At 44.9% G+C, this 144179-nt stretch overlaps 1 protein-coding gene across 1 annotated transcript; it reads left to right on the top strand.

The window, feature by feature from the left end:
* The first annotated feature begins 6803 nt into the window (after positions 1-6803).
* LOC149462737 (uncharacterized) lies at positions 6804-61882 on the top strand. The gene is made up of 6 exons (XM_089676515.1): positions 6804-7012; positions 36692-36745; positions 37820-37873; positions 57554-57607; positions 59165-59218; positions 61705-61882. Exons 1-6 carry the CDS (start codon positions 6893-6895, stop codon positions 61831-61833), a joined length of 465 nt encoding a protein of 154 aa, XP_089532641.1. The 5' UTR covers positions 6804-6892; the 3' UTR covers positions 61834-61882.
* The last annotated feature ends 82297 nt before the right edge of the window (positions 61883-144179 follow it).

The raw sequence follows: 144179 nt of genomic DNA on the forward strand, positions 1-144179 counted from the left end.
TTTAATGTCATAAAAAATATCAGTGCTATCTGTGCTTTGTTAGGAAAAGGTAGCATCTTCCCTTTCATTTAAGGTGCTCTTGTGCAGGGGTTCTTAACAGGGGAATATGTAAACCAAATGATGGGGGTAAAAAACTGGATCTCTAATTAACTACAACAAATGTTGTTAGATTACATCATTAACTAAATGAGAGAGAGAGAGAAAGAGAGAGAGACTGCTCCACATTGCCCTACACAGAGAAACTGCTCCACGCTGCCCCACAGAGAGAGAGACTGCTCCACATTGCCCTGCTCAAAGAAAAGCTGCTCCACATTACCCACACAGAGAGAGACTGCTCCACATTGCCTCACACAAAGAGACTGCTCTGCATTGCCCAGCACAGAGAGATAGGTTCACATTGTCCCACATAGAGAGAAACTGCTCCACATTGCCCAGCACAGAGAGATAGGTTCACATTGCCCCACATAGAGAGAGACTGCTCCACATTTCCCTGCCCAAATAAAGACTGCTCCACATTACCCACCTACAGAGAGAGATTGCTCCCCATTGCTTTGCACAAAGAGACTGCTCCACATTGCCCCGCACAGAGAGATAGGTACACATTGTCCTGCATACAGAGAGAGAGAGAGACTGCTCCACGCTTCCCTGCACACAGAGAGGGAGAGACTGCTCCGCCTTGCCCCACACAAAGAGAGAGAGAGACTGCTCCACATTGTCCTGCACAGAGAGAGAGAGAGAGAGAGACTGCTCCACATTGTCCTGCACAGAGAGAGAGACTGCTCCAAATTGCACTACACAGAGATACTGCACTACAAAGCCAGAGAGAAAGCCTCAGCCTGCCCAGAAACACAATAAAGAGATCGCTCACTGCCCCCAGCCCCCTCTTTCTGTTCTCAGTCCATATCTGCCCACGCTTCAAGTCTGTTTACTCTGCTTCAGATACTTACTGGTAAATAGTAAAGCACAGGGAACAATCTTGACTCCCACCCGCCCCAATCCAGCCCTACTCCGGCTGCCGGCCCCAATCCAGCCCCACTCCGACCGCCGGCCCCAATCCAGCCCCACTCCGGCCGCCCGCCCCAATCCAGCCCCACTCCGACCGCCCGCCCCAATCCAGCCCCACTTCGCCCGCCCGCCCCAATCCAGCCCCACTCCGGCCGCCCGCCCCAATCCAGCCCCACTCCGGCCGCCCGCCCCAATCCAGCCCCACTCCGGCCGCCCACCCCAATCCAGCCCTACTCCGGCCGCCCACCCCAATCCAGCCCTACTCTGTGGCTCATATCTAGTATCATTTAACCCTTTCACTGTTAGAGCTGTTTTTGCATTTTTTGCACATACATATCAATTTACAAAATGTAAAGTGAGCAAACAGATGAAAAATCTACATCAAATCAATATTTGGTGTGACTACCCTTTGACTTCAAACCAGCATCAATTCTTCTGTGTACACTTACACCTTGCTTTTGAAGGAACTTGGAAGATAGGTTGCTCCAAACATCTTGGAGAACTACTGTACCATATCTATCCCTATACATTGCAATGAGGATGGATCTCTATTATGTTTCCTCCTGTAGTGATGTGATACAGAATGCTCCTTGTAACCTTTTTTAATGTTGCTGACATGCTCTCTTAGCCTATCTCTAAGGCATCTGGTGGTACGTCCCACGTATTGAAGTTTGCAAGGGAATTGCAGGAGGTACACCACATTTTTACTAGTAAAAGTAATGCGTTTGTCTATATCAGGGGTCCTCAAACTACGGCCCGCGGGCCGCATGCAGCCCGCTGAGGACATTTATCCGGCCTGCAGGGTGTTTTGAAATATTTGGCATCCCCCTGCATACTTTCACGATGGCATCCCCTGGATACTTTCACTTTCATTCCACCAGCACCACTCTGACTGGCTCTGCCTCTCCCACCCTCAGCTCCCTCACCTGCCCCTCGGCTCCGCCCCCAGTGATAGTACTGTGTGCTGGGGATGTAGATCCGGCCAGCGCGGCGAGTAAATGATAGAGGGGTGGAGTCTGTGATCTCTGGAGGGGCTGCCTTTAGTTCTCCCACGCTGGGCAGTGACAGACAGCCGAGGAGAAGGACATTGATCAGACTGCATTGAATTGATGGACACTGGTGAGGTTGCATTAATTGACACTGATCAGACTGCATTGAATCAATGCAGTCTGCTCAGTGTCCATTAATGCAGCCTCACCAATGCCCATCAATGCAGTCTGATCAGTGTCCATTAATGCTGCCTCACCAGTGTCCATCAATGCCATTGATGGACACTGGTGAGGCTGCATTAATGGACACTGATCAGACTGCATTGATGGGCACTGGTGAGGCTGCATTGATGGGCACTGATCAGACTGCATTGATGGGCACTGGCGAGGCTGCATTGTTGGGCACTGGTGAGGCTGCATTGATGGGCACTGATCAGACTGCATTGAAGGGCACTGGTGAGGCTGCATTAATGGACACTGATCAGACTGCATTGATGGGCATTGGTGAGGCTGCATTAATGGACACTGATCAGACTGCATTGATGGGCACTGGTGAGGCTGCATTGATGGGCACTGGTGAGGCTGCATTGATGGGCACTGATCAGACTGCATTGATGGGCACTGGGGAGGCTGCATTGATGGGCACTGGTGAGGCTGCATTGATGAGCACTGATCAGACTGCATTGATGGGCACTGATCAGACTGCATTGATGAGCACTGGTGAGGCTGCATTGATGGGCATTGGTGAGGCTGCATTGATGGGCAGTGCAGTCTGTATGTCTCTGTGTGGGCAAAGTTATTGCTGGTATATTGTTTTTGTAGCGCTGTATATATGTATAAATCTGGAAAAATAAAAATTCCTCCCAATATGCCATAAATAAATTTGTATATACCATTTTTAAAGAAAACATGAGTGAGCAGGCAAAACACATTTCTTGTATTTCTTATGAGATTCACATTCATATTATTGCCCCCTTTAGCATCAATGACAGCGGGCAGTCTTTTGTAATAGTTGTCTATGAGGCCCCAAATTCCTGCAGGTGGTACAGCTGTCCACTTGTCTTGGCAAAATGCCTCCAGATCATGCAGTCTTTGGTCAACTTGTATGAACTGAGGTCTTTTTGAGGTTTTGAGGTCAGGAGAGTGTGATGTCCACTCCAGAACCTTCCCTTTTTTCTGCTGTAACCAGTGGAGGGTCAGTTTGGCCCTGTGCTTAAACCCTCATTGTCAAGCTAGAAATTCCATGAGATCCCCACATGTAGCTTTAGGGTTCATGTACACGGGACACTTGGAAAACACTTCTGAACGATGGAAACTGACTGCTGGAAAACATAGGTTAAAAAACATCTGTTTAGCCGCGTTTGCATACAGAGTTTATGCGTGTTTATGAGCGTTTGCATTTAGAAGTGTTTTTTAAAGATAACCTCAGGAGACCTTCCAAAATGCCCAGAATGCACAGTAAAAAACAGTAAAAAATTAACTATTTCAGACATTTTGAGAGAAATATAGAGAGCAGAAGCAGAGAGAGAGTATTTGTTGAGATTAGCTGTCTTTTTTTTTGTGGTGTTTGGATGTGTTCCAGCTCATTTCTGTGCAGAAATTATTGCAGCAGTGTCTAACATATTTTTTTCATGCGAAACCTCAAAGTATGGTATACCAGGTCCATTTGAGTACCAGGAAAACGCTCTGCATGCATTTTTCATAATGAAAAAAGACTCTGGACAGCATCTGGAAATGGTTAAAAAAATGTTCCAAACGCAAACACTTATAACGCGGTTAACCACATTTACAAGCGTTTGGTGTTTGAAACGCTGATAAAATCTACTCCTGAATGCAAGCTTGGTGCGTTAAAAAACTTAGCAATAACATGCAATATCAGGTTGCAGCTAACAAAGCTAGCAGAATATTCTCATGCATTAAAAAAAGGGAATTTATTCAATGGATAAATTTAAACTTTTAACCCTTTGGTTTGGCTTCATAGGTGAAGAACAACACAATTAGTAAGGGGAACCAGAGGACCTCAGGTATGAGGAACAATTAGGTAAATTATACTTATTTACCATAGTGAAGAGGCACTTAAGAGGATTAACATGGTTACTATCTACAAATTAATCAATGGTGACTGAAAAGGTGGCAACATACTATTGAATCTTAAAGAGAAGCATGGCCAATGCCCTTTTGGCCATGCTTTCATGTGCACACGAGTGCAATTAGTTTTTCTCCGCTGTGACCCAGAATCAGCTGACATTGGGATAAAGTCCTTTGATGACTGACGTCACAGAGCCAGTCCAGAGAGAGAGCCTGAGCCAGCCGTTCCCACCCGCTCTACTGCCTTGGGCTTCTGTGAGTTCTGGAGGGGCAAAGCACAGAACAGTAACTGACAGTCACCACTCTGTTCTCAGAGCAGACCCGAGAGCTGAGCGATCAGCGGTCACGAGATCGCCTAGTTTTTGAGGTTAGAGACTGGCGGGGGACAGCTGAGGCATTAGATCGATGCTACAGTAGGTAAGTATGTATGGCTTATTTTTTTTTTATTCCAGCACCTCTCCATTAACTGCTTCCTCCCTGCCTGCTTCCTCGCCACCCTATAGTAGATATACGTGATTCTGCATTACCGGGTAGTCGCCCTACCAGCACCGCCATTCACAGCTGCGGCTGTCAATCACCGGGCCCTGGGCGGTAATTACCCGCCGGAGCCCGGTGATTACCAAGCATCTTCGACGGGAGGAAGACTGTTTTTTTTACAAACAGTCTTCCTCCATGTCGGCTCAGGCACAGCACAGCCATCCAGAGCAGTGTGCTTACAGTGAAGCACACACGCCCCACCCCCTAGTAAAACACTCCCTACACATAGTTAACCCTTTGATCACCCCTCATGTTAACCCCTGCCTGCCCAGTGCCATTAGTACAGTGCTTTTTTTTTAGCACTGATCACTGTATTGGTGTCACTGGGGATGTCAGTGACACCAACTCAGTTTCCCCCCCAGTGTCAGAAAGTCCGGCTCAGTCCCACAGTCCAGCTAAAAGTCGCTGATCGCCACCATTACTGGGGAAGTCACATGTTATTGTGACGCAGCATATCGGACTGGAGCGTGGTGACGCAATTACGCACAGACGGCAGCCATCTTTGGACTCCCTATTCAAGCACCCTGACTGTGGGTTATACAGTTCATGCCTGGTTGGTCTATGACCAGATTTTAATGTGTGAGTAGGAGAGTGGAGGAGTTTTGTAAAGGTGCCTTACCATTGTAATGGTTGATTAACCGTGGGCTGTGTGGAAGCTGATCCTGTGTCCATCCAGAGAGTGAAATTCATCCAACCTGGAACTAACTGGTGATCTGTTATGCCTCATGACTCCTTGAGGGTCATGAGGATTGGAGGTAAGCGTGCACGCTAGACGGTGACAGATGGTCTGACGCACTTGAGCACGTATTTATTTTCACGGTCGAAGATTGATTCATCACAGTTATACGTTTGGGACTTTGTGCTATATGATCTATGAATATTGTTTATTTATGATCACATGTATTTATATTTGGTTAATATTTGTTTCATTTATATCACCTATCACTTATATTTAGTCACATTCTTGATGGCATGTTTTTGGGCTACACATTAGGTGCACCACTGTACACCTATATATTTATTCATATCAATTATGTATTCCCCCATTTAATATCGAGTCCTTTATTTATATTTTTATGTCTATTATCACATGGTATTAGCGCTACACCACCTTATCTACTTATGTTACTCCCTACACATAGTTAACCCTTTGATCACCCCTCATATTAACCCTTTCCTGCCCAGTGCCATTAGTACAGTTTCAGTGCTTTTTGTTTAGCACTGATCACTGTATTGGTGTCACTGGAGATGTCAGTGACACCAACTCAGTTCCCCTCAATGTCAGAATATCTGCCTCAGTCCCACAGTCCCACTAAAAGTCGCTGATTGCCGCCATTACTAGTAGAAAAAGAAAATCCCATTATCTATACCGCTATAATTACCAGCAGTTTTATTGATAGATTTAGCTTATTATGTGTTTTTGGCATTTATATTGATTTTTTTTAGCAAAGACATGTCGCAGAATTCATTTTGGCATTCATTTATGACAAAATTGGATTTTTAACATTTTTTACTAGACATGTTTAATAGCAATAAGTCTAAAATATTTTTTTTCCTAAAATTGTCATTTGCTTTTTTCAATAGTGCAAAAAATAAAAGCACTGGCAATCAAATATCACCAAAAGAAAGCTTAATTTGTGGGAAAGAAGGACATACACTTTATTTGGGTGCAACGTTGTATGACTGCGCAATTGTCAGTTAAAGTAACGCAGTGCCGTAATGCAAAAAATGGCCTGTTCAGGAAGGGGGGTAAATCTCCTGGAGGAAAAGTGGTTAACCTTAGGTCCCTGACAAGGGCATGCAGTTACAATTTGAGGTTGGAGGAAAGGTTTAATCTGAAACTGTGTAGAGGGTACTTTACAGTTAGAGCAACAAAAATGTGGAATTCTGGGACTATGTAATAATTCAGTCATGGTATCGGCTATGGAAATCTTGACCTAAAGTTCAAAAAGTGAATCATCCACAACTAATGTAAGATTTGGGTGTAATTGGCAACTAAATGACACACTAAGAAGGCAACACCTCTTCCTTTATGGAACATTATAATTATTTTTTGTTCTAAAGATTCCTGAATAAAAGGAATGTCAGGTTTGGAAAAAATCAAACTGGTTTTTCAAGGTTTTCAACACCTCCGTTACAATCAGGAAACAACTTGGGTATAAAAGCAACAGGTTCAATGCAGTCAAAACATAACTTACTATTCCTTTGAGTTAATTTTGAGCTTACTTGCTAACACCAACCAACAACAATGTCTTCAACTAAAGGTGGACACCATGGACATCAGGAACACCATGAACATCATGAACACCATGGGCAACATGAACACCATGGACATCAAGAGCACCATGGACATCATGAGCATCATGGACATCATGATCAGAAGTGCCAGGACCGTAAGTAGCATTTTATGCTTATATAAGCTTTCAGATAGTGGAAAAATTGACTGAATGGTCTTACCCTGTTTTAGTGTCTATAACATTGAGGTGTTCATTTAAATCCATAAGTCTTATGTCACCAGTAAAAAATAATAACTTAACTCAAAGGATTGTATAACGTATAAAGGATTAATGAAGAAAAACATATCTGACAACCTAAATAACATGCTTGTTTCATAGAAAATTTTCTGTTACAAGTTCAGGTATTTTATGTAAGAATACATTTTAATCAATCACCACCAGCAAGTGCATTATTTTCTCCTATAATTTTTTAGTGCTGTCCCGTGCCTTACAAATATGCTGCTGTAAGTCTGAGCAACTATCAGAGATCAAAGAAATAGAAATATTTGCTATTAGACACTTTTCTCAAATTCGGCTTTAGTGTTTTCTTTTTGAATTGTTCTTTAAACCTTTATATCTTATCATTACCAATAGTGATCTAATGGCTAAACCACATGTGGCATCATAAATAATGTCCCTACTTTTCTTTTTACAGCATGCAAACCAGTGCAGCAATGTCAGGACCAAAAACCAAAGTGCCCTAAGCCTGGTGAGTCTGTAAACATCAAAAATCATTTACAAATGTAATTTTTATGTATTCAGCTGGCATATATTGCCATTATATTTTTTTTTGCGGAAAGATTTATGTTGTACACATTAGTAGTAAATCATTTTCACTGCCTTTAGGGCAATTTATATATGGGAGCAGCCAAGGCTTACTATTTGGTAAAGTATTTCTAAAGGCAAAACTTTTTTTAGATTTGGATAGAGTGCTTAGGGATTAAAACCTCTGTGTCTTCATTAGGGAGATAACCAATGTCAACAATGTCCCCAGGATTATAAGTGAGGATAGATCCAAAATTTTTAATTGCCCCCAAAATAGGAATATGAGGACATTTGTCATTAGGTATACTTTGAATTTACAGGTCAGGAAGTGAAGGAGAATCTTCTTAAAAAGATAAAAATGGAAAAAACTGTATTACGATTTTGGCCTTAGTACATGGAGTCACAGACCTGGACAAGTATCCAGTACAGAAGTGCAGTAATTTCTGCCTGTGCTCTGGCTCTAGATCAGTGGCTAACTATGTAGTGAAGCCAGGATTGGCCTGACTACTCCAATTCATCATGCACCTTTTCAAAACATGTCAGCAGTGGCAGCTGTTATGAATTGAAAGCCATTCATGACAGTTTACTATTGGTTTTAACAGTGATCATCTCTGTTATAGGCAAACCCAGAGTGATAAAAAAAAATCCCTGATCACCCCCCCCCCCCCAGAGTAGTATAGTGTCACTATGATGACATTATGGAAAAAAAAAAGTAAAAGAAAGTTAAAAAAAAATGGAATACAATTTTTTTTTAAATTCTAAATTTTCAGGATTTTTTAATTTATATAGAAAAAAATGAAAACCTCAGTGATGATCAAATATCACTAAAAGAAAGCTCTATTTGTGTGCAGGGGGTGAAACCTTCCGGAAGGTCAAAAACAAGTCAGCTATGGCTTCCTCTATATTTCTGTTATTGCAGGTTCACTTTGGGCCAACAGTATCAACATGTACAGTAATTAGCAAAAAATCTTAAAGTGATACTAAATGTTCAAATCTTTTTTTTTCCCTTTTAAATAACAAACATGTTACTGTATACTTACCTGCTCTGTGCAATGATTTTGCAGAGAGCAACTCCGATCCTCCTTTTCTCAGGCCCCCCGTCCATGCTCCTCCCCCCGCATGCTCGTCGCAAGAGTGAGCATGCACATGTGCTCCCAGACCAAGCAGCTTGCTCTGGGGGCACTCGTGTGTGCTCGATCTTGCAACACATCTGTGTGTCCATAAGGCACACAGAGCACAGCTCTCCCTGCTCGGCACAGCACTGGCTGTGATTGACAGCAGCGGGAGCCAATAGCTCCCACTGCTGTGTCTCAGCCAATGAGGAGGGATTGACCCGGGAGTGCTGCTGCTCTACTGCACATCCCCTTTTTTGTAAGTGAACATATACCATCTGTTCTCAGCTACATAAGGAGCCCAGAGAACTAGGGGAGGAGAAACAGCAGGACACTGATCTTCCCAGTAAACAGTTGTGCAGAGGAGGCATGTCATCACAGGCCTGATCATTGGATTAGCTCCCAGCACAGACAGAAAACTGACCATGCTGTACTCTCATGCCTAGTGTGGTCATTGTTTAATAGGAAAGCAAAAGAGGACTGGCAGGAACACCAGGGATTTCACACAAAGGAAGCAATACAAAGAGAACAGGATATTTTTTCATACAAGTACATGGTACAGCAGGCACATATCAGGAATACAAATTCTTTAAACATACTCTAGTCATATATGACCATGTATGTATATGTGTTTACTACAGATGTCATTTTTTTACAATCCATTTTTAATTAGGACTAAAACTTATGGGTATTGCCCCTGGTACAACTCTACATCAAGAAACCACTGGTTTATCACACTCATACTGCTTAAAGCCCAACTCCGGGAAAATGTAAACTGATCCCTTGTAGTGGAGCTGCATCCGCACTACAAGAGCTAATTACTTGTTTAGTCTAGGGGAGAGAAGGAACACTTTACCTCCCTGATTCTACAGGCTCCATTAGTGGACTGTCCTTTGGTATTAATACATGCAAAGCAGGGTTATGGACCCTGCATTGATCTTGATGACATCATAGGCCTGGGCCACTAGAGCATGGGGGAGAACTCACTGCAGGGACATGTCTAGCAGCAGAGAGAAGTGAAGGAGCAGGTAGGTAAATCTTCTTAGATTGTTCCGACCTAGACAAGCAATTAATGCTTGCGCTGCAGGCACTGCCATACTGCAAAGGATATTTTTTAGTTGCCTGAAATTGGAATTTAATATTATAGGGCCATTTTCTCCAAATTGCATACAACTGTTTCAGGGTTGTTGGCCATCAGTTCAGTGTATGGAAATCATGGCTTCTGTGATTCAGGGCTTGAGGATCAACGACAAAGTATACCTAGACTGGTTATGGTGAAAGGTTAATTGTAATCAAAGTATATTTCAGGATTCCGTACTAATTTATGGTGTAAATGCTGACAGGATTGCTCAGAGAACAGGGAAACAATGTACCACCTACAGTATATAATTGTTCATGTAAGACAAGAGTGACTACTGAATATCAGGTTTCTCTGCTAATCTACAATGCAGAAAGTGTATACTGTATATTTTATACGGTCAGTTAAGAAAACAACTGTTTAATACATGTACTCATATTATAACTTTTTGTTTGCACAGCTCCTTGCCCTCCTTGCCCTCCTCAGCCATGTCAGTCCCAACAAAAAGGATGTAAAAAATAAAATCAACATGAAAGACTCAAATGAAGCAATACCAAGCGCAAGAATGATTAAACATTGAATGTTGTCTCTCGATGTTCTGTGTAAATGTCTATATTCAATAAACTTGGCAAAAACAAAAAACGCTTTTGGAAATTATTTCCTACCTTGACAATGTGACCCTAGTAGTACTAGTAGAGCAGGCTGTGGGATTGTAATAATGTCGTCACTCATTGACACGTTGCACATGTGATGGATGGCTGACCAGGTCACAGTCACACAGACACGAGACATCAGAGTCAGTCATTACTTTCCTCTGCAGGTGCACCTCCACTGATGAATGGGAAGAGAAGGACTGAAACTCCACAGTGATCAGCAGCCGCCAGCCAGCTTGCTGTAAGGGACTGAGTCTGAGAGGAACTCAGTCTGCTACACTGGCCCCAGACAGCGGGCATCTTCCTCTGTCCTTTCTTCCTAGGTGACTGCCTAGTTTGCCTAGTGGAAGCACCAGTCCTGATCACAGTTCCCCTCCTTTCCATCACAGTCCCACATCTGTACATTACAGTTCCCCTATCTTTAAATCACAGTTCCCCCTTTCCGTTTTAGTCCCCCATCTTTACATCACAGGCCCCGTTTTTACATTCCAGACCCCCATTTACATCATAGTCTCTCATCTTTACAGCACAGTCCTTCATCTTTACAGCACAGTTCCCCTTTGCAACGTAGTCCCCCATCTTTACAGTACAGTCCCTTATCTATATATTACAGTTCAACCCCTTAGCATCACATGCCCCCATTTACATCACAATGCTCCATCTCTACATTGCAGTCCACCCATTTTCATCGTAGTACCTCATCTTTACAATAGAGTCACCCTTTTCCATTATAGCACCTCCTTCACATTACAGCCCCCCTTTTATATCATGTCCCCTTTATATCACACCCCCCCCTTTGTACAGTACATCTCCCCCTTTATATTATAGCAGTCCCCCTTTACATCACAGCACGAATGTTACATCTCAAATTTGGAATGCTTAGATTAAGATACTCACTCCAAGAGTCTGCTGAGTAAAATGTGGCACCAATCTCTTATTGGTGTTCCTGGGGCCACCATTACAAATCACAGGGCCCTTTATAGCTTGCCTGATAGGCTCCTCTCCCCAACGTCTTCACATGCACCCCCCACTGCCCCATACTCTGCACTCTCTGCATCCCTTATTACACCTCACTTTGTACCCCGTTTATCCCTAATACTACAACATTGTGCTCCCCCTGCATCCTCCCATACCCCACATTCTGCAATTTCTGCATATTCCACTATCCTATCCCACATTCTGCACCCTCTGCATCCCCCATTACACCTCACCCTGCACAATCTGCATTCTCTACAACTCTCTCTGTTCCCCCATTACACCTCACTCTGCTCTACCTTGCATCCCCCTCTACTCTCTGTGTACCCCATTACACCCCACATTCTGCAACCCCTCTAACCCCCAGCACCCTAAATTCTGCAATCACTGGATCCCTCAATACCCTACATTCTGCACCCCTTCATCCCCCACTACCCCACATTCTACACCCCCCCCACTACATCACTGCACCACCTGCATCCCCCACTACACCTCACTCTGCACCCCCACACTCTGTACCCACTGCATCCCCATTACCCTACATTCTGTACCCCATTGCAGCCCCAATTTATCCCCCACCACTCCTCATTTGGCACCCCATTACACCTTTGTCTGCACCCCCAGCATCCCCTTGTCACACATCACCCAACTGGTCATATCTAAGTTGTTCCATTCTCTATTATTTGAGATAAAAAATGACCCAGAAGGGATGTGCCCGCCGGGCCTCTTCTGTAATGGTTTTCATGCTGCCCCATGTTTCTGACCACGGTTCACAGCTACAAACATCCTGCACTGAGAGCTCCACCTGGACATCCCACCCTGCTGAACACAAGGGATTCTGGGAGTTGGAGTCAGAGAGGGATGCGTAGCGGGAAGAGGGAGGGCCACAGGATAGGAAGATGGAGGAGTCTAAGGCACCCTCAGGCAGCAGGCCCCATCAGCTCAGCAGAGGGGCCTGGTACGGGGGGGGATGCCTGTGCCCATCTATCAGCAGCCCAGGCTGTTCCCAAAATTCATTACCATGAACACACATAGGGAGTGGCAGCTTGAAATGCCCGCACTGCTTTTTATACCCAGTTTAACCATTTGCCTACTGAGCAATTTTACCCCCTTCCTGCCCGGGCCAATTTTCAGCTTTCAGTGCACGTTGCACTTTGTATAACAATTGTGTGGACATGCAACACTGTACCCATAGGAAATTTTTATAATTTTTTCACACAAATAGAGCTTTCTTTTGGTGGTATTTGACCACCGCTGTCTCTTTTATTTTTTGCTAAATAAAAGACAGAAAATTCCGAAAGAAAGTAGGTTTTCTTTTTTCTATTATATAAATTTTGCAAACAGGTAATTTGTCTCCTTCACTGATGTGCGTTAACGAGGCTGCACTGATAGGCTGCACTGATGGGATATAGGCTGCACTGATGGGCACTAATAGGCAGCACTGAAGGGCACTGATTGGCGGCACTGATAGGCAGCACTGGCAGGCACAGATTTTCTGCATTTCTGGGCACTGATGGGCACTTTTGGGGCTGCACTGATAATCAGCCTTTTACCTTGTCATGAAATCAGCTGTATCCAAAGGACACAGTGATCACAGAGTGTGGCGGGTGTGCGCTGCTGGGGGTGCACAGGGGGCACGTCATATGACGCCCTCCCAGAACTGGATGACCGCGCTATAGCCGTCATTCGGCTATAGCGTGGTAAACAAGTGGTTAATGCTACTAGCCTCCAACATAATATGGAATCTAGAAGTCCAAACTTTAAAGTATTTTATTAAATGAAAGGACTTTGATCACAAATACAAATCACAATTAAAGTGATACTAAACAGAGAAGTGATAACTGCCATCATTAATTCACATAAGTCATATATATCATGCCGCTGTATTTTGTTTTTGTTTTAATTCCCTCAGTACCTTATTCCTGCAGCGCTGTTGTGTAGTCATGTGATCTTCCCCGCTCTTTGGCATCTGCAGGGACAGACCCTTGGGAGGGGCTTCTATTACTCTAATGTACTGTATGCTCACTACAGTATGATTCTGTGTCTGTACAGCCCTGACTAAAAAAAAAAAAAACAGTTTCAGAAAAGCAATTCAAATGATATGATAAATATCAAAAAACGGTTTTCTAGCTCCCTATAACTCTTTATTGAAGATCAAATGGGGTTATTTTTTGGCCATTATTATAGTGTAGGCGGAGTCAAAGATGATTGACACTAGCTTTCATTTTGTTCAGAAGGCATCTGCATTCAAGGCTTTTTTACTTTACAGGTATTAGCAATTATGAACCAGCAAACACAAATGCTCCTGCGCTTGGGGATGGACTCGATGCAGGCTACAACCACATTAAGAATGTCCTGTAACATGCACACCTTGCTGCCCTCAAATGGACCGGGGGAATCCAAATATACTGAATGAGGAAAGAACAAACAGAGGGCGCACAGGCCTAGTGCATTACCATAAAAAATGTTTAATATGAAATAAAATAGGTGTTGTACTCACAAACGAGAATAAAGTCAAGGCACATCATAAAAGAACAGCTGGGTCAACACCGCACTGAGTAACAGTCCGCAATGGGGAGTGTAGACATCCAATAAGCTGACGCGTTTCGAGGACTTGCCTCTTCCTCAGAGCCACTGAGAAAGAGGCAAGTCCTCAAAACACGTCAGCTTATTGGATGTCTACACTCCCCATTGCGGACTGTTACTCAGTGCGGTGTTGACCCAGTTGTTCTTTTATGATGTGCCTTGACTTTATTCTCGTTTGTGAGTACAACATCTATTTTATTTCTTATTAAACATTTTTTATGGTAATGCACTAGGCCTTTTTTTTCCTCATTAGCAATTCTATTTTATATATTTTATACTGATATACAGTATATTAAAAATAAGCTTTTTGTGAGTTTCTTTAGGAATGTAATAAATCAGCATACTATATCCCACCCCCATAGTATTTAGCAATAAGTGGACATAGAGGAGGAGGGAGAGAGTAGGCTGTCATTTACCACTGTGTATATGTCCTCATGTGTGACTCTATACTCATGTGGGCTGCACAGATAAGAAACAGGAGGAAATGAAGAGCTTAGAAGGAAACTGAGATTGAGCATGCTCAGTAGAGGACACTAGCTGGTCTACACAATCTCAGCCTGCAATGGGGACACAGAGAAGATGAAAGGGATAGCTGAAGGCAGGATATATTTCATTCTACACAAAATTAATGCTTTAGTGGCTTTGTGAGTGTGCACACTCTGTTATATACCATGTAAAGAGAGTTTTTCATAGTCTGGGTTTAATGACACTTTAACTGCCACGGATATACTATTTATCACCAGTTTGTGAGCTGTTGTAGTAGGGACTATACATAGATTTATATTAGAATATGTATTCTATATTCGTTTTCCTAATAAATACATAACTGCATTAAAGCAAAGCTAAACTTGCTCAATAAACATTAACCATTTTAACCCTTATCCAACTATCATTAGTAAATAGATACTAAGGCATATTCTATTTACTTGTTTTAATTTCTTTTTTATTAAATTTTTTTCAATTGTTTCCTGGATTCTGGCCTGAGCCAAAATGGTGTCATACATCCCAGATGTCTTCACGGCATTTATTTTTTCTTCACCTGGAGGAGGGGCTTTCTCATGTATGCATATGCCTGAGCTAAGGGCAGATGGATTACAGGAAGTAAATGCTACATGAATCATCTGCCCTTATTCACAATGACGATGGATAAAATTGCTAGAGGGTGTTTTTCAAAGTGATTTCTCAACAAAATAGATGAGACATGGATGGATGGGTGAATTTTCTTTGAATATTAAAAAACACATTTTCAGTCTGTGTTGCTCAGATACATTTAGGTTTCCGAACATGCATATAAACCTAACTGTATCTGATCACCACAGACTGAAAATGTTATTCAATTGATTTTTAATATGCACGTTTTGGGAATATAGTAGTTAAAGGGAAGTTAGGTACTTTCCAAGATTTAAAGAGTAAAAAAGAGCTATTTGCGTCATTAGATGAATTGAGATATTGTCAGTTAAAACATTTTGTTGCGAAGTTGCCCCAACCACTGAGGATGGCGGAGGAAATGCTCCCGTTTGAAAAGATGCTGGGTTCCAGGATGGCACCAAGGCATGTTACTTCTGGGATATATAAGATTCTTGTTGAAATGGGGGGGGGTGGGTCCTCCGCTGTTCTTAGAGAATTGGAAAGGGAACTGGGAACAAGAATGCGTGAACCACAGATAAGTAAAATGTTTAAATTAACACACGGGTCAATTAATATGAACACGGTATAAATGTTTAACGAGCTGGTGTTTGACATAAAGAACGAGAAGTCTCACTGTTATGTTGGAGGGGATGTGGAATTAAGGGTACAATGGCACTTATATGATGGGATTGTCCAAAAATACAGGGGTTTTGGCAAGATATAATCCAATTCATACAAGAGATATTGGGGACAACTATACAGAAGGATCCGTGGGTGTGTTTGTTTTATAGGACAGAAGCATCAGTGAAGCAGTATAAAAACAGTATATTGTACCACCTAATCAGCGCAGCTAAAGGGTTTATTATAATATTTTGGCGGTCATAGGAGCCCCCAACAATGAGGGGCTGGTTAGATAGGGTGGAATATATAAATAGGATGGAGGAACTATATCATATAGACCAAGGTAATATGACCAAATTTAGAAAGGGTTGGGGAAGATGGTATGACTTCAAGGCATCTGGAAAATATATTGAAGTAATGGGAGACCCAGAGATCTGATTTGAAGTAGGAGAATAAAGGGAATGATCTGTAATGCAATAGCATGAATAAGTAGAAGGGAAAAGAAAGGCTGGAGGGAAAGGAAGAATAGTAAGGAAAAGGAAGAGTTTGAAGTGAGGATTGAGGAGAAAGATCATAGGTATAGAATGCAAAGTTGGAAAGAGAAGGGAAGAGCTCTATGGACCGGGGTAAATTATTAGGGGGTTTTGGGTGTGTGTGTGAGGGGGGGGGGTTGTGGGGAGGTGGGATTGCAAAATATTAGGGAAATGGTTGCATTTTGGATGTAAATATTATTTTGCTGTGCTTTTGTAAGGAAAAAAAGTTTAATAAAAGATAGAGGAAAAAAGGCTTTAAGGGGGTTTTTTTTGTTTTTTTTTATAGTTATCTGGATTTACACATTTTATTTTCCTCATTAATAATCAGGAGGATCGGTTGACAATCCAGATGTTTACAGATATCCATAAACCAATGATACAAAAATCACTAAAAAAAATTAAAATTGCAAACATTAATTAAGAAAGTGTTGTGGTATGAGAAGAAAAAACCTGGATGTTAAAACGTGACTGAATACAGTGGCTGTATTTTCTCTATGCATTTTGCGTTCTGCATTTCACACTTCCATAGGTAGAAGACATTATAGTGCTTTCCAGAATTTAGATTTGCCCTTGTAATCTTCTCCTTGGATACCTGTCCTACCTCTGGGTTTCATGGCCTCTATATATGTGTTCCAGACCCTTCCGACCCTCCCCCGCTTGCACCCGCTGCAAATCTTATGGCTAGGGGTGGGGAGTAGGCTGCTGGGGTACATATATAGTGGCCATGAAACTGGTAGGTAGGATAGGTATCAAGCTGCCCCAACAAACTGTTTCCGTTACTCTGAAATGTGTGGCTGTTGTCAGTGCTGTATACACTTTATGTAGCATCAGCTACACAGTATTGTGTTCCAGCAGCAGTACGGGCACTTCTTGTCCTATTCTGAAAAACTGCTTAGCCATACACAGAAAGCCTTGCATTTTATCAATAAACAAAATGCTTTCTCTGACTGGTTGGGGTGAAGAGGTAGATGACATCGCAATCTTCACCTCAGCCAATCAGAGGAAGCATTGTATTCATTCATAAAACACAAGGCTTCCTGTGAATGGCTGAGCAGTTGTTTGGGGAACAGGACGGGAAGTCCCCATACTGCTGTCTGAACATAGTGCTTTATACTATCTGTAGCTGTTGCTACATACAATTTATACAGCGCTGACAGCAGCCACATTTCTTAGTAATGGAAATAGCTTCTATGGGCCAGCTTGACCTAATCAAATTAAAAAAAGTAACAAAACCTGGAGATATAAGTGATTCCTGTATTATGTAATTGATGGTTCAATTTCATATTTTACAGCACCATCTACACCATCTATATTTGAGGGTTGTCTCTTTATCTGTTACAGATCTGACACTAAGCTACCATATCCTACAATGAAGACAGAAAAATTGGATCCTGAGGAAGCTCTGGGAGAAGAACAGAGGTCCCGTACAGCGATCGGTGGACACAGAGGTCACCGGATCACGGTGCCGTTCACTCCCAGGGAACACGCACAGGCAGTGAATGTGGAGGCCGTTTATAAACAGCCACCGTCTCCTGCACTGCTCCCGTCTGGCCGTTTATGTACATGGGCCAGATGGGAAGTGGTCAATGTTTATGTGCGTGTAGAGGCACGCGTCCCAATACTTTTGACAATACAGGTACTCCTCGCTTAACGACCGAGTTCCGTTTCAACGACTTGGTCGTTAAGCGAATTGGTCGTTAAGTGAGGAACTGCATGTACTGTATACAGTAGTACAATATATGCATAGTATTTGACAATACAGTATTCTGAATAAGTAAAATAACAAGAAAGATCAAACTGAAAACTTCCACTTGTTTTAATTTGCATAGGTTGTGTAATTTACACACAGTACTGCAATGTATTACAGTACAGTAGTACAATACAGTATATGCATAGTATTTGACAATACAGTACAGTATTCTGAATAAGTAAAATAACAAGAAAGATCAAACTGAAAACTTCCACTTGTCTTAATTTGCATAGGTTGTGTAATTTACACACAGTACTGGAATGTTGTAGTACAGAACATAAAGTTAGCAAAGTACAGTAGGTACATTAAAGCACCAAAAACCATAGTACTGTACTGTAGAGTGTACAAGAAGGAAAAAGGATATTTAAAATACAGTAAACAAAAAAAACAAAACAAACAAACAAAAAAAAACAAATTCAGGCTATCATTTTAGTCAACGAATCCTTCAAAATCTTCATCTGTGTCATCATCAGAGCTATTATCAGGAGCTGCTGAAGGCCCAGGTAAGGGACACGATGGAGTAGAAATTGAAGCATTGGTAGTGCTTGGTGTAACTTTCCAAAAGTATCCACTTAGAGTGGTCTGCTTTGTCATTTTCTTTTTTTCTTCATATATTTCACGATAGCACTGTAAAACTTGACTTATTTGTCTTTCCACCTTTGTGAATCGTTCAACATTCGGATCCATACTCTCTAGTTGGAACATAGCTGCATTCACTTTTGAGAACACACCAGCTAATCCCTTCACAGTAAACTTCTTTGGTACTTCTTCCATGTTTTCATTTTCTTCTTCCTCCTCCGCCAGGTTCTGCTGTGCTTCCAACTCTATTAAATCTTCGGTAGTTAGCTCTCCCTCCCTGTATTGCACTAATTCCTCAATATCTTCCACCTCAACTTCTAAATTAAGCACTTTAGCAAGTTCCATAGTTGTTTTATTTATGGCATCAACATGTTCATCTTTCTCAAAAACTGCAACATTGTTCACAAAACATTTTAGGCATTTTTTCCATATGCCTTGCATACACTTTTCTGTCACTCCCTTCCAAGCGGATTCAATGTTGTTTATGCAGTCTAAAATGTTGTAAGATCTCCAGAAATCACGGAGAGTTACTTCATCATTTTCTGTTGCTGCTACAGCTTTGGAAAAAGTTGTGCGTAAATAGTATGCTTTAAATGTGGCTATGGCCCCCTGGTCCATTGGCTGAAGGATTGAAGTTGTGTTTTTAGGTAGATATACTATCTTTACATCTGGGTTTAGGTCATCAAGATACTGGGGATGGCCTGGAGCATTATCAAGCAGGAGGATAATTTTAAAAGGAATGCCCTTTTCTTGACAATAATGCTTCACTGAGGGTATGAAGCAGTGGGTGAACCAATCTTCAAATAAAGCTTGAGTCATCCATGCCTTGTTATTTGCTCGGTAGTAAACAGGCAGTGTGTTCTTTCTAACTCTGCTCAATGCACGTGGGTTTTCAGAGCGATAGATAAGCAAAGGCTTCAACTTAAACCCGGTAACATTTCCTCCCAACAACAATGTGACCCTGTCCTTAAATGCCTTAAAGCCAGGCATTGTCTTAGCTTCTTTGTGTATATAGGATCTTTCAGGCATTTTCTTCCAAAAAAGTCCAGTTTCATCCACATTGAAGATCTGTTCTGGACAGTAGCCACCTTGCTCTATGATTTTATCAAATTGGTCAACAAATTTTTCTGCTGCTTCTACATCTGCACTTGCTGCCTCACCACTGACACTCCGATTATGCAGCTTGAATCTTCGAGAAAACCGTTGAAACCATCCGTTACTTGCTGTAAAGGTTTCTGTTGAACCGCTGCGTGCTTGCAAAGTCTCAAAGATATTGAGTGCCTTGGCTTGAATTATTGAAAGGTTCAATGGCATTCTTTTTTGAATCTGGTCATCAAACCAGATAGCCAGTAACTTCTCCATATCATGAATTAGGCCTTTCCGCTGTCTAGTTATTATGGCTTTAAAGCCTGTTGATGCTTTCACTGCCTCTTTTACTCTATCTTTATCCTTAAGGATTGTTGAAATGGTTGAATGTGCCAGATGCAAGTCATGTGCTATCTCATGGACTTTTTTGCCACCTTCATAATCCTTTATGATCTTTATTTTCTTCTCAAGATCAATAGCCTTCCTTTGTTTCTTGGCATTTTCTGGTGCAACCTTGCTTTTCCTTTTTGGAGACATCTGGGGTAAAGTACAATACAGAATAAGGCACCCAGATCACACACAACTTGCATGCTTGAAGAAAAAGCTTTATAAATAGTTACACTGTACTGTACATACTGTAATGTACTATATCTGTACTGTATACAGTATTGTCACACTACTGTGCTGTATTGTGTGGGCCTGAGAGAGATCCTGGACTGTATACAGTACAGTACAGTATAGCTGTTTATAAAGTTTTTTTTTTGCATCGCAAAAAAATACAGTAATTTACAGTACTGCTGAAATGTGAATACTGACCAGGAAACCAGCAGTACCGGACCTCAGAATAGTGTACAATTTCAGCCATGAATGATGAATGACTTTGAGACGCAGGACCGCTACCACGTTTAGCGCGTAACCACGTTTTAGCACGTACCGTCGGTGAGATGGTCGTAAGTGTGAGCGGTCGAAACGGTGAAGAGATGGTCGTAAGTGCGAGTGGTCGCTAAACAGGTAGGTCATTAAGCGAGGAGTGTCTGTATAGTGTATTTGCCATGCTTACATGTTTGACATTCACCAACCTCCTGCTATTATCTTATATTCATACACCAGAAATGAAATGAACACCCTTAGTATTATGTGGCATTAAGGAACAAAACTATACAATGTAAATGTTTAGCAACATCTCTGGTGTGACTTGTTATATCAGGAAACAAAAATGTGCATAAAAAGTCAATAAACAGAATAATTTTGCAACAAAGGGAGTTTCATGTGCTTTAAACAATGATCACCAGCGTAGTAATGGTATGTACCAGCTGAGTACAGGTCTTACTCATCTCAACTCATCATCACATTTTTAATAATACTGACATTAGAAAAAGGTAATGTGTTTACCTATGCACAGAGTGATAGAGGAGGTACACTGACCTAAATGGCTGCGCTATTGTTCTTTGGCTTCTGAATATTTTAACAAATCATGAAAAATATCAGTGCTATCTGTGCTTTGTTAGGAAAATGTAGCATCTTCCCTTTCATTTAAGATGCTCTTGTGCAGGGGTTCTTAACAGGGGAGTATGTAACCCAAATGATGGGGTATAGAACTGGATCTCTAATTAACTACAACAAATGCTGTTAGATTACATCATTAACTAAACCCTTTGGACCAGTGTTGCCAACCTACCAAAGTTCACACAGCACTCAAAATGTTCTGACAGCCAAGTTTTTACTGGCATTTCCAAAAGTCACAACATGACAGGTTTAAGTGCAAATTTCAGTATTTCAGCTACAAACAGGTCACATATGCAGTTAGCAATGTGACTTAAAGTAGATCTGAAGGCAAAAAAAACATTTTCAGCATAGTAAGGGCAGGTTATTGAGAGAGAGACTGCTCCACACTGCCCTGCCCAAAGAAAGACTGGTCCACATTGCCCCACAGAGAGAGAAAATGCTCCACATTGCCCCACAGAGAGAGAGAATGCTCCACACTGCCCTGCCCAAAGAAAGACTGCTCCACATTGTCCCACACAGAGAGAGAATGCTCCGCATTGCCCCACAGAGAGAGAGAATGCTCCACATTGCCCCACAGAGAGAGAGACTGCTCCACATTGCTCTGCCCAAAGGAAGATTGCTCCACATTGTCCCACACAGAGAGAGATTGCTCCACATTGCCCCATAGAGAGAGAGACTGCTCCATGTTGCCTTGCAGAGAGAGAGAGAGAGAGACTGCTCCACATTGCCCTGCATAGAGAGAGAGACTGCTCCACTTTGCCCTGCATAGAGAGAGAGACTGCTCCATGTTGCCCTGCACAGAGAGATTGCGCCATATTGCCCCTGACAGAGAGACTGCTCCACATTGCCCTGGACAGAGGGAGAGAGACTGTTCCATGTTGCCTTGCAGAGAGAGAGACTGCTCCACATTGCCCTGCATAGAGAGACTGCTCCATGTTGCCCTGCACAGAGAGACTGCGCCATATTGCCCCTGAGAGAGAGACTGCTCCACATTGCCCTGCACAGAGAGAGAGAGACTGCTCCATGTTGCCTTGCAGAGAGAGAGACTGCTCCCCATTGCCTGGCATAGAGAGACTGCTCCATGTTGCCCTGCACAGAGACACTGCGCCATATTGCCCCTAAAAGAGAGACTGCTCCACATTGCCCTGGAGATAGAAATAGACTGCTCCACATTCCCCTGGAGAGAGAGAGAGATTGCTCCACATCAGTATAGGGCTGTCTTAATGCTTGGGTACCTCTGGGCACTGTCCAGGGGTCCCAGGTGCATGGGGGCCCCATGATAATCTTGCATTACATCATATAAATCATACTTGCCAACTTTCATGGATTTTCTGGGACAGTCACGCATTCTACTAAGCTATCCTGGGATGGCCCAGGAAGCATCCCAGAACCTGCACTGTGCCTCGTGATACCAGTATTGTGCCCTTCTGCCTCTCCCCCCCCCCATACTGTGCCCTTTGTGTTTGATTTATGTCATGTTTTCTTATTGTTTAACCGCTTTCCTGCTGTCCTATAGTAGAACTACTGCTACAGGGCGACAAGGCTGCGCAAAATCATGTATATACACGTGATTTGCAATTCTGGGTAGGGGGCGCATGCCGATCTACACAGGTTGCCATTGGCGGCCATGGCTGTCGATCACTGAGTCCCGGCCGTAGATTCCCCACCGGCACCCGTTGTTCCCCGACTAAAACTGACAGGGGAGAGACCTGTGTGTAAACAACACAGGTCTTTTTCCTGCCAGCAAGGACATGCTGCTGTGTATTTCTCTGCACAGCAGTGAAATACACAGCAGCATGTTTCCCTAGAAAAACACACACAGCACACCCAGCAAAACAGCACACAGTTAACCCTGTGATTGCCCCAGATGTTAACCCCTTCCTGCCAAGTGTCATTAGAACAGTGTCAGTGATTTTTATTAGTACTGATCACTGTATTAGTGTCATTGGGATGTCAGTGGCAGTTAGTCAGTTCCCTCCCGATGTCAGAATGCCCACCGCAGTCCCACTATAAGTCGCTGATTGCCACCAATACTAGTATAAAAAAAATTCCAGTATATATACTGCCGTTTGTAGATGCTATAACTTTCACTTAAACCAATTAATTTACACGTATTGTGATTTTTTTAGCAAAGACATGGAGCAGAATACATTTTGGCCTACGTTTATGAAGAAATTTGATTTTTTTAAATTTTTTACTAATGTAAAGAGTAGGTGCAGCGCTGAGATCAGAATAATAAAATACAATAAAGTGCAATAAATCCAACAGATTGCAAAATCAATCATAAACCAGCAAAATAGTTATAACACCAAGGTTATCTATAAAGTGATAATAGTGCTTATAAAGTGACCATAGATAATGACATTTATGAGCCCATAAAGTGACAAAGTGATTAAATAAAGGTAATGCTACTCAAGGTCGCTATTAGTGCTAGTAAAGTGACAAAGTCCAAAATCATTGATAAACGTGAAGATCCAATCAAAGAGATCTCAGGGTATGGTGATCCACTTCCTATCTCCAATTACATAATGGTGTGTCAGATAATAGAAAAATTGCGCACTCACCAGATGCGCAATAACATCACGCATTTGAGAACACAAATTTCTCAGTAGGTCAGCTGGATCCTCTTAAGGACATGTACAACCTGGTATGGACTCCCCTCTGGATCATCCGTGGTTCGCAGCACCTCTATCCTCCTCCTTAATATAGCTCTGTTGGTGGTTAGGCTCACAAAGAGCCCAAAGAAAGGATGACAAATAGTGTGATACTGCTACAGAGGGTTTATTGCTTTCCAATCACTGGTATATGACAACAACATTAGAACTGACCATGTGCATTCAAAGATGGCCACCAGACCTGCAAGAGGCCTCGGCGGTGTTACAACGTTGCTGCTCTATTCTGACGCGTTTCGTGCTCTAGCACATACTCATAGGGGGTGTGTCTGCAACATCTGACGTCCTGTGTCTCTTATTTATAGCAAAAATGGTGCCTGCGCATATCGCGCCCGCCATTTTGCCGACTATTCGGCGCCTGCGCATTATGCCGGTGCCATTTTGTTGTGGATCTTTTACATAGCATCACCAAGGAATGATCAATTAATTCTTGAGAGTAAGTGCATAAATTGGGGCAGGCTGGTAGGGGCTCCAGTGCATTACTTTGCCCAGGGGCCCATGATGCTATTAGGACAGCCCTGCCCACACTGGCAGGGGTAGGAATTGCACTAGCTTACCATCTATGGTGACATCCCACTCACTACTCTGGGAACTTCTAGCAGTTACCTAGGCCTTTACACTGCCCACTCTTACTACAAGATTTTCTGACCCAATGTCGATACCTAGTGGTCAGTTTGTGGGACTACACCGAGCACTCCTGTGCCCCTACCCTACACCTTTTCACTGCCAGAGCCCTTTTTGCATATGGCACACATTTAAAAATCATTTTATGGCTGAAAACTCCAAAAACATTATATCTTTTCTGAAAGTAGACACCCTAGAGCAGGGGTCGGCAACCCGTGGCACGCATGTCAGACATGGCATATTGCCACATTTATGCTGTGCAAATGAAGGATGGGAAACCAGACACATCAACACAGCCAGGCACGCGATGCTTGTGGCTTACTATAAAGGAAGGAGCCCAGCTCCCTTTTTCCCATCCACCTCCATTCCCGTAGACACCCAACATATCATCAAAGCCAGTCTCCTGATCCTTGCGGCTGGCTACACAAGAAGGAGCCCGTCTGCCTCTCTCCCACCTCCAGTCCCGTCCACCTCTGTTCCCGCCCAACTTTGGTTTGCCTTCCTTTTAGCTGACATACAGTATACATACAATGCTCTGTTCGGCCAATAAGGCATGCTGCGCCCTCCTCCATGGGTGCTGTGCAGATCCTGCTGAACTGCTCCTCCCATCCTCACACAGGGCACTCAGCAGATCTTGTTCTCCCACACACCACATAGCTGAAATCAGATTCTTTTATGCAAGGTGCATAGCTGTTTGCTCTATTACTACTCTGACCTTTGAAATCTCCAGATGGGAACAGCAGCAAAGCTGTAGTAACCAGCTACACACTGCGCAGATGGAGGCTGTGTCTTTAAAAGAATCTGATCTTAGCTATGTGCTGTGTGGCGAGGAGGAGATCTGCAGTGTGCCCTGCCAGCAGTGACCCCTGCTCTCTGCCCCACTGACCTCTGAACCCTGTATGCTGACCCCTGTACACTGCCCCGCTGACTACATCCTTTGCCCTGCCGAGCTCTGCCCCACTGATCCCCTCTTCTTCCCTGCTAACCCTAGACCTCTGCCCCACTGACCCCTGTATGCGGTCTTGCTGACCGCGTCCTCTGACCTCTGTCCTCTGCCCTGCTGACCCCAGACTTCTGCCGCACTGACCCCTGTACAGTGCCCCACTGACTTCATCTTCTGCCCTGCTGACCTCAAACTTCTGCCTGGCTGACCCAAGACCTTTTCCCCACTGACTCCAGTTCTCTGCCTCACTGACCCTTGTACACTACGCCAGTCTTTGGCCCTGCTGATTGCATCCTCGGCCCTACTGGACACCGTCTTATGTCCAGCTGACCCCTGCACTGCTGAAGCATGTTAGCTGCATGATATGTGAAGCTGCAGAAATTGGGGTGATCTGGAGTCTGAAGGTGCAGGAATTGGACTTGATCTGCGGTGTGAAGGTGCAGGAATTTGGGTGATCTTAGTTGGTACAGGAACTGGAGTGATGTGAGGTGTGATGGTGAAGGACTTGGGGCTGCTCTGAGGTGTGAAAGCACCGGAATTGGCACTAATTTGAGGTGTGAAGGTGCATGCATTGAGGCTTGTTTAAAATTTTAAGCTGCAGAAATTGGGGTGATCTGCGGTGCTGGGTTAGAGGAATTTGGGTAATCTGAGGTATGAAGGTGCAGGAATTGTAACTGATCTGAGGGGTGAACGTGCAGGAATTGGAACTGATCTGAGGTTTGAAAGTGCAAGAATTGGGGTGATTTGGGGTGTGAAAGTGCAGGAATTGGGGCTTTAGATCTGCAGGTTCAAAAACTAGGGTAATCTGAGATGTGACGGTGGAGGAACTGAGGTTGATCTTAAATCAGATGGTGCAAAAATTGGGACTGATCTGAGGATTGAAAGTGCAGGAATTGGAGTGATATGAGGTGTGATGGTGCAGGAATTGGGACTGATCTGAGGTGTGAAGGTGCAGGAATTGAAGTGATGTGAGGAGTGAAGGTGTAGAATTTGGGGTGATCTGAGATGTGAAGGTGCAAGAATTGAGGAGATAGATGTGAATGTGTAGGAATAGGTGGGGATGTGAGGTGTGAAGATACAGGAACTAGGGCTAACCTGATGTGTGATGGTGCAGGAATTAGGGGGAGCTGAAGAGTGATGTTGCAGGAATTGGAGTGATGTGAGGTGTGAAGGTACAGGATTTTGGGTGATCAGAGATCTGAAGGTGTAGGAATTGGGGGGATCTGGGGTGTGAAGATGCAGGAATTGGGGTGATCTGATGTGTAATGGTGCAGGAATCAGGGTGATCTGAAGTGTGATGGTGCAGGAACTGGAGTGATGTGAGGTGTGATGGTGCAGGAATTGGAGTGATGTGAGGTGTAAAGGTGCAGGATTTGGAGTGATCTCAGATATGAAGGTGCACGAATTGGGAAAACTGGAGGTGTGAACGTGCAAGAATTTGCACTGAAATCTGAGGTGTGAATGTGCAGGAACTGGAGTGTTGTGAGGTGTGATGGTGCAGGAATTGGAGTGATGTGAGGTGTGAAGGTGCAGGAACTGGAGTGATCTGAGGTGTGACGGTGCAGGAATTGGAGTGATGTGAGGTGTGATGGTGCAGGAACTGAAGTGATCTGAGGTGTGAAGGTGTAGGACTTGGGGCTGATCTGAGGTGTGAAAGCACAGGAATTAGCACTACTTTTAGGTATGAAGGTGCATGTATTGAAGATTATTTGAGATCTTCAGGTGCAGAAATTGGGTGTGGGGATAGAGCAGTTTGGTTGATTTGAGGTGTGAAGATACAGTTATTGGGGCTTTAGATCTGAAGGTTCAGAAACTGGGGTGATCCGAGATGTGAATGTGGAGGAAGTGAGGTTAATAAAAAATATGATGATGCAGGAATTGGGACTGATCTGAGGTGTGAAGGTGCAGGAATTGAGACTGATCTGAGGTATAAAGGTGCAGGAATTGAGACTGATCTGAGGTATAAAGGTGCAGGATTTGGGGTGATCTGAGATGTGAAGGTACAAGAATAGGGGTGATCTGAGGTGTGATGATGCAGGAATTGGGGGGATCTGAGATGCGAAGGTGCAGGAATTGGGGTGATCTTAGGTGTGATGGTGCAGAAATTGGGGTGATCTGAGATATGAAAGTGCAAGAATTGGGAAGATCTGAGGTGTGAAGGTGTAAAAAAAAAAAAAAAAATGACTATGGTAACATTGAACTACTCTTATGAAAGTATTTAAAATATTAAAAATAATAATAAAATGTTTAATTAAAAAAAAACTAAAATACTGTACTGCAAATATTTTTTTTTAAACTACTTACCACCTGCCTGCCAGCCAAGCGGCGGCTCTGGGCAATGCAGCGTAACCTTATGTTGCTTTCTTTCCAGGTGTGAGTGTGCCAGTGTGAGAAGAGAGAACACTGCACTGTGAGTAAAAGCACTACATTTTATACACACACATTAGATTAGCACATTTAGCCCTTTGATCACCCTGTCACCCAGCCAGTGTCATTAGTACAGTGTCAGTATAGAGAAATTGTTTTATTATTCACTGTATTACTGCCACTAGTGACATCAGATAGTGTCAGGGTCAGTTATAACCCCTCCCAGCCAGGGTCAGCTAGTGTTAGATTGCCCACACATCACTGCAATCATGCTATAGGTAGCTGGTCACCGCCATTACTATAGTATAGTGTGTATATGGATCCTGGTATAGTTTTTTTCAGCTTTCAAGTAAAAGCAATCCTAATGGCCAATTAGCTGCTGGATCGCCTTTATAAGCAGCGGGAAAGGACATCTCCTGCCACCTTCCATGGCTTTCCTGGGCTCTCCCGTCCCACAAGGGAATTTGAGAATGCAGCCAGCAGTTCCACCAGCTGACCATAGAGCTGATCAGAGACCAGAATGGCTCCAATCATCTCTATGGTCTAAGAAAGCAGAAGCTATGTGCATTTCATCATTTCCATGTCGCCGGATATAAACAGCGCCATTTTAAAATTGGGAATGCATCTGATCACACTGATCTTGGTGTGATCGGATGCTTTAAAGGCAGAGGAGAGATCTGGAGTCTAATAGTCTTTCTCAGAAGAAAAGTACCTGTCACATATTTATATTCCCTGCAATAATAATAAAAGTGATCCAAAAAAAAAAAAAAAGGAACAGTGTAAAAAATGTTTTTTTAATTATAATAATTAAAAGAAAAAAAATATCCACATATACCCATGGAATGCCTGAGCCATATATTATTTAAGTGACAACTTTGTGCTAAAAAAAAAACATAAGTAACTTTCCAAAATTTGTGACAAAAAAATTAAATCTTCCATGGACTCAATATGCCTCTCAGCAAATTCCTTGGGGTGTCTACTTTCCAAAAAGGGGTCATTTGGGGGCATTTGTACTGTCCTGGCACTGTCCTGTCCTGGCACCTCAAGAAATGTGATAACCAAATCCAAGTTAGTCCTGATTTTTTTTTTTAAGGTTTCTTAATGATGGAATAGTATTGACTGATTAACGTAGAACAAATAATAGAACAATGTTTTAAAAAGGGATTTATACCAGGAAGCTACAGACCAGTCAGCCTAACATGAATAGTATTTAGGGTGTTTGAGGAAATGTTTAGGTGATCCACTGAAGTATTTGTCAGAAAACAGTATTATAACTAACAACCAACAAGGATTTAAAAGATGGCTCTTGTCAGACTAAACCTGTTGTCATTCTATAAGGAAGTGTGCAGTAACTTGGAGATGGGGAAGTACAATTGTGCTCAAAAGTTTGCATATCCTTGGAGAATTGGTATGCAGGAGCAGCTTGTCCACCGCATAACAGAATTGGTATATACCATTTTTAAAGAAAACATGAGTGAGCAGACAAAACACATTTCTTGTATTTCTTATGAGATTCACATTCATATTATTGCCCCCTTTAGCGTCAATGACAGCGGGCAGTCTTTTGTAATAGTTGTCTATGAGGCCCCGAATGCCCAGCAGTGCCGCCAGTCAGTGCAGCCTATCAGTGCTGACTATCAGTAACCATCATCAGTGCCGCCTATCACTGCCACCTATCCGTGCCGCCTATCCGTGCCACCTCATTAGTACTGCCTATCAGTGCCACCTATCAGTGTCGCCTATCCGTGCCACCTCATTAGTGATGCCTATCAGTGCCGCCTATCAGTGCCCTTCAGAGCTGCCTATCAGTGCCCATCAGTGTTGCCTATCAGTGCCCATCAGTGCTGCCTCATCAATGCACATCAGTGAAGGAGAAAAATTACCTGTTTGCAAAATTTTATAATAGAAACAAAGAAACTTTTTTAAAAAAAAGTTTTGCTGTTTTTTTGTTTATAGCACAAAAAGTAAAAAACCCAGTGGAAAGTAAATACCACCACAAGAAATTTATTTGTGAGAAAAAATGATAACAATTTCATATGGGTACAATGTTGCATGACCGCGCAATTGTCAAAGTGCGACAGCACTGAAATCTGAAAATTGGCCTGGTAAGGAAGAGGGTATAAGTGCCTGGTAGACAAGTGGTTTAGATAACCTCAGGAGACCTTCCAAAATGCCCAGAATGCACTGAAAAACAGTAACAAATTAACTATTTCAGACATTTTGAGAGAAATAGAGAGAGCAGAAGCATGGAGAGCAGTACTTGTTGAGATTAGCTCTTTTTTTGCGTGTTTGGATATGTTCCAGCTCATTTCTGTGCAGGAATTATTGCAGCAGTGTCTAACATATTTTCTTTCATGCGAAACCTCAAAGTATGGTGTACCAGGTCCATTTGAGTACCAGGAAAATGCTTTGTGTACTTTTTTCATGATGAAAAAAGCTCTAGACAGAATCTGGAAATGGAAGAGTCAAAAAAAATTTCCAAACGCAAACGCTTATAAACGCAGTTAGCCGCGTTTACAAGCGTTTGGTGCTTGAAACGCTGATAAAATCTACTCCTGAATGCAAGCTTGGTGCGTTCAAAAAAACTACTGTAAACTCAACTGCCTGTAAACGACATAGTCTACATGGTCACATAGGAAAACATTAGGGAGAGTTCAGGGGCTGCTGAAAAAAATGCTGAACAGCTCCTAAACATGAGTTTATCAGCTGCAGTGTACATGGAGCCTTAATGCAGAAGAATGCAAGTTGTCTGCCAATATTTTCTGATAACATTCGTGCTTTTAATGCTCACCCCCAAAACAAATAATGAGCCACCACCATACTTCTTAGTGGGGATGGTATTCTTGTCACTATAGGCCTTGTTGACCCCTCTACAAACATAGTGCTTATGGTAGTGACCATAAAGCTCTAATTTGATCTCGTCACTCTAGATTACATTATGCCAGAAGCTGTGAGGCACGTCAAGGGGTTGTCGGGTATATTGTAACCAGGCATTTTTGTGCCATTGGTGCAATAATGGCTTCTGTCTGGTACCTCGACCATGCAGCTCATTTTTGTTTAGAGTATCATCATATTGTGCTCCTTGAAACAATCACACCATCCTTTTCCAGAGCAGCCTTTATTTCTCTCGAGGTTACTTATTGGTTGTTCTTTGTATCCCAAACAGTTCTTCTGGTAGTTGTGGCTGCAATCTTTCTTCATCTACCAGAACTTGGCTTGGTATCAAGAGATCCCTGAAATTTACAAACAAAGGTCTACTGGAGTGGAGGTAATTCTATGTACATAGGTGTCCTTTTATCATGCGGTGGTAAATGACCGCTGCTCAGTTCTCTGGCATTCTCAGAGAACACAGTTCTCCTCTGTATGCCTGTTCATGAAGCGGTGTAGATCGCTTCTTCTAATGAGGAGTGAGGTGATCTACAAACGCTTTGAATGCTAGAAAATGGCTCCTGTTACTGTAATCTGAGATTACAGTAAGAGATCAGTCAAACACATAGTTTACTAACTTGCTTCATTTGCGGCTCTCACAGAGGAGACCGCTCAGTACCATACTACACTGCATACACACACTGTACATAGATACACACACACTGTACATACATACGCACACGCAAACACACACACACCTTCCACTGTCTTGGGGGCTCTGATTGAGGATGAAGGAAGTCAATAATCTTCCTCCTTCCTCCTCAGAACTCCAGCGATTCTCCCTTCTCTCCCCGATTCTGCACCTCTGGGCTGGAGAATCTGGAGGGCTGATATCGCTCCTTCATACACTGGCCTTTCTGTTTCTGTCAGTGACAGATTCTCTGTGTGCAGAGATGATGAGCAGAGAACGTGTTCTCCACTGATCATCTCTGTTTCCTAAACCTCTAATGATCTGAGATCAGCAACAATCCTTAGGATCCCCACTGATCTCAGTTTCATAAAAGGACACCATAGATAGAAAGCTGGCTTCAAGAACTGGTACAGAGAGTAGTAGAAAATTATTCAGCCTTAGAGTGGTTTTGAGTGATGTGTCTCAGGGCTCTGTCTTGGAGTAAGTGCTGGTCACCTTGTTTATAAATGGCCTTGAGGCAGGAGCAAAGAGTTCAATGTTGGTATCTGCTGAGGATACCAAATTGTATAAGGTAATAATTTAGGGACAGGAGGTAGCAACAGTACAGTAAGACCTTGATGAAATATGAGAAAGAGCGGCTACTTGGCAGATCATATTTAGTGTTGAAAAAATGCAAACCTATCAATTTGGGTGCTAAAACATGCAAGCAAATACTCAGTAGGAGGTGTTAGGCAGCCCATAGACAATGCAATTGTCTTCCCTGCTCAATTCCCCCATCAACAAAGTCAGTGTTAATGGGGGAATCCATCCCATGGAGCTATTGTGTTCTCCCGACAGTGGGGCGTGGAAGGGAAGGGGCACTGTCCCTGGCCAGAGAACACACTCAGACTGTCCATAGGTGGTTCGAATCTTGGCCGGTCTCTTCTGAACCTGTCAAGATTCAAACCATCTATGGCCAGCTTTACACTGGGGGAATAAGTGAAAGAAATATATCTGGGGGTCCTTGTAGACACCAGACTTAGCAATACAATGCAATATCAGGTCGCAGCTAACAAAGCTAGCAGAATATTCTCATGCATTAAAAAAAGGGAATTTATTCAAGGGATACATTGAAACTTTTAACCCTTTGGTTTGGCTTCATCTTAGGTAAAGTGCAACACAATTATTAAGGGGAACTGGAGGCCCTCAGGTATGAGGAACAATTAAGTAAATTATACTTGTTTACCTTAGAGAAGAGGCACTTAAGAGGAGACATGATTACTATCTACAAATTTATCAATGGTGACTGGAAAGGTGGCAACATACTATTTAATCTTAAAGAGAAGTATAGCCAATACAGCCGACATTGGGATAAAGTCCTCTGATGACTGACGTCACAGAGCCAGTCCAGAGAGAGAGCCTGAGCCAGCCGTTCCCACCCTCTCTACTGCCTGGGGTTTCTGTGAGTTCTGGAGGGGCAAAGCACAGAACAGTAACTGACAGTCACCACTCTGTTCTCAGAGCAAATCCGAGAGCTGAGCGATCAGCGGTCACGAGATCGCCTAGTTTTTTAGGTTAGAGACTGGTGGGGGAGAGCTGAGGCATTAGATCGATGCTACAGTAGGTAGATAAGTATGTGTGGTTTATTTTTTTTTTATTCCAACACTTCTCCTTTAACTGCTTCCCCGCCACCCTATAGCAGATATGCGCAAAATCACATATACAGTATATACATGATTTGGCATTACCGGGTAGGCGCCCTGCCGAAGCTGCACGATGCTCCGATGGCGTGACGTCACGGCGTACGTAGGCTCCTCCTTATGCGTTACGTGCCAAGCACATCCTCAGAGAAAGAACTTTCTTTCTCTGAGGACGTCACGCCGTCGGAGCATCGTGGAGCTCCGGCGGCCATTATTCCTTTCAGGACGGTTAGTCCTTTGTACACTGCAATTTTTCATTGGATGCATCCTCTGCTACTGTCCCATGTTTTTAATAAATGCTGTTTATTAAACTATACTTCACTATGGGCACCTTTTTTTCTTGACCCCTTGCGGGGAGCATCTCTTTTTTAGACACCATAACCCGCTCTACCCAGTGAAGGAGTCTTACCCTTTGATGGAGTTGTGCCTGGTTTTACCCTTAAAGGTTTTTAACTATGTGCCATCCATGGATCCATTTTACCTGAGGGAATCTACCTATCTTTACCACCCAGATGATCACTTGCTGAACTGTAGGATATCTACACTGCACATTTAATGTGCACATCTGGTTAGTGTGCATTTCTCACTTTATTTTACCTCCATTGGGACTTTTAATATATTTTTGCCATTTTTTTTTATTTTTTTATTTTAGCGCTGCACTTTTTTACATATGTCTTTGTGAGGATTGTTATTGGTTATCCTGTGTGCTTAGCTGCTTCATTTGAATAGCGCTCACTTATATTATTTCACTTGTAATTCATTTACGCGTATTGGGATTTTTTTTAGCAAAGACATGTCGCAAAATTCCTTTTGGCATAAATTTATGATGAAATTGGATTTTTACATTTTTTTTACTAGACATGTTTAACCGTTAGCCGCCCGGCCAATGGCCGTTTGGCGGCTTGAAAAGCGCTGCAGCTTTCCGGGTGCACGCCATTTGGCGTGCTCCCACACATGCGCGGTTTGCACGGTTGCAGAGCGACGCAGCAGTGCGATCTGTCACCGCCCGTGCACCTCGGACACGGCCGATGACAGATCCGAGTACCGGCTCCCGTTGCCGGTACCATGTGACCTGCTGTGACCAATCACAGCAGGCCACATGACAGTTGTATACAATGGATGGCTTCATTCATGATGCCATCCATTGTATACTAGTGCCTAGCTGTGAATGGTCACAGCTAATCACATGCACATGTCATGTGATTAGCTGTGACCAAATCACAGCTAAGCACAAAAAAAAAAAAAGCTGAATGAATCGACTTCATTCAGGTAAATGCTTGCTTATAGCAAAGTAATTCTTTGCTATAAGCAAATTGTGTAAAAAAAAAAAAAAATAAAAAATACTGATCACTTCCCCAAAGTAGTACAGTGTTACTATGGTAACATTGTACTATTTTGGTCATAGTAAAATATGAAAAAAAATCTTTAAAAAAATAAAAAAAAATGTAATAAAAAATTAAATATAATAAAAAAATAATAAAAAAAAATAAAATTTTTTTTTTTTTTTCATACTGTCACCAGTCAGTGTCGCTGTTCACCGCCATGCCAGTTATATGATGACGCTGTACTGCACTGGTGACAGTATGTAAAAAAAAAAATTGTGAAAATAATTTTTTTAATTTTTTCATTTTCCGAAAAATTATGACAAAAAAATACAACTTCAAAAAACTCGCCATGCCTCTTATGAAGTACGTCGGACTGTCTACTCTGCAAAAAGGGGTCATTTGGGGGATATCTGTACTGTTCTGACATTCTTGGACCTCAAGATATTAGATTGGCTGTCAGTACTTCAGGATTGATCAATATTCAGATCTATACCATAGTTTGTGAACTCTATAACTTTCCTACAAACTAAAAAATACATCCTAATTTGGGTTATTTTCACCAAAGACATGTAGCAGAATACATCTCGGCCTAAATTTATGAAGAACAATTATTTATTTGTAAACTTTTATAACAGAAACAAAGAAAATGTGTTTTTTTTTCAAAATTTTTGGTCTTTTTTTGTTAATTTAGCAAAAAATAAAAACCCCAGCGGTGATTAAATACCACCAAAAGAAAGCTCTAGTTGTGTGAAGAAAATGATAAAATTTTCGTTTGGGTACAATGTTGTATGACTGCGCAATTGTCATTCAAAGTGTGAGAGCGCTGAAACCAGAAAACTGGCCTGGGCAGGAAGGTGTAAAATTGCACGGTATTGAAACGGTTAATAGCAAAAAGTCCAAAATATATTTTTTTTTCTCAAAATTGTAGTTTGTTTTCTTTTTATAGCGCAAAAAATTAAAAACGCACAGGCAATCAAATACCACCAAAAGAAAGCTCAATTTGGGGGAAAAAAGAACATAAATTTCATATGGGTGCAGTGTTGCATGACTGCGCAATTGTCAGTCAAAGTAACATAGTGCCGTAACACAAAAAATGGTGTGGTCAGGTAAATCCTCAGGAGGGTAAGTGGTTAACCTTAGGTCCCTGACAAGGGCATGCAGTCACAATTTGAGGTTGGAGGAAAGAAGGTTTAATCTGAAACTGTGTAGAGGGTACTTTACAGTTAGAGCAACAAAAATGTGGAATTCTGGAACTATGTAATAATTCAGTCATGGTATCGGCTATGGAATTCTTGACCTAAAGTTCAAAAAGTGAATCATCCACAACTAATGTAAGATTTGGGTGTAATTGGCAACTAAATGACACACTAAGAAGGCAACACCTCTTCCTTTATGGAACATTATAATTATTTTTTGTTCTAAAGATTCCTGAATAAAATGAATGTCGGGTTTGAAAAAAATCAAACTGGTTTTTCAAGGGTTTCAACACCTCCGTTACAATCAGGAAACAACTTGGGTATAAAAGCAACAGGTTCAACACAGTCAAAACATAACTTACTATTCCTTTGAGTTAATTTTGAGCTTACTTGCTAACACCAACCAACAACAATGTCTTCAACTAAAGGTGGACACCATGGACATCAGGAACACCATGAACACCACGGGCAACATGGACATCATGAGCATCATGGACATCATGATCAGAAGTGCCAAGACCGTAAGTAGCATTTTATGCTTATAAAACCTTTCAGAGAGTGGAAAAATTGACTGAATGGTCTTACCCTGTTTTAGTGTCTATAACATTGAGGTGTTCATTTAAATCCATAAGTCTTATGTCACCAGTAAAAAAGGATAAATCAACACAAAGGATTGTATAACATTTTAAGGATTCATGAAGAAAAACATATCTAGCAACCTAAATAACATGCTTGTTTCATAGAAATTTTTCTGTCACAAGTTCAGGTATTTTATGTAAGAATACATTTTAATCAATCACCACCAGCAAGTGCATTATTTTCTCCTATAATTTTTTAGTGCTGTCCCGTGCCTTACAAATATGCTGCTGTAAGTCTGAGCAACTACCAGAGATCAAAGATATAGAAATATTTGCTATTAGACACTTTTCTCAAATTTGGCTTTAGTGTTTTCTTTTTGAATTGTTCTTTGAACCTTTATATCTTATCATTACCAGTAATGATCTAATGGCTAAACCACATGTGGCATCATAAATAATGTCCCTACTTTTCCTTTTGCAGCATGCAAACCAGTGCAGCAATGTCAGGACCAAAAACCAAAGTGCCCTAAGCCTGGTGAGTCTGTAAACATCAAAAATCATTTACAAATGTAACGTATATGTATTCAGCTTGCATATATTGCCATTTTGTTTTGTTTTTTGCGGAAATAATTATGCAGTACACATCAGTAGTAAATCATTTTCACTGCGTTTAGGGCAATTTATATATGGGAGCAGCCAAGGCTTACTATTTGGTAAAGTATTTCTAAAAGCAAAACTTTTTTAGATTTGGATAGAGTGCTTAGGGGTTAAAACCTTTGTGTCTTCATTAGGGAGATCACCAATGTCAACAATGTTCCCAGGATTAAAAGTGAGGGTAGATTCAAAACTTTTAATTGCCACCAAAACAGGAATAGAGGGGACATTTGTCATTGGGTACACTTGTTCAGATCTGTCCAGAAGTGGATTTCCTTCACATTGGAAAGATTTCCTTTCACTGACCATTGAGTTTACAGGTCCGGAAGTGAAGGAGAGTCTTCTTAAAAAGATAAAGATGGAAAAAATGGTATTACGATTTTGGCCTTAGTACATGGAGTCACAGACCTGAACAAGTATCCAGTACACGAGTTCAATAATTTCTGCCTGTGCTCTGGCTCTAGATCAGTGGCTAACCATGTAGTGAAGCCAGGATTGGCCTGACTACTCCAGGTCATCATGTACCTTTTCAAAACACGTCAGCAGTGGCAGCTGTTATGAAAGGAAAGCCATTCATGACAGTTTACTATTGCTTTTAACATTGATCATCTCTGTTATAGGTAAACCCAGAGTGATAAAAGAAATCCCTGATCACCCCCCAGAGTAGTATAGTGTCACTATGATGACATTATAAAAACAAAAAGAAAAAGAAATTTTAAAAAATGGAATACAATTTTTTTTTAAATTCTAAATTATCGGGATTTTTTAATTTATATAGAAAAAAATGAAAAACTCAGTGATGATCAAATATCATTAAAAGAAAGCTATATTTGTGTGCAGGGGGTAAAACCTTCCAGAGGTCTTTAAACCTTTGTATTTTATCATTACCAGTAGTGATCTAATGGCTAAAACACATGTGGCATCATAAATAATGTCCCTACTTTTCTTTTTCCAGCATGCAAACCAGTGCAGCAATGTCAGGACCAAAAACCAAAGTGCCCTAAGCCTGGTGAGTCTGTAAACATCAAAAATAATTTACAAATGTAATGTATATGTATTCATCTGGCAAATATTGCCATTATGTTTTTTTTTGTGGAAATAATTATGTAGTACACATCAGTAGTAAATCATTTTCACTGCGTTTAGGGCAATTTATATATGGGAGCAGCCAAGGCTTACTATTTGGTAAAGTATTTCTAAAGGCAAAACTTTTTTTAGATTTGGATAGAGTGCTTAGGGGTTAAAACCTCTGTGTCTTCATTAGTGAGATCACCTATGTCAACAATGTCCCCAGGATTATAAGTGAGGGTAGATGCAAAATTTTTAATTGCCCCTAAAATAGGAATATGGGGACATTTGTCATTGGGTACACTTTGAGTTTACAGGTCAGGAAGTGAAGGAGAATCTTCTTAAAAAGATAAAAATGGAAAAAATGGTATTACGATTTTGGCCTTAGTACATGGAGTCACAGACATGGACAAGTATCCAGTACAAGAGTTCAATCATTTCTGCCTGTGCTCTGGCTCTAGATCAGTGGCTAACCATGTAGTGAAGCCAGGATTGGCCTGACTACTTCAGGTCATCATACACCTTCTCAAATCATGTCAGCAGTGGCAGCTGTTATGAATGGAAAGCCATTCATGACAGTTTACTATTGGTTTTAACAGTGATCATCTCTGTTATAGGCAAACCCATAGTGATAAAAAAAATCCCTGATCACCCCCCTAGAGTAGTATAGTGTCACTATGATGACATTATGAGAAAAAAAAAGTAAAAAAAGTAAAAAAAAAATGGAATACAATTTTTTTTTAAATTCTAAATTTTCTGGATTTTTTAATTTATATAGAAAAAAATGAAAAACTCAGTGATGATCAGATATCACTAAAAGAAAGCTCTGTTTGTGTGCAGGGGGTAAAACCTTCCGGAGGTCAAAAACAAGTCAGCTATGGCTTCCTCTATATTTCTGTTATTGCAGGTTCACTTTGGGCCAACAGTATCAACATGTACAGTAATTAGCAAAAAATCTTAAAGTGATACTAAATGTTCAAATCTTTTTTTTTCCCTTTTAAATAACAAACATGTTACTGTATACTTACCTGCTCTGTGCAATGACTTTGCAGAAAGCAACCCCGATCCTCCTTTTCTCAGGTTCCCCCGCCCATGCTCCTCCCCCCGCATACTCGTCGTAAGAGTGAGCATGCACATGTGCTCCCAGACCAAGCAGCTTGCTCTGGGTGATCTTGCGACACATCTGTGTGTCCATAAGACACACAGAGCACAGCTGTCCCTGCTCGGCACAGCACTGGCTGTGATTGACAGCAGCGGGAGCCAATAGCACTGCTGTGTCTCAGCCAATGAGGAGGGATTGACCCGGGAGTGCCGTTGCTCTACTGCACATCCCCTTTTTTATAAGTGATCATATACCATCTGTTCTCAGCTACATAAGGAGCTCAGAGAGCTAGAGTTGGAGAAATAGTCTTCCCAGTGAACAGTTGTGCAGAGGAGGCATGTCATCACAAGCCTGATCATTGGATTAGCTCCCAGCACAGCCAGAAAATTGACCATGCTGTACTCTCATGCCTAGTGTGATCAGTGTTTAATAGGAAATCAAAGGGGACTGGCAGGAACACCAGGGATTTCACAAAAAGAAGCAATACAAAGAGAACAGGATATTTTTTCATACAAGTACATGGTACAGCAGGCACATATGAGGAATACAAATTCTTTAAACATACTCTAGTCATATATGACTTTGAATTGTATGTGTTTACTACAGACGTAATTTTTTTACAATCCATTTTTAATTAGGACTAAAACTTATGGGTATTGCCCCTGGTACAGCTCTACATCCAGAACCACTGGTTTATCACACTTATACTCCGGGAAAATGTAAAATGATCCCATGTAGTGGAGCTGCATCCGCACTGCAAGAGCTAATTGCTTGTTTAGTCTAGGGAAGAGAAGGAACACTTTACCTCCTTGATTCTACAGGCTCCAGCAGTGGACTGTCCTTTGGTATTAATACATTTAATGCAGGGCTATGGACCCTGCATTGATCTTGATGACATCATAGCCCTGGGCCACTAGAGCATGGGGGAGAAGTCACTGCACATGTCTAGCAGCAGAGAGAAGTGAAGGAGCAGGTAGGTAAATCTTCTTAGATTGTTCCGACCTAGACAAGCAATTAATGCTTGCGCTGCAGGCACTGCCCTACTGCAAAGGATATTTTTTAGTTGCCTGAAATTGGAATTTAATATTATAGGGCCGTTTTCTCCAAATTGCATACAACTGTTTCAGGGTTGTTGGCCATCAGTTCAGTGTATGGAAATCATGGTTCTGTGATTCAGGGCTTGAGGATCAACAAGAAAGTATACCTAGACTAGTTATGGTGAAAGGTTAACTGTATTAAAAGTATATTTCAGGATTCCGTACTAATTTATGGTGTAAATGCTGACAGAGTTGCTCAGAGAACAACAGGGAAAAAATGTACCACCTACAGTATATAATTGTTCATGTAAGACAAGAGTGACTACTGAATATCAGGTTTCTCTGCTAATCTACAATGCAGAAAGTGTATACTGTATATTTTATACGGTCAGTTAAGAAAACAACTGTTTAATACATGTACTCATATTATAACTTTTTGTTTGCACAGATCCTTGCCCTCCTTGCCCTCCTGAGCCATGTCAGTCCCAACAAAAAGGATGTAAAAAATAAAATCAACATGAAAGACTCAAATGAAGCAATACCAAGCACAAGAATGACTGAACATTGATTGTTGTCTTTCGATGTTCTGTGTAAATCTCTATATTCAATAAACTTGGCAAAAACAAAAAAGCTTTTGGAAATGATTTCCTGACCTTGACAATGTTACCGTATATCAGGGGTATTGAAGAAAAACTCACGGAGGTCCGGTCAACAAAACGGTCTTCCAGTAGAGGTCTGAATCTCATGTTTGTGTTTTTCTCAACCCCTCCTTCACATCACAGTCCCCCCATTTACATCACACTGAAATCTTTTACATCACAGTCTCCTCATTTATATCACAGAGCAATATTTTACAATACAGCCCCCTTACAATACAGTGCCCCCCTTTGCATCACAGTCCCCCATCTTCACATCACAGTCCCCCATCTTTACATCATAGTGCCAGTGCTAGACTATTTTGCACCCTAGGCAAGGCCAGCTACTTGCGCCCGCCCCTCAAAAAAAAAAAACTGTAGAAAGAATAAATCGATAAAACATGAAACTGCTAAATTTCTTTTAATTTGAAAAAATAAGTGCCATAAGATGCCGCCAGCACCAATATTAAAGACAAAATCAATGTAACGGATGGACTGTATCTGTGTCTGGCAGTGGCAGGGTGACAGAGACAGTGAGTGGAGGATGATGGATCCACACTGTGACAGATCCCAGGCTGGAATTCCCCAGGCAATGGGGGGAGATAAAACTCTGTGACAGCAGGCAGCTGAACTGAGCGATCACACACAGTGATAGATCCAACACAACGCAGCACCACCAACACCGGCACAGATCAGCAGGCCCAGCAGGTACTAGAAGAGCAAGCTGTGGGATCGTGATGATGTCATCACTCATTGACACATTACACATGTGATGGATGGCTGGCCAGGTCACAGTCACACAGACACGAGACATCAGAGTCAGACATTACTTTCCTCTGCAGGTGCACCTCCACTGATGAATGGGAAGAGAAGCCCCTCCCCTCAGCTGAAGGATCATTCATGACATGGCAAGATTCCACACGGGGAGAGTGCTGGTCTGTGCTGCTCCCAGGTGCCCCTTGGTGGCAGTGCGCCCTAGGTGGCTGCCTAGTTTGCCTAGTGGAAGCATCGGCCCTGATCACAGTTCCCTTCCTTTCCATTACAGTCCCCCATCTTTACATTACAGTTCCCCTATCTTTACATCACAGGCCCCATTTTTACATTGCAGACCCCCATTTACATCATAGTATCTCATCTTAACAGCACAGTCCTTCATCTTTACAGCACGGTTCCCCTTTGCAACGTAGCCCCCCATCTTTACAGTACAGTCCCTTATCTATATATCACAGTTCAACCCCTTAACATCACAGTCCCCCCCTTTTACATCACAGTGCTCCATCTTCACATTGCAGTCCACCCCTTTTCATCGTAGTCCCTCTTCTTTACAATACAGTCGTCCCCTTTAGATTACGCTCCTCCTTTACATAACAGTCCCCCCTCTTTTACAATAGAGCCACCCTTTTCCATTATAGCACCTCCTTCACATTACAGCCCCCCTTTTATATCATGTCCCCTCTATATCACAGCACCGGCCACATCACAGTCCCCCTTTGTACAGTACATCCCCCCCTTTATATTATAGCTGTCCCCCTTTACATCACAGCACCAATGTTACATCTCAGTGACCCCCTTTATATAGTGGTCCCCTGTTTACATAACTGCCTGCCTTAACAGCACAGCTCCCCTTCCTTTACATCAGTATGCTCGTCTCTCCTCCTCCCCTTCCTGTCCTACCTTTTATAGCAGAGAGCCAGAGGTTAATAATTGGGTGATTGGTTGCTATAACCACCCCATGTCATAGCAACCAAACAGCCGCTTGTTAACTTGAAAAGTGGAACAGCAACTGCTCTCCATGCAGACCGACCGCATCTTCCACTTTCTGGTCTGCTGTGAAGATGACACCAGCGGCGGTAGAAGCAGAGGACACACAGGCATCTAAGTGCCGTGGCCGAAGCTGTCCGGACAGGACCTTGGTCTGCCATTTAGTGATGCTTGCCCTATACTAAGATGGTAGATGTACAATACGGGTATTCAGCTTTGGAATGGGAATTTGGCAAATCTGAAATATGCCCAAAGAGTTGATGTGATGGAAAGAATAAACTGACCAACTGTATGTGAAATTTCGAATGCTTAAATTAAGATACTCACTCCAAGAGTCTGCTGACTAAAAAGTGGCACCAGTCTCTTATTGGTGTTCCTGGGGCCTCCATTACAAATCACAGGGCCCTTTATGGCTTGCCTGATAGGCTCCTCTCCCCAGTGTCTTCACATGCACTCCCCACTGCCCCATACTCTGTACTCTCTGCATCCCCTATTACACCTCACTTTGTACCCTGTTTATCCCTAATACTCCAACATTGTGCTCCCCCTGCATCCTCCCATACCCCACATTCTGCAATTCCTGCATATTCCACTATCCTATCCCACATTCTGCACCCTCTGCATCCCCCATTACACCTCACCCTGCACAATCTGCAATCTCTACAACTCTCTCTGTTCCCCCATTACACCTCACTCTGCGCTACCTTGCATCCCCCTCTACTCTCTCTGTACCCCCATTACACCTCACTCTGCGCTACCTTGCATCCCCCTCTACTCTCTCTGTACCCCCATTACACCCCACATTCTGTAACTCCTCTATCCCCCAGCACCCCACATTCTGCAATCACTGGATCCCTTACTACCCTACATTCTGCACCCCTTCATCCCCCACTACCCCACATTCTACACCCTCCCCACTACATCACTGTACCACCTGCATCCCCCACTATACCTCACTCTGTACCCACTGCATCCCCATTACCCTACATTCTGTACCCCATTGGAGCCCCAATGTATCCCCCACCACTCCTCATTTGACACCCCATTACACCTTTGTCTGCACCCCCAGCATCCCCTTGTCACACATCACCCAACTGGTCCTATCTAAGTTGTTCCATTCTCTATTATTTGAGATAAAAAATGACCCAGAAGGGATGTGCCTGCCGGGCCTCTTCTGTAATGGTTTTCATGCTGCACCGTGTTTCAGACCACAGTTCAAAGCTACAAACTTCGTGCGCTGAGAGCTCCACCTGGACATCCCACCCTGCTGAACACAAGGGATATTGGAAGTTGGAGTCAGAGAGGGATGTGTAGCAGGGAGAGGGAGGGCCACAGGATAGGAAGATGGAGGAGTCTCAGGCAGCAGGCCCCATCAGCTCAGCAGAGGGGCCTGGTCAAGGGGGGCTGCCTGTGCCCCTCTATCGGCAGCACAGGTTGTTCCCAAAATTCATTAACATGAACACACATAGGGAGTGGCAGCTTGAAATGCCCGCACTGCTTTTTATACCCAATTTTTTTATTATTATTATTATAATACAGGATTTATATAGCGCCAACAATTTGCTCAGCGCTGTACATTATAATGGGAGACAGTACACGAGACAGTACAGAGATGGCAGAGATGGGTGGCGGATATGGAGCAGTTAGTAAGGTGGATGAGTCTGGCCGCAGCATTCAAGATAGACTGAAGCGGGGATAGCCTGCGGTGGGGTAAGCCGATGAGGATGGAGTTACAGTAGTCAAGGCGTGATATGATGGAGTGAATTAGTTGCTTAGTGGTTTCCGGGGTTAGGAACGGTCGTATTTTGGAGATGTTGCGGAGGTGAAGTCTACATGAGTTTGTCAGCGAATGGACCTGGGGCTGGAAGGATAGATTGGAGTCTAGGATGACACCTAGTATTCTGGCTTGAGGGGAGGGACTGGTGGTGGTGATGTTGGTCTTGATGGAGAAGTCGGGGGGGGCGCGGGCTGGGGGGAAAACTAGGAGCTCAGTTTTGGAAAGATTTAGTTTGAGGAAGTGGAGTGACATCCAATCCGATATGTCGGTCAGTAGGCTTGTTATACGGGCGGAGACTGAAGGGGTGAGGTGAGGGGTAGAGAGATAGATTTGCGTGTCATCGACATAGAGATGGTAGTTGAAGCCATGGGAGTGTATCAGTTGGCCAAGGGAGGAGGTGTAGATGGAGAAGAGAAGGGGCCCGAGGACAGAACCTTGAGGGACCCCAACAGAGAGGGGGAGTGAAGAGGAGGTGGCGGCATTATAGGTAACACTGAAGGAGCGCTGTGATAGATAGGAAGAGAGCCAGGAGAGAACGGAGTCTCGGAGGCCAAGAGAGTGCATTTTTTTGAGGAGGAGGGGGTGGTCAACCATGTCGAAAGCCACAGAGAGGTCGAGGAGTAGGAGCACTGAGTAGTGGCCACTAGCTTTGGCGGTCAGCAGGTCATTGGTGAGTTTGAGTAGGGCAGTTTCAGTGGAGTGTGGGGGGCGGAAGCCAGACTGTAGGGGATCAAGGAGGTTGTTGTCGGTGAGGTGGGAACTCAGACGATTATAGACTAAGCGCTCTAGGAGTTTGGATGTAAATGGCAGCAGGGAGATGGATCTAAGGTTGTTCAGGTCGGTGGGATCCAGGGATGATTTTTTTAAGTATGGGAGTGATGTGCGCGTGTTTTAGAGGGGAATGTGCCAGTAGAGAGGGAAAGATTAAAGATGTGTGTGAGGGAGCGTAGGATGGAGGAAGAGGGTGATCATAGGAGTTGTGAGGGGACAGAGTCAAGGGGGCAGGTGGTGAGGCGGGCTTCAGAGAAGACCTTAGTAACTACTTCAGTGGTAGTGAGGTCGAAGAAGTGGAGTGTTGAGGGGGTTTTAGTGTGAGGAGTGCTAGGTGGGGTGGAAGTCTGGGCAGTGGCGAGGTCAAAGGAGTAGAGTGTTGAGGGGGTTTTAGTGTGTGGGAAGCTAGGTGGGGTGGAAGTCTGAGCAGTGGCGATGTCCCTCCGAATTGCGTCGATCTTGTTTTTGAAGTGGTTAGCAATCTTGTGGGTGGTGTGTGAGGTACTGGGTGGAGGTGGGGGCGGAGAGAGTAGAGAGTTAAAAGTAGAGAAGAACCGGTGAGGACTGGAGAAGAAGGTATTAATGAGGGTAACAAAGTTAGCTTGCTTGGCAGAGTGAAGGGAGGAAGTGTAGGTTAGGAAGGCAGATTTATATCAGGTGAACGCTTGTTGGGATCTGGTTTTGTGCCAAAGTCGCTCCAGTGCACAACTGCGTCGTTTGAGATTTTTTGTAATGTCAGTCTGCCTGGGTTGTAGCGGTCGGGGTCTAATGCTTCGTGTTGTTGGGGGTGCTAGCGAGTCTAGAGCGGCTGGTAGCGAGTTGTTATAAACAGTAGCGGCCAGGTCAGGGCAGGACAGGGGAAGGATGCTGTCGTAAAGTTGGTCAGCAGCAGAGTGGAAAGGGGCAGGGTTCAAGTTGCGGAGGTTTCTGCTGGTGATAGTTTGACATTTGGAGGGATAGCTGTTTGAGGACAAGGAGACTGTGAAGGTGATGAGGTTGTGATCAGAGAGGGGAAATGGGGTGTTTGAGAGGTTATAGGGAGTACAGTGGTGGGAGAACACAAGGTCTAAGGTATTACCGTCGGAATGAGTGGAGGACTGAATACACTGCGCTAGCTCAAAAGAAGAGGTTAAGTGGAGGAGTTAGGATGTAGCCGGGTTATTGACGTTAGGGATGTTGAAGTCTCCGAGGATGATAGTGGGCAGCTCAGAGGAGAGAAAGTAGGGTAGCCAGGCGGTAAAGTCGTCGAGAAAGCGGGACACGGGGCCAGGAGGCCGGTAGATCACTGCAATCCTCAGGGAGGTTGGAGAGAATAGCCGGATGCAGTGGGTCTCGAAAGAAGAGAAGGATAGAGAGGGAGGGTTAGGGAAGACTTGAAAGGTGCTTAGAGGTGACAGAAGTAGACCAACCCCGCCTCCTTTCCGACCGCTGGGCCTGGGTGAGTTGGTCAAGATGAGACCTCCATAGGAGAGTGCTACGGGGGAGGCAGTGTCAGCTGCTTGGAGTTTAACCATTTACCTACTGGGCAATTTTACCCCCTTCCTGCCCAGGCCAATTTTCAGCTTTCAGCGCACGTCGAACTTTGTATGACAATTGTGCGGTCATGCAACACTGCACCCATATGAAATTTTTATCATTTTTTCACACAAATAGAGCTTTCTTTTGGTGGTATTTAACCACCGCTCACTCTTTTATTTTTTGCACAATAAAAAGACCAAACATTCTGAAAAAAAAAATGTTTTTCTTTTTTCTATTATAATAATTATAATAATAATTTTGCAAACAGGTAATTTGTCTCCTTGACTGATGTGCGTTAATGAGGCTGCACTGATAGACAGCACTGATGGGATATAGGTTGCACTGATGGGTACTAATAGGCAGTACTGAAGGGCACTGATTGGGGGCACTGATAGGCAGCACTGACAGGCACAGATTAGCAGCACTGTTGGGCACTGATGGGTACTTTTGGGGCTGCACTGATAATCCACCTTTTACTGTGTCATGCAATCAGCTGTGTCCAAAAGACACAGTGATCACAGAGAGTGGCAAGTGTTCGCCTGGGAGTGCACGGGGGGCACGTCATATGATGCCTCCCCAGACCTGGATGACCGCGCTATAGCCGTCATTCGGAAATAGCGTGGTCAACAAGTGGTTAATGCTACTAGCCTCCAACATAATATGGAATCTAGAAGTGCAAACTTTAAAGTATTTTATTAAATGAAAGGACTTTGATCACAATTACAAATCACAATTAAAGTGATACTAAACAGAGAAGTGATAACTGCCATCATTCATTCACATAAATCATATATATCATGCCGCTGTATTTTGTTTTTGTTTTAATTCTCTCAGTACCTTATTCCTGCAGCGCTGTTGTGTAGTCATGTGATCTTCCCCGCTCTTTGGCATCTGCAGGGACAGACCCTTGGGAGGGGCTTCTATTACTCTAATGTACTGTATGCTCACTACAGTATGATTCTGTGCCTGTACAGCCCTGACTTAAAAAAAAAAAAAAAACAGTTTCAGAAAAGCAATTCAAATGAAATGATAAATATCAAAAAACGGTTTTCTAGCTCCCTATAAATCTTTATTGAATATCAAATGGTGTTATTTTTTGTGCATTATTATAGTGTAGGCGGAGTCAAAGATGATTGACACTAGCTTTCATTTTGTTCAGATGGCATCTGCATTCAAGGCTTTTTTACCTTACAGGTATTAGCAATTATATTTGATATATTTAATACTGATATACATTATATTAAAATTAAGCTTTTTGTGAGTTTCTTTAGGAATGTAATAAATCAGCATACTATATCCCACCCCCATAGTATTTAGCAATAAGAGGACATAGAGGAGGAGGGAGGGAATGGGCTGTCATTTACCACTGTGTATATGCCCACATGTGTGACTCTATACTCATGTGGGCTGCACAGATAAGAAACAGGAGGAAATGAAGAGCTTAGAAGGAAACTGAGATTGAGCATGCTCAGTAGAGGACACTAGCTGGTCTACACAATCTCAGCCTGCAATGGGGACACAGAGAAGATGGAAGGGATAGCTGAAGGCAGGATATATTTCAATCTATACAAAATGAATGCTTTAGTGGCTTTGTGAGTGTGCACACTCTGTTATATACCATGTAAACAGAGTTTTTCATAGTCTGGGTTTAATGACACTTTAACGGTCATGGATACACTATTCATCACCAGTTTGTGAGCTGCTGTAGTAGGGACTACAGATAGATTTATATTAGAATATGTATTCTATATTTGTTTTCCACATAAATACATAACTGCATTAAAGCAAAATGCACGCCACATTTTTCACATAGTTATTTGTAAAAAAAATAGTGAAAACCATTTATCCTTTTCCTTCCACTTCACAATTATGTGCCACTTTGTGTTGATCTATTACATAAAATCACAATAAAATACATTTACATTTTTGGTTGTAACATGACAAAATGTGGAACATTTCAAGGGGTATGAATACTTTTTGCCAGTCTGCCTAGCTTCCTCTGTATCCAAGAAACTTTGGAAATTTCTCTATGATAGGTGTGATGTTATGTAGATTCCAGCATGAATACAGACCTGGCCTATCCCAGAGAGACTGGCTCGGAAGGTATGCTGGGTAGCTGTATTTATTCAGTGAGCACACTGAGTTCTGAATCTTTCTGGGATAGGACCATCCAAGCCTGGAAGAGGGCACGTTGCCCTCCCAAGCATCTACTGCCATAGGCCTCAGGTGGGTGACCTGAGGGCATGTATGCTGAGACCCGGGTCCTGCTATGCTGACTGAAGGGGCTGTCTCCTTAATATCTGGTCTGGTATCATGGAGAAAGGCATCCAGCTGCTCTTGGGCCTTGTGAGTACAGACATCCCTAAAGCATCTTAGAGACTGTTTGCAGTTAACTCCCTTTAGTGCTGGGAAGACAGCTTTGGGTCTAGCAAAGGGAACACTGGCTGGTGTTTTGAAGAGCTCTGTCAATCTGGCCCACGTTTAAAGAGACATTGCTGTAGGGCGCAAAAGAAGTTACTGCTACTACTTTGTTACTACTGCCTTAAAGCTATAGTTCACTGTTTGATTCAAGCTTGAACTCTGATATAGCTTGCCCTGAAGATTAGACAAAGTCCTCAAGTGTACTTTAGTTCCAAATTTTGGTGTATCCCACTCATTTCCCTCAGCTCTATCCCATTTATTAAAAAAAAAAAAGCAAGCAAAAATAACACACCTAGACTGGTTATTGGAGATACAAGTGAATGAATCTACAGGGCAAAGTAACTGGGGAGGACCTGGACAGTATTCCTGCCGCTCCTAAGGGAGTAGCACTACATACAATATTACTAACACAGGGCAAAGTTGAAAAATTGTGTTCAAGCATTAACATTTATTTATCCTGAGTCACTAGGAGGTTAATGATAGATGTTTCCTTTATACACTGAAATCCTGAACTGCTTATTTGCACTCTGAATACTACTGCACCCAAATTTATCACCAGGTGTACATGTATTACTTCTGTACCATGCCGCTAATAATAAAAAATAAAAATTGAAGTTTAAGTTGCGTTCTGCATCCTGCATCCTATGCAAATGGCAAACAAGTAGTTTCAAAAGTTTTATGTCTCCCTATTCCTGCTTCCCCCCTAAGGGGAAGCCTTCAGAGCTAGAGCCGCAAAGATTCCATCTTTACCAAGGCCTGTTTTTTGTTACACTTACCAGGAAGACTTACAACCCAGGTGGATTCCTGCCAGACTATATATACAGAGCCCTCTTTCCCAACATGCTCCACACTGGCAGGGGCCAGAATTGTCCTAGCTCACCCTCCATGGCTACACTCCCCTTGCTACTCTGGAGACCTTTGTCATTCAACTAAGCATCTAAATTGCCTATTCTCACTACGAGATGTCAATACCTAGCAGTCAATTTGGGGGACTAAATGGACCGTTTCTGTGCCCCTACCCTCCATGCTTAATATTTTGAATGGGAGTAAAAAACATCTGCTATGGCCCTTGCATTATCCAAAATTTGGGTAATACACTTTGTTTACCTCATTTTAAGTTTTCTGCATGTATAGGCTGATAGTTCAAAAGATACACTAGATTGCCAGATGTTTTAGGACACTCCCATTAATCATTAGACTCAGGTGTTCCAATCACCTCCATGGTCACAGGTGTATAAAATCAAGCACCTAGGCATGCAGACTGCTTCTAAAACATTGGTGAAAGAATGGGTCGCTCTCAGGAGCTTAGTGAATTCAAGCGTGGTTGCCACCTGTGCAATAAGTCCATCCATGACATTTTCTTGCTACTAAATATTCCACAGTCAACTGTTAGTGGTATTGTAACAAAGTGAAAGCAACTGGGAACAACAGCAACTCAGCCACCAAGTGGTAGGCCATGTACAATGACAGAGCTGGGTCAGCACATGCTGAAGCACACAGTGATCAGAAGTCACCAACTGTTTGCAGAGTCAATAGCTAAAGATCTCCAAACCTTATGTGGCCTTCAGATTAGCACAAAAACAGTACGTAGAGAGCTTAATTGAATGCGTTTCCATGACCAAGCAAAAATTGTGACAGCTCGCAGGGAGAAGATCCCCCGCTAACTATCACAATGGGTTTCCATCGCCGAGCAGCTACTGTACATCCAAGCCTTACATCACCAAGTAAAATGCAAAGCATCGGATGCAGTGGTGTAAAGCACGCCACCACTGGACTCTAGAGCAGTGGAGATATGTTCTCTGGAGTGATGAATCATGCTTCTCTGTCTGGTAATCTGATGGACGTGTCTGGGTTTGTCTGTTGCCAGGAGAACGATACTTTCCTGACTGCATTGTGCCAAGTGTAAAGTTTGGTGGAGGGGGGATTATGGTGTGGTGTTGTATTTCAGGGGTTGGGCTTGGCCCCTTAGTTCCAGTGAAGGGAACTCTTCAGGCATCAGCATATCAAGACATTTTGTACAATTTCATGCTCCCAACTTTGTGAGAACAGTTTGGGGATGGCCCCTTTCTGTTCCAACATGACTGCGCACCAGTGCACAAAGCAAAGTCCATAAAGACATGGATGAGCGAGTTTGGGGTGGAGGAACTTTATTGGCCTGCACAGAGTCCTGACCTCAACTGGATAGAACACCTTGGGGATGAATTAGAGTGGAGACTGCGAGCCAGGCCTTCTCGTTCGACATCAGTGTCTGACCTCACAAATGCGCTTCTGGAAGAACAGCCAAACATTCACATAGACACCCTCCTAAACCTTGTGGACAGCCTTCCCAGAATAGTTGAAGCTGTTATAGCTGCAAAGGGTGGGCCAACTCAATATTGAACCCTACGGACTAAGACTGGGATGTCATTAATGTTCATGTGCGTGTAAAGGCAGGTGTCCCAATACTTTTGACAATATAGTGCAGTGATGGCGAACCTTTTTGAGCCCGAGTGCCCAAACTGCAACCCAAAACCAACTTATTTCTTTCAAAGTGCCAACCCTGCAATGAAACCTGAATATCGAGCTTTTGGTTTAGAAAAAACAACTCGTACAGTAGTGCAAAGTAATTAACAGTACAGGGATGACCAGAGACTGCGGACAGTACAGGGATGACCAGAGACTGCGGACACAGTACAGGGATGACCAGAGACTGCAGACACAGTACAGGGATGACCAGAGACTGCAGACACAGTACAGGGATGACCAGAGACTGCGGACACAGTACAGGGATGACCAGAGACTGCGGACACAGTACAGGGATGACCAGAGACTGCGGACACAGTACAGGAGATGACCAGAGACTGCGGACATAGTACAGGAGATGACCAGAGATTGCGGACACGGTACAGGGATGACCAGAGACTGCAGACATAGTACAGGGGATGACCAGAGACTGCAGACACAGTACAGGGATGACCAGAGACTGCAGACATAGTACAGGGGATGACCAGAGACTGCAGACACAGTACAGGGATGACCAGAGACTGCGGACACAGTACAGGGATGACCAGAGACTGCGGACACAGTACAGGGATGACCAGAGACTGCGGACACAGTACAGGGATGACCAGAGACTGCGGACACAGTACAGGGATGACCAGAGACTGCAGACACAGTACAGGAAATGACCAGAGACTGCGGACACAGTACAGGAGATGACCAGAGACTGCGGACACAGTACAGGGATGACCAGAGACTGCAGACACAGTACAGGAGATGACCAGAGACTGCGGACACAGTACTGGAGATGACCAGAGACTGCAGACACAGTACAGGAGATGACCAGAGACTGCGGACAGTACAGGGGATGACCAGAGACTGCGGACAGTACAGGGATGACCAGAGACTGCGGACACAGTACAGGGATGACCAGAGACTGCGGACAGTACAGGGATGACCAGAGACTGCGGACAGTACAGGAGATGACCAGAGACTGCGGAAAGCACAGGGATGACCAGAGACTGCGGACAGTACAGGAGATGACCAGAGACTGCGGAAAGCACAGGGATGACCAGAGACTGCGGACAGTACAGATGACTGCTGACCTTTGGGGAGGGAGGGGAAGCGGGTACCTGAATTTGACAGGTACCCGCTCTTACTTCCGCAGAGTTTTTTTTTTATCTTACCTGTTCCTTTATCCAGCCACGCGCTGTCTTCCCGGCTTCTGTAGTGTGGGCGCTCGTCGGACAGCCGGATGCCCAGTGCGCATGCGCGAGAAGCGCTGCGCTTTGTGATTGGTCCGGCGGCTTCTGGGATCTGTCATGTGTCCCAGGTACCGCCTTACCATTCACAAAGAGCACTGCTTCTTGCGCATGCGCACTTGGGACCCGGCTGTCACGCACACTACAGAAGCCGGGAAGACAGCGCGCCGCTGGATAGAGGGACAGGTACGGTCCCACTGCAGAGCTGAGCGGCCGGCCCGGTATTCTGACACGGCGGCGGTGGAAATACCGGACCGGCCGCTCTATATTCGCTCCATAAGACGCACTGACATTTTCCCCCCTTTTTTGGGGGAAAAAAAGTGCGTCTTATGGAGCGAAAAATACGGTATTCTCCTGGCGTGCCCACAGATAAGGCTCGGCGTGCCACGGGTTCGCCATCACTGATATAGTGTATTTGCCATGCTTACATGTCTGACATTCACCAACCTCCTGCTATTATCTTATATTCATACACCAGAAATAAAATGAACACCCTTAGAATTATGTGGCATTAAGGAAGAAACTAAACAATGTAAATGTTTAGCAACATCTCAGGTGTGACTTGTTATATCAGGAAACAAAAATGTCCATAAAAATTTAATAAACAGAATAGTTTTGCAACAAAGGGAGTTTCATGTGCTTTAAGCAATGATCACCAGCGGAGTAATGGTATGTACCAGCTGAGTACAGGTCTTACTCATCTCAATTCATCACATTTTTAATAATACTGACATTAGAAAAAGGTAATGTGTTTACCTATACACAGAGTGACAGAGGAGGTACACTGATTGAAATGGATGCGCTATTGTTCTTTGGCTTCTGAATATTTTAACAAATCGTGAAACAAATCAGTGCTATCTGTGCTTTGTTAGAAAAAGGTAGCATCTTCCCTTTCATTTTAGGTGCTCTTGTGCAGGGGTTCTTAACAGGGGAGTATGTAACCCAAATGATGGGGGTATAAAACTGGATCTCTAATTAACTACAACAAATGTTGTTAGATTACATCATTATCTAAACCTTTGGACCAGTGTTGCCAATCTACCAAAGTGAAATTTACTGACACAGCCAAGTTTTTACTGGCATTTCAAAAAGTCACAACATTACAGTTTTAAGTGCACATTTCAGTATTTCAGCTACAAACAGCTCACATATGCAGTTAGCAATGTGATTTAAAATAGATCTGAAGGCAAAAAAAACATTTTCAGCATAAAAGTGCGGGTTATTATAATCTATGAATTTATTGTTACCTATGTCCAACTGAAGAGATTTTCCTTTTAATTCTGGCCCCACACAAAGAGTGAGAAAGAGGGAGAGAGATTATTCTGTTCCAGATTGCCCAGTACAGAGAAAGAGAGAGACTGCGCCACATTGTCCTTCAGAGAGAGAGAGACTGCGCCACATTGTCCTTCAGAGAGAGAGAGACTGCGCCACATTGTCCTTCAGAGAGAGAGAGAGACTGCGCCACAATGTCCTTGAGAGAGAGAGAGACTGCGCCACATTGTCCTTCAGAGAGAGAGAGACTGCTCCACATTGTCCTTCAGAGAGAGAGACTGCTCCACATTGCCCTGCAGAGAGAGAGAGTCTGCTCCACATTGCCCTGGAGAGAGACTGCTCCGCATTGACCCACACAGAGAGTGAAAGAGACTGCTCCACATTGCCTCACACAGAGAGAGAGAGAAAGAGAGAGAGAGATTGCTCCACATTGCCTCGCACAGAGAGAGAGAGACTGTTCCACATTTCCCTGGAGAGACAGAGACTGCTCCACATTGCCCTGGAAATAGAGAGAGAGACTACTCCACAATACCCCACACAGAGAGTGAGAGAGAGACTGCTCCACAATGCCCCACAGAGAGTGAGAGAGAGACTGCTCCACAATGCCCCACACAGAGAGTGAGAGACTGCTCCACAATGCCCTGCAGAGAGTGAGAGAGAGACTGCTCCAAATTGCACTACACAGAGAGACTGCACTACAAAGCCAGAGAGAAAGCCTCAGCCTGCCCAGCAAATAGAATAAAGAGATCGCTCACTGCCCCCAGCACCCTCTTTCTGTTCTCAGTCCATATCTGCCCACGCTTCAAGTCTGTTTACTCTGCTTTAGCTACTTACTGGTAAATAGTAAAGCACAGGGAACAGTCCTGACTCCTGCCCGCCCCAATCCAGCCCCACTCCAGCCGCCCGCCCCAATCCAGCCCCACTCCAGCCGCCCACCCCAATCCAGCCCCACTCCAGCCGCCCACCCCAATCCAGCCTTACTCCGACCGCCCGCCCCAATCCAGCCCCACTCCGGCCGCACTGCCCCAATCCAGCCCCACTCCGGCCGCACCGCCCCAATCCAGCCCCACTCCGGCTGCCCGCCCCAATCCAGCCCCACTCCGGCCACCCGCCCCAATGCAGCCCTACTCCAGCTGCCCGCCCCAATCCAGCCGCTTGCATCTTCTCTTCAGACGTGTCGAATGTGGTAGGCTGAGGAAAGGGACGATTTACAGTAAAGTCCTAAATGCTGATTGGCTGAGAAGTGGTGGGGGGCAGAGTAACTGTCGCTGCTGTATCCCTGTAGAGTATTACATTAGTAAACAGTCCCGTCCTCCTATTCAGCTGGGCACTGTGTGCAGCGCAATTAGTTGCTACACAATGTGCACCATTTTTGCAAATATTTTATGTCCATAACAGACATTCATGAACAGCTGGATTCAGCAGAAGATAAATTTATACATTTCTAGGAAAGCTTCACTGAGTAACAAATATAAGAGAACAAAACTTAGAACTATGTGGCTCATTTCTAGTCTCATTTAACCCTTGTCACTGTTAGAGCTGTTTTTGCATTTTTTGCACATACATATCAATTTACAAAATGTAAAGTGAGCAAAGAGATGAAAAATCTAAATCAATATTTGGTGTGACTACCCTTTGGCTTCAAACCAGCATCATTTCTTCTATATACACTTACACCTTGCTTTTGAAGGAACTCGGAAGGCAGATTGTTCCAAACATCTTGGAGAACTAACCACAGACCTTCAGTGGATGTAGACTGCCTCAAATCCTTCTGTCTCTTCATGTAATCCAATACAGACTCAATGATGTTGAGATCAGGGCTCTGTGGGGACTAAACCATCATTTCCAGGACTCTTTGATCTTATTTATGCTGAAGATAGTTCTTAAGGACATTAGCTGTCTCATATCCTTCTGTCTCTTTGTGTATTTCCAGACAGGTTCCATAATGCTGAGATCAGGGCTCTGTGGGGGCCAAACCATCACTTCCAGAATTCTTTGTTCTTTACGCTGAAGATAGTTCATGGACATTGGCTGTATGTTTGAGGTCGCTGTTCTGCTGCAGAATAAACTTGGGGCCAATAACACACCTCCCCGATATTGTGGCATGGTGAATAAGTATCTGTCTGTATTTCTCAGTATTGAGGACACTATTAATCAGGCAACTCTGAGGACCGTAGATGCAGTGGTCTGTCAAGGAAACCTAATGCAGCAGATCAAAGACACATCATGCTTACTTCCCTTCAACATCGGAAGATGTCCAACAGTGCCATCAGCACAGAACTGCTAGAAACCAGTAGTACCCAGGTACACCCATCTATAGTCCATAGAAGTCTGGCCAGAAGTGGTCTTCATGCCAAAACCCATACCTCCAATATGGAAACAAGGCTTAGTGACTCAACTATGCACAAAAACATAGGAACTGGGGTGCAGAAAAAGTTCAAATGCGTGTAAAGGCTGGCGTCCCAATACTTTTGGCAATATAGTGTATGTTGGACTGGATGGACTTGTGTTTTTTCGAACCTTATCTACTATGTAAGTATTTAATAATTCAATCATCGTATCAGATATGGAATTTTTTACCTAATGTTCAGTAAGTGAGTCATCCACAACTAATGCAAGATCTGGGTGTAATTAGCAGCTAAGTGATACACCAAGAAGGCAACACCCCTTCCTTTATGGAACAGTACATAACATTAAATATTTTTTGCTAGAAAGTTTACTCTATAAAATGAATGTCAGGTTTAGTGAAAACCAAACTGGTTTTTCAAGGGATTCAACTCCCCCTTTACTAACAGGAAACAACTTGGGTATAAAAGCAACATGTTCAACGCCTTAAAAACAGAACTCACTATTCCTTTGAGTTAATTTTGAACTTACTTGCTAACGCCAGCCAACAGCAATGTCTTCAACTAAAGGTGGACCTCATGGACATCATGGACACCATGAACACCATGAACAGCATGGACATCATGATCAGAAGTGCCAGGACCGTAAGTAGCTTTTTATGCTTATAAAACCTTTCAGATAGTGGAAAAATTGACTGACTGACTGACCTTACTTTGTTTTGGTGTCTACAACAATATGTTAATATGAATCCACAAGTCTTATGTCACCAATACAAGAAGAATAACGTAATCCAAGGTGTTTTTAGTATTAGGGATAACTTGTTAGTATAAGGGCTAACGTATTAAGGACATATGAAGAAAAACAAAATTAACAACCTATATTATTAGACCTGTTTCATAGAAATTTAGCATTAACATGTTCAGCTATATTATGTAGGAATAAGTTTTAATCAATCACCACCAGCAAGTGCACTATTTTCCCATATATGTTTTTGTGCTGTTCAGGGACATGTGTCATTCCCACTCATTTGTATCAAATAAATATGCTGCTGTAAGACTGAGCAACTATCAGAGATCAAAGATATAGAAATATTTGATACTAGACACTTTTCTCAAATTCAGCTTTAGAGGTTTCTTTTTAAAATTGTTCTTTAAACCTTTATATCTTATCATTACCAGTAGTGATCTAGGGGCTAAAACACATGTGGCATCATAAATAATATCCCTCCTTTTCCTTTTCAGCATGCAAACCAGTGCAGCAATGTCAGGACCAAAAGCCAAAGTGCCCTAAGCCTGGTGAGTCCGTAAACATCAAAAATCATTTACAATTGTAATTTTTATGTATTCTGCTGGAATATATTGCCATTATGTTTTTTTTTTTTTGTGTACATCAATGGTAAATCACTTCTACTGTGTTTAGGGCAGCTTACATATGGGAGCAGTCACTGTTTATTTATTGTTCCGAGTTTTACTGAAAGGCAAAATATTTTTAGATGTGAATAGATTGGTGGGGGGTTAAAACCTCCGTCAGGTTTTTATTACTGTCTATGTCCTCATTGGCAAGATTCACTCTCTTAAATTATCCTGATCACCAGTGTCACCAGGATTAAAAATGAAGGTATATCCAAAATTTTGAACTGTCACCAAAACAGAGGGGGCATCTTTCAATGGGGACACTTGTTCCCATGCCATCTTGTCTAGAATTGGATTTCCTTCACGTTGGAAAAGTATTCTCTCACTTATTCTTGAGTCTACAGGACAAGACGTGAAGGAAAACTTTCCTAAAAAGACAAGGATGGGAAAAAAAGCATTACAATTTTGACCTGAGTACCTGGAGAGTCACAAACCTGGCCAAGTATCAATCATCTCTGCCTGTGCTCTTGGTCTAGATAGGTGACTAACTAGGTGTGATACCAGGATTGGCATGACTACTCCAGGTCATCATGTGCATTTCCAAAACATGTCAGCAGTTGCAGTTGTAAATGTCCAACCTTATAGCCTAACTGTAATATTAAAGTGCACATACATTCAAAACTGATATTTTCATTTTGAATGGACCACAGTAGATGGAAAGACCAGCTGGGTTTGTTTTGTTTTTTTTGCAATACTGTGACAAGGTGCCACAGCAAAATCTCCAGCATTGCCTCCTAGTTTCTGACAACTGTAAATCCAAAAGAGAGTGTCACACTTTTATTGTATATTTTCCATGGTGTCATAACATGTGCCATTCCCATGTGTGTCATACAAATACGCTGTAAGAGCAACTATCAGGGATCAAAGATAAAGAAATATTTGCTACTAGACAAATTTCTCAAATTCAGCTTTAGCCCTGGTTCACACCGCTGCGATTTCAGGTGCGACCTGCAATTTACAAATCTCACCTGAGGTCACATCTAATGTATTTCTATGGCACTGTCTTAATAGGTGCAATTTTCAAGTAGTATAATTTGAAAAAAAGCTCCTGCATTACTTTTTCACCACTACAGTGCGATTTAACTCTCATAGACTATAAGGTAAATGACACTGAAATCGCATCTGTGTCTATATCAGCGGGACTTTGAAGTTGTGTTTAAATACCTTAGATTGTACACCCCTTGAGGGTTAGGGACTGATGTGAATATACAATATATATGTAAAGCGCTGCATAAATTGATGGCGCTATAGAAGTACCTGTAATAAATAATAAATAGGACCAGGTCGCACCACTTTGAAATGGCATTTGGTGTGAACCAGGGCTTAGAGTTTTCTTTTCTAAATGTTCTTTAAACCTTTATATCTTATCATTACCAGTAGTGATCTAATGGCTAAACCACATGTGGCATCATAAAGAATGTCCCTACTTTTCCTTTTTAGAATGCAAACCAGTGCCACAATGTCAGGACAAAAAACCAAAGTGCCCTAAGCCTGGTAAGTCTGCAAGCATCAAAAATCATTTACAAATGTAATTTATATGTATTCAGCTGGAATATATGGCCACTATCCAGACAGAAAGTGAAGAAAATCTGCAACAGAGATAAAAACAGAAAAAATAAATAGTCTTCCCCTACTCTACTAAAAAAATACATTTTTTATTTTTGTCTGTAGTGAAGTGCCATATTTCTCCTCACATCCTTCTGGTAAAATATTACCAGGATAGGAAGGGAAAGTAAATCTCAGAGTCCCTGATTGCAGCAAAAACATGACAGAGGGTATAACCCCTTCTTACTCTAAGGCTCCATGTACACAGGACATTTGGAAACACTTCTGAATGATGGAAACTGACTGCTGGATAATGTAGGTTAAAAAACGTCTGTTTAGCCACATTTGCATACAGCGTTCATGCGCATTTATGCACATTTATGAGCGTTTGCATTTAGAAGCATTTTTTAAAGATAACCTCAGGAGACCTTCCAAAATGCCCAGAATGCACTGAAAAACAGTAAAAAATTTCAGACATTTTGAGAGAAATAGAGAGAGCAGAAGCAGAGAGAGCAGTATTTGTTGAGATTAGCTGTCTTTTTTTTTTGTGGTGTTTGGATGTGTTCCAGCTCATTTCTGTGCAGAAATTATTGCAGCAGTGTCTAACATATTTTCTTTCATGCGAAACCTCAAAGTATGGTGTACCAGGTCCATTTGAGTACTGGGAAAACGCTTTGCATGCATTTTTCAGGATGAAAAAAGGCTCTGGACAGCATCTGGAAATGGAAGAGTTAAAAACATTTTCCAAATGCAAACGCCTATAAATATGGTTAGCCATGTTTATAAGCATTTGGTGTTTGAAACGCTGATAAACTCTACTCCTGAACGCAAGTTTGCTGCGTACAATAAAATGACTGTAGACTCAACTGCCTGTAAATGATATAGGTGTCCTTTTATGACACAGAGAATAGCTGCGATTCAACAGATCTCAGCTATTCTCTGGTCATTCACAGTTTATGACACTCAGGAGATCATGTCAGCCCTTCACTGGAGATCTGTGTTCTCCCTCCAGATTCTCCAGCCCAGAGCTGGAGAATCAGAGGGACCGAAAACTAAGCAGAGATAGTTTACCTCTGTTTAGTAAACTGATCTTTTACTGTAATCTCGAGAGATTATAGTAAAATGAGCCGTTTTTCAGAGTTTGTAGACCGTTCTCCAGCGTTTGTTGACCGTTCTCCATTCGTTTGGAGAACTGCTTCATAAACTGCATTCACAGGAGAACTATGTTCTCCGAGAATGCCGGAGAACTGAGCAGCGATCTATTACCGCTGGTTTACAAACGGACACCATAGTGTACATGGACACATAGGAAAACATTAGGGTGAGTTCAGGGGCTGCTGAAAAAAACGCAGAAAAGCTCCTAAATGTGAGTTTATCAGCTGCAGTGTACATGGAGCCAAAAACGAATACAGAATGTTTTGCCAGGAGCCCTGGAGTTCGTACCTCTAAAAACAGGTCAGCAATGGCTTCCTCTATGTTTCTATTTTTACAGGTTCACTTTGGGCCAACAGTATCAGCCAACTATCAGAATATCACATTTACTCTTATATTCCTTGAATGTTTCATGATTAAACATACTCTAGCTATATATGACTCTGTATGTATATGTGTTTATTATAGATATCAGTTTATACAATTTATTTGTAAATTGGAGTCAAACCTATGGCTATTGCCCCAAGCATAACTCTATATCCAAAACCACTGGTTTATCACACTTATACTGCTTAAAGGCCAACTCCGAGAAAATGTAAAATTATCTTTTGTGGTGCAAGAGCTAATTGCTTGTTTAGTCTAGGGGAGTTTTACTTATCTGATACTACAGGGCTATGGACCCTGCATTGGTCTTGATGATATCAGGACCCTGGACCACTAGAGCATGGAGAAAAATACGCTGCAGGGACAGGTCCAGCACCAAAAAGGAGTGAATCAGCAGGTAAGTATTTTATTTAATTGTTCCCTTAGACCTAGACAAGCAGTTAATGCTTGCAGTACAGGCACTATCCTACTGAAAAGGATATTTTTTTAGTTGCCTGGAGTTGGACTTTAATATTATAGGGCCATGTACTCCTAATTGCATACAGCTGTTTCAGGGTTGTTGGTCATCATCAGTTCAGTGTATGGAGACCATGGCTTGTGTGATTCAGGGCTTGAGGATCAATGAGAAAGTATACCTAGACTGGTTATGATGGTTATCTATTATATTGAGGTATATTTAAGGATGCCGTACTAATTTTTTGTGTACAGGCTGACATGGTTGTTCTAGGCAAAAATTAGCATGTATATAATTATTCATATAGAACAACAAGAGTGACTACTGAATATCAGGTTTCTCTCTTAAGCTACAATGCAGAAAGTGAATATATTTTATATGGTCAGTTAGGAAAACAAATGTACAGTATAACATGTATTCTTATTATAACTTTCTGTTTGCACAGATCCTTGCCCTCCTCAGCCATGCCAGCCCCAACAACAAGGATGTAAAAAATAAAATCATCATGAAAGACTCAAATGAAGCATTACCAAGCACAAGAATGATTAAACATTGTATGTGGTCTGTGTCTTGATGTTCTGTGTAAATCTGCATATATAATAAATTTGGCAAAAACAAAAAAATGCTTTTGGAAATTATTGCCTGACAATTGCAATGGTATGACCAAAGGGTTGATGGGATGAGAAGAATAAACAGACCTAGGTGAAATTTGAGATATTCACTCCAAGTGTTTCCTGAATAAAAAGTGGTACCATTTTCTTATTGTTTTTCCTGGGGCCACCATTAGAAATCACAGGGCCCTATAGAGCCTGCCTGACAGGTTCTTCCATCCAGTGTCTACCAATGCACACCCCGCACAGTCTTCACCCTCTGCATCCCCATTACACCACTCTTTGCTCCCCCTTTATCACTAATACGCCAACATTAAGCTACCCCTGCATTCCCTACAACACCATATTCTGCACATCCTGCATACCCCAATATCCTGCATTCTGCATCCCCCCATTGCATCTCACCCAGCACAATCTGCTGTAGAAAACTGTGTATATTAACCCATATATTTCATATTATTGATATTAAATAGTATATTTATTAATAACTAATTAATGATAAGCACTTTTGTTACGCAGTAGTTATTATTTCTGGAAACTGTAGACACCTGTAGGAGATCTGGTTCAGAATAACTTGGTAGCAGATGCAGAGCTGAAGCAGGTCAGCTGGCAGCAGATACTGGATCTTGGATGAGCAGTCAGATGGGCAGAGTTCAGCAACAACCACACAGAAGGAGTACAGAGTCAGGAACCTGGAGCAGAGTCAGAGCCAGGCCAAAGTCAGCATAAAAAGAGCAGAATATTTAGCAGAACAGTAGGCAGGAAGCAAGGTTGGGTCACAACAGAGGTTCAGGAACAAGCAGGATCAACAAGCCAGGTTGGGATATGGATGAACACAGGATGAGGACACAAGCAGAAGGAGCTGACGATCACTCAGCAATAAACTTGAGTCCTGTAAGGCTTTAAATAGGCCACTTGGCACCAAAGTCCATCAAATAAGCACACTCGTGCACATGAGCAGGCTAATATTCACGTGTCGGTGCTTGTGTAGATGCATTTTCCTAAAGCTGTGCACAGTTCTATGGACTGTTTTGTGTGCATGTGCATTCCTTTGTGCATGGGCATTCTTTTGAACAATAGCATTCCTTTAACCACTAGCCTACAGGGCACTTATACCCCCTTCCTGCTCAGCCCAATTTCCAGCTTTCAGTGCTGTCACACTTTGAATGACAATTGCGCAGTCATGCAACACTGTACCCATATGAAATTTTTATCATTTTTTTGAGACAGATAGAGCTTTCTTTTGGTAGTATTTAATCACCTCTGGGATTTTTATTTTTTCTTAAACAAACCAAAAACCACTGAAAATTTTGAAAAAAAAAACGTTTTTTCTTAGTTTTTCTTATACAACTTTGTAAATAAGTGATTTTTCTCCTTCACTGATGTGCGCTAATGAGGTTGCAGTGATGGGCACTGATAGGCTGCACTGATGGACACTGATAGGTGGCACTGATGGGCACTGACGAGGAGGCACTGGTGGGTTGCACTTGTGGGCATTGACAGGCATCATGATGAGCACTAAAAGGCAGCACTGATACATGACACTGATATATGGCACTGATAGGCAGCACTGACTGGCACTGTTAGTCAGCACTGACTGGCACTGATAGGCGGCACTGACTGGCACTGTTAGGCGGCACTGACTGGCACTGATAGGCGACACTGACTGGCACTGATAGGTGGCACTGATTGGCAGCACTGATAGGTGGCACTGACTAGCACTGATGGGTGACATTGAAAGGCAGCTCAGATGGGCACTGATATGTGGCATTGATGTGCACTAGTATGCACTGATATCTGGCATTGATGTGGCACTGATGGGCACTGGCAGGTGGCACTGACTGCTGGCACTGATGGACAATGACAGGTGGCACTTCTGGGGCCACACTGATCATCAGAGCACACTGATCATCAGTGCCCTGATGATTAGTGTACATGTCCCTTCCGTGGAAAGCCGATTACAGGCTCTCCTCTCGAGCTGTCAGCGTGACAGCTTGAGAGGAGAGAAATGCTGATAACCGGCATTTCCGTGTTTACATGTGATCAGCTGTGATTGGACACAGCTGATCACATGACCGAGCCGACATCTTTGGCTCTTTCCGTGGCACCGGCGATCGCCGCGCTGCGCACTCCCTTAGCCACGCATGTGCGGTGAAAATGGAAGGATGTCATATGACGTCCTATCAGAACGAGAGAATCACCTTGCGCCCGTCATTGTACTATATGGTGGGTGGAAGGTGGTTAAGCACGGGTATTCCTTTGTTCACAGGCTGGAACATGGCTTTCCTGGCAGAGGTTTTGGGGTTGTTTGACTCATGGAGAACCTAAATTTACATGCATGTTGGGACCTGGACTGGCAATCAGTCTGGAAGAAGTTTTGGAGTAATCAGTCCCCTGGAAAACCTAAAGTAAATTTTTTAAGATGGGTGATGATAGGTAATTACTGGTAGAAAGAGGTACCTTTTTATTGTGTGTGGACAGATAATTTTGCACATAAAATTTGTGGTGTAGAACAACACTCATGAAATTGGAAATTTCAGGAAAAGTAAGTCCTGACAGGTAAATTAGATAAGTTTTGGCACTCCATTTGTTAACAGCAGTTCATTTGTTAACAAGTTAAAAGGTATGTATCATCTCTGTAATATACACTTACAGGCCACTTTATTAAATACAACTTGCTAGTACCAGGTTGGGCCCCTTTTTTCCTTCAGAACTGCCTCAATTCGTCGCAGAAAAAATTCAACAAGGTGTTGGAAACTCTCCGAGATTTTGGTCCATATTGACGATAGCATTACACAGTTACTGCAGATTTGTTGACTGCACATCTATAACCATTGATACAAGGCAGGATGGATCCATGCTTTCATGTTATTCTGACCCTACCATCTGAATGTCACAGCTGAAATCGGATTCTTTTTAAGTAACTTTCCTGATATGACTGGTCTACAAAAGGAATTTATCTTAACCCTTCTCAATTTTGCTATGACCAAAAATTATTTTTGGTTTAACCATCAGTTTTTTCTTCAGAATAAGGGCGTTGCAATGGGGCAAAGTTTGCCCCCAGTCTGGCAAATCTTTTTATGGTCAGATGGGAGGAGGACGTCATCTATGCTAGAGATTGGCCTGAACTAGCCTTTTATAGGCGCTATATAGATGACGTCCTCCTCATATGGAATGGAGAGGAACAGTCCCTTCTTCATTTTTTTACTACGCTTAATTTTAATACGCAGAATATTAAATTAACTTTTAATTACAGTAAAGTGAGCATTAATTTCTTGGATTTGACTTTGATCAACTTTGAGGGTAGGATTGTTACAGAAACTTATTTCAAACCTACAGATAGGAACAGTTACATTCCGACGGACAGCTGCCACCATCCTGTCTGGTTGCGGAATATTCCTAAAGGCCAATTCTCTAGAATTAGACGCAATTGCACTACTACGACTGCTTACCAAGAGCAAGCGTCATTGATTAAAGCTAAATTTTTAGAAAAGGGGTATGAAGAAACAATATTGGACCAAGCTATTGATGATGTAGGTAGATCTAATAGAGACATCATGCTCGCTAATAACACTACACAGAGAACGAGTCGAGTTTGTCCATTTATCACAGGATATTCGATACAGCATAAAGCTATAACTCGAATTATTGAAAAGAATTGGAAAATTTTAAAATTGGACCCTGTGTTAAATCACTTACTACCAGAGAAACCAGAAATTACCTTTAGAAAGGCAACTTCACTTAGGAACATCATATCCTCTAATATAATAAACCCTCCTAAGAATATTACAATGTTTTCAGGCCTAAAAGGTTTTTTTCCCTGCAAAAAGTGTATCATTTGCAGATGTAGTAAGTTCACTAGAAGAAGCCAATTGTTTAGTTCCACTGTAAAGGGGACGACATATCGTATAGACGATTGTATTACATGCACCAGCAAAAACGTGGTCTACCTTCTTCAATGCCCATGTAAATTACAGTACGTGGGACGCACCATTAGATGTTTAAAGGATAGACTCAGGGAACATGTATCTAATATAAAAAAGGGATTTAAAGATCATTCCCTATCACACCACTTCAAAAAACGACACAATAATGATCCATCTTTATTGAGTTTTATGGGTATTGGAATTGCTAACGCCCATTGGAGAGGATCCAATAGCAAGAGAATAGTGTCGCAATTGGAATCTAAGTGGATATATGAGCTTGGCTCTCTATATCCTAATGGGCTTAATGTCGACTTTGACTTAAACTGTTTTATAGAGAATAGCTGATCTACTATTAAGTGTTGCTTGTACCCAGCTATACCGACTCATTTACTATTAAGTGTTGCCTGTACCCAGCTATACCGACTCATTGAATAATAATATATTATCTATTTCATATATATTCGCTATTTCTCCCTTTTGCTGTTAGTGTTATAGTTAATTCATTTTAGCAAGATTTTATATCCACTTTTGCTATACTATTTTAAGTATGTCGATTTTTGGGATTGATCGACTTTTATTTCTTTTTTAATAAGTGATTATTTATTTTATGACCTCTTTACATTTATGTTATATTGTTGTATATGTGTATACATATATTCTACCTGTATATTGATAACAATATGAGATATCTCTATTAATTGAACTCTGTTATTACCTGTATTTTACTGTATCTGACCATGTACTGTTCAGGATAGTCCCATTACGATGCTTTATAGATTGCCCCAGCTGTCTATTATACATTTGGGTTCATCTATATTTGCTGTAAGAATTTTAAAAGACAACTCTATTGTTTTTAGACAAGTTTTCTTTATTCCTCAATTACCTGACCTTACTGATGTACACTGTTTACGTGCGCCTGTACTACCAATAAAATGGCGCCATCCTATAAGAGACACTTCTTGTGGGTCAGAGTACGATTTACACTGATTTGTATTGATATACATTTGAAAACTGCCAACAAAATGGCGTCGCCCTATGGTGGTTATCATTGTAAACCGGATATCCACGGCAAAATGGCGCCGGCGTTCTGCGCATGCGCCGATTGTCGGGAAAATGGCCGCCGCGATAATCGCTGGCGCTTTTTCCACAAGGATTTGGGCATATAAACAGCTGTTTTGGTGTCCCCCCATGCAAGCCCAGGACCCTTTGATAACGTGCACTGCACGAAACGCGTCAGGGGCTGCATTATCTGGACGTTCGACCACCGCTGGTGGTCATCCTTTACAGTATCTGGTCAGTGTTCCATTTTACTCCTTTGTATTTTTATCATGCTGCATCTTGAATAAACCTAGCTTATACGGTATTACACTATGTGGTGTCCCTTATTGGGCTCTCCTCTATGAGAGTCCCCACTTGCAGAATCTGCCTTAAAGGGGGACCCCGGATGGTAATATGCCTGAGATGCGCTTATGAAACTTGAAGCACATACCCAAGGGGCGATCTGGAAGGTGTAGGATTCTATCCCTATCTTGGCAACGGATGATCGGTCTCTGACATTACAGGATAAAACCTACATGCGTTTTTTTGACGCACTTCTGGTGAGTGCGTAATCCTTACCTCAGATTCACTGTGTGCTGCACAGAATCTTATCCCACACACCTACTAGGATCGTTTGGATCCCCACTTCTGATCAATTCTGAGACTATTATTTATCTCACCTAACTTCACCGCAGTGTGATTTGATATTGGCACTTTTATGTTTTTATTATGTTTTTATAATTTTATATGTTATTATAGCGCTGCACCTTATATATGGTCTCTATATATAAATGTCTATGAAATCGGATCAGGCAACATTTTTCCAATCTTGATGCCATGTGATTGGCTGATTAGCAATTTGTGTTACCAAGCAATTGAACAGGTGTGGCCAGTGAGTGTATGTATATCTGTCCCTGCTGTCTATGTACTGATTGATTTAAGATCGGGTTGAGACATTCCTAATCGCTGTGGCAAGAAGGGCTTGGTGGGTTTTGATCCTCAAAACAGCATTTTGACAAGGAGATATGGTGCTATGAGCTTTACTCTGAGCACTGCTGTTCCTAAGTAATTACTATTTAATCTGTCAGTTTTAATCATTCTTGAATACATGAATACATATATAGGGCCATGAACATATTGTGCAGCTGACGGAGGAGTAATAGCAGTACTGAGAGATGGTGAAAAAGGAGGAGAAGTTGCAGAGGAGTTGTTGAGTTGTTGCAGTAGAAGGAGACTTCACTGGATTAAATGCAGGGAATGTGCAGATAGTGGAGACAGGCAACTGGTATACAGTTGGAAGCAAAGTATACTGAACTGCAGTTGTGGTTACTATGGGTAATGGAGAGGGGGACCTTTGAGCAAACTAGTGTCTAGAAGGCTGAGGCTGATTCCTTTGACTAGAGAATGTATTGTATTGATACAATCCAGCAGAGCCTATCGTGAATATACTGAATAATGGTCAAAAAAGTAGGGCTCATTTTTAAAAAACGATTTAATCACATATGCTTTTCTGCACACAGAAAGTGGTCACTTTGTCTTTCTGAGCCTAACTTAAAGCAGAACTTCATTAAAACCAATAATTGTGGGAACAAATAACACTTTGGTCAGGAGTAAGTGACATACTAAACAATATATAGTGTGCAGATTCTCCCCTTACATCAAGAATCCACATTACATTTCCCCTTCAAACAAAGTCCCCCCTCTACATTGGAGTCCTCCCCAATTCATTAGGGTCCCCAGAGCCACCCATCTTACATCAGGGTCCCCAGAGTCACCCCCCTTACATCAAGGTCCCCAGTGTACCCTCCCAACATCAGGATCCCTAGAGTCACCCCCCCCCCTTATGTCAGGGTCTTAAGAGTAATGCTCTCTTACATCAGGGTCCCTAGAGCACCCCGCTTTACATCAGAGTTCCTAGAGTCATTCCCCTTATGTCAGAGTCCCCAGAGTCACCCTCTCCTACATCAGGGTCCCCAGAGCACCCCACTTTACGCTAGAGTCATCTCCCTTATGTCAGGGTCCCCCCCGAGCCCCCCTCCTTACATCATGATTTTCTAGAATCACTAACTTAAAAGAGGGTCCACAGAGTTCCCCTAGTTACATCAGGTCTCCAGAGACTGCTCTTTACATCAGTGTTCCTCCTCTTCCTTACATCAGGGTCTCAAGAGCCTCCATTACATCAGTGCCCTCAAAGTCCCCCAGAAAGCAGTGCTAAGAAGTATGAAATTGAATTATAGACGACAAGAATGAGAGGTAAAAGGGGAGGAGCTCACCTAAGTGTACCCAAGAAAACAAATGCACAGAAGTAAAGTGTTAAACATAAGTAAATCTTCTCACCTGATAACAGAACTTTCACTGCAAACAGCCATATTTACTGCTGCGCTAACTGCAGTGTGCAGTCAACGTTCAACATAGGTTGGAGATCGAGATACACAGTCAGCCCGACAGTAAATAAGGCACTGGAAGTTCTGATATCAGGTGAGAAGATTTACTTTAATGTACTGTGCATTTGTTTGCTTGGCTACTAATATAAGAAGAGGGAAAGGAGAGCTGCTGGAGCTCCAAGTAAGCCCCTGCCTCCACATGGAGATGTTGTGCCCAGGGTATATGCACCTTCTGCCCCCTCCTTGTCCTGGCCCTAGAGGGAGTTCTTCAGCAGCCGGGCACAAAGTTGGGGTGGGAGGGGTGATGGCTTTGGGGACCCCAATTGATGTCTGGAGGGCACAGGCACCCCAGCACCCCCCTGCATCCAGACATGTCATGAATGTTCCCAAATGTAAGATGGAGTCAATTTCTTCAAGAATCAGTTTTGCTACCTCAACTGACAAAACGTCTGCACATAACTCTAAACATGGCACTGTGTGGGCTGGTCTTGAAGCTAGTGTATATGTGCCCATAATAAAGCCTACATGCCATTGACCATTACTGCCTATGACTTTGAGATACACTACAGCTGCTATCGCCACAGTAGAAACATCAGAAAAGACACATATATCTCTTCGCACTGTAGATGTTAGTGACACTAGCACTTAGGGTCTGGGAGATCTTCAAGATGAGTCAAGTCTTCTGTCCATGTTCTCCACTAAGTCTCTTTCTGGTGAGAGTGGGAAGTCCCAGGCACATTGATCTATTGAAAGCTCGCTTACTAAGGCTTTGCCTTGCATTGTGATCTGGGCTGCAAACCCGAGTGGATCGTAAAGACTGTATATTGTGGCTAGGATACCCCTCCGTGTGTATAACTTCACCTCTCTGGACACTTGAAAGGTAAAACTGTTGGTCTGGAGTTTCCAACTTACTCCTAAACTCTAGAACAAGGTTTTTTTTAACTCTTTAGCTCTGTCATCTTCATGAAACGCTTCCATTACTGAGCTTCTATTGGACACCACCTTTTGTAGCTTAAGATTAGATCCTGCAAGCATCTCCCTGACTGCTTCAGCTACAGTAGGCACAGATGTAAGTCCGTCATCTGAATTGAAATTTCTTAATATGGACTGTTTTACATCTTCTCCATACTCACTCGCTCCCTGCTTAGCTATTTGTTTTATCCCATAAATGGCTATGGAAGGTGAAGGACTATTTCCAAAGTCAAGTACTCTCCTCCTGAACTCTGTAATTTATTTACTGAGGTCATTATCTTGGAACCAAAGGAACCTCAAAGAGTTGAGTGTTTGCTGGCATCTGGTTACTGTACATTGAGAATATGAAGCTTGGGTCATTTCTAGTCTTTGCTTGGTTGACAATATGAAGCTTGGGTCATTTCTAGTCTTTGCTTGGTTGACAATAAACTTGGTGAAGAAACTGAATGGTGGGAAGGAGACATAATGATTTTCCTTGTACTTAGAGCCTTGAGAAATCCACTTATCTTGTAGACTGTATGGGAGCTTTTCAATTATTGTTTTAATCCCACATGATGTGTCTAGGTATCCCAGTCCTGTCAGTGGCCTTCAGTCTTGGCTGCACTGACCTCCAACTACATGTCACCAAGTTCTCTTAACTTTAGGTTGTCTTTGATAGAGATTTTAGAAGTTTTCTAGTTTCTTTACCAAAGCGTTCTCAATAACTTCAGGGCTGCCATAGTAGTCCTTTAATTTCTGCTATACCATTTTAAGCCCAGCAGCTGGATCATGAATGTGTACAGAGTCTCTTGGCCTGTCAAGATGACTCTGGTCCGAGCCACTTTGTTAGCAGATATAGCTCTTCTCTAGCCATAAGACTGAGACCTCTGATGATGCCTTGAAAAGATGTCTTCCATGCCCAATAGTTCTTGGGGTGATCATCAAATGTTAGTAGGCCAGTGCTCACTAATTCTTGCTGACTTAAGTGCTTTGCTAGATCAGTTGTCCCTGAGGATCCTAATGGGCCATTTCTGAAGGAGGATACATGATAACTACAGATGAGCGAATTATTCAAAAATTCGGTTCGGCTGATTCGCCGAATTCGCGGAAAAAATTCGCTTTGAGCCGAATATATTCGCTGCGAATTTAACTTATAAAAAGGGTGTTTCTAGGCTTCAGAGAGCCTTTATATTAGTGCAGAACACTGTACCTTTAATTTAAATGCCCTTGGAGTCTGCTGGGGAAGAGAAATAATACTGTCAGTCAGTATGACATGCAGATGAGTGCCGTCGATCTTAGAATCACCGCACACTTCACTCATTTGGGCAGTCACGGGGCCAAAACCAGAGTGTGGAGCCACAGTGTGGCGGTGGAGGCAGCAGCAATGGGAGGCCATACAGCACCCTATGACAAAATGGAACCCACCAGCAGTGTGAGGAGACCTGAAAGTGGCACATGGCAGAGTGTGGCGATGGAGACAGCAGCAATGGGAGGCTGTACAGGGACCCATGACACACTCTGGACCTGGCAGCAGCATGAGGAGGCGGTACAGGGCCCCATGACAGATTACGGGCCTGGCAGCAGCATGAGGAGTCGGTACGGGGGCCCATGGCAGATTACGGGTCTGGCAGCAGCATGAGGAGGTGGTACAGGGGCCCATGGCAGAGTGGCGGAGCGTAAGCAGCTAAAATTGAAGGCCATACAGAGGCCTATGTTAAAAAGTCCCCCCAGCAGCAGCGTGGGGAGACGACTATCAAGAGTCCAATGGCAGAGTGGCGGAGCAGAAGCAGCTTCAATTGAAGGCCATACACAGGCCTAGGTTAAAAAGCGGAAGCCGTCAGCAGCATGAGCAGACGACAGAGACACATGGCGCAGGGTGGCGGTGGATGCAGCAGTATTCGGAAGCCAAACACAGGCCTCGGTTAAAAAGCGGAAGCCGTCAGCAGCGTGAGCAGACGACAGAGGCACATGGCGCAGGGTGGCGGTGGAGGCAGCAGCAATGGAAGGCCATACAGCACCCTATCACAAAATGGAACCCACCAACAGTGTAAGGAGACCTGAAAGTGGCACATGGCGCAGGGTGGCGGTGGAGGCAGCAGTATTCGGAAGACATACACAGGACTAGCTTAAAAAGCGGAAGCCGTCAGCAGCGTGAGCAGACGACAGAGGCACATGGCGCAGGGTGGCGGTGGAGGCAGCAGTATTCGGAAGCCATACACAGGCCTAGGTTAAAAATCGGAAGCTGTCAGCAGCGTGAGCAGACGACAGAGACACATGGCGCAGGGTGGCGGTGGATGCAGCAGTATTCGGAAGCCAAACACAGGCCTCGGTTAAAAAGCGGAAGCCGTCAGCAGCGTGAGCAGACGACAGAGGCACATGGCGCAGGGTGGCGCTGGAGGCAGCAGCAATGGAAGGCCATACAGCACCCTATCACAAAATGGAACCCACCAACAGTGTAAGGAGACCTGAAAGTGGCACATGGCGCAGGGTGGCGGTGGAGGCAGCAGTATTCGGAAGCCATACACAGGCCTAGGTTAAAAAGCGGAAGCCGTCAGCAGCGTGAGCAGACGACAGAGACACATGGCGCAGGGTGGCGGTGGATGCAGCAGTATTCGGAAGCCAAACACAGGCCTCGGTTAAAAAGCGGAAGCCGTCAGCAGCGTGAGCAGACGACAGAGACACATGGCGCAGGGTGGCGGTGGATGCAGCAGTATTCGGAAGCCAAACACAGGCCTCGGTTAAAAAGCGGAAGCCGTCAGCAGCGTGAGCAGACGACAGAGGCACATGGCGCAGGGTGGCGGTGGAGGCAGCAGCAATGGAAGGCCATACAGCACCCTATCACAAAATGGAACCCACCAACAGTGTAAGGAGACCTGAAAGTGGCACATGGCGCTGTTATGATCCGCCAGGTGGTGCCTCAGGCTGCCAACTGACAGACCTACTCAGAGCGTGGGGTCAAGCCCGGGCTGTGCTTTCACCAGAGCCCCTGATGGTGGGGATGGACTTGAAACAGTCCCGGGCCAGGTCACGACCTCCGAGCAGGCCCACCAGTGGCTGAGGAGACCTTTGGGGACAGGTACCGGGAGAGCCAGATATGAAGAGGATGGCGGCCCCAGCAGGGTAGTAACGGATCGTGGGCCCGTGAGGGTAAGCGGGGTACAGAATCGGTAGGCGAAGAGTAGTCAGGTCACACGCAGGGTCAGCAGGGAAGTCAATCCGTAGAATGGTCAGGGCAATCCGGGTCAAACGCAGGAGCAGGCAGAGTAGTCAGGACAATCCGGGTCAATCACAGGAGCAGGCAGAATAGTCAGGGCAATCCGGGTCAATCACAGGGGCAGGTAGCGTAGTCAGGGTCAATCAGGGTCACTAGACAGGTGCAGGAACTCGGGATCACAGGAAGACCTTGCGGCAATCTGTGACAGTGCAGGGCATCTTTAAATAGTGCGCCCTGCACTGTCATTGGCCGGCTAGGACGCGCCCTCGGCTGTCATTGGGCGCCTGAGGCGCGCCCCCGGCCCCTACTGCGCATGCGCGGCGTCCTGTCAGCCGCGGCTCGCCCGGACCTAGTGCCTGTGTCCCGGCGCGATCTGCCGCCAATGCGCACGCGCGGGGGACTGAGCCGCGATCGTGGAGCACGGAGCCGCGATCCCTGACATTGCCCCCCCCCAATGGGCACCCTCCGGGAGCCCCACTGATCTCTCCACCGCGGGTGAGCACGACAAAATTCCCGGATGAGCCTGGGTGCGTGGACGTTCTGGGCGGGTTCCCATGAGTTCTCCTCAGGGCCATACCCCTTCCATTTTATCAGGAACTGTGTCTGGCCCCCCCTCCTTCGGCAACTGAGGATAGTCTCTACTTCATATTCCTCCTGGTCACCTATGGTGACTGCCTCGGGAGGTCTGGATTCACGGTCCGGGAAGGGATCCGGTCTGGATGGCTTCAGGAGAGATACATGGAACACAGGATGTATCTTGAAGGTCTGCGGAAGCTCGAGTTCGTAGGCCACCTCGTTAACTACTCGTTTTACCGGAAATGGGCCAATGTACTTGGGTCCCAGCTTCCTTGAAGGACACAGCATCTTCAAGTTGGTTGTTGCTAGCCAAACCTGATCCCCTGGTTGAAGCAGTAATTCTCCTCTTCTCTTTCTGTCGAATGCCCTTTTACTGTCCTCTTGGGCTTTAGCGATGGCTTCCTGAATTGTCTTGTTATTGACAGAAAAGAAGTTCAAGATGTCTTGAGATGCCGGTACCGGATTCTCAGGCATCAGATCAGGGAGGAATGTGGGGTGATACCCATAATTGGAAAAGAACGGGGATTGACCCGTAGCTGAGTGACTCGAGTTGTTGTATGAGAATTCCGCGGAAGGCAGCAACGACAGCCAGTCATCCTGAAGGTAGGATGTGTAGCACCGTAAGTACTGTTCCAGCGTCTGGTTTGTCCTCTCAGTTTGGCCGTTGGTCTGTGGATGGTAGGCGGATGAAAGCGACAGCTTGATTCCCAGCGATTTACATAAGGCGTTCCAGAACCTGGAGGTGAATTGGACCCCCCGATCTGACACTATATCTTCGGGAACAACATGAAGCCTAACCACTTCCCTGATGAAGATCCGTGCCGTTTCTGGTGCTGATGGGGTCTTCTCCAGGGGCACGAAATGTGCCATCTTTGAGAAGCGGTCGACGATCACCATTATTGCAGTGTAGCCCTGGGATGGTGGAAGTTCGACCACGAAATCCATGGCTATCATTTGCCAGGCCCGCTTGGGTATGGGTAATGGACGTAACAATCCCCATGCCCTGCTCCTGGAGGGCTTGTTCCTTTGACAGGTGGGACAAGTTCGGACGTAATGCTCACAATCCTTGATCATGTCTGGCCACCAGAACGAGCGCCGTAGTAGATCCAGAGTTTTCGTTACCCCGAAGTGGCCCGCCATTGGATGGTCCTGGCAGTGCCCTAGGACCAAGGTTCGCACTTCTTCTGGGACCATGATCCGGTCTTCCTTCCAAAATAGCCCACCATGGCTCTGGAGGGGTGACCCAGACGGAACTGGTAGTCCTACAGAAGCATCGAGAAGCCGGGAGCGAAGTTCCGTTTGTAGAGCGAGGAAACTCCCAGAAGGTAAGATGGTGTCAGGTACCACAGCGTCGTCGGGGTCCTCAAACATGCGGGACAGAGCGTCTGGTTTAGTGTTCTTAGTACCGGGTCGGTACGTTATATGGAATGAGAATCGAGAGAAGAAAAGAGCCCATCTCGCTTGGCGAGGTCTCAGTCGTTTTGCCGTTCTTAAATATTCAAGGTTTTTGTGATCTGTGAATATTAGGATTGGGTGTGTGGCTCCTTCCAGTAAATACCTCCATTCTTCAAGAGCAGTTTTAATGGCCAGGAGCTCCCGATCTCCAATGTCATAGTTACGTTCCGCTGGTGTCAACTTCCTGGAGAAGAACGCCACAGGGTGCAGTAGTTCCTTGGTACCATTCCTTTGGGACAAAACCGCTCCTACCGCATTTTCGGAGGCGTCCACTTCCAAAACATATGGGAGAGAAGCATCTGGATGGCAGAGAATGGGAGCAGAGGTGAACAATTCTTTGAGCTTTTCGAATGCTGTCTGCGCTTCGGGAGTCCACTTAAAGTGGACCCCTTGTTTCGTCAGTTGCGTGATCGGGGAGACCAGACCGGAGAAGTTCCTAATAAACTTCCTGTAAAAGTTGGAAAAACCGATGAAACGCTGTACCCCCTTTTTGTCGGCGGGTATTGGCCAATCTAAGATCGCCGTGACTTTCTGGGGATCCATCGCGACCCCCGCGGAAGAGAGAACCAGTCCCAAGAACGTGATTTCGTGCTGTTCGAAACAGCACTTTTCTGCCTTCGCATATAGCCCGTGTTGACGCAACCGTTCTAATACCCGTATCACGTGACCCCGATGAACCTCCAGTGAGGGGGAAAAAATTAGGATGTCATCCAAATAAACCACCACGAAAATATCGAGAAAGTCACGAAAAACATCGTTGATAAAGTGCTGAAAGGTCGCCAGAGCATTACAGAGCCCGAACGGCATCACCAAATACTCGTAGTGACCGAATCTCGTACGGAACGCCGTCTTCCACTCATCCCCCTCTCTGATACGAACAAGGTTATAGGCCCCCCGCAGGTCTAATTTAGTAAATATCATTGCCGATCTCAATCTCTGGAGGAGCTCGGGGACTAGGGGTAAGGGATAACGATTCTTTACCGTTATTTTATTCAGGTCACGGTAGTCTATGCAGGGCCGTAACGATTTGTCCTTCTTCTCTACGAAGAATAACCCGGCCCCGGCTGGGGATGTGGATGGACGAATAAATCCCTTCCGAAGGTTTTCGTCAATGTATTCCCTCAGTACTCCCGATTCTGTTTCGGACAAGGGAAAGATACGGCCGAATGAGATTTCAGATCCGGGTAGGAGGTCTATGGGGCAGTCGTAGGAACGGTGCGGAGGGAGAACATCAGCTCCTCGCTTACTAAAGACGTCTAAGAAGTCATGGTAGGCCGGAGGAATAACCTGGGATAGATCGGTGTCGCCATCCAAGCACAGGAGGAACCGGGGAACCACGGATCCTGTGACGTGGCAGTGACTCAAACAATAGGGTGAGCGAAATTGAATTGTTCCCTTTTCCCAGTCAATCCGGGGGTTATGGGCCCTCAGCCAAGGGAGCCCCAGAATGACTGGAAAAAGGGGGGATGCGATGGCATCCAAACGGAGGAACTCCTGGTGATGGTCTGCCATTGTGGTGAAAATGGGTGGTGTCTCCTGGTCCACCACCCCTGATTTTATACGAGACCCATCTGCCAAGAAGATGTTGAACCCCCTTTCTTTGGTCTGGAGAGGGATTTTTTGCCGGTGGGCAAAAGTCAGATCGATGAAGCAACTACAGGCTCCTGAGTCAACGATTGCGGTCACCGACAATGTTCCTCCGGGGAGCTGTAAAGACACAGGAATGGCCAGGTAACTTGACTGATCATCCCTTCCTGCAGGTAAAGTAAAAGAAACGGGCGTGGACTTACTCATTTTAGCAGGACAGGAGCGCACCTGATGACCAGCTTCCCCGCAGTACAGACATAGGTTCTGTGATAGTCTCCTCTGACGTTCCTCGACCGATAAGTGGGAACGGGCCAATCCCAGCTGCATGGGTTCCGGGTTGTCCCCTGTTTCCGTGCTTCGCGGATGGTTCCCTGGGGTTGGAGCTGTATCTCTGGATGGAATCCATGCCACCCTTTGACCCTGGCTGCTCCTTTCCAGCCGACGTTCCCTTAGTCTACGGTCAATTTGAATGGCCAACTCAATCAGTTTTTCCAGGGAGTCAGGTAGGCCTACTCGTGCTAGTTCGTCTTTGAGAGACTCAGACAGCCCGATGCGGAACTGGTGACATAAGGCCGCATCGTTCCATCTGGTGTCTCCCATGCAACACCTAAAATCGGACGCGTATTCTTCGGCTGTCCGGCGGCCCTGCCGCAGAGAGTATAGAGTAGCCTCTGCGGAAGCAGCCCGCTGAGGGTCGTCATACAAGACGGCCATGGCCCGAAAGAACTCGGTCACGGAGTCAAGATGGGGGTCGTGCTTCTCCATCAGACGGTGAGCCCAATCCTGGGGCTCATCCTGAAGGAGGGAGACTATAAACCCCACCTTGACGGTCTCGGTGGTGAACGTGCGGGGCTGTAAGTCAAAGTACAGGGTGCAAGCGTTCCGGAAGGCTCGGAAGCGGCTCCGGTCACCACGGAATCGTTCCGGCAGAGGAACGCGGGGTTCAGGAGCTAGGGGTGTGGCAACCGCTCCGGATACCGGGTTAGCGGGAGGTTCTGCAGGTGGAGGACTCTGAGCAGGGGGAGTCAGGGGAGCTAATGACTCCATGCGGTCCTCCAGTCGGGCGCAGCGACTGTGGAAGTTCTGGAAAGCCTGGGTCAAGGTTGCCAGGTGCTGACAAATATCCTCTAGGGACGCCTGTCCACTTCCTGGCTCTGTCATGGCCGCAAGGTACTGTTATGATCCGCCAGGTGGTGCCTCAGGCTGCCAACTGACAGACCTACTCAGAGCGTGGGGTCAAGCCCGGGCTGTGCTTTCACCAGAGCCCCTGATGGTGGGGATGGACTTGAAACAGTCCCGGGCCAGGTCACGACCTCCGAGCAGGCCCACCAGTGGCTGAGGAGACCTTTGGGGACAGGTACCGGGAGAGCCAGATATGAAGAGGATGGCGGCCCCAGCAGGGTAGTAACGGATCGTGGGCCCGTGAGGGTAAGCGGGGTACAGAATCGGTAGGCGAAGAGTAGTCGGGTCACACGCAGGGTCAGCAGGGAAGTCAATCCGTAGAATGGTCAGGGCAATCCGGGTCAAACGCAGGAGCAGGCAGAGTAGTCAGGACAATCCGGGTCAATCACAGGAGCAGGCAGAATAGTCAGGGCAATCCGGGTCAATCACAGGGGCAGGCAGCGTAGTCAGGGTCAATCAGGGTCACTAGACAGGTGCAGGAACTCGGGATCACAGGAAGACCTTGCGGCAATCTGTGACAGTGCAGGGCATTTTCAAATAGTGCGCCCTGCACTGTCATTGGCCGGCTAGGACGCGCCCCCGGCTGTCATTGGGCGCCTGAGGCGCGCCCCCGGCCCCTACTGCGCATGCGCGGCGTCCTGTCAGCCGCGGCTCGCCGGGACCTAGTGCCTGTGTCCCGGCGCGATCTGCCGCCAATGCGCATGCGCGGGGGACAGAGCCGCGATCGTGGAGCACGGAGCCGCGATCCCTGACAGGCGCAGGGTGGCGGTGGAGGCAGCAGTATTCGGAAGCCATACACAGGCCTAGGTTAAAAAGCGGAAGCCGTCAGCAGCGTGAGCAGACGACAGAGACACATGGCGCAGGGTGGCGGTGGATGCAGCAGTATTCGGAAGCCAAACACAGGCCTCGGTTAAAAAGCGGAAGCCCTCAGCAGCGTGAGCAGACGACAGAGGCACATGGCGCAGGGTGGCGCTGGAGGCAGCAGCAATGGAAGGCCATACAGCACCCTATCACAAAATGGAACTCACCAACAGTGTAAGGAGACCTGAAAGTGGCACATGGCGCAGGGTGGCGGTGGAGGCAGCAGTATTCGGAAGCCATACACAGGCCTAGGTTAAAAAGCGGAAGCCGTCAGCAGCGTGATCAGACGACAGAGACACATGGCGCAGGGTGGCGGTGGATGCAGCAGTATTCGGAAGCCAAACACAGGCCTCGGTTAAAAAGCGGAAGCCGTCAGCAGCGTGAGCAGACGACAGAGGCACATGGCGCAGGGTGGCGCTGGAGGCAGCAGCAATGGAAGGCCATACAGCACCCTATCACAAAATGGAACCCACCAACAGTGTAAGGAGACCTGAAAGTGGCACATGGCGCAGGGTGGCGGTGGAGGCAGCAGTATTCGGAAGCCATACACAGGCCTAGGTTAAAAAGCGGAAGCCGTCAGCAGCGTGAGCAGACGACAGAGACACATGGCGCAGGGTGGCGGTGGATGCAGCAGTATTCGGAAGCCAAACACAGGCCTCGGTTAAAAAGCGGAAGCCGTCAGCAGCGTGAGCAGACGACAGAGGCACATGGCGCAGGGTGGCGGTGGAGGCAGCAGTATTCGGAAGCCATACACAGGCCTAGGTTTAAAACTGGAACCCAGCAGCGTGAGCAGACGACAAAGACGCACATGGCAGAGGATGGATCTGGCAGCAGTATGAGAAGGCGGTACAGGGGCCCGTGGCACAGTGTGGTGATGGGGGCTACAGCAACTGGATGCCAGAAAGTGGCCGATAGGGCTATATACTGCATGGAATTATAAAGTTGTAAAGACAGCGGCCTATAAGGCTATACACACTATAACAATCATGACTTGATTGACCATTGGCCTATAAGGCTATACACAGCATGAATATCATGACTTATTCTGAGAGTGGTTTGGAAGGCTATATACAAAAAGTAATTCATGAGCTGTCCGGACAGCGGACAATAAGTACATATATACAAATCAATTCATCAGCTGTCCAGCCAGCGGCCTCAAAGGCGACACATATAGAAAGCAATTCATGATCTGTTCAGACAGCGGCCTCTAAGGCGACAGATATACAAAGCAATTCCCGAGGTGTTCAGGGAGCGGCCAGAACGGCTAGGTTATTAGGTCAGTTGTGTCAGGAACTGGTGGTTTGAAATCCAGACTAATCCACGCCTGATTCATTTTCACAAACGTGAGTCTCTCCACACTTTGGGTGGACAGTCGTGTCCTCCGCGGAGTTACAATACCTCCTGCCGCACTAAACACGCGCTCCGATGCCACGCTACTGGCCGGGCATGACAGCCTTTCAAGGGCAAATTCAGCTAGTTGGGGCCAAAGGTCAAGTTTCGTTGCCCAGTAGTCAAGGGGATTGTCTACCTCGGTTGGCAGGGTGCTGTCCAAGTAGGCCCAAGCCTGTTGTTTGAGGTCCTGCTCCAGGTCCACCTGATGCTGCTGCTGCTGCGGCTGGTTAGTAGTTTCCTCACTGCGCTGGTGAAGAAAGCTACTCATCATCGACTGCAGACTGAGGCAGCCGCTGCTGGTGGAGCTGCCACTGCTCCTACCACCCCACCCCTCCCCTGCTGCCATGGCAGCGGAACGTGAGCGCACAGGGCCCACAGTGTCTGAGGATGGACATTGGCGCAGAAAGGCAGAGACCAACTGACTACATAGGTGGTTTTTATAGTACGTTATTTTGGCCTCCCTCTCAGCAGGTGTGAAAAAGGCCACCATTTTTGAACGGTAGCGAGGGTCCAACAAGGTGGACAGCCAAAAGTCATTCCTCTGTCTGATGGTTATTATTCGGCTGTCGCTACCCAAGCAACCGAGCATGCTATGGGCCATTTGTGCCAAGGAATGCGAGGGACTCCCTGCCTCCATCTCCACAGCATACTGCCACGGTGCGTCTGGGTCCTCTGTCTCCTCCTCCTCCTCTACCAGATGCTCCTGCTCCTCCACTCCAGTCCGCTGAGTGGAAAAACCACCCATTTCACTCAATAATTCCTGAGCACCAATGTCCTCCTCTACCTCCTCCTCTTCTTCCTGTCCTGCCCCCACAGGGGTCATGTGGCGTTGAGATCTGTGCGCCACGTCTACCGCACCCTGACCAGCCATTGTTAACAGCATTTGTTCCAGGACGTGCAACAGAGGAATGACGTCGTTCATCCCATAGTCCTGCCGACTCACGAATAGTGTGGCCTCCTCAAAGGGCCTGAGCAAGCGGCAGGTGTCACGCATGAGCTGCCAATGGCTGACATCTAAGTTACACAGGGGAGTACCTTTATCCGCTTGTAACATCAGGAAATCGGTGATGGCCTTTCGCTGTTCGTAAAGGCGGTTAACATATGTAGGGTTGAATTCCACCTTGTTGCAACGTCACAGCATGAGGAGTCGGTACGGGGGCCCATGGCAGATTACGGGCCTGGCAGCAGCAATGGGAGGCCCGTAATCTGCCAGCACCCTATGACAAAGTGGAACCCACCAGCAGTGTGAGGAGACCTGAAAGTGGCACATGGCAGAGTGTGGCGATGGAGACAGCAGCAATGGGAGGCCGTACAGGGACCCATGAGACACTCTGGACCTGGCAGCAGCATGAGGAGGCGGTACGGGGGCCCATGGCAGATTACGGGCCTGGCAGCAGCAATGGGAGGCCCGTAATCTGCCAGCACCCTATGACAAAATGGAACCCACCAGCAGTGTGAGGAGACCTGAAAGTGGCACATGGCAGAGTGTGGCGATGGAGACAGCAGCAATGGGAGGCCGTACAGGGACCCATGAGAGACTCTGGACCTGGCAGCAGCATGAGGAGGCGGTACAGGGGCCCATGACAGATTACGGGCCTGGCAGCAGCATGAGGAGTCGGTACGGGGGCCCATGGCAGATTACGGGCCTGGCAGCAGCAATGGGAGGCCCGTAATCTGCCAGCACCCTATGACAAAATGGAAACCAACAGCAGTGTGAGGAGACCTGAAAGTGGCACATGGCAGAGTGTGGCGATGGAGACAGCAGCAATGGGAGGCCGTACAGGGACCCATGAGACACTCTGGACCTGGCAGCAGCATGAGGAGTCGGTACGGGGGCCCATGGCAGATTACGGGCCTGGCAGCAGCAATGGGAGGCCCGTAATCTGCCAGCACCCTATGACAAAATGGAAACCAACAGCAGTGTGAGGAGACCTGAAAGTGGCACATGGCAGAGTGTGGCGATGGAGACAGCAGCAATGGGAGGCCGTACAGGGACCCATGACAGATTACGGGCCTGGCAGCAGCATGAGGAGGCGGTACAGGGGCCCATGGCAGATTACGGGCCTGGCAGCAGCAATGGGAGGCCCGTAATCTGCCAGCACCCTATGACAATATGGAAACGAACAGCAGTGTGAGGAGACCTGAAAGTGGCACATGGCAGAGTGTGGCGATGGAGACAGCAGCACTGGGAGGCCGTACAGGGACCCATGAGACACTCTGGACCTGGCAGCAGCATGAGGAGGCGGTACGGGGGCCCATGGCAGATTACGGGCCTGGCAGCAGCAATGGGAGGCCCGTAATCTGCCAGCACCCTATGACAAAATGGAAACCAACAGCAGTGTGAGGAGACCTAAAAGTGGCACATGGCAGAGTGTGGCGATGGAGACAGCAGCAATGGGAGGCCGTACAGGGACCCATGACAGATTACGGGCCTGGCAGCAGCATGAGGAGGCGGTACAGGGGCCCATGGCAGATTACGGGCCTGGCAGCAGCAATGGGAGGCCCGTAATCTGCCAGCACCCTATGACAAAATGGAACCCACCAGCAGTGTGAGGAGACCTGAAAGTGGCACATGGCAGAGTGTGGCGATGGAGACAGCAGCAATGGGAGGCCGTACAGGGACCCATGAGACGCTCTGGACCTTGCAGCACCATGAGGAGGCGGTACAGGGGCCCATGGCAGATTACGGGCCTGGCAGCAGCAATGGGAGGCCCGTAATCTGCCAGCACCCTATGACAAAATGGAAACCAACAGCAGTGTGAGGAGACCTGAAAGTGGCACATGGCAGAGTGTGGCGATGGAGACAGCAGCAATGGGAGGCCGTACAGGGACCCATGAGACACTCTGGACCTGGCAGCAGCATGAGGAGTCGGTACGGGGGCCCATGGCAGATTACGGGCCTGGCAGCAGCAATGGGAGGCCCGTAATCTGCCAGCACCCTATGACAAAATGGAAACCAACAGCAGTGTGAGGAGACCTGAAAGTGGCACATGGCAGAGTGTGGCGATGGAGACAGCAGCAATGGGAGGCCGTACAGGGACCCATGAGACACTCTGGACCTGGCAGCAGCATGAGGAGTCGGTACGGGGGCCCATGGCAGATTACGGGCCTGGCAGCAGCAATGGGAGGCCCGTAATCTGCCAGCACCCTATGACAAAATGGAACCCACCAGCAGTGTGAGGAGACCTGAAAGTGGCACATGGCAGAGTGTGGCGATGGAGACAGCAGCAATGGGAGGCCGTACAGGGACCCATGAGACACTCTGGACCTGGCAGCAGCATGAGGAGTCGGTACGGGGGCCCATGGCAGATTACGGGCCTGGCAGCAGCAATGGGAGGCCAGTAATCTGCCAGCACCCTATGACAAAATGGAACCCACCAGCAGTGTGAGGAGACCTAAAAGTGGCACATGGCAGAGTGTGGCGATGGAGACAGCAGCAATGGGAGGCCGTACAGGGACCCATGACAGATTACGGGCCTGGCAGCAGCATGAGGAGGCGGTACAGGGGCCCATGGCAGATTACGGGCCTGGCAGCAGCAATGGGAGGCCCGTAATCTGCCAGCACCCTATGACAAAATGGAACCCACCAGCAGTGTGAGGAGACCTGAAAGTGGCACATGGCAGAGTGTGGCGATGGAGACAGCAGCAATGGGAGGCCGTACAGGGACCCATGAGACACTCTGGACCTGGCAGCAGCATGAGGAGGCGGTACGGGGGCCCATGGCAGATTACGGGCCTGGCAGCAGCAATGGGAGGCCCGTAATCTGCCAGCACCCTATGACAAAATGGAAACCAACAGCAGTGTGAGGAGACCTAAAAGTGGCACATGGCAGAGTGTGGCGATGGAGACAGCAGCAATGGGAGGCCGTACAGGGACCCATGACAGATTACGGGCCTGGCAGCAGCATGAGGAGGCGGTACAGGGGCCCATGGCAGATTACGGGCCTGGCAGCAGCAATGGGAGGCCCGTAATCTGCCAGCACCCTATGACAAAATGGAACCCACCAGCAGTGTGAGGAGACCTGAAAGTGGCACATGGCAGAGTGTGGCGATGGAGACAGCAGCAATGGGAGGCCGTACAGGGACCCATGAGAGACTCTGGACCTGGCAGCAGCATGAGGAGGCGGTACAGGGGCCCATGACAGATTACGGGCCTGGCAGCAGCATGAGGAGTCGGTACGGGGGCCCATGGCAGATTACGGGCCTGGCAGCAGCAATGGGAGGCCCGTAATCTGCCAGCACCCTATGACAAAATGGAAACCAACAGCAGTGTGAGGAGACCTGAAAGTGGCACATGGCAGAGTGTGGCGATGGAGACAGCAGCAATGGGAGGCCGTACAGGGACCCATGAGACACTCTGGACCTGGCAGCAGCATGAGGAGGCGGTACGGGGGCCCATGGCAGATTACGGGCCTGGCAGCAGCAATGGGAGGCCCGTAATCTGCCAGCACCCTATGACAAAATGGAAACCAACAGCAGTGTGAGGAGACCTCAAAGTGGCACATGGCAGAGTGTGGCGATAAAGACAGCAGCAATGGGAGGCCGTACAGGGACCCATGACAGATTACGGGCCTGGCAGCAGCATGAGGAGGCGGTACAGGGGCCCATGGCAGATTACGGGCCTGGCAGCAGCAATGGGAGGCCCGTAATCTGCCAGCACCCTATGACAAAATGGAAACCAACAGCAGTGTGAGGAGACCTCAAAGTGGCACATGGCAGAGTGTGGCGATGGAGACAGCAGCAATGGGAGGCCGTACAGGGACCCATGAGAGACTCTGGACCTGGCAGCAGCATGAGGAGGCGGTACAGGGGCCCATGACAGATTACGGGCCTGGCAGCAGCATGAGGAGTCGGTACGGGGGCCCATGGCAGATTACGGGCCTGGCAGCAGCAATGGGAGGCCCGTAATCTGCCAGCACCCTATGACAAAATGGAAACCAACAGCAGTGTGAGGAGACCTGAAAGTGGCACATGGCAGAGTGTGGCGATGGAGACAGCAGCAATGGGAGGCCGTACAGGGACCCATGAGACACTCTGGACCTGGCAGCAGCATGAGGAGTCGGTACGGGGGCCCATGGCAGATTACGGGCCTGGCAGCAGCAATGGGAGGCCCGTAATCTGCCAGCACCCTATGACAAAATGGAAACCAACAGCAGTGTGAGGAGACCTCAAAGTGGCACATGGCAGAGTGTGGCGATAAAGACAGCAGCAATGGGAGGCCGTACAGGGACCCATGACAGATTACGGGCCTGGCAGCAGCATGAGGAGGCGGTACAGGGGCCCATGGCAGATTACGGGCCTGGCAGCAGCAATGGGAGGCCCGTAATCTGCCAGCACCCTATGACAAAATGGAAACCAACAGCAGTGTGAGGAGACCTCAAAGTGGCACATGGCAGAGTGTGGCGATGGAGACAGCAGCAATGGGAGGCCGTACAGGGACCCATGAGACACTCTGGACCTGGCAGCAGCATGAGGAGGCAGTACAGGGGCCCATGGCAGATTACGGGCCTGGCAGCAGCAATGGGAGGCCCGTAATCTGCCAGCACCCTATGACAAAATGGAACCCACCAGCAGTGTGAGGAGACCTGAAAGTGGCACATGGCAGAGTGTGGCGATGGAGACAGCAGCAATGGGTGGCCGTACAGGGACCCATGAGACACTCTGGACCTGGCAGCAGCATGAGGAGGCGGTACGGGGCCATGGCAGATTACGGGCCTGGCAGCAGCAATGGGAGGCCCGTAATCTGCCAGCACCCTATGACAAAATGGAAACCAAAAGCAGTGTGAGGAGACCTGAAAGTGGCACATGGCAGAGTGTGGCGATGGAGACAGCAGCAATGGGAGGCCGTACAGGGACCCATGACAGATTACGGGCCTGGCAGCAACATGAGGAGGCGGTACAGGGGCCCATGACAGATTACGGGCCTGGCAGCAGCAATGGGAAGCCCGTAATCTGCCAGCACCCTATGACAAAATGGAAACCAACAGCAGTGTGAGGAGACCTGAAAGTGGCACATGGCAGAGTGTGGCGATGGAGACATGGGCCCCCTGGCCACGCTTGACTTTCTGGCCACATAGTCGACATACGGCTACGTTTACTTCCTCGGGCGGCTTGACGAAAAATTGCCACACCGCCGAGTAGGAAACTTTGCCCCCGATACTCCTCACTGGCTGACTGCTACTTCCTCCGTGCACACCGGCACCACTACTGGCCGTGGTGGTAGGCTGCAGTGGAGCTGGTGCTCTACTCCGTGGCCGTTTGCCTCCACTGACACTGCTGCGACCCTGCTGCCTCCTGGGCAGCCCACCGACTGTTTTGCTCGCTGCCAAGCTGGCACCCTCTTCTCCTGATGATGCGGAAGCAATAGCCTGATGACGACGAGGCTGCCAAGTGCGATCAGCCTCATCATCATCAATTAGGGTCTCCGCCTCACTACTAGCCCCCTCGGCTGCGTGTGGGTCAGGAGACAGACCTGTCTCTAGACCGGCTACCGAGCCACTCCCCTCGCCAGTACTTCTTCGCCTGGCTGCTGAAGAGGCGGATGTCTCCCCCCGTTCCTGACCGCCCTCTGTTAGCTCTTCCTCACTGTACAGTGGGGCTGAGCCCACAGCATGCGATACTTCGCTTGGTGAGGGAACACCAAAGGACAGGGGCAGGTAGAGGACACGTGATTTCAGTGGGCTTGCTCCCGGGCCATGCCAACTAATGGTTGTGTCTGACGTACCCACCGACCGTTGGCTGTAGGTGTCAGAGGTGACCTGGGAAGAGGAAGACGACCGAGCCAACCAATCGATGATGGCAGGGTTGTCGGTGGAGACACGACCGCTGGATGACACCGGGAGCACTGGCCTCTGGCTGCGACTAGTGCTGCCTCGACCCCTTCCTCTGCTGCCACGTCTGCTCGCTCCTGAAACATTGCCTCCTCTGCCACTCCTCTGCGTGTTGTCTGACATACTCTTTAATTCAACGATTCTGTGTCCCTGAGTAACGATTCTGTGTCCCTGAGTAACAATTCTGTGTCCCTGAGTAACAATTCTGTGAACCTCAGTAACAATTCTGTGTCCCTCAGTAACAATTCTGTGTCCCTCAGTAACAATTCTGTGTCTGTCCCTCAGTAACAATTCTGTGTCCCTGAGTAACAATTCTGTGTCCCTGAGTAACAGTTCTGTGTCCCTGAGTAACAATTCTGTGTCCCTCAATAACAATTCTGTGTCCCTCAGTAACAATTCTGTGTCCCTGAGTAACAGTTCTGTGTCCCTGAGTAACAATTCTGTGTCCCTGAGTAACAGTTCTGTGTCCCTGAGTAACAGTTCTGTGTCCCTGAGTAACAATTCTGTGTCCCTGAGTAACAATTCTGTGTCCCTGAGTAACAGTTCTGTGTCCCTGAGTAACAATTCTGTGTCCCTGAGTAACAGTTCTGTGTCCCTGAGTAACAATTTTGTGTCCCTGAGTAACAATTCTGTGTCCCTCAGTAACAATTCTGTGTCTGTCCCTGAGTAACAGTTCTGTGTCCCTGAGTAACAATTCTGTGTCCCTCAGTAACAATTCTGTGTCCCTCAGTAACAATTCTGTGTCTGTCCCTCAGTAACAATTCTGTGTCCCTGAGTAACAATTCTGTGTCCCTGAGTAACAGTTCTGTGTCCCTGAGTAACAATTCTGTGTCCCTCAATAACAATTCTGTGTCCCTCAGTAACAATTCTGTGTCCCTGAGTAACAATTCTGTGTCCCTGAGTAACAGTTCTGTGTCCCTGAGTAACAATTCTGTGTCCCTGAGTAACAATTCTGTGTCCCTGAGTAACAGTTCTGTGTCCCTGAGTAACAGTTCTGTGTCCCTGAGTAACAATTTTGTGTCCCTGAGTAACAATTCTGTGTCCCTCAGTAACAATTCTGTGTCTGTCCCTGAGTAACAATTCTGTGTCCCTGAGTAACAATTCTGTGTCCCTGAGTAACAGTTCTGTGTCCCTGAGTAACAATTCTGTGTCCCTCAGTAACAATTCTGTGTCCCTCAGTAACAATTCTGTGTCTGTCCCTGAGTAACAATTCTGTGTCCCTCAGTAACAATTCTGTGTCCCTCAGTAACAATTCTGTGTCCCTAAGTAACAATTCTGTGTCTGTCCCTGAGTAACAATTCTGTGTCCCTGAGCAACAGTTCTGTGTCCCTGAGTAACAGTTCTGTGTCCCTGAGTAACAATTCTGTGTCCCTGAGTAACAATTCTGTGTCCCTCTGTAACAATTCTGTGTCCCTCAGTAACAATTCTGTGTCCCTCAGTAACAATTCTGTGTTTGTCCCTGATTAACAATTCTGTGTCCCTGAGTAACAGTTCTGTGTCCCTGAGTAAAAATTCTGTGTCCCTGAGTAACAATTCTGTGTCCCTGAGTAACAATTCTGTGTCCCTCAGTAACAATTCTGTGTCCCTCAGTAACAATTCTGTGTCTGTCCCTGAGTAACAATTCTGTGTCCCTCAGTAACAATTCTGTGTCCCTCAGTAACAATTCTGTGTCTGTCCCTGAGTAACAATTCTGTGTCCCTGAGTAACAGTTCTGTGTCCCTGAGTAACAATTCTGTGTCTGTCCCTGAGTAACAATTCTGTGTCCCTGAGTAACAGTTCTGTGTCCCTGAGTAACAATTCTGTGTCCCTGAGTAACAATTCTGTGTCCCTCAGTAACAATTCTGTGTCTGTCCCTGAGTAACAATTCTGTGTCCCTGAGTAACAGTTCTGTGTCCCTGAGTAACAGTTCTGTGTCCCTCAGTAACAATTCTGTGTCTGTCCCTGAGTAACAATTCTGTGTCCCTCAGTATCAATTCTGTGTCCCTCAGTAACAATTCTGTGTCCCTCAGTAACAATTCTGTGTCTGTCCCTGAGTAACAGTTCTGTGTCCCTGAGTAACAGTTCTGTGTCCCTGAGTAACAGTTCTGTGTCCCTCAGTAACAATTCTGTGTCCCTCAGTAACAATTCTGTGTCTGTCCCTGAGTAACAATTCTGTGTCTGTCCCTGAGTAACAGTTCTGTGTCCCTGAGTAACAATTCTGTGTCCCTGAGTAACAATTCTGTGTCCCTAAGTAACGATTCTGTGTCCCTAAAGTATCTGTGGCCCTAACTCTGTCCCTAATACAGAGAGCTCTGTCTCTCTTGAATGACCGGAGGCAAATGGAGAATTGTAAGATGGCCGCAATTTATAGCTCCACCATTACACAGTGCTGGCTGGCTGGCTGGCTGCTGATTGGCTAATGCAATCACATGTCATGAATGAATGCATTATGGGTCAGCGCGCCTTGTCTGCGTGCCTTCCCAGAGATCCCCGCTCCGTCGCCACACATGTCGCCGCCATTTTTGGAAAAATTTCAAATTTTTTCTAATATTCGAAACGAATTCCACTTCGCCAAGTTCGATTCGCTCATCTCTAATCATGAACACCATGAACACAATAAACATCATGAACATCATGAACACAATGAACATCATGAACACCATGAGCACAATGAACATCATGGACATCATGAGCACAATGAACATCATGGACATCATGAGCACAATGAACATCATGGACATCATGAGCACAATGAACATCATGGACATCATGAGCACAATGAACATCATGGACATCATGAGCACAATGAACATCATGAACACCATGAGCACAATGAACATCATGAACACCATGAACACAATGAACATCATGAACACCATGAGCACAATGAACATCATGAACACCATGAGCACAATGAACATCATGGACATCATGATCAGAAGTGCCAGGACCGTAAGTAGCATTTTAAGCTTATAAAATCTTTCAGATAGTGGAAAAATCAACCTACCGGTCTTACCCTGCATTGGTGTCTACAGCATTGGTGTGTTAATATAAATCAATAAGTTCTATGTCACCATTAAAAAAAGAATAACTTATTTCAAAGTGTTTATAGTATTAGGGATAACTTGTTAGTATAAGGCAGGGGTCCTCAAACTACGGCCCGCGGGCCACATGCGGCCCGCCGAGCACATTCATCCAGCCCGCCGGCAGGGGACACCAAGTACAGGGGTGGGCAGGAGGCTGCTGTCTCTTACCTGGCTCCAGTCCCACAACGATCCAGTCCAGGATGCGCAGCTCCTTCACTCCAGCCGCTCCCTCACTCGATGTTCGCGCTGCTTCTCGGCTCCGCTTCCTCACCGGTGATTGGGCGTCAGTACTGTAGCTCAGGAAAGACACACAGGCGGCCAATCACCCGCGAGGAGGTGGAGCCAAGCGGCCCTGCGAAAATCAAGGGAGGGATGGCCGAAGTGAAGGAAGGAGGACAGCTGACCGCCCGGTAAGTGTGCCGTGCACATGGTACTGCTGCAACCAGGTATGCTGGCTGCAGCAGCACCATGCTGGAACAGGGGTCGGCTAGTAAAGTGTCATTGCTGTCAGTGGGAGGAATAGTGTCCCATCATTGGTGTCACTGATAATAATGATGGGGCATTATTCCTCCCACTGACACCAACGATGGGGCACTATTCCTCCCCCCACTGACACCAACGATGGGGCGCTATTCCTCCCCCCACTGACACCAACGATGGGGCACTATTCCTCCCCGCACTGACACCAACGATGGGGCACTATTCCTCCCCCTACTGACACCAACGATGGGGCACTATTCCTCCTCCCACTGACCCCAACGATGGGGCACTATTCCAACCCCCCCCCCACTGACACCAATGACGTACAATTCCTCCCACTGACGGGACACTATTCCTCCCACTGACACCAATGATGGGACAGTATTGCTCCCACTGACACCAATGATGGGGCACTATTCCTCCAAATGACACCAATGATGGGGCACTATTCCTCTCACTGATACCAATGATGGGGCACTATTCCTCCCACTGATACCAATGATGGGACACTATTCCTCTCACTGATACCAATGATGGGGCACTATTCCTCACACTGACACCAATGATGGGACACTATTCCTCCCAATGACACCAATGATGGGGCACGATTCTTCCCACTGACACCAATGATGGGGCACTATTCCTCCCAATGATACCAATGATGGGGCACTATTCCTCCCCCCGCTGACACTAACGATGGGGCACTATTCCACCCCCCCCACTGGCACCAATGATGTACTATTCCTCCCACTGACACCAATGATGGGACACTATTCCTCACACTGACACCAATGATGGGGCACGATTCTTCCCACTGACACCAATGATGGAGCACTATTCCTCCCGCTGACACCAATGATGAGGCACTATTCCTCCCACTGACACCAATGAGTGGGCACGATTCTTCCCACTGACACAAATGATGTGGCACTATTCCTCCCACTGATACCAATGATGGGGCACTATTCCTCCCACTGACACCAATGATGGGGCACTATTCCTCCCACTGACACCAATGATGGGGCACGATTCCTCCCACTGACACCAATGATGGGGCACGATTCCTCCCACTGACACAAATGATGGGGCACTATTCTTCCCACTGACACCAATGGTGGGGCACTATTCCTCCCACTGACACCAACGATGGGGCACTATTCCTCCCCCCACTGACACCAACGATGGGGCACTATTCCTCCCCCCACTGACACCAATGATGAGGCACTATTCCTCCCACTGACACCAATGAGTGGGCACGATTCTTCCCACTGACACAAATGATGTGGCACTATTCCTCCCACTGATACCAATGATGGGGCACTATTCCTCCCACTGACACCAATGATGGGGCACTATTCCTCCCACTGACACCAATGATGGGGCACGATTCCTCCCACTGACACCAATGATGGGGCACGATTCCTCCCACTGACACAAATGATGGGGCACTATTCCTCCCACTGACACCAGTGATGGGGCACTATTCCTCCCACTGACACCAATGGTGGGGCACTATTCTTCCCACTGACACCAATGGTGGGGCACTATTCCTCCCACTGACACCAACGATGGGGCACTATTCCTCCCCCCACTGACACCAACGATGGGGCACTATTCCTCCCCCCACTGACACCAACGATGGGGCACTATTCCTCCCCCCACTGACACCAACGATGGGGCACTATTCCTCCCCCTACTGACACCAATGATGGGGCACTATTCCTCCTCCCACTGACCCCAACGATGGGGCACTATTCCAACCCCCCCCCCCCCCCCCACTGGCACCAATGACGTACAATTCCTCCCACTGACGGGACACTATTCCTCCCACTGACACCAATGATGGGACAGTATTCCTCCCACTGACACCAATGATGGGGCACTATTCCTCCAAATGACACCAATGATGGGGCACTATTCCTCTCACTGATACCAATGATGGGGCACTATTCCTCCCACTGATACCAATGATGGGGCACTATTCCTCCCACTGATACCAATGATGGGGCACTATTCCTCCCACTGATACCAATGATGGGACACTATTCCTCCCACTGACACCAATGATGGGACACTATTCCTCCCACTGACACCAATGATGGGGCACTATTCCTCCCACTGATACCAATGATGGGGCACTATTCCTCCCCCCGCTGACACCAACGATGGGGCACTATTCCACCCCCCCCCCCACTGGCACCAATGACGTACTATTCCTCCCACTGACACCAATGATGGGACACTATTCCTCCCACTGACACCAATGATGGGACACTATTCCTCACACTGACACCAATGATGGGGCATGATTCTTCCCACTGACACCAATGATGGAGCACTATTCCTCCCACTGACACCAATGATGAGGCACTATTCCTCCCACTGACACCAATGAGTGGGCACGATTCTTCCCACTGACACAAATGATGTGGCACTATTCCTCCCACTGATACCAATGATGGGGCACTATTCCTCCCACTGACACCAATGATGGGACACTATTCCTCCCACTGACACCAATGATGGGGCACGATTCCTCCCACTGACACCAATGATGGGGCACAATTCCTCCCACTGACACAAATGATGGGGCACTATTCCTCCCACTGACACCAGTGATGGGGCACTATTCCTCCCACTGACACCAATGGTGGGGCACTATTCTTCCCACTGACACCAATGGTGGGGCACTATTCCTCCCACTGACACCAACGATGGGGCACTATTCCTCCCCCCACTGACACCAACGATGGGGCACTATTCCTCCCCCCACTGACACCAATGATGGGGCACTATTCCTCCCCCCACTGACACCAACGATGGGGCACTATTCCTCCTCCTACTGACACCAAGGATGGGGCACTATTCCTCCTCCCACTGACCCCAACGATGGGGCACTATTCCAACCCCCCCCCACTGGCACCAATGACGTACAATTCCTCCCACTGACGGGACACTATTCCTCCCACTGACACCAATGATGGGACAGTATTCCTCCCACTGACACCAATGATGGGGCACTATTCCTCCAAATGACACCAATGATGGGGCACTATTCCTCTCACTGATACCAATGATGGGGCACTATTCCTCTCACTGATACCAATGATGGGGCACTATTCCTCCCACTGATACCAATGATGGGGCACTATTCCTCCCACTGACACCAATGATGGGGCACTATTCCTCCCACTGACACCAATGATGGGGCACAATTCCTCCCACTGACACCAATGATGGGGCACAATTCCTCCCACTGACACAAATGATGGGGCACTATTCCTCCCACTGACACCAGTGATTGGGCACTATTCCTCCCACTGGCACCAATGGTGGGGCACTATTCTTCCCACTGACACCAATGGTGGGGCACTATTCCTCCCACTGACACCAATGATGGGGCACTATTCCTCCCACTGACACCAATGATGGGGCACTATTCTTCCCACTGACACCAATGGTGGGGCACTATTCCTCCCACTGACACCAGTGATGGGGCACTATTCCTCCCACTGACACCAATGGTGGGGCACTATTCTTCCCACTGACACCAATGGTGGGGCACTATTCCTCCCACTGACACCAATGATGGGACACTATTTCGCTCCATAAGACACACTTGGGGGGAAATGTCTGTGTGTCTTATAGAGCGGCCGGCCCAGTATTCCCACCGCCGTTGTATGTCCGCAGTCTCTGAACAAATGCGGACACAGTACAGGAGATGACCATAGTTTTTTTTTTTTAAAACTATAGTCTGGCCCTCCAACGGTCTGAGGGACAGTGAACTGGCCCCCTGTTTAAAAAGTTTGAGGACCCCTGGTATAAGGGATAGCATATTAAGAACTCATGAAGAAAAACAAAATTAGCAACCTAAATTAATATGCCTGTTTCATAGAAATTTTGCTTTAACATGTTCAGGTATATTATGTAAGAATGAGTTTTAATCAATCACCACCAGCAAGTGCATTACTTTCTCATATATTTTTTGTGCTCAAGGACATGTCATTCCCATTCATTTGTGTCAAACAAATATGCTGCTGTATGACTATCAGAGATCAAAGATATAGAAATATTTGCTACTAGACACCTTTCTCAAATTACATTTTAGTATTTTCTTTTTTGAATTGTTCTTTAAACCTTTATATAGTGATCTAAGGGCATCATAAATAATGTCCCTACTTTTCCTTTTCAGAATGCAAATGCAAATCAGAGCAACAATGTCAGGACCAAACACAGTGCACTAAGCCTGGTGAGTCAGTAAACATCAAAATCATTTTCAAATGTAATTTATATGTATTCAGTTGGAATATATGGCCACTATGGGTTTTTTTTTATTATTTTAAGAATTATGTAGTACACATCAGTGGTATATAATTTTCACTGCGTTTAGGGCAACTTAACTCTTTGGACAGGAATTGCGCTCCTGTTCAAATTGCATGCTAATCTTTGCAGTGCAATTTGCATCCATTAAATGCATGGGAGTGGCCACTGCTTACTTATTGTTAAAGTATTGCTAAAGGCAAACGTTTTTATATTTGGATAGAGTAGTGAGTGGTTAAACTGTCAGGTTTTTTTTACTGTCTGTGTCCTCATTAATGAGATTGTCTCTAATTACTCTGATTACCAATGTCTCCGGGAATAAAAATGAGGGTAGAACCAAAAGTTTGTCTTGCCACCAAAACAGGAATAGAGGGGATATCTTTCAATGGGGACACTTGTTCTAGAAGTGGATTTCCTTTACATTGGAAAGATATTCTTTCACTTACTCTTGAGTCTACAGGACAAGATGTGAAGGAAAACCTTCCTAATTAGACAATGATGGGGAAGAAAGCATTACAATTTTGGCTTTAGTACCTGGAAAGTCACAGACCTGGCCAAGCATATGGTACAAGAATCCATTCATTTCTACCTGTGCTCTTGGTCTAGATCAGTGGCTAACTAGGTAGTGAAACCAGGATTGGCATGACTGCTCCGGGTCATCATGCTCCTTTGTAAAACATGTCAGCAGTGGCAGCTGTCAATGTCCAGCCTTATAGCCTAACTTTAAAGGATAAGTTCACCTTTTTTTGTTCCTCCAAAGTAATGTTTTATTGAATATATAAGATACGAGGAATACAGAGAATGGGGGGTAGTTCGCCTTTTTACAAAAAATAATAAGTACACATTTTTTTGCAGGTAAAAAAAATGTGCATTTATTATTTTTGGTTGGAGGAGTCTGTACAGCATTGCACAAGTGATCAGCAGATTACTTGTGCCATGCAGGTCTCCTGAAGACCTGTCTGTATATCTGCTTGCCCTATGGGATGTACTGGCAAGCAGATACTGACAGGAAAAATCAATGAATTACCATGGCGCTCCACAGTACCATGGTAGTTAATTGAGAACTACAAGCCGACAGCTGCAAACTTGTAGCATTCTCACAGAATCCTGCTACTAGGTAGTAAAGCAGAATGAGGGTGACAGCTCTGGAGCTTGAACCTTTAAAAACAACTCAGCCAATGGCTTCCTCTATATTTCTGTTATTGCAGGTTCACTTTGGGCCAATAATATCAACTCAGTATTGGAATATCATATTGAGGAGGACATACTCTTTGCAGACAAATCATTCAGTTTAGTCAAGCTGAACAAATTCAAAGATATGCTTGGTACTAGTTACCTATGTTAAATGCAGTTTATGTAATCACCAAAAAATCATAATCTCTCTTATATTCCTTGACTATTTCATGATTAACCATACTCTATCCATATATGACCATGTGTATATGTGTTTATTATAGATGTCATATACAATCCATATGTAAATTGTATGGCCATACTCTATCCATATATGACCATGTATATATGTGTTTATTATAGATGTCATATATAATCCATATGTAAATTGGATTAAAACCTATGGTTATTGCCCCTGGCACAACTATACATCCAGAACCACTGGTTTATCACACTTCTGCTTAAAATCCACCTCCAGAAAATTGCAAAATTATCCCTTGCAGTCGTGTCCGCACTGCAAGAGCCATTTGCTCGTTTAGTCTAGGGGACAGCCGAAACACTTTTTTACTGTTCCCCTATACCTAGACAAGGAAATAACACTTGCAGAGCAGGCACAGCTCTATTGCAAAGAAAAATGTGTTGTTGCCTGAGTTGGCCTTTAATATTATAGGGCCATTTACCCATATTTTGTGTACAGCTGTTTCAGGCTTGTTGGCCATAATCAGTTCAATGTGTAGAAACCATGACTTCTGGGATTCAGGGCCTCAGGATCAATCAGACAGTATAACTAGACTGGTTATGATGGAATGTTAACAGTTGTACTGGGGTATATTTAGGAATGCCATAGTAATTTATGGTGTACAGGCTGACATGGTTGTTTTAAAATAGGCAATTTATCACATATATAATTATTCCTGTATATTTTATGTGATCCTTAAGAAAACTAACATATAACATGTATTCATATTATAATGTTCTGTATCCACAGATGCTTGCCACCCCTGCACTCCTGAGCCATGCCATCTATGCCAGCCCCAACAAGGATGCAAAAAATAAAATCACCATGAAAGATTCAAATGGAACAATACCAAGCACAAAAATGATTAAAAATGTCATGTTGTCTGTGTCTTGATGTTCTGTTTTGCATATTCAATAAACTTTGCAAAAACAGAAAAAAACTTTTGTAAATGATTCCCTGACCTTGTCAATGTTACCTTATACTAATTATTATTATTATACAGTATTTATATAGTGCCAAAAGGTTTGCTCAGCACTGTACATTATAGTGGGGGACAGTACATGAGATAATACAGTAACAAAACAATACACGAGGGGTTTGAGGGCCCTGCTCTTTCGCGCTTACAATCTAGGAGGGAGAAGATAGTGGTACAGGAGGAAGTGGCTGTGGGGGATGGAGTGGTAGGAGGAGTGGAAGAGATCGGCTGTTAGGTGAGGGTGGGGTAGGCTTCCCTGAAGAGATGGGTTTTCAGGGTGCGCCTGAAGGTGAGGAGGATAGGTGACAGTCTGATGGATTGGGGTAGAGTTCCAGAGGATGGGGGAAGTCCTGGAGAAGTCCTGCAGTCGGGCGTGGGAGGAGGAGACCAAGGAGCTAGAAAGTAGGAGGTCTTGTGAGGAGCGAAGGATACGGGTTGGGTGGTATTTGGGTATCAGGTCGGTGAGGTAGTTTGGGGCAGCGTTATGAATGGCTTTGTATGTCAGTGTTAGTAGTTTGAATTTAATGCGTTGGGCAATCAGAAGCCAATAGAGGGAATGACAGAGAGGGGTGGCAGAAGTGGAGCAGTTGGTAAGGTAGATGAGTCTGGTTGCTGAGTTCAGGATAGACTGAAGCGGGGATAGTCTGTGTTGGGGTAGGCCGGTGAGAAGGGAGTTGCAGTAGTCCAGACGTGAGATAATAGGGGAGTGAACAAGTTGTTTAGTAGTGTCTGGGGTTAGGAACGTACGTATGATGGAGATGTTGTTGTCACGGCTATGGCGGATAGCTTTCTAGACCCACAGCTAGGGTTTCCCAGGGCGCGGGGTCTAAGCCCCAGTCTGCTTGTTCAGCAGAGCCCCTGATGGTGGGGATGGACTTGGAGCAGGCTGGGACCAGGTACACCTAGCTGAGGTAGAGGAGACCGCTAGCGGAAGCAGGATACAGGGTGACTGTTACATACCAGATTGGGGAGCCTGAAATGGAGAGAAGGCGTCCTCTTATGACTCCCGCTCGGAGTCCCTGAAGGTAGGAGCAAGGGTGCAGAGCCAGGAGTGACAGAAGTGCTGTGTGGATCTTGTATCTGTCAGTAGGTAGCTGGGAACTCAGGAGATCCGGACACAAGCCAGGTGCGGGTGCAGGAACGTAGGTGCAGCAGCAGGCAGGTGTGGCGGTAGTCTGGATGTGGAACCGTGAGTGCAGCGGTAGGTATGCAAGACGCAGGTCAGGTGCGGTTGCAGACAGGGTCATACAGCAGAGTTAGACAGGCCGGGTCGGTAACTAGCGAGCAGAAAGTACAAGAGGAGCAGGCAGGAGAATGGTCAGGAATAGCTGGGTCGGTGCAGGCGGAGTTCTTTCTTAGGCGATAATACAGGAAAGCAGGTATCAGGATCAGAATCAGGAATTTGAGCACAGGAACGTATTTACACCAGAAGGCAATGATTCTTCCTTGCAGCAGGTTTAAATAGCCCGCCAGCCATGACGTGGGCGCTTACTATGCATGCGCAAGCTTCCCGCGCTACCGCGCATGCACGGCTGAACGCTCCCACGCCTGCGCACTCGCTCCGCCGCTACTCGAGGGGATCCGTCGCCGTTGCACCGCTGCACGGCGACAGGATCCCTGACAGTTGCGGAGGTGGAGCCTGCATGAATTTGCCAGCGATTGGACATGGGGTTGGAAAGACAGGTTTGAGTCTAGGGTGACACCTAGGACTTTGGCTTGCGGGGTGGGATTGATGGTGGCGTTGTTGGTCATGATGGAGAGGATGGGGGGGGGCGCGGGCTGGGGGGAAAACTAGGAGCTCAGTTTTGGAAAGGTTCAATTTGAGGAAATGGAGCAACATCCAGTCTGATATGTCGTTCAGTAGGTGGGTGATACGGGCGGAGACTGAAGGGGTGGGGTGAGGGGTGGAGAGGTAAATTTGCGTGTCATCGGCGCAGAGGTGATCGTTGAAGCCGTGGGAGTGTATCAGTTTGCCAAGGGAGGAGGTGTAGATGGAGAAGAGAAGGGGCCTGAGGACAGAGCCTTGGGGGACCCCAACAGAGAGGGGGAGGTAGTAGCGTTATAGGTAATGCTGAAAGGATCTAGATAACTTCCATTTTGTATTATGTACGCCATTTTAAGTATTAAGTATTAAGTTAGTTTTTGTAGAGATATTAGAAGTTTAATGAAACTGTTTTTGCTTGTTCAAGGATGTATCAACAGAAGCTAACACGACCATGACAATGTCTTTGTCTGGCTGTTTTCCAGAAAGTTACCCAAAACAATTTGTACCAAGAAATGTATATGTTATGTTTCATGTAGTTAGCTCATGATGGAAAGTTACAAGTTACAGTTTTGAAACTTGCTCCCCCCCTCCCTTATTATTATCTGCAGTCTATATAATCTTATTATTGTCTAATAAACTTTGAACATCTCTGAACATTAGCTGTCGTGATTTCCGTGTTCAAGGGGTGTTCCCAGAATTCTGCTGATAAACCAGGAATCTCTCCACAGACCGGGGGTCTCTGAGGGGAAAAGAAAATCATTCCTTTCACCTGGGGGCTCGGCCCGGGATGACCACCCACCTCACTTGGTAAGTAAACCTTTTGTCTTTTTATGACTAAAAGCTCTTTCTTGCCCTGTGTTGAGGGAAGGTCTTGAATCATTCTGTATTGTCTATATAGACCCGTGATAACCTGTAGCTGCTTTTGGTAAAGCAGACTTAACTCTTTGGTAAGAGTTACAAAATAGTGCACTATAATATAAAAAAAAGGTGTTTTGGTAAACACAGTTCTCTGGAAGAACACACTGTTTTTGGTAAAACAGTGAAGAGATAACTTTTGGGAAGTTATCAAGAGGTTAATAAGTCTGTGGAGCAGATTCTGGTTTATCTGTCTTTTGCTTTTTCTTTCTGTTGCGTAGAAGTATAAGATAATTTGTTGTGTGGAACAAAATAAGATTTTAAGCTAAAATTGTTTTATCCACTGTCTAAATATGGGTCAAGGAGGTAGTTACCCACCAGGTCCCCCAGAAAAGGGAGAAAATTGTAAGGATTATGTTGCTAGAGTTTGTGGGACGGATTATTATTTAATAAATCCCTGGGTGGATTGTATGGCAGGCTGGACAGAAGCTATGGGGAGTACAGACCCATTCCCAAGAAAGGGGGAGAAAACTGGTTAAAATGGTCACCGTATTGGGTTGATAATAGCAAGGGAAAGTTCAATTTGATTTTCTCTTTAAAAAAAAAGAGGAAGTTGAAATTGGATACATTAAAAATATGCCAGGAAAAGCATCAATCTGAAAAGACATGCAGACCCAAGATTGGACTGAAAACAGTTCAGACACCAACCCCACCCCCTCCGTATAATATATATCCTTCATTAACTTGTTTTAAAAATGCTGCTGATGATGATTTTTTGATTAGTTTGGGGATGATTACTCCCAGGCTAATGCCCCTCCAGCCCCTGCTCCTGTCTCTGCAGCTCCTGCCCCTGCCCCTGTCCCTGCGCCACTTCCCGTCCCGGATCTACAACCAATACAGCCAGGCCCCTCCACTAGACCCAAAGAGATCATTAGTATAAAATCACCAGAGGAGGGTAGCCAAGTTCAAGGCATCCTTACAGAGAATAATGACAATGAAGGAGAGTTGGAATACGAAGAACAGGGACAGGTAAATATAATAAAATTACAGAAAAAGGATGGTCAATGGAGAAGAAGTGACACCAGTCATAGAAAGGGCAGAGAGGTGGAGGAATTTAGAATGCAGCTTAGATCCATGGATAAGAAACTAGAGGGAAAAAGAGAAGATGAGGGGGCCGTAGGAGGAAAGGAGTTGGCTATATTGACACTACCTTTTCTCACAGCAGGAGAACTAATTCTAAAAAAACCCATAGAATTAGAAGATATTAATAAGATTGTTAAACATTGTCCCAAGCCTACAGTATCTCCTGGAGGTACACTTGCTTATTTAAAAAGGCATGTTTAGGAATAAATTACACGCAGGAAGATATGAGATTGATCATTGATGGTATTCTGGGAAACAATCCAGCTTGGGATTGGATAAATGTAAAAAGCATTAGTCACATAGAAGCAAGTAATACACAGGCTACTGCCTATAAACTGAACACCACAGAAGGGAGAGAAACTATGTGGGAGGAGCTTGGCACAGAATTAAAAAGGGTTTTCAGGAATAAGGCTTCCCTCCCTATTGCTACAGCATGTAAACAGAAGGTAGAAGAAACGGTTTCTCCTTACAACACACCTATCAATCCTGTTAAGAAGCCGGATGGCTCTTACAGGTTTGTACAAGATTTGAGGGCCATAAATAATTTGGTAGTTCCATTAGCCCCAATAGTGCCTGACGTGCCTGACGTGCCATCACTCCTTACCTCCATTCCGTCCGATGCAGAATATTTTACAGTGATTGATTTAACAAATGCATTTTTTTCGGTTCCTGTGGACCACCAGACGAGGGCGCTATTTGCATTTACGTTCCGTAACCGCCAGTTGACCTGGTGTAGATTGCCCCAGGGCTATGTAGATTCGCCTGCAGTCTACTCACTCCAGACCACACTGAGGTCCTGGACCCCTCCCAATGGTTCAGTCCTCATTATATATGTGGATGACCTATTGTTTTGTAGTTCAAGTCAGGAGGCCAGTCAGGAGGATAGTTGGTCTCTGTTAGAATGGTTGTCAGGGAATGGTCACAAAGCATCTAAAAAGAAATTGCAATGGTGCCAAAAACAGGTTGAATACCTTGGTTTTATTCTAAGTCATGGTGAGAGGAATGTCAGTCACAAAAGAGCTGCGGCTCTCGTGGGTCTGCCCCGCCCACAAACAAAAAAGGACATGCTAACTTTTCTTGGTATGACTGGTTACTGCCGCCAATGGATACCTGATTGTTCATTCTATGATCACACTCTGAGGTCTGCCACACTTTCAGAATCACCTGACATTCTCACATGGTCAAATGAAATGGTTGATGCCTTTGTGTACCTGAAGAATGCTATGGTAACGGCCCCTGGTCTTGGACTACCTGATTATAAGAAAATGTTTCATCTGTATGCTAGGGAAAATTGTACAACCATGGCGGGGGTCCTGGCTTAGGAACATGGAGGCAAGCTCCGCCCTGTAGCTTTTTTTTCCAAAGTAGTGCCAACTCAGGTTCAGGGCATGCCTGCTTGTCTGAGAGCTGTTGCATCGTGCGCAATTCTGGTGGGGATGGCTATTTCTTTCACATTGGGACATGAAACTACCCTACACACCACACACCAAGTGTCCTTACTACTGAAAAACATACACACTCAACACATGTCAGCACAAAGGTTGAGCGGATATGAAGTGATTCTTCTATCTGATCCCAACTTGATTATTAAATATTCTTCAGCAAATTCAGGTCCTACTCCAATTTTGAATGCCCTACTGGGGCTAAAGGGGGAACAGGATGAAGTGGCACCAGAACACAATTGTATAACCCACATACAGCAAGACACTTCCCTAGGTCCGACATGTCAGCTGTGGCTCTTGATGGGGCCCCAGATGTGTTTGTTGATGGCACATGTTCTAGGCCAAATGATAGTACTTACCATGCAGGAGATGCCATTGTGCATCTTCCTGACAAAATACTCGAGGCAAAGCCAATTCCATATCAGTCAGCCCAAGCAGCCGAACTGATTGCCCTTACAAGAGCATGTCAATTATTTGCAGGACAGGATGTCAACATTTACACAGACTCCAAGTACGCCCATGGTGCTGTACATGATTTTGGGGTCATTTGGGAGAGAAGAGGATTCATTGCTGCTGATGGCAAAACCATATCTCACTCTTCTTTGATATCTGATCTACTCAAAGCCATACAGTTACTGAAAACATTAGCCATTCTTCATTGCAGGGCACATACAAATCGCAGAGATCATATTGCCAAAGGAAATGCATTAGCAGATAAGGTAGCAAAGGAAGCCACATTACAACAGGTGGCCAGTGAACAGATGTCTATGCTCACTTCAGGCGTCACAACTACCCCACATGACCAGATGTATGCAGATTTACAAAAATTTGCTACAAAAATCGATTTAGCAGACTGGGATGGTTCTGGAGCACAACTAGATCCAGCTTCTGGTCTAGTGTGCTTAGAGGGGAAACCATGCATTCCCATGTCAAGTGCCCCATTGTTCATTGCACAGTACCACGGTCTAGGACATAGAGGATGGAAAACAACATGTGAAACATTATTGCAGGATTTTTACATTACAGGTTTATCTAGGTTGGTGAAAGAATATGTTTCTAGGTGCATTACATGTATAAGGAACAATCCACAGAACCCAAAGAAATCACAACACCAGCATCTAGTGTACCCAACTACACCTTTCACCCATTTACAAATAGATTTTACCCACATGCCAAAAACAGGACAGAGGCAAGAGTTTTTGTTGGTAATGGTGGATATGTTCAGCAGATGGGTGGAAGAATTTGTCACTAATAAAGAAGATGCACAAACTGTAGTCAGAACTCTTACACAGGAGATAATACCCAGATGGGGATGTCCGCTGCAGATAAATTCTGATAACGGACCAGCTTTTGTGGCCAAGGTATGTCAAGATTTGGTAAAGGTACTTAAGATAGATTGGAAGTTTCATATTCCCTATCATCCTCAAAGTTCGGGTATAGTAGAAAGGATGAACAGGACGATTAAGGATAAGTTGAGGAAGGCCACTGGAGGAACCTATACCCACTGGAAGAAGATGTTACCTGCAATTCTAGCAGAGGTAAGAATGACACCTAATAAGACTACAGGGTTATCTCCTTTTGAAATATTAATGGGAAGACCGTTCCCCACTCCTTGGGCTAGACAGCCACTTATGTTAGAAAGAGGGGACCTTGACCTGGTACAACAAGAACATGTGAGAAAATTGATTCGGATTTTAGATAAGGTTGAAAGAAATGTTGCTCGCACTTTTTCTTTTATTTTTCAGGAACCAACCCACCTTTTCCAAGTGGGAGATGTCGTAGTGGTCCGCCAACTCGCTAAAGACAAGAAGCAAGGCTACCCCTTTGGACCACCTACTACGGTGATAGCGGTTACCAGAACGGCTGTTCTGGTGGAGAATTCCCAGTCCTGGATCCATGCTAGTCGAGTGAAGAAGGTGAACCAAACACCTGAGAAATACGAAACGGAAAAAGGAGGTGAAGGACAAGTAGAAAATCCTCGAAGAGCGGGTGAAGTAGGTGAGAAAGACCCTGAAGATGACATTCCTTACTGCCCCTCATGGTGCTTTGAAACTCTGGGTCCTATTGGGCACACTGACTGTGCTCTTTTTCCTGCCAGTATGGATCCTAACTAACTGTATTTATCACCCTGAGGACTTGGGCCTAATAAAAGGTATCTGTGGTCAAGGACTAGTTTTAAATGAGACCCAGATAACCAAAAGTGAAAGAAAGTCAAAAAGAAGTTTTGAAGAGAACAATCCTTTTTCAGGAAAAATGTTGATGATGCAGTTTAAATATGCTTATGCTCAAAAGTCAGGTTATGATAAATGTTGGATATGTAGTAAGTTACATCCTAGCACATATGAAATTCCTCTTCTGGCCGCTCCAGTCAAAATATTTTTGTTAATAAAAGGGAATGTAAGTATTGGTTTGACCAATATTACTTCTAATGCCACCATATCTTTTCCAACTCTGGGAGTCACTCAACTCCCCGATTGGTGTTTTAGACTGGGGAATACTTCTCACAAGGGAAAGGGAATGTGCTCTCAGTCCATATTAAACATATCTGATCCTGGAAGGAGGGATGGAACTTCTTCTGTGAAACTCTGGCAAGTAAATGGTAAAACCCTGAATGAAAGTTTAGAAGGGATACAAGATAATGTGGGGAAAACTATGTTTGGAAAACTTCTTTTTATTTTACACTTGTTGTCACCCCTGAATTTCATTCTGCAATACAAAAATTGCCGATCTCCGTGGGAAACAATACCTATATCTGTTGTGGTAAGATCTGTTACCCTTGGATACCGAGTAATGTCCAGGGCTGGTGCTATGTAGCCCAATTAGTGCCAATTATGGCAGCTATAGACCAAAAGGAACACCAGGTAAAAGCCAGTACATACCCAAAACACCAACTAACTCTAAATAATTACACAAACATTATTGATGACATACTGGAGAGGAACTCTAAGGACATGGGGTTGCTAAATACTGAGACCAGAGCTATTAGAAAACATCTGGAGATGCAAGAATTAGCTATTGAAAGTATGAGTGCTGCTCTGACAGGTTTGTGTGAGATGACAGAGGATTATGAATGTTGTACTTGGATATATAATACCACAATGACTGTTCCAGATTATTATGAAATAATAAAGCAACACAGGGAACAGGTAGATGGTTTGATGGAAGAAGCTAGAGCTATAGGAAAAGATGGATGGACTCCTTTTGATTGGTTAGGATCAGGATTTGGTTCCATCTTTTCATGGATGAAAGGTATCGCGGTAAGCATAGTCATGATATTGTTTTTTGTTTTATCTTTATATCTATGTTTTAAATGCTCATTTTATTGCATTGCTAGAGCTACAAAGCTGCAAAATACAAATGAAGGTTATCTGGCTATGTAAAGAATTGAGATCATGTTCATGATCTCAGAGGGGATTGAAAGGATCTAGATAACTTCCATTTTGTATTATGTACGCCATTTTAAGTATTAAGTATTAAGTTAGTTTTTGTAGAGATATTAGAAGTTTAATGAAACTGTTTTTGCTTGTTCAAGGATGTATCAACAGAAGCTAACACGACCATGACAATGTCTTTGTCTGGCTGTTTTCCAGAAAGTTACCCAAAACAATTTGTACCAAGAAATGTATATGTTATGTTTCATGTAGTTAGCTCATGATGGAAAGTTACAAGTTACAGTTTTGAAACTCGCTCCCCCCCTCCCTTATTATTATCTGCAGTCTATATAATCTTATTAATGTCTAATAAACTTTGAACATCTCTGAACATTAGCTGTCGTGATTTCCGTGTTCAAGGGGTGTTCCCAGAATTCTGCTGATAAACCAGGAATCTCTCCACAGACCGGGGGTCTCTGAGGGGAAAAGAAAATCATTCCTTTCAAGCGTTGGGATAGATGGGAGGAAAGCCAGGAGAGAGCGGAGTCTCTGATGCCAAGGGAGTGTAGTTTATTGAGGAGGGGGTGGTCAACTGTGTCGAAGGCCGCGGAGAGGTCGAGGAGTAGGAGGACTGAGTAGTGACCATTAGCTTTGGCGGATAGCAGGTCGTTAGTGATTTTGAGTAGGGCTAGTACTAAGATGGTAAATGTACGATACTGGTATTCAGGTCTGGAATAGATATTTGACAGGTCTGAAATATGACTTAAGGGTTGATATGATGAAAAGAATAAACAGACCTAGGTGAAATCTAGGATGCTTAGACTAAGATATTCCCTGCAAGAGTCTGCTCAATAAAAAGTGGCACCAATTTCCTATTGTTGTTCCCAGAGCCACCATTATAAATCATGGGCCTGCCTGATGGGTTCTTCTGCCCAGTGTCTACCCATGCACCCCCCACTGGCTCACACTCTGCAGCTCCCATTAAACCTCACTTTGCACCCCATTTATCCCCAATACACATATGACATTCTGCACCGACTACATCCCCCACTACCCTATATTCTGTCCCCCTGAATCCTACCACGGTCTACACACACACACACACACACACTACCTCACTGCACTACCTGCATCCCCCACTATTCTCTCTTTACCCTCATTAAACCTCAATCTGTACCCCCTGTACCACACTACCTCAAACCCCATTACACTTCACATATCACCCCTTTTATCCCTAATACTCAAACATTGTGCTCTCCCTGCAGTTCCCACTATCCCACATTCTGTAACCTGTGCATCCTCCATTAAAGCTCACCATGCATAATCTGCTTTCTCTACAACTCTCTCTGTTCCCCTATTACATTCCCCAGCACCCGGCATTCTGCAACCACTGCATCCCCTACTACCCTACATTCTGCACCCCCTGAATCCTCCACTACCCCAAAGTCTTCAGCCCCCCACTACCTCACTGCACTACCTGCATCCCCCACTATTCTCTCTTTACCCTCATTAAACCTCGATCTGTACCCTCTGCACCCCACTACCTTACACTCTGTGCCCCCAGCATCCTCCATTACCCACACTCTGTACCCCTTGCAATCCCCATAACCTCTATTCTGTATTCCCTACCACTCCTTATTTTGCATCCCCCCATTAAACCTCACTCTGCACCCCCAGTATCCCCTTGACACATAGTATCCCCGAAGGTCATATCTGGGCTGTTCCAGTCTCTAGGATTTGGGTTGATGTTTTAACCAGAAGGACTGTGCCCGCCGGGCCTTTTCTGTAGTGGTTTTTATGGTGCCCTGTCCTGCTGTGCATAGTTCACAGCTACAAACTTCTTGCACTGCTCCACATGAATAGGCCTCCCTGCTGAACACATGGGATTCTGGGAGTTGTAGTTACCACAGGATGTGGAGCAGGGAAAGGAGCAACCAGAGGATGGGAAGATGAGTAATAATAAAAGTGCAGCGCTATGACATCATAAAGTTAAATACACAACTGATGAATAAATACATAAAGTGCCCAGTGCATCTGAAATCCAAGGAATAATGAGTGAAATAAATCATTAATAAATACTCTGAAGTGGACTGGTGTGTGATTGCAATAAATAAACATTAAAAATGGTAAATAAATAATAAATGAATGTCCCAAAATATTGTGCAAATAGTCCTTAATGGTGGAGAATCTTTTCCTGAAGTGAGAAATACAGTTTTCCAATATTCCAATAACCCATATAAAGATGATTTGGTTCGATTTTTAATGTTTATTTATTGCAATCACACAGCAGTCCACTTCAGAGTATTTATTCATTATTTATTTCACTCATTATTCCTTGGATTTCAGATGCACTGTGTCGCAAACGTGCACAACACATAGTGAAGGACGCAGACTCCATTTTGTTAAGAGTATCCATTTCTCCCTTATTCTCCTTCCCCCTCCCTTCCTGAGAGGCCCAGCGACATGTGGCCAGTATCTGTGTGAGTTAGGAATGTCACATCCATTTTTCCCCTATGTCTCATATCTTAGAACATGAGAGACGTACATAAAAACCGGACACCTCGTCAGATGGCCAATGAGCAGACGAACAGTTTGATGGGTCACTCGCCTTGTCTCGGACACTCAGGGAAGCAGAAACATAGATCTCGTGAACCGTGCAGTATATAATTTCCTAATTCATATCTAATTAATCCTTAGACTTGTCTGCATAATAATCTACCCGCGGGTGGACTGTCACTTGTGCAGATGAAAAGTTATAGGTAAATATGAGTTATGGGAGATTTTTGCTCTAGTTGAGGCATCCACCCATATTTCCATGCCCTAAGTGGAGATTGGCCCTTGACTGCAGAGCCACCCCCCTGCTGGGGACAGGCTGTCAGGCCTAAGAGAAGAAGAAGTTGAAGACTTCCCATTTTAACATCAATACCACTTGGAGAGACCCGTGCCCTTTTGCTCTGACACTTGGATCTGCTAACCCAGGACTTTGGCAAGTACTTTAACTCTTTCACCTCTCTCTGATATCTCTTTGCTATGCTATGGCTCTTTGTATATGTATATATATATATATATATATATATATATTATTTAGTTACATCTTTGTTCTGTAAATATTTTTATTGCTCCTGTTTGACCTTTTAGTAATAAATCTTTCTTTCTGAAAGTGTTGAACTGTTTCTATAGCTCTGTAATGCAACTCGCGAATTCCTGCCTCTAAAGAGACGCTACTGTGGTTGTTTAAAACTCTGTATAACCGGCCTGCGGACCATTTTATACAGACGATTATCTCAATCATTATAGTGTTATAGCTGATAATGCCGAGTTTCCTCTTTTTCCGTACAAAAAGGAGGTGGTGGCAGTGTGAAGGGTTAATTGCGTAATTAACCTGACCCAGTAACAATCGCTCAGGCTGCCGGTACATCGATCTGTATCCATTAGCTGGAAAAATTGTTGTGCAGGGTGCAGTTGGGTGTGGCATTGTTACGCACGTCACATCACGGTTTTAGATCAGCTAGTCCTTTGTTCATGAGTTTGGGTGAGAAGGTCTGAGGTCTGACGCCGCCGACACACTGGGCACTTTATGTATTTATTCATCAGTTGTGTATTTAACTTTATGATTTCATAGCGCTGCACTTTATTATTACTCATGCTATTTTGAAGGTCATTTGTTCCTTTTATCATGCATTTAGCTGCTACATTATTTTCAAGCTTTCGCTGAGTCTCTTTGTATATTCTTAGAGGATGGGAAGATGGACGATTCTGAGGCACCCACAGGCAGCAAGTCCATTCACCTCAGTAGGGGAGCTCGGTACTGGAGGGCTGCCTGTGCCTCTTGATCGGAAATCAAAGCTGTTCCCAAATTAATTTAACTAGAAAAAAACACACAAGAAAGTGCACACATCCCGTGCATTACTGTGATAAAAAATAATTTATTGAAATCAGAGACAAATGGGTACTTACAAACCAGATGTGTGAAACAGGCATAAAACAAATAGCTTGAGTGTAAAGATGTGGGGTCCCATCCTGGAACCTGTGAGTTGATATAGCTGACACGTTTTGGTAGCTGTACTCCCTTCCTCAGAGCTGAACCCACCAAGTATGCTAGCAGCTTATAAATGGTCCTAGATCACAGTCAGACTCAATGCCCCTTCTTTTTGGGAACAGCGGGCAGAGCCCAGAGAAAAAAAATAACACCACAAAGGTAAAAGGTCTCACGCGGACACACATAACACCCAAAAACCAGTAGCAGCCCGAACCAAACCATGTCATGTGGAGATGACATAACCAAAATGCATAAAGGAGGCAGCATAACTCATTGATGTTGGGTATATTTTATATATATATATATATATATATATATATATACATACACACACACACATATACACACACATATACACACACACACACAGGTGAAACTCGAAAAATTAGAATATCGTGCAAAAGTTCATTTATTTCAGTAATGCAACTTGAAAGGTGACACTAATATATGAGATAGACTCATTACATGCAAAGCAAGATAGTTCAAGCCGTGATTTGTCATAATTGTGATGATTATGGCTTACAGTTCATGAAAACCCCAAATCCACAATCTCAGAAAATTAGAATATTGTGAAAAGGTGCAATATTCTAGGCTCAAAGTGTCCCACTCTAATCGACTAATTAAGCCATAACACCTGCAAAGGGTTCCTGAGCCTTTAAATGGTCTCTCAGTCTGGTTCATGGGAAAGACTGCTGACCTGACAGTTGTGCAGAAAACCATCATTGAAACCCTCTATAAGGAGGGAAAGCCTCAAAAGGTAATTGCAAAAGAAGTTGGATGTTCCCAAAGTGCTGTATCAAAGCACATTAATAGAAAGTTATGTGGAAGGGAAAAGTGTGGAAGAAAAAGCACAAGCAGCAGGGATGACCGCAGCCTGGAGAGGATTTACTGGTAATCTGCTGTGATATTGGACACAGCTGATCATGTGGTAATTTACCCTCCGGTAAATGCAGTTGCCAGTTAACGGCTCCACTTTCACAGTGTAAGGAAAGTACTGCCGATAACTGGCAATTGTCAGAGGACGGATCGGCACTGATCATCAGTGCCCACCAGTGCCACCCACCTGTGCCCAGCAGTGCTGCCCACAAGTGCCCAGCAGTGCCACTCACCTGTTCCCAGCAGTGCCACCCACCTGTGCCCTTCAGTGCCTAGTAGTGCCACCCACCTGTGCCCTTCAGTGCCTAGTAGTGCCACCCACCTGTGCCCAGCAGTGCCACCCCCCAGTGCCCAGCAGTGACCCCCAGCAGTTCCGCCAGTCAGTGCCATCAGTCAGTGCCCATCAGTGCCACCTATCAGTGCCCATCATTGTTGCATATCAGTGCAGCATGATCAGTGCTGTCTCATCAGTGCCAGCTCATCAGTGCCCATCAGTGCTGCCTATCCGTGCCACCTCATCTGTGCAGTCTATCAGTGCCCATCAGTGCTGCCTATCAGTGCCCATCAGTGCTGACTATCAGTGCAGCCTCATCAGCGCAAATCAGTGAAGGAGAAAAATTACCTGTTTGCAAAATTTTATAATAGAAACAAAGAAAAACTTTTTTTTTTAATTTTTTGCACTTTTTTGTTTATAGCGCAAAAAATAAAACACCCAGCTGCAATTAAATACCACCAAAAGAAAGCTCTATTTGTGTGAAAAAAATATACAAATTTTACATGGGTACAGTGTGGCATGACCGCGCAATTGTCATTCAAAGTGCAACAGCGCAGAAAGCTGAACATTGGCCTGGGCAGGAAGGGGGTATAAGTGCCCTGGTAGGCAAGTGGTTAAAAATTAATTAAATAACATTTTCAGTTTGGGGGGGGGGGGTCAGTTACCCTTTAAGGTGTTTTTTTTGTTGTTTTTTTTATATATATATATATATATTTGCCTGGAGTTACATTTTACATTCCTCATATTAATCATCAGGAGAATCAGTTGACAATCCAGATGCTTACAGATATACATAAACCAATGATACCAAAAACACTATAAAAGTTAGAATCTCTAACATTACTTCAGAAAAATTTGTGGTATGAGAAGAAAAAACTGGATGTTAAAGCATTAGAATGGATAATGGGGGTGTGTATGTCCTGCAGTGTCTACACACTGGCTACATCTGTGCAGTTTTCAGGGTGCTTCCAATTAGTCACAATGAGCTTAAAATTGTGGGATGGAGGGTACAATAGTACATATATGGTGGGAATGTCCCAAAATACAGGAATTTTGGCAGGAGATAGTACAACAAATAGTTGAGATCACGAGAGAGGGTATATTAACCACTTGCCCTCCTGAGGATTTACCCCCCTTAATGACCAAGCGTCTTTTTGCTATTCGATGTTGCACTAATTCAACTGATAACTGCGCAGTCATGCAATGCTGCACCCAAACGAAATTTACGTCCTTTTTTTTCCACACAAATAGAGCTTTCTTTCGGTGGTATTTGATCACCTGTTGCGCTTTTTATTTTTCACGCTATAAACAAAAAAAGGCTAAACATTTCGAAGAAAAACAATATTTTTTACTTTCAGCTACAAAAAATATATAGTAAACTCAAAGTTGGTTATAAATTTAGGCCAAAATGTATTCTGCTACATGTTTTTGGTAAAAAAAATCCCAATAAGTGTATATTGATTGCTTTGTGTGAAAGTTATAGCGTCTACAAACTAAGACAATTGCGCGGTCATGCAATACGGTACATAAATGAAATTTACATCCTTTTTTTTCCCACAAATTGAGCTTTCTTTCGATGGTATTTGATCGCCTGTGCGGTTTTTATTTTTTGCTCTATAAAAAAAAAGGCTGACAATTTTGAGGAAAAAAAACAATATTTTGGACTTTTTGCTATAAAACATGTCCATTAAAAAAAAATGTAAAAATCAAATTTAGTCTTAAATATCTGCCAAAATGCATTCTGCGACATGTCTTTGCTAAAAAAAAAAAAAACAATACGTGTAAATTAATTGGTTTACGTGAAAGTTATAGCGTTTACAAATGGCGGGAAAGATACTGGGATTTGTAGGTTTTTTTTATACTATTAATGGCGGCAATCCGCGACTTATGGCGGCGATCCACGACTTATGGCTGGACTGCGGGACTGCGGCGGACATTCTGACATTGGGAGGTACTGACTTGGGGTCACTGACATCCCCAGTGACACCAATACAGTGATCAGTGCAAAAAAAAAAAAAACACTGACACTGTACTAATGGCACTGGGGAGGAAGGGGTTAAGTTTATTTTTCAGGGAAAGGGTTAACTGTGTGAGGGGAGTGTTTTACTAGGGGTGTGTACTGCAGGGAACACCGCTGATTGGGAGAGAGAAACTCTTCTGTCCCGATCAGCTTGTCCTGGAGCTGTCAGCGATTGCCGCCGATCGCCTGGACATAGGCGGCAACGACCGGCTGTGACCCAGCGACTGACATCCGTGGCTGTGATCGGCGGGACAGGTAGGGCGGCGGCGCGCCTCGCGCGTGCCCTCTACCTGTTTACAAAACACACGTTTTAAAACGTGCTTTTGCCCAGCCGTGCCGCCCTGCCGCCGTATTTATACAGTGGCTGGGCGGCATGTGGTTAAAAGACCCATGGGTGTGCTTATTCCATAATACTGATTTAACAGTGAAGCAATATAGAAACATGATGACAATGCATGTATTTAATGCAGCAAAAGGGTTGATTCCCTAAATTGTGGAAGGCCCAAGGGAGCCATAAACTAAAGGATTGGATAAAGAGGGTAGAATACATATATAGGAAAGAAGATCTATATCTATACCACAGCGGAGAAGATAAAATAGGTGAATTTATACAAATCTGAGAAAGATGGTGTGAATTAAAACTACACAGAGATTTATAGAACTAATGAGTAGAAAATCAGGAGAAAAATAGGAATGAAAAGTAGGAGGGATATACTGATATAATGACAAGAGGATATAAAGAAGTCAGGGGAGGAAAATAGGTGAGAGGGAAAATTACTAGAAGAACAAAAGGTAGTGAAATATGGGAGGGTATAGGGGTGGAGGGGTGTTTTTTGTGGAAAAATTTTAATAAATGATTGATAATTATGTATTAATGTTATGTTGGTTATGTAAGATGTAATTAATAAAAATATAATTAAAAAAAAAAACAATGAGGATCACATAACATACCGTCCTGTGTATACAGTTAGATACTATAGCAGCCTTTCTCAACCTTTTTAGCATAGAGGAACTCTTGATATCATTTTCTGGCCTCAGGGAACCCCTGCTAAAAGTAATTATATCTACAACTCATGATACATTGGTGTGATCCTCAGTGGGAAGAATGATCCTTACACTTGTGGTTATTGGAAAGAATTACCCCCTTACAGATAGCTAAAAAGATCAATGGTGTCAATGGAATCTTGTCTTAGAGGCAGAAATTGCTCTTTGCTCAAGGAACCCCTAGCAGCCTGTGGAGGAACCTTGGATCCTTGGTTGAGAAACCCTGTAATAGAGATCTCTACAAACCCAACTTGCTACTGATGACTTCTGGAACAACATAAATGTGCACTCAACATATGACAACCACTGAAATCAGTAATCCAAGGATAGAAACTGGAGATTAAATCTGTACAAACTGTGCCAAAGGTCTAGCAATACTGCTCTGGACCCGCCTAAAAATTGAAGCCAAATTCTCACAAAACAATAATTATGGAAGGCACCTGACCTACCTAAAAACAAATGCCTCCAGTAATAAAACAGCTTAAAAACACACACAAAGATGACTTGTTGAAAATACTCAAGATGTTTTACTTTGGGTGTGTCACATGAACTATTGTCAAACTGACATTTCCATACCTTGTAAATCCATTATTCTCATGGGTATTAAAACTATTCTCTTCGTTATTGTTTAATGTAGAGCTTTAGGTATCAAGCTAAAAAACTAATTTAGTTGAGGGTGTATTTGAAGTTGTGGGAATAATTTGAAAGGCTCAAATCCACTTAAGTAATTACATTACCTAGATTTTCAATTGCATTAAATAACAGACGAGTCAATTACTGTATTGCATCAATTTTCTTTATTAGCTCTAAAACACTATTTGATTAAATGGGATCTACAAAAGGAGGGGTAAGTGGTCTTAGAGAGCTGGGGGTTTAATCTAATTCTGGCTACACAAGACAATTTTCAGTCTTTCAATCATCTTTCAACTACAAAGAGAACAGAAGTGATCAAGGCAATCTTATACCATGCTCATGTAAACTGTTGGTGGTAAGTGGCTCACATTGCCGAAAAATTGCATACATGTAACAAAATAATCCTTCATTATAACAAGTGTCTCTGCAAAAAAAAATTATATTTTTCATAAACCAATTGCCTATGTGCTAATCACTCAACCAATAATAATTTCCATCAAAAAAAAAAATTACCTCTTAAAAAAGGTGAAAGAATTCAAATCATTCATTTTTCTTGCATTTAACAATTATTTTTAATGATAAGATTTGAAATAGTCAAGTCTGTGATCAATAGACCAGTTGTCATTCTGCATATGACCAGCAAAAGGCTGGAAACTCATTGATGGGGTAGTGGTGCAGTGAAGCCAAGTGCTCACTGCATGATTATAATTAAAATTAATATGACAATACACATGCCAGTGGGTACGTTTATACTTGTAGCTTTACATGTGCACCACCTGCTAATAACAGTTTTTTGCCTGGCTTGAAATGGATGCCATTCAGAGAATGCTTTACATTTTCTTAATTAATGCAAGGCATTCTCTGATTGGATGAGGTGGAGAGGAAGAGCAGTTATGTCCTGACCTCTACCTCCTTCAATTAGAAAAAGCCTTGTATTCACTGAAAATAATATAAGGCATTCTCTGAATGGCGCCCGTGCTGAGCGTGTGACCTCCTGTGAGTACTATGTAGCAGGGCAGCTGCCTGGCACAGGATCTGGAAGACAGCGATGATCAGAGTAATAGCGGGGGCTACTATACTACTCCACTTCTACAAGGATCAGTCAGATATGGCATAGGTATACTTACATTGTCCAACTGGACCAATGTAACTATGCAGCAAAAACATACCTGGAATTCAGCTTTAAAGCAGATTAATACATTTTAAACCCCAAATAAAAAGATTGGCTGTCCAACATTAGCCAGTTTAAAGAATATGTAAACCTACATTTTTTTTTATATTCCTGGTATGTGCCTGCTGTAACATGCACTTCTATGAAAAAGGATCCTGTTCTCTTTGTATTGTTTCCTTTGTGTGAAATTCCTGGCATTCCTGCCAGTCCCTCTGCTTTCCTATTAAAAACTAACCACACTAGGCAGGAGAGCATAGTGTGGTCTGTTTTCTGGCTGTATTGGGAGCTAATCCAATTATCAGGCTTGTGCTGACATGCCCCCTGCACAGCTATTCCCTGGGAAGATCATTGTCTTGCTGTTTCTCCTCCCCCAGCTTTCTGCAGCTCAGAACAGATCACTTATAAAAAAAAGGGGAAAAAGAGTATCTATAATGTTTTTGTTTTATATACACAGTTGCAAGAAAAAGTATGTGAACCCCTCGGGATTACATGGAGTTTTGCATGAATTGGGCATAAAATGTGCTCTGAACGTCATCTAAGTCACAACAATAGAAGAACACAGTCTGCTGAACATAATACTACACAAACATTAGATGTTGCCATGGTTTAATTGCACATAACATGTAAACATTCACAGTGCAGGGAGGAAAAAGTATGTGAGGCCCTAGCTTAATGACTTCTCCCAGAGCTAATTGGAGCCAGGAGTGAGCCAACCTTGACTCCAATCAGTGTGATGATATTGGATGTGTTGCTGACAGCTGTCCTGCCCTTAAAAAACACACACCTGTTTTGGGTTTACTGGTTTCAAGAAGCACTGTCTGATGTTAACCATGCCTCGCAGAAAAGAGCTCTCAGAAGACCTACGATCAAGAATTGTTGACTTGCATGAAGCTGGAAAGGGTTACAAAAGTATCTCCAAAAGCCTTGCTGTTCATGTGTCCACGGTAAGACAGACGGTCTACAAATGGAGAAAGTTTAGCACTGTTGCTGCTCTCCCTAGGCATGGTTATCCTGTAAAAATGACTGCAAGAGCACAGCGCAGAATGCTGCATGAGGTAAAGAAGAATCCCAGAGTGTCAGCTAAAGACCTACAGAAATCTCTGGCACATGCTAACATTTTTGTTGACACATCTACAATAAGGAAAACATTAAACAAGAATGGAGTACATGGGAGGACACCACGGAGGAAGCCATTGCTGTCCAAAAAGAAGATTGCAGCACGATTGAAGTTTGCAAAAGAGCACCTGGATGTTCCACAGCACTACTGGCAAAATATACTGTGGACAGATGAAACCAAGATTGAGTTGTTTGGGAAGAACACACAACACTATGTGTGGAGAAAAAAGGCACAGCACACCAACATCAAAACCTGACCCCCACTGTAAAACATGGCGGAGGGAGCATCATGGTTTGGGGCTGCTTTGCTGCCTCAGGGCCTGGATGGATTGTTGTCACTGATGGGAAAATGAATTCCAGAGTTTATCAAGACATTTTGCAGGAAAACGTACGACCATCTGTCCGCCAACTGAAGCTCCGCAGAGGATGGGTGATGCAACAGGACAATGACCCAAAGCATACAAGTAATTCAACAAAACAATGGCTGCAACAGCACAGAATACGCCTTCTGGAGTGGCCCAGTCAGAGTCCTGACCTCAACCCGATGGAAATGCTGTGGCATGACCTTAAGAGAGCGATTCACACCAGACATCCCAAGAATATTGCTACACTGAAACAATTTTGTGAAGAGGAGTGGTCCAAAATTACTCCAGATCGTTGTGCAGGTCTGATCTGCAACTACAGGAAACGTTTGGTTGAGGTTATTGCTGCCAAAGGAGGGTCAACCAGTTATTAAGTCCAAAGGTTCACATACATTTTCCTCCCTGCACTGTGAATGTTTACATGTTATATGCAATTAAACCATGGCGACATATAATGTTTGTGTAGTATTATGTTCAGCAGACTGTGTTCTTCTATTGTTGTTACTTAGATGACGTTCAGAGCACATTTTATGCCCAATTCATGCAAAACTCCACGTAATCCCAAGGGGTTCACATACTTTTTCTTGCAACTGTATCTATTTCTATTTCAAACTGAATGGGTTGTTTTACAAGGAGGGTTTACATATACTTTAACTTGACAAAGCAAATAGGAAAAAAAAAACCTTTAGCAAACATCGCCTGCTAGGTGTTCACATTATGCAAAAAAGTGAAAAAAACTCTAGATCTGGACTTTCAGGCTGAGTTCACACTGATGCAGTGTGAAATTCGCAACGGTTTCTGTGCGAATTCCGCACCGCATCACAATCGCACCCCATTCATGCAAACTGCTGCGGGTGTGTATGTTAACACCCCGAAATCGGTCTGCAAAATGCGGTGTGATATGCAGAATCGGATCGCATAGGTATGAATACCCATGTGATTAGATTCTAGTGCGGACCAAAAAAAAGGGTCGGATGCAGTGCGATTAGAGCCATACAAAATGTTTTGTTCAAATCGCACCGCACAGAATTCACATGTGATTTGCACAGGAATGCGAAGCCACACCACACAAGTGTGAACACAGGCTGAAGGCGCCCCGAAGAGTAACACACAAAATACTGATTATAAAAATGTAGCAGGAAAATATCACCCTGACATTCTTTATTAACACACACATATTTGTAAAAACAATACAAGATCCATAAAAAGAGCTCATAACAAGAGCAGCATTTACTGGAATATAGTAATCTAATCCTGCGTTACAATATTCCTGGAGCTTTCACTCTCAATAGATTCAAAGACAAATAGCAATTCCTCAATATGTTTTGCAGGGAATCATGCCTGCTTCTTCAGGAGGATTAAAGCTGCTTAAAGTAATGTACATCAAGATGACCAACATTTCCAGTATGCTGGTAGATAATCAAATCAGATAAAATGGAGACAGCCCAGGAGGTTATCCAGGAACACAGAGAACAGGTATTCCCCCACATGCAGGTGCAGGGGACATATAGAGGGACCCACCCAAAAGTTAGCCTAAAATATATATGTCCCAAGAATGTCCCAAAAAGAGGAATGAATCGAACAAGAACAGGGGGGCAGAAGCCATAGCATGTTTAGCCACAATGACTCCAGGGCTTCCAATGGAACTGATGTATAGTCCAATCCTATTTAGGTGGAAAACAGAGAAATCACACCAGTTGGCCAAATCCCTGTTGAATTCCAGCAAGGAGAAGAGTGACCTGGGACCAGGGACGGACTGACAACTCATGGGGCCCCCGGGCAATAGGGGATCATGGGGCCCCTGTGTCCTTGCCTAAACTCAAAAAAGCCTATGAAAAAGGTACCAGGGGCATTTTATGGGGCCAACTTGCCAGCCAGCTTGCTAACAACCGAATTAACCTGTCTAACAGTATGCGTTTATAACAGGGGTTTAGTTAGCACACATTTGCAAATACATACGTAAGCCACAGAGCCACGACACGGCACCACAGATGATCAGGGTGCCGTGTCGTGGCTCTGTGGCTTACGTATGTATTTGCAAATGTGTGCTAACTAAACCCCTGTTATAAACGCATACTGTTAGACAGGTTAATTCGGTTGTTAGCAAGCTGGCTGGCAAGTTGTCCAAGAACATTGTTCTCTCCCCCTTTTTTTCACTATGTGATGCCTGTTTATGTGTCCTTGCTTTATAAGCCAGTTATAGACTTGGGCGGGTGGCCACTTTTATGCATGTTTGAGTTTTTGGTACGTGGGTGCACTAGGGCCCTGGTTGCCATTGTGCTACATGCTGGGGTCCAGTGCACTCCTTTGCCTTTAAGAGGGGTGGCTCCCTCAGGTCCACCTGATCTATCCATTAAATGCATGTGCCTCTACTATGGGGACTCATAAATTTTAGAGTTAGGACCACAGATGATCAGGGTGCCGTGTCGTGGCTCTGTGGCTTACGTATGTATTTGCAAATGTGTGCTAACTAAACCCCTGTTATAAACGCATACTGTTAGACAGGTTAATTCGGTTGTTAGCAAGCTGGCTGGCAAGTTGTCCAAGAACATTGTTCTCTCCCCCTTTTTTTCACTATGTGATGCCTGTTTATGTGTCCTTGCTTTATAAGCCAGTTATAGACTTGGGCGGGTGGCCACTTTTATGCATTTTATGGGGCCCCCTACTGACCCCGGGCCCTCGGGCAGTGCCCGAGTTTCCAAATGGTCCGTCCACCCCTGCCTGGGACCATATGCAGGCAAAGCTGCTTCTGGGAAAGGTGTTCACATTAGATTGACACATTGGCAGAAGTCAGAGAAGACACTAAGAGGATTGAAATGCAGACACCCTACCTTCTAGGTACCACCTTTGTAGGAAAACTCTTGCATAATGTATGCTTGTGTAGCTGGGTGTAGTCAGCCACTGTCTGTGTGCCCAGTGTCTGCTCTCTCTGCTCTAGGAATGCATACTATCACCTGATGCATTGTGTATGCTCATAGACCCTTTTGTTCTTTACACCCCGGTCACACCAAACCTGACTTTGAAATCGGGCGACTTACAGTGAAGTCACAAAATTTCAAAGTCAGATGACATGCTGATTTTAGATGCAATTTGCAAGACATCTGATACCGATGTCTGTGCAAATCAGACCAAAAGTTATGCATGTACTACTTTAGAAATCGGTGCGGCTCAGACCAAGTCAGAACCACACCGATAGAACCGTTCTAACTGCATACAATAGGGTGCAACTTGGCATGCAATTTGCAAGTCGCATGGTATGCAATTTGCATGCCAATTTGCATCCAGTGTGACTGGGGGGCTTAGAGATAGCTCATGCAATTCTAGAGACTCTACATGAACCAGTTATATTTCAGTTAGACTTTGCTACAGTCTTTTGAGTGCCAGTTAGTGAGTCATTGACCATTTATATATTATAGTGCCTTAAGTCTGTAATTATCTGTTCACTGATTTATGCCTTGTTTAATTGCATTTTCATAATACATTTAATTATGTTACCGCCAAGTTGCTTGTGGCCCATTTTGTGACTCTTAAATCACACAGGTGTATGCAGCCTTTAGTCTAAAACCAAGGGTGTCAGAGGGGATCGAGATGTTAAAGGATAAGTTCACCTTTGGAACATGTTCCACCCTTTTTTAGGGTGGTACATGTAACATGTTCCCATAGCTGGAGCCATGCCTGCCGTCCCCTCCCTCTGACAGATAATACGGGGGAGAAGTCTTCCCATACTCTCAGATCTGAAAACAGCGCGGCTCTGCCCACACGGCCATGTCATTCATTCACGGACATCACGGAATTAATGAACTGCAAGTCCTGGCAGCCTTAGCAGCTGTCGGTTCGTAGTTTTTAATGAACTACCACGGCGCTGTGCTGATATTAAAGTTCTGCTCACTCTGATGTAAGGTGGTCTTTGGTCACCAGAGTCCCTCCCACAACAGAGTTCCCAGTAATCCCCCTTAACCTCCTTAGCGGTGTTCCCGAGTGTAGCTCGGGGTAAAATTTCTATACCAAGATCGGTAACCCCGAGCTACACTCGGGCTTACCATGCGGCGTTCTCTGGGGGTCCCTGCAGCACTTACCTTGTCCTTCGCTCCCACGATCTGTCCCCTCCAGCGTCCCCGGCGATCTCCTCCGGCCGATGCCGGCATCCGGCTTCTGTGTTCCGGTCCCTGTGACGTCGGGACGTACGGGCGCCAGAACCGGCGGGAAATTTGAATTTTTAAAAAAATTTCATTTTTGCTGTCATTGCTATTTCAATGCATTTCACATACATTTTGTCCCTACTGCTTTGTCCTGTGCCCTGCCTGCATTTTGAATGTTCTTTCTGCCTGGAAACTTAGAAAAGTCCATGGCGTCCAAAAAGCGTCCCTTTACGTCAAAAGCGGTTTTAGAACAGCAACAGAACCACTTGCAGAATTGAGTGATAATGATTTGTGGGGAAATTCGTCATCAGACATTGAAAACAATTTTGCGACTTTGCTCAGCGATGTGCGAATTTGCCTCTGTATTTCAAATTTCAGTGTTTTTGGTTTGATTATATTATTGAATTCAATTTATTATTATTATATTATTTTTTATGATTATTTATTAAATTATAATTTATGATTTCGTGTTTCAAATTTTATCATATCCAGAATGTTTAATAGACTCTTGTTCAGACAGATTTCAGTGAGTTATTCCTAAAAATAACAGCCTACAATAAAAAACTACATATTTCCATGCAAAAAAATGGTACCGCTTTCAGCACAAAAAATCGAAAAGAATCATACCGCCAAGGAGGTTAAATCAGAGTCCTCAGAGTTCCCCTTTTTATCAGAATCTGCAAGGTTCCCCCTTACAATGCAAAGGAAAACTCTGTGGACTCTGATTTAAAGGGGAACTCTAATTTAACCACTTTCCAACCGTGCTCAGTGCCCTTATGATCAGTGTCCAGCAGTGCCTCCCAGCAGTACCCAGCAATGCCTCCCACCAGTGCCCATCAGTGCCACCCATCAGTGCTGCCCAGCAGTGCCGCCCCGCAATTGTGCCCATCAGTGCCCAGCAGTGCCTCCAGTCAGCGTTGCCCATCAGTGCTCATCAGTGCCGCCTATCAGGGCTCATCATTGCTGCATATCAGTGCCTCCTCATCAATGCCCACCAGTGCCACCTCATCAGTGCAGCCTATCAGTGCCTATCTGTGCAGCCTATCCATGCCACCTCATCAGTGCAGCCTATCAGTGCCTATCTGTGCAGCCTATCCGTGCCACCTCATCAGTGGCCATCAGCAGTGATTAACTAACCACCAATAGAAAGTTCTATGTGTGTGTAAAAAATGATAAAAACTTCATATGGGTACATTGTTGCATGACCATGCAATTGTCATTCAAAGTGTGAGAGCACTGAAAGCTGAAAATTGGCCTGGGCACGAAGGGCGTAAAAGTGCCCAGTAGGCAAGTGGTTAAAGGGAAACACAGTATGTGATTGCAAACTTAATAAAACTGTTCAATAAAAAAACCTACCGGATATTAAAAAAAAGGGAAACCCTGCAGACCGTGATGTAAAGGGGAAATCTGCAGACTCTGATATAAGGGTGGGTTCTCTGGTGACCAGAGACTACCTTACGTTAGAGTTTCCCTGTACATCCGTGCCCACAGAGTTCCCCCTTGCACTGTAAGGGGGAAACCTGCAGACTCTGATGTAAAGGGGAACCCTATTGTAAGGGGGGCACTCTGATGTACAAAAGAACACTGGGGACTCTGATGTAAGGAGGGACTCTGATGTAAAAGGGAATGCTGGGGATATTGATATAAGGGGGGATTGTGATGTGAACAGAGGGTTCATTCTGACTGCTGCACTCTAGATGTTGTTTTGTATGTTACTTACTCCTGACCCCTACACTCTATGCATCATGTTGTACATTACATAGTCCTGACCAAGGTGTCCTTTTTCCCAACAGTTGCTGGTTTTAGAGAAGTTCTTCTTTAAGGTAGGCTCAGTTAGACAAATCGGTGTCCATTGTGTGCATGAAAGCATATGGAATGGAAATGTTTAATTTTTACAAATATGATCCTTTGTCCTGAGGTTTGTGTCTGTGAGCTGTCAGTTGTGATACTGTAATTAGGAATATTTTGTGGGTACGAGGATTGGTATATGTGTGCAGTGTATATAGCGTCTAGGAACAGATTCCGTTTAATGATCCCCCTTTAACCACTTGTCCTCCAGAGGATTTACCCCTCTTCCTGACCAGTCCATTTTTTGCGATACGGCGCTGCATTACTTTAACTGACAATTGTGTGGTCATGCAACTCTGCACCCAAATGAAGTTTATGTCCTTTTTTTCCAATAAATAGAGCTTTCTTTTGGTGGTATTTGATTGCCTGTGCTTTTTTATTTTTTGCTCTGTAAAAAAAAAAAAAAAAAATCGACAATTTTGAGAAAACCGTTGGTGCTATATAAATCCTGTATAATAATAATAATAATAATACTTTTTGCTATTAAACATGTCCAGTAAAAAAATTTAAAAAATCAAATTTCGGCATAAATGTAGGTCAAAATGTATTCTGCTACATGTCTTTGCTAAAAAAAAATCCCAATCCTTGTAAATTAATTGGTTTATGTGAAAGTTATAGTATTTACAAATGGCGGTATATATACTGGAATTTTTTTTTTCTACTAGCAATAGCGGCAATCAGTGACTTATAGTGGGACTGCGGCAGGCATTCTGACACTGGGGGGAACTGACTTGGTGTCACTGACATCCCCAGTGACACCAATACAGTGATCAGTGCTAATAAAAAGCACTGACACTGTACTAATGGCACTGGGCAGAAAGGGGTTAAAATGTGGGCAATCAAAGGGTTAACTGTGTTTTGTGTGCTGTTTTACTGTGGGCTGTGTTAGCGCGTTCAACTGTAATCACACTGCTTTGCATGGCTCTGCTATGCAGAGCCATGCAAAGCAGTGTGCAGGAGTTGACAGGGAAGAGATTATTATTGTTTACATGCAGTTCTCTCCCTCCATCAGTAATTCTCCTTGATCAGCAGGTGCCGGAGAGTAATCACCGGCCGGGACTCGGCGATTGACAGCCGAGGCAGCGAACAGCAGCACGGGAACGGGCGCACGCACCCCCTACCCGGAAATGCGAAATCATGTATATATACGTGATTTTGCCCACCCCTGCTGCCCTGTAGCAGTATATCTGCTATAGGGTGGCAGAAAAGCTGTCAAGCCCCTTCCACCAAAATCTGGCCATACATACTGATCAAACTTTTTTTCTTTTTGATTCCAGGGTTCCCAAGGCCTTTCATAATCCTAGTCATGCGCACATTTTGTTACTCTGCTTTGAGTTTTCCATTGTAAAGTTGGGCAGATTACTTGTTCTGAGTATTGTTAGTGTTTACATACTGTTTATACTGCTTAAATATTGATGGTCTTAGTTCATATTAGGAGTTTCATATTTTAGGATGTCAGTAAAAAAATGTGCTCCATCAGTAAGTTTTCCATGTTTTGTCAGTAATAAAAAGTCATGGGAGGGTTGTCAACCCTGATATTATTATATAGATCTGGAGATATATAGAGATAAACCCACCATTCCAACAGGATACGCACACATCTAAGTCATGGAGTGAGTGTTACCTATTGCCTGGAGTGAGCATTAGCTGAGCTATCCCTAAGGGTGAATTCCAGACTAAAGACGGTGAAGCAGGTATGTCTGCTAAAAGCAGTCTTAGAGGCTGTGTCCACATGATTTGTGCTTGTTTAGATGGCATTGGTTTGACATAAGTGCTCATCATGAAGGATTTATTGACAGGTGTATTTAACCCTCAGCTGATCTTCTGACCAGCAAACAACCTGCTTCAAGCAGATTTTGCATTAACATAGACACTCTTAAAGCAGATCTCCAGGCAAAAAAGCTTTTCCCTGCTGTTGCTCACACTTTCCTACCTTGAGCAGATATGTACTTCATTTCTTTCCTCATTCTTTATGTAGCTCTACCCCCTTAGGAGTTGCTAAAGATTTGGGTCCCCCTATAGCCCTGCACAGCCAGGCAACATGCATCTTCTCACAGGCTTGCATCCAGAGTCAGAAATCAGTCGTTGAGCTTTGGTTTTGTGAATTTTATTTAGGGGATTTAACCTCCCTAGCGGTCTGATTATGTCAGTATTTCTGTGCTCAAAGCGATACATTTTTTTGCATGGAAATATGTTGTTTTTTTATTGTAGACCTGTAATTCTTAGGAATAACTCACTGAAATCTGTCCGAACAAGAGTCTAGTAAACATCCCGGGAATGATAAAATTTTAAACACGAAATCATAAATTATAATATAATAACTAATCCTAAAAAATAATAATATAATAATAATAAAATTCAATAATGTAATCAAACAAAAAACACTGAAATTTGAAATAGAGCGCCAGGTTTGCGCATCACTGAGCTTAGTCGCAAAATTGTTTTCAGTGTCTGATGACGAATTTCCGCACGAATCATTATCACTCAATTCAGCAAGTAGTTCTAATTTACTATCGCTGTTCTCTAGCTGGTCTAAAACTGCTTTTGACCTAAAGGGACGCTTTTTGGACGCCATGGACTTTTCTCAGTTTTCAGGCAGAAAGAACGGTAAAAATGCAGGCAGGGCACAGGACAAAGCACTCGGGACAAAATGTATGTGAAATGGTTTGATACAGTAAGGTTATACTATGAGAGTGAAGAAGAGATCCCAGAGCAACGCTCCAAGGTATTCTCGGGGTTACCGCTACTGAAAGTTAACCCCGAGCTACACTCAGGAATACTGGCAGGGAGGTTAAACTGTGATAGGGTTAGGGTTGTACGAGGTCAGAACCTGGAGATCAGTCAGAGAGTAGTCTAAGGCAAGCCGAGGTCAGCACCAGGACATCAGTCAGAGAGTAGTCTAAGGCAAGCCGAGGTCAGCACCAGGAGATCAGGCAGAGAGTAGTCTAAGGCAAGCCGAGGTCAGCACCAGGAGATGAGGCAGAGAGTAGCCTAAGGCAAGCTGAGGTCAGCACCAGGAGATCAGGCAGAGAGTAGTCTAAGGCAAGCTGAGGTCAGCACCAGGAGATCAGGCAGAGAGTAGTCTAAGGCAAGCCGAGGTCAGCACCAGGAGATCAGGCAGGGAATAGTCTAAGGCGAGCCGAGGTCAGCACCAGGTGATAAGCCAGAGAGTAGTCTAAGGCAAGCCAAGGTCAGCACCAAGACATCAGGCAGAGCGTAGTCTAAGGCAAGCCAAGGTCAGCACCAAGACATCAGGCAGAGCGTAGTCTAAGGAAAGCCGAGGTCAGCACCAGGAGATCAGGCAGAGCGTAGTCTAAGGCAAGCCGAGGTCAGCACCAGGAGATCAGACAGAGAGTAGTCTAAGGCAAGCCGAGGTCAGCACCAGGAGATCAGGCAGAGAGTAGTCTAAGGCAAGCCGAGGTCAGCACCAGGAGATCAGACAGAGAGTAGTCTAAGGCAAGCCGAGGTCAGCCCCAGGAGATCAGGCAGAGAGTAGTCTAAGGCAAGCCGAGGTCAGCACCAGGACATCAGGCAGAGAGTAGTCTAAGGCAAGCCGAGGTCAGCACCAGGAGATGAGGCAGAGCGTAGTCTAAGGCAAGCCGAGGTCAGCACCAGGAGATCAGGCAGAGAGTAGTCTAAGGCAAGCCGAGGTCAGCACCAGGAGATGAGGCAGAGCGTAGTCTAAGGCAAGCCGAGGTCAGCACCAGGAGATCAGGCAGAGAGTAGTCTAAGGCAAGCCGAGGACAGATTCCAGAATCCACAGGAGTAAGGTCAGTAGCAAGCCGGGGTCAGCGACAGAAGATCAATCAGAGCAAACAGGAACATGGATCACAAGAAGCTGAATAACATCCAGTGATTGGTACACAGCAGTCTGCTTTAAATAGGCAGCTTGGCACTAATGCGCACCTACGAGTCAATGCAAGCTGGATATTAGCCTGGGCTTTTCTATGTGCTGGTACACACGCACAAGCTTTAGATGCATGAGAATTCGCATTAGCTGAAGAAGAATTAGCATTAGCTACACTGGTTTCCTGACAGGAAGTAACTACATTCCTGCTCGTTGAAGTTAGCGAACTGCCCACTGTTGAACTGCCCACTGTTGAACTGCCCACTGTTTTAGACATCAGAAGTTCCTCCTCCCGGGGCCCAGGAGTAGAACATTATTTTCAGGGACATGATGACATCACTGGTGCAGAAAATTGGCTATTACATAAAAAGTGAGTATTTTCATGAACATGTTCTCAGCAATCTAGTAGAGCCTGGGGAGAGGGATCGCGAAATGCAAGACAGGCAAACTGAGCCAGAAGTGGGAGCAGATACCTGTTAAAACCAGGTACCCCCCCCCCCAAAAAAAAGTTCCAAAAGTAGGGTGCAATCAAGCAGAGCTTCCCCTTTTGGTTCACTTTAAATAATAATTTTTACTTACTTTTTAGCTTTCTTCTACCAGAGGCTTGCACAGGTCCCTTTGTGTCCTTCACTCAGGGCATGACAAGAGATGCAGGAACCCACAGTTCAATACAGTTTTGGGCTGGAGGAGGGCAATAGCATGGTAGGCGGCATCCTCTGTTGTTCCTAGTCTGTTTCTGGAAGGCTGGATGCCAAAACCCCCCTAGATGTGACAGAGGTGGAGCCTACAGTGTTGGGGGATGTAGGACTGGCTGGGTGGTTAAGCAGACACAGCAAGAAAAGTAAGACGTGTCAAACTCTGCATTGCATACAGGACCCGAGCTGCATTTTATACACAGCACAACCCTGAACTCTTCACCCTATACATGGCGTAGCCCTGAACTCTTCACCCTATGCGTGGCGCAGGCATGAACTCTGCACCCTATGCGTGGCGCAGCCCTGAACTCTGCACCCTATGCCTGGCGCAGGCATGAACTCTGCACCCTATGCGTGGCGCAGCCCTGAACTCTGCACCCTATGCGTGGTGCAGCCCTGAACTCTGCACCCTATGCGTGGCGCAGCCCTGAACTCTGCACCCTATGCGTGGCGCAGCCCTGAACTCTGCACCCTATGCGTGGCGCAGCCCTGAACTCTGCACCCTACGCGTGGCGCAGCCCTGAACTCTGCACCCTACGCGTGGCACAGCCCTGAACTCTGCACCCTACACCTGGCGCAGCCCTGAACTCTGCACCCTATACGTCACGCAGCCCTGAACTCTGCACCCTATACGTGGCTCAGCTCTGAACTCTGCACCCTATACGTGGCGCAGCCCTGAACTCTGCACCCTATACGTGGCGCAGCCCTGAACTCTGCACCCTATACGTGGCGCAGCCCTGAACTCTGCACCCTATACGTGGCGCAGCCCTGAACTCTGCACCCTATACGTGGCGCAGCCCTGAACTCTGCACCCTATACGTGGCGCAGCCCTGAACTCTGCACCCTGTACGTGGCGCAGCCCTGAACTCTGCACCCTGTACGTGGCACAGCCCTGAACTCTGCACCCTACACGTGGAACAGCCCTGAATTCTGGACCATAGACGTAGCACAGCCGTAAACTCTGCACCATATGTAGTGTACTTCTGAACCCTGCACTCTGTACATAGCGCAACCTCTGAACCCTGCACTCTGTATATAGCGCACTTCTGAACCCTGCACTCTGTACTGATCATTCTTCTTGAGTGTCTTTAGCCTGTGTGAAAGTAATTAATGCTGACCTCCAAGGAGGTATGAAAGGCACAGATTATTACAGCTCTGTATTTATGTATACATCATTAAATGCATTTTTAATACAAGCAGTGTACATTCCTGAATTTGGTTTGGGTTCAGCCTCTTGTAGTCCCTGTACAGAAAATTAGACGGGGCAGGGAGTGCAAACAGTTGTGCTACAGTGCTCATGTGCTAACAAGGATAGGAAAAGAAAGTAGAGTGACACAGAGATGAGCTCATCCGTCTGCTTCTTCTCTTTTCACTGTCCAGTCAGCTGAGATGGGGACAAGACCTATAAGTCACCGTTCAGACTAGCGAGTTTTCTCCTGTTTGCTGTCACACTTCACTGCATGACAATGGAAATTACATTATTCTCAATGGTGCCTGTTCACATCAATGCAGTGCAGCTGCAGCACATTTTAGAAAGGTGCATGTGCTTCTTTGCTGTTCTTACAGCACATTTTGTGCCCCATAGACGTCAATGAAAATACACCAAAAAAGTGTGTAAAACGCATGCATACACATTTTTAGTGTATTTTTGGTAGAGTTTTGTTATAAAGTCCAGTCTCTTTCTCCTGCAAAAAAAAATTATGAACTGAAAATGCATCATCATGCAGCAGCATTAGTGTGAACCTAGACTGAGTGTTACTTAAAGCTAAATTCCAGGTATGTCTGTTTTTTTTTTTTGCATAGTTATGTTGGTCCAGCTTGGACTAGTGTATATAAGCATATATAAACAATGGTGCAACGCTATAATCTAATCCAGCCTACTATACACCCATATATACAGTATATATAATGTGACCATATACATGTAGACAGCTGCTGGCTTGATCATTATGCCATAAAGGGACATTTACAGATGAGGCTATGGTTAATGCTTTTCCCCCTAGTGGCCAGTACTGGGACTGCTGCATTACTTCCTGTGAGCAGAGTGGATCCTGTTCTTCTGACAGCAGAGGAACCTGGGCCCTTAAGTCCTATGGCCAATATATACTGTATTTCTGAGTGCTGATTAAACTACAACTATCAGAGAACTGGCTACTACTGCAGGACTCTGCATACCAGATCAGCACACCAGGATCGCATCAACTTCTCTGCATCGGGAATGTGACTATCCAGTCTTCAGCCACTCATCTCTGCTTTCTATGCTGACAGGTTGTCAGGTGGTAATACTGCACTTCTCTGCGAACAGCCAAGAGCTTGTGCAAGAAACCTGTTCCTAGGAGGTCGTGCTATCCATGGGATTAGTGAGCGGGTGGATGCCCAACTGCTTTCTGACAACACTCTAGAGTCCTTGCCTGCAGACACCTTTGCACCTCAGTAGCAGGAGATTTTTGCATTGAGAATTTACCACAAGCCATCTGTTACCTTCATTGAATTACCATTACTCACTACTGTATATGGGCCCTACCATTGCTAGCAGAAGATAACGGCTACTGTCACATCAGGAATTTTAAACATCTCAGTACTCAAGTTGCTATTTCTAGTTAAAGGGACCTCTTTGCATTTAAACCACTGTTATTCAAATTAGGGTGTCTATACCCATTTATTCCAGGGGAAATAAAAATGTGTATATATATATATATATATATATATATATATACATAGTGGGGCCCAGGGGGGCAACAGTGTGTGCCAACCTTGTGAAGACTTCCAGGAAACGTCTGACCTCTGTCATTGCCAACAAAGGATATATAACAAAGTATTGAGATGAACTTTTCATATTGACCAAATACTTATTTTCTACCATAATTTGCAAATAAATTCTTTCCAAATCAGCCAATGTGATTGTCTGGATTTGTTTTCTCTTTTTGTCTCTCATAGTTGAGGTCTACCTATGATGCCAATTACAGGCCTCTCTCATCTCTGTAAGTGGGAGAACTTGCACAATTGGTGGCTGACTAAATACTTTTTTGCCCCACTGCATATATATATATATATATATATATATATATATATATATATATATTATAATAATGGAAAAAAAAAAATATATATATATATATATATATATTTAAAATAGCTGATAAGTCAACAAGTCCTTTTCTTCCCCCCTCTTGCTGCTGGTGTTGCAGTTACATAGTTACAACATACCATTCGTGATCGTATAATCTGTTAACCTTTGCTATTTGGTTATTTCCATTTTATCATTGTTTTCCTTTTATGCATTAACAGGGGTTGTACCTCCTAAACCTTCTTTCTGTGGTCCGCTCTTGTGAACAAGTGTAATATAGAGGTGTTACTAAAGAATCGTGTCTCTTGCATTATTATTTCATACTGTTGAAATATGTCTGAACTCAGTGTCAGTGGTGTTAGGAGGCTTACAAGGTCAGGGCAAAAATTTAAATTTAAATGAAATACAAAAACATTTTTAAAAAATAGTTACAAATAAACATAAAAAAAAAAACCTTTTGTCCACAATATTCAGGCTCTGTGTCACGATATCTTGTCCACAAACAATCCTTCAACTGTACTTCATAAAACACCAGCATACTTGAACATGTGTATAACCACCACCAGTTGTACTTTCACCTGGTATAAATGACCTTACATGTATTGTATCAGAATAAACTTTTGTCCCTTCAATTGAACCACTCCAATTCTCCTTGTGATGGCACTTTTCTTTTAACACTTTTCAAAGATCAATCTCCTCCTGATTGTAGGCACACTGTATCTTTACCAGCACTCTCCAGTCTTCACCTCCCATTCTTCAGTATACATGTGAGAAAAGTAAACTATATAGTGCTTTAACTTTTAAAACCTTTTATTCCTCCATCCCACCTTATACAGTTGCACTCACATTGCAAAGGTGCTTAGCTACACCAAGCCAGAAGAATATAATATCAGATATTGTTATCTCAGAAATCTTGCCGTAATGCCTTGGATACTATTACCGGTACACATTGTGATGTAATTCAGCCCCTCCCCTACATGTTTCGTTACAGCGTCACGTGACTTCCTCAGGGGGGATTTATATATTTGATATATAAGCATGTGCAATACCTGGATGACCCTTGTGGGAGCTGAAAATCACTGTAGTAAACAGTGCTACTACAGTGATCACCGCTACCTTCTGGGTCCTGTGCCAAGCGGCAGCCCTCCTGTTTGGTGAACACAGGAGGTTGTTCGTTCAGTACAGGTATCGTTCAGAGAACCCCTTACATTTTCTCCATAAATGCAAAGCGTTCTCTTAATGGACGAAGTGGTGATCATGATGTCACCACCCCACTTCTCTATATACCAGGAGTGTCAAACTCAGTTTCATTGTGGGCTGCGTCAGCAATATGGATCCCCTCAAAGGGCTGGTTGTATGTGTACTATTGGATGTCCAGAGCTCCCCTCCCCCTCACCTCAGATGTCAAGAGTCCCTCACCCCCCCCCCCCCTTACATCACAGTGCACCCCCCCACCCACCACCACCTTGTGCTGCTGCCAGGAGGAAGCTGGGGGCAAAGCTGGGAAGAAGGAACTAGAGGGTCTGGAGGAGGACCAGAGGAGGAATGGAGTCAGCTTCCCCAGAGTCTGCTGAATGCTGAGACCAGGGGAGGCAGAGACAAGGGGTTGCTGAGGCTGCACAGAGAAGTGCAGGATCTGTAGGAGGAGTTCTGACCTCCTCTCTGCTGCCAACTGCTGAGACAAGTTGGGGACGGAAACAAGGGAGGGTTTGGCAGCTGCAGTAGAGAAGACATGAAATGACCTGGTGGGCCAGGTTTGGCCTGTGGGCCTTGTGTTTGACACATGTGCTATATACTGTCTAATCAGAGAACACTTTTCAATCAATTTACTTTTTAAGGGTTCATTCACACTGGGTTTAAAAACACTGCTTCTACAGGAGTTGTGCCTGTAGAAGCAGCTCAGTGTGATCCTATGGGGTTTATTTACTAAAGCTGGAGAGTGCAAAATCAGACTCCCTTCTGCATAGAAACCAATCAGCTTCCAGGTTTCATTGCCAAAGCTTCATTGAACAAGCTGAGGTTAGAAGCTGATTGGTTTCTATGCAGAAGGGAGTCTGATTTTGGACTCTCCAGCTTTAGTAAATAAACCCCTATGTGTCCATGCACATTAGTACATTTAAAGGCATATTTTAAGCTCAGAATTAGAGACAGAAAAACAAAACAGCAAAAGCCAGCAAAAAAATGCTAAACGCTCCTAAATGCCTGTATATGAACATTTTTTTCTGCCAAGGGAACTGGCAGGTTTTTTTAGTGTGCACGGACCCTGACAATTCTGCAAAATGCTGTTTCACAAATATTATGAAGTCATATTGTAATATGCAAGTGGTTCCATAAGATGGCGCTCAGTCACTGTATTTTGCATACATTATATGACTTGGTTGAAACACAATACATACTTAAAGGGGAGTTCCAGTCTCCTCTGCACTTTTCTACAAAAAGCACCTGCATTACTGTATTCTCTTCAGTTGCAGTATATAATTAGGACAGTGTTCTAAGTGTATGTTGTTTGCTTCCTTGTGAATGTGACATTTCTCAGCAGGATCCCAGCAGGCAGGCAGCAGCCATTACTAGTGTGGGCATCTGAAGCAAGCTCCTACTTTCTTCTGGATTCGGTGCAGCTGGCTACCCAGCATGCACCTCCTGATCTTGCGCTTGCATTGTAAGCACACTGTATTGTTTGAAGCTTGCCATAACAATGGCGGCGGTGGCAGAAGATCCCACCCCGTTGTTATGGCAATCTGTCAATCATTCCTCTCAATAATGTCACTTCCGGTCACGAAATAGTGCGAGACTTCACCATTAGGCTTTCCAAAGACACCTGGGAAAACCAATACCAATATCCCAAGAGTCCTAGGGAATTGCCAAATGACGAAACCGCCTAAGCATCCGGACCGAAGGTGCAGGATACTGACAGCAAAAAAGGTATTTAAAAATCAAAAAATTAAAAAAAATATCCCATAAGAGACTGTTCTGGAGGTGGGCATTGCGTGGCACGGATCATGAAAAAAAGGGTGGAAATCCGCTTTAAGTTCTAATTCATTTGAGTACACAAGGACAGGCCCTGTTCATCTTTACGGCGAAAGACAGCCGCTCCTTATATTGGAGGTCAGTTTTAAATATGCTCTTTACATTAGTGGTCAATAGAAAGAATGCAGCCCTTACAGTTGCATTCAGAATTCCTCCTTTATGGACAGCTAAAAAGAATATTGATGTCCTGCTGCCAACTCTGCCAAGTGGCATTGGCCCCAGGACTGTGCAGTTGCCACCAAATGGGAAGACAATCATCCACAGCTCCAAGGACCTCTAGCATCCTCTTGAGGAATCCTTGGGTTCCACAGAGCCCAGTTAGAGAATGGCTGCTCTAGGGACTTATGCAGAACTCCAGGACTCCACATTCTGCTGTACAGAAAAAAACCTTCAAATCAGGACCAACAAACCTGTATCTAGCAACCTGCAGCAGAGAATATGGGAGCTACAACTGTTTCCTCTAGGATGAGTCAACAGGATGAGAAACAAAACCGTTCCAAATACAGAAGTTTTTGTTGCCTAGGTTTGCAAATACATGTTGAAGCCATATCAAGGCATCACTGAAATGTTTGTTCTCCAACTCAAGTATATCTGCAAATGGAAATTAAAAAAGAAAAAAGGTATGGCCCTTCACCAAGCAAAATGACTACTTTAGCAAAACCATAATGACATTCACATAATATAAGTGAAATAAAAAATGTGGTGAAACTTATGTGCACATGCACCGTATGCATACAATAATATTTTAGCTGCCCATATAGAGCTTCCTGAGGACGCCATACGACGAAACATGTAGAGGCTGCTAACGGTCATCATGTTCGGTCATATCCCTACATCACTCCTGGTTTCCGGTATTTAGAATGCAAGCCGAGCTCCAAGGAGTGGGAATGACAGTGCACAGACGCCTAGTGTATTGGTACCGAGATAATGGACACCTCGTTTTGTAAGTGCATACATTTTAAATACTTTTATTGCCAAGTCTTAAGTAAATACTACACAATGAGAGATTCTGTATTTGTGGTCCTTGGGCGATATTGATGGAGAGACATTGGGCATACAGGACAAGTGATGATTGGAAAGTGAGGAAAAGCAGTTGGAGAGTGTCTGGGCAAAGAGCGCTATATGACCTTTTCTTTTAATTCAGAGGGTCATGGATCTTCGGGGAGTGTATTGTTGTACCACAGGAGGTGAAGCACATTGGGAAGATTCAGTGGCACAGCAACAGCTTTTCCATATTGGTGTTGGACGGCATTAAGCACTTATATTGATTTCCTTGTATATAGAAATCAGTTTTTTTGGAATTTTGACATTGATTGCAGGGTGTTTATGGAGAGTGTAAGTGCCCACTTACAGTCATATTTTCAAATATATCTGGTTTCCAAATATGGGACCTGTATAGCATACATTGCCTTTGCAAGGTAGCTGAACACTTCCAGTCTGCACTAAATAAAGAAACAAAGCAAAAACACACACAATGGCAGCTGCTCTAAGTTTAAACAATTTTAAAGCAGAAATCAGGAAAGTTGCACATGAGCATAGCAATATACATCTCTTTGTATCAGGGGTAGGCAACCTTTCAGGGGTTGGGCTCTACCTGGACAAAATGGAGGAAAGTAAATATCTCCTGGGAAGGTGGCTACTAGGCAGAACCCTTGAAAAAAAAGAAAAAAGAAGAAACACTATCAAGCTCCCAATAAAAAGATGGTATAAAGAACACATAGCGTGTCATAGTAGTGTCCTCTGCCCCCCTTCACATCACCCCCCACAGTAGTGTCCTTCCTCCCTTCACATCACCCCGATAGTAGTGCCCTTCCCCCCTTCACATTACCCCCCACAGTAGTGTCCTTCCTCCCTTCACATCACCCCCACAGTAGTGTCCTTCCTCCCTTCACATCACCCCCCACAGTATTGTCCTTCCCCCCTTCACATCAGCCCCCACAGTAGTGTCCTTCCTCCCTTCACATCACCCCCCACGGTAGTGTCCTTCCCCCCTTCACATCACCCCCCACAGTAGTGTCATTCCTCCCTTCACATCACCCCCCACAGTAGTGTCCTTCCCCTCTTCACATCAGCCCCCAGAGTAGTGTCCTTCCTCACTTCACATCACCCCCCACAGTAGTGTCCTTCCCCTCTTCACATCACCCCCCACAGTAGTGTCCTTCCCCCCCTCACATCACCCCCACAGCAGTGTCCTTCCCCTCTTCACATCACCCCCCACAGTAGTGTCCTTCCCCCCCTCACATCACCCCCACAGTAGTGTCCTTCCCCTCTTCACATCACCCCCCACAGTAGTCTCCTTCCCCCCCCCTCACATCACCCCCACAGTAGTGTCCTTCCCCTCTTCACATCAGCCCCTGCAGTAGTGTCCTTCCTCCCTTCAAATCACCCCCACAGTAGTGTCCTTCCTCCCTTCACATCACCCCCCACAGTAGTGTCCTTCCCCCCTTCACATCACCCCCCCACAGTAGTGTCCTTCCCCCCTTTACATCACCCCCCCACAGTAGTGTCCTTCCCCCCTTCACATCACCTCCCACAGTAGTGTCCTTCCTCCCTTCACATCACCCCACAGTAGTATCCTTCCCCTCTTCACATCACCCCCCCACAGTAGTGTCCTTCCTCCCTTCACATCACCCCACAGTAGTGTCCTTCCTCCCTTCACATCACCCCACAGTAGTGTCCTTCCCCCCTTCACATCACCCCCCACAGTAGTGTCCTTCCTCCCTTTACATCACCCCCCACAGTAGTGTCCTTCCCCCCTTCACATCACCCCCACAGTAGTGTCCTTCCCCTCTTCACAACACCCCCCCCCCAAAGTAGTGTCCTTCCCCCTTCACATCACCCCCCACAGTAGTGTCCTTCCTCCCTTCGCATCACCCCCCACAGTAGTGTCCTTCCCCCCTTCACTTCACCCCCACAGTAGTGTCCTTCCCCTCTTCACATCACCCCCCACAGTAGTGTCCTTCCCCCCTTCGCATCGCGCCCCACAGTAGTGTCCTTCCTCCCTTCGCATCACCCCCCCACAGTAATGTCCTTCCCCTCTTCACATCACCCCCCACAGTAGTGTCCTTCCCCCTTCACATCACCCCCCACAGTAGTGTCCTTCCCCCTTCACATCACCCCCCACAGTAGTGTACTTCCTCCCTTCACATCACCCCCCACAGTAGCGTACTTCCCCTCTTCACATCACCCCCCACAGTAGCGTCCTTCCCCTCTTCACATCACCCCCCCAGTAGTGTACTTCCCCTCTTCACATCACCCCCCACAGTAGTGTCCTTCCCCCCCTTCACATCACCCCCACAGTAGTGTCCTTCCCCTCTTCACATCACCCCCCCCCCCCACAGTAGTGTCCTTCCTCCCTTCACATCACCCCACAGTAGTGTCCTTCCTCCCTTCACATCACCCCGCAGTAGTGTCCTTCCCTGCTTCACATCACCCCCCACAGTAGTGTCCTTCCTCCCTTCACATCACCCCCAACAGTAGTGTCCTTCCCCCCTTCACATCACCCCCAAAGTAGTGTCCTTCCCCTCTTCACATCACCCCCCCCAAAGTAGTGTCCTTCCCCCCCTTTACATCACCCCCCACAGTAGTGTCCTTCCCCCCTTCACATCACCCCCCACAGTAGTGTCCTTCCTCCCTTCACATCACCCCCAAAGTAGTGTCCTTCCCCTCTTCACATCACCCCCCCCAAAGTAGTGTCCTTCCCCCCCTTTACATCACCCCCCACAGTAGTGTCCTTCCCCCCTTCACATCACCCCCCACAGTAGTGTCCTTCCTCCCTTCACATCACCCCGATAGTAGTGCCCTTCCCCCCTTCACATTACCCCCCACAGTAGTGTCCTTCCTCCCTTCACATCACCCCCACAGTAGTGTCCTTCCTCCCTTCACATCACCCCCCACAGTATTGTCCTTCCCCCCTTCACATCAGCCCCCACAGTAGTGTCCTTCCTCCCTTCACATCACCCCCCACGGTAGTGTCCTTCCCCCCTTCACATCACCCCCCACAGTAGTGTCATTCCTCCCTTCACATCACCCCCCACAGTAGTGTCCTTCCCCTCTTCACATCAGCCCCCAGAGTAGTGTCCTTCCTCACTTCACATCACCCCCCACAGTAGTGTCCTTCCCCCCTTCACATCACCCCCACAGTAGTGTCCCCCCCCTTCACATCACCCTCTACAGTAGTGTCCTTCCTCCCTTCACATCACCCCCCACAGTAGTGTCCTTCCTCCCTTCACATCACCCCCCACAGTAGTGTCCTTCCCCTCTTCACATCTCCCCCCACAGTAGGGTCCTTCCCCTCTTCACATCCCCTTCCCAGTGTGGTGTCCTCTGCCCCCCACTGTAGTGTCCTCTGTCCCATCCCCCCCCCAGTAGTGTCCTGTACACCTCCCCAAACAGTGTCCTCTGCCCCTTCACATCACCCCCCACACTGTTGTGTCCTCTGCCCCCATAGCAATGTCCTCTGCCCCCTCCCCCCCCCCCACAATAGTGTCCTGTACCCCCACCCCCCCAAAGCAGTGTCCTCTGCTCCCCTTCACATCCTCCCCTACTATAGTGTCACCTGGCCCCTTCCCCCATAGTGTCCTGTACCCCCAAAAACAGTGTCTACTGCCCCCCTTTGTTATCTTATCTTCCCCTGACTCTCCACATATTTACCAAAAACAGGTTAACCCAACATAACAAAGGTAAGGTAATTACCTCGTGCATAAATGAACTTAGTAAGGAGTCCTTGGCTATACTTTTGGTGTGTAAAATATGCAGTTTGTCTGGTCCACTATGAATGCCAACTTCACATACATGAATGTATATACAGTACAATTGCTCATATTTTATATATATAGTTATATCTATGATACACACATTTTATATGCCTACACCCTTCACATCACCCCCACCCCACTGTACCCCTCCCATAGCAGTGTCCTCTGCCCCCCCTACAGTGTGTCCTCCACGCCTCTGCCCCCTGAAAGCAGTGTTGTCTGCCTCCCCATCCCGCAAAGCAGTGTCTTCTATCCATTTTTCATCACAATCCCCCCCCCAAATGTAGTGTCCTCTCTCTCCCCTCCAACAGTGTCTCCTCTGTCCTCTTCACATTCCCCCCCCCCCCCAACATAAACACAGGGCTGCGTAAGTAGCATTTCCAACATGCCAGTGTGTGTACAGCAGAGCGGAGATCAGGAGACAGCGTAGTGCTGGGGGGGAAGGCGGGAGCTGCCTAAGTTGATAATAACAATAAATCATAACAAAAGTGCTGCACTATATGAGATAATGATAAGTGTATATACCTGAAAATCAGAAAACAATCAACCCATATAGATGAAATGTGATACAGTAGCCCACGAATGTTGCTACATATCAAAATGATAAATGTACAAAAAATATTTTGTTATATTATGAAATGTGCAATCATAAATAATAGTGACTCAACAAATAGTCCAAATGAATAAAAGAAAAATCCTTGATCCAATAATATTCAGTGCAAAAGGTGCTCAGTGACATAATGGGGTGCACCACAATTAGTATGAACCGCAGTCCTGAATAGAGTGAAGTGACATCCCAATGTGGAAATAAGACATTCCTGAAATCCTTCACCACTATGCACTCACTGGAATTTAAGTATAACAGGATTGTAGTAAATCCTCCAAGGTATACATATCTCCTCCTCACAAGGGCTGGTACGTGGCCTTCAGTAATGTGTCCTAAAAAAGGAGAGTTCACCACACCAAGCCCAATATGGAGGTACATAGTGTAGTGTTTTTTCAAATTTGTTACAAACAAATACACTCCACGTGGAAGAAAATGCGGCCACACTTACAAAGATGGCCGCTGGACCAACAACATGGACTCGGCAGCGTGACATCAGCACGTAGGCTGCTATCCAACGCATTTCATGCACGTTCTCAAAGGGACCCGCCTTTAATAGGGGAATCATCATAATAACAAGATGGTCCCCCCCGCTCCCACCCTCCATCCAGCATTCTGCTACCTCCCGCTCTCCGCTCTGCAGTTAACATGAGTGTCGAAGGCTGGGAGGAGGCAGAGCCATGGTCACAATCCACCTGTATGCCTCCCCCGGTCAACTAATTGATCACGATTGACAGCTTGCCAACCCCCCCTTTGTATATTGCCCTGGCAATGTGCTCCTTTCTCCTTTTGTGGCACGGTATGGAACAGAGCATGGTAAGTCTGGTAAGAAGAAAAGATTAGATGTAGGGAGCCTACAGGCAATACTGATGATCAGTGCTTTGCCCTCTGCTTGCCTTATACAGTTGCAAGAAAAAGTATGTGAACCCCTTGGGATTACGTGGAGTTTTGCATGAATTGGGCATAAAATGTGCTCTGAACGTCATCTAAGTCACAATAGAAGAACACAGTCTGCTGAACATAATACTACACAAACATTAGATGTTGCCATGGTTTAATTGCACGTAACATATAAACATTCACAGTGCAGGGAGGAAAAAGTATGTGAACCTTTGGACTTAATAACTGGTTGACCCTCCTTTGGCAGCAATAACCTCAACCAAACGTTTCCTGTAGTTGCAGATCAGACCTGCACAACGATCTGGAGTAACTTTGGACCACTCCTCTTCACAAAACTGTTTCAGTGTAGCAATATTCTTGGGATGTCTGGTGTGAATCGCTCTCTTAAGGTCATGCCACAGCATTTCAATCGGGTTGAGGTCAGGACTCTGACTGGGCCACTCCAGAAGGCGTATTCTGTGCTGTTGCAGCCATTGTTTTGTTGAATTACTTGTATGCCTTGGGTCATGTTTTACAGTGGGGATGAGGATTTGATGTTGGTGTGCTGTGCCTTTTTTTCTCCACACATAGTGTTGTGTGTTCTTCCCAAACAACTCAATCTTGGTTTCATCTGTCCACAGTATATTTTGCCAGTAGTGCTGTGGAACATCCAGGTGCTCTTTTGCAAACTTCAAACGTGCTGCAGTATTCTTTTTGGACAGCAATGGCTTCCTCTGTGGTGTCCTCCCATGTACTCCATTCTTGTTTAACGTTTTCCTTATTGTAGATGTGTCAACAAAAATGTTAGCATGTGCCAGAGATTTCTGTAGGTCTTTAGCTGACACTCTGGGATTCTTCTTTACCTCATGCAGAATTCTGCGCTGTGCTCTTGCAGTCATTTTTACAGGACGACCACGCCTAGGGAGAGTAGCAACAGTGCTAAACTTTCTCCATTTGTAGACAGTCTATCTTACCGTGGACACATAAACATCAAGGCTTTTGGAGATACTTTTGTAACCCTTTCCAGCTTCATGCAAGTCAACAATTCTTGATCGTAGGTCTTCTGAGAGCTCTTTTCTATGAGGCATGGTTCACATCAGACAGTGCTTCTTGAAACCAGTAAACCCAAAACAGGTGTGTGTATTTTAAGGGCAGGACAGCTGTCAGCAACACATCCAATATCATCACACTGATTGGAGTCAAGGTTGGCTCACTCCTGGCTCCAATTAGCTCTGGGAGAAGTCATTAAGCTAGGGCCTCACATACTTTTTCCTCCCTGCACTGTGAATGTTTAATGTTATGTGCAATTAAACCATGGCAACATCTGTTTGTGTAGTATTATGTTCAGCAGACTGTGTTCTTCTATTGTTGTGACTTAGATGACGTTCAGAGCACATTTTATGCCCAATTCATGCAAAACTCCACGTAATCCCAAGGGGTTCACATACTTTTTCTTGCAACCGTATAAGGACAATGTAATACATCTTGAAAGCTGGAGTACTACACTGATAATAAAATTTTTGGAATAAGTATCTACAAACTCTATGCACACTATTGAGAATTATATTTCAATGTCATTCCAAGGCAGACAAATGTATGGGTTGCAGCAGACACTGCCATTTGTTTTCATGTGACTGCACAGTGGTAACAAGTACTGCCTTCTAAGAAGTAGACAACTGTAATCTTTTGGCAAAGTAACAAGCACAATATTCAATTGATATGTTTTCATGTGATTATCATAGTGCAAGCAGACAAAGGGCTTTAAGATCAAACATTTATGAAATTGAATTTTAGGATATACAGTATTCTATTTAGATTTAATATCTTATATAATTATGTACATGTCTATACCAAAAGCAGTTTGGTCTGGAATGTGTAGTTGTATAATGACTAAGATACAGTAACTGGTTTAGCAGAAGTCAACTTGAGAATGTGACTGAAGATTAATGCAGCGATATTTCTACTATGTATTGTAAGTGTAGCGCTTACCCCTGAAGGAGCAGCTTGATGTATTGGGTCCTCTATTTATGCCCACAACTCTGCAACCAGCTCTGTATTCTCTGATACACCAAGCTTGGTGAGGATAAAGTTGCAGATACATACAGTACATACCCATATATACACTATATTGCCAAACGTACTGGGACGCATGCCTTTACACGCGCATGAACTTTAGTGACATCCTAGTCTTAGTCTGTAGGGTTCAATATTGAGTTGGCCTACCCTTTGCAGCTATAACAGCTTCAACTCTTCTGGATTGCTGTCCACAAGGTTTAGGAGTGTGTCTATAGGAATGTTGAACTGTTCTTCCAGAAGCTCATTTGTGAGGTCAGGCACTGATGTCGGATGAGAAGGCCTGGCTCACAGTCTCCACTCTAATTCATCACGAAAGTGTTCTATCGAGTTGAGGTCAGGACTCTCTGCAGGCCAGTCAAGTTCCTCCACCCCAAACTCACTCCACTCATCCATGTCTTTATGGACCTTGCTTTGTGCACTGATGCACAGTCATGTTGGAACAGGAAACTGTTCCCACAAATTTGAGAGCATGAAATTGTCCAAAATGTCTTGGTATGCTGACGCCTTAAGAGTTCCCTTCACTGGAACTAAGGGGCCATGTCCAACCTCTGAAAAACAACCTCACATCATAATCTCCCTCCACCAAACTTTACACTTGGCACAATGCAATGTCTTTAGCAATTAACTCTGCAGACAGTTGGCGACTTCTGCGCGCTGTGTGCTTCATCATGTGCTGACCCCGCTCTGTCATTGTGCGTGGCCTACCACTTGGTAGCAATATGTTAGACAGGTTAATTTGATTGTTGGCTAGCTGGCTGGCAAATTGAACTGGCTTTCTTATACCCCTTTTTGATAAGTGATACCTATCCATGTTCCTTGCTGATATAAGCCATTTTTAGACTGGGGCTGCTGACCGCTGTTGTTGGTTAGCTGGCTGGCAAGTTGAACTGGGTAGCTTTATTTATTTATTTTGCTTGATTTGACACACCTGTAGCCATAGAGGTGTTTGGAACACCTGATTCCAATGGTTTGGAGGGTTGTCCCAATACTTTTGGCAATATATATATATATATATATATATATATATATATATATATATATACATATATATACACACACACACACAGTATATCCCAAAAATAGATTATGATGGATTGGTTCACAGTTAAAAGGTATAACACAGCAGTCAACAATCAAAGAACAGCAAATCTTAGTATTGCTGTATTTAAAGGATAAGTTCACCTTTGAAACATGGTTACATGTTCCACCCGTTTTTAGGGTGGAACATGTAACATGCTCCCATAGCCGCAGCCGTGCCCGCCACTGCCCCTCCCTCTGACAGATAGTACGGGGAAACTTCTCCCTGTACTGTCAGATTTGAAAACAGCATGGCTGTTCGGGGCTTCGCCCACACGGCCGTGTCACTCATTCACAGTGTTCTGTGAATGAGTGCCTACAAGTCCCGACAGCCTTAGCGGCTGTCGGCTTGTAGTTTTCAATGAACTACCACGGCGCTGTGGAGCGCCGTGGTAGTTCACTGAAGCCCCCTGTCAGAATATCTGCTTGCTCCTACATCTACAGATATACAGACAGGTCTGCAGGAGACCTGCATGACATCAGCGATCTACTGATCGCTGGTTCAGTGCTTTCCAGGCTCCTTTGGACAAAAAT

The sequence above is a fragment of the Staurois parvus genome, unplaced genomic scaffold (assembly GCF_062004578.1).
Source record: "Staurois parvus isolate SC_StPar_1 unplaced genomic scaffold, SC_StPar_1.0 ptg000170l, whole genome shotgun sequence".
Lineage (NCBI taxonomy): Eukaryota > Metazoa > Chordata > Amphibia > Anura > Ranidae > Staurois > Staurois parvus.

Bases quoted from the DNA above. Each gene is read 5' to 3' on its own strand.
- LOC149462737 (XM_089676515.1), top strand. From the start codon at position 6,893: ATGGACATCAGGAACACCATGAACATCATGAACACCATGGGCAACATG. The intron at 36,746-37,819 runs GTGAGTCTGTAA...TTCTTTTTCCAG, and splicing joins ACCAAAGTGCCCTAAGCCTG to CATGCAAACCAGTGCAGCAA. The intron at 37,874-57,553 runs GTGAGTCTGTAA...TTTCCTTTTCAG, and splicing joins ACCAAAGTGCCCTAAGCCTG to CATGCAAACCAGTGCAGCAA.